Below are 144,179 nucleotides of genomic sequence, written 5' to 3'. Positions count from 1 at the left end.
AGAGAGGGATCGGTAGAATCGATGGACCATATCCTTACAAAACGGAACATAAGTTGGGCAGTTAACAGCTTCAACCCGTTTAAATCGCCAGGCCCGGACCAGGTAATCCCGGCCCAGCTTCAGAGGGCCGGGGAGACGGCCATCAACTGGCTACATAGTATCTTCAGGAAGATACTGGCGGTATGTACAATACCGCAAGCGTGGCTTAAGGCTAGGATAGTTTTCATCCCTAAAGCAGGCAAAGCCTCACACTCAACCCCGAAAGACTTTAGACCAATCAGTTTATCGTCTTTCCTACTCAAAACCTTTGAGAGACTTATCGGGTTACAATTACGGACTACCATAAGTCCCCAGCTGTACTCAAGTGCGCAGCATGCCTACCGGAAAGGAAAATCCACGGAAACGGCACTTCACGAAGTGATCTTGAGTGTAGAAAAATCCCTGCATCTCAAAGAATACTCACTAATAGCTTTTCTCGATATCGAGGAAGCCTTCAACAACGTCACACCGGGCGCCATTACAGAAGCCCTGACTGACCTGGGGGTGGACCGTCACTTGGTGATGCTCATTGATCAATTGCTCATACGCAGGACGGTGACATCATCGATGGGATCGTCCATCCAGTCAAGGTATGTCAACAGAGGAATCCCGCAAGGGGGAGTTCTGTCTCCTCTTCTATGGAACATTGCAGTCAATAAGATTCTTTGCGACCTGGAAGAGGGGGGCTGTAAAGTAGTGGCATACGCGGATGACGTTGCAATTATCTTTGCGGGGAAATACCCCCAAACACTATGCGACCTAATGACTGCCAAGCTTGCTCGATTGTCCGAATGGACAGAATCGCGCGGATTGGGACTAAATCCCTCGAAAACGGAACTCGTGTTATTCACAAAAAAATACAAGGTCCCGCCCCTCAACCCCCCAACACTAAACGGATACAGGCTCTCCTTCAGCGACAGTGCCAGTTACTTAGGGTTGGTAATTGACAAAAAGCTTAGCTGGAACCTGAATGTCAAGGATAGAGTGAGGAAGGCAACGACAGCACTCTATACTTGCAAAAAAGCTATCGGCCTAAAGTGGGGCATGAACCCAAGCATAGTCCGATGGATATATCTGGCAATAGTCAGACCTATAATACTCTACGGAGTTACTGTCTGTTGGCCTGCCCTAACAAAAAGGACAATCACCAATCAGCTAGGCAAGGTTCAGCGAACAGCCGCCCTCTGCATCAGTGGAGCTCTTCGAACTACACCATGTTGCGCTAAACGCCATGTTATGCCTTCAGAGCCTTGACTTTGCAGGAAAGGAGCGGGCAGAAATGGCAGCAATACGTCTTAGGGACTCTTAACAATGGGTACCCCAGAACATAGGTCACTCATCTATACTAAATAAAAACAACATGGTCCTAGCAAGAACGGACTATCAAGTTCCAATGGAGCACACGGAGACTCCATTCAGCATAATCATCCCTCATAGAGACGATTGGCTAGAGGGACTCCCCGGCCCAGACGGGGCCATAAGCATCTTCACGGATGGCTGAAAACTGGACGGCAGGGTTGGAGGAGGAATCTACTGTGAACAACTTAACATAAGGCAATCTTTCAGGCTTCCGGATCACTGTAGCGTCTTCCAAGCGGAAGTTACAGCAATCAGGGAGGCTCTGTACTGCCTTCACACGGTTACCACCACGGCAACCAATCTAAACATCTACAGCGACAGCCAAGCTGCGATCAGATCACTTAACGCGATCTCCTCGAACTCGGCTACTGTGGTGAAGTGCCGCAGATCTCTTCACGAGATGGCTCAGCAATTTGCTATCAGCCTTATATGGGTCCCGGGCCACCGGGATATCGAGGGCAACTGCATAGCGGACGAGCTGGCCAGATCTGGCACTACAACCCCCCTTCTCCAAGATAAGGAGGATATTTGTATGCCTATGGCCACCTGCAAGCTCATCATAAAAGAGCAGTACACGCGACTGATAGACAACAAGTGGCAAATAGGGCAAAACGTTGTCGCACAGCTCGGTAAACATGGCCGACCATAGATAAGAAGCGCACCTCAGAGCTCTGCAAACTAGGCAGGGAAAGGTGCAGCGCAGTCATACGTTCCCTCACAGGACACTGGCTAGTAGGCACCCTCGCAAACAGGCTGGGTGCCCCACACAATGATTTCTGCCGCAGCTGCAGAGACGAGGACGAGGAGGAAACAGTAAAACACCTGTTCTGTTCCTGTCCAGCTCTCAGCAGAAGGAGGCTGCATCACTTGGGCTCTGCCTTTCTGAACGACATCTCGGAGATGTCCACGCTATGTCCCAGAAAGATCGTCAACTTTATAAGGGCATCTGGATGGGACAACTGTTGACATGAAGTCTCATCTGCAGGGAGGTAATGATCCCAAGCGGTATCACAACGGGCCGAAACCGGCCTAAGTGTGCTGGGCTCCGAGCGAGCTTGGCGGCCGTCTATACCTAACCTAACAAATATTTCCTGTCCTGGGACGTAGTTCTTTATTACTTTACGATTTTTATTGTGGTTTTCTAGTTCTACTGTTTGTTTCTGTTTAATTCTGTCAATGTTATTTCGCCCACTTCTGTCGAATTGTTCTGAGTTAGCAGTTACGTTTCGTCCAAAGAATACGTCTAGTGGTCTTTTGTTTGTTACCGAATGTACAGAGTAATTGTATTCATAAATTGCCCTATCCAATAATTTCTCAAATGTCCGATGTTCCTGCATTGTTATTATGCATCTCATGATCTCCGAAAGGGTAGAGTGGAATCACTCTACTTGCCCGTTAACAGAGCTCTTATAAGGTGGTGCTTTAAATATTTTAATATTTAGCTGATCATGTAACCTAATGGTTATTGTTATTGTTATTGTTCTGAGGTTGAGGGATTTTTCGTTGTCCATTACTACGTACTCGGATACGCCGTAATAGAATAAAATGTCATCTAAAGGTTTTTTTATGTCTTCCATGGCTTTTGATCTAAGGATTTTAGTTTGGGCAAGTTTCCAAAATGTATCTATTGCAGTCAGTACCAGTACTTTCTCAGTAGAGTATATGTCTATATGTATTATTTGTTCAGGATATTTTGGAATAGGGGTTTCTTTTAAATGTGGATTTGGGCATGTCTGTCATATTTCTGCTCTTTACAAACGCGGCATTGCTCAATCAGATCTGTTATTTTCCTTTTCATTTTGGGGAAGTAATACTTTTCTGAAAGTTTAATTTTATTTTCCTGGGCATTGCGACGGGCTCTATTATGAAGCTGAAGAATTGCTTCGTCCTGTTCAGTTTCATTAACAAGGTCTTTGACCTGTAGAGATGTGAATCTGGCTTTAATGTTTCTAAAATGGTAAGGATATAAGTTCTGGATGTGCCCCATTATTTCTTCTGTGGTGAGAATTGCATTTATTACGGATGGATTGAGATATTTCTTTAGGATTTTCAGAAGATCTTCGTTTGTATAATTTGGTTGGTAAATTATATGCCTATGGAAGGTTGGGAATGGAATATTAAACGTGTAGTTTGTGGGTTGTCCCTTGTAAAAAAATATTTGATTTTTGAATGCGTTAATGGGGACCTCCATGCTTGGAATTAAAAATTCCGATGAGCTTTCAGAGCTGTGTTGGGTAGATGCTACAGAGTTAATTTGGCAAACCCTTGAAAGTGCGTTAGCAACTATATTGCTTGTACCTGGTTTGTACAACAGCTCGTAATTATACTCCTCTAAATATGATTTTCATCTTTTAATCCTAGCGTTTCCATTCCAACTGCTAAGGGAGTATGTCAATGGCTGATTATCCGTGCAGATCTTAACCCTTGCTTTATCGTAAAGGTAATTTTTGAGGGCTTTCAGAGCCCAAGGATAGGTTAGGTTAGGTTGAGGCGGCTGCCGGGCTCGCTCGGAACCCGTCACAATTAGGCCGGTTTCGGCCCGTTGTGATACCGCATAGGATCATTCCTTCCTGCGTTGTGAGACTTCCTGTCAGCAATTATCCCATCCAGATGCTCTCACAAAGTTCGCTATCCTCCTGGGACATAGTTTGGACATCTCTGAGATGTCGTGTAGAAAGGCTGAGTCCAGGTGCTGTAGCCTTCTTCTGCTGAGAGCTGGGCAGGAGCAGAACAGGTGTTCCACTGTCTCCTCCTCTTCGTCGTCTCTACAGCTGCGACAAAAATCGTTATGTGGGGACCCCAGGCTGTTAGCGTGGGTGCCTATTAGCCAGTGTCCCGTGAGGGAACGTATGACTACGCTGCACCTTTTCCTGCTTAACTTGAAGAGCTTGGAGGTGCGCTTCATTTCCATGGTCGGCAATGTTTGCCGAGTTGTGCGACATCGTGGCACTGTTTGCCACATATCGTTTGTTAGTCGCTTGTATTGCTCCCTTATAATGAGCTTACAGGTGGCCATTGGCATACAGATATCCTCCTTGTCTTGGAGAAGAGGATTGTAGTGCCAGATCTGGCCAGCTCGTCCGCTATGCAGTTGCCATCGATGTCCCGGTGGCCCGGGACCCAAATCAGGCTAATAGCAAATTGCTGAGCAAAATTTTTGCTAAGAGGCCCTTTTTGCTTTCCTTGTTTCCTTTTTATATAGTGACAGACTGATTTTGTAGTCTGCCCAGTGGCTCTCCTCGTTCGCGCTTTTGGCCCTGTTGAAGAGGGTCCTGCAGCTTTTACGTAGGATGTCGATTTGTTTTGACCACCAGGGAGGGTTTCTTATTCCCCCTAGGTTTGCTAGAGGGGCATGCTGCCGCGAAGGCTTTGTTGCATGCTTCTGTGAACCTGTTCACTAGGCGATCTAGGTCGTCTTTTGTGTCCGGGCATAATGGTGCTTTGGAGGGGAGTAAGTCCTCCAGGGCTGGGATTAATATCGTCCTTAGGTTTCGGACACTCGAGGGATAGTGTGGTCTCGATGTATCTGTGGTCAGAGAAAAAGTGATCATCAAGGACTTTCCAACTCTTGACCATGTCTAACAGGTTGGGAGACACTAAGGTGATGTCAATAACCTCCTGTCGATTTTTAATTATAAAAGTGGGGTCGTTGCCCCGATTACAAATAAATAGATTTGAGTTAAGGATGAAGCTGAAAAGTGACTCACCCCTTACATTTGTGTTCGAGCTCCCCCATTGAGTGTGGTGAGCGTTGGCATCGCAACCTATTAATAGGTCTATGTCCGACCTCTCGCTGTCGCTGGCTAGTTTGCGAACAAGGTCGTTGGGAGGATCGTTTCCCTCATGGGCCATGTAGGACGACATCAGCCTTAGATGTGTCCCTTTCAGCTCTAGGCTTGCCGCCGTGTTGTCGCTATCGCTATAATTATGGAGCAGAAAGATATTAAGGTGCTTTCTGGCGAGAATGCAGGTGCGGGTTTTACCTTCATAGTCTTCCACTATCCAAGGTTCCTGGATCAGGGCTACGTCTGCTCCGCTCTCTTCGAGGCGGAGTATAAGAGCAGCGGATGCTGCTTCACAGTGGTGGAGATTGATCTGAAGGAACCTCATGGAAATCCTTAGTGTTCTCCACCACTGTAATGTCGGCATCCGGATCGTCCTCGACTTCCTCGTGGCAACACATCGCCTCGAAGTCGCATCTCAGCGTGCTATCGGTGGAGTAGCCCTCTGGGTCTGTCTCTGTGTGATCGTCGGGTGCTTCGATCTCCGCTTGTCGACAGGACGTGCCCCGGCCGCCGCATCGGACTTGTAGAGCTTTACGGTCACAGAGCTGAACCCAAAATTGAGCTCGCCTTTGGCAGCCTCAATCGGGGCCAGCGACTCTTTGTTGAGGACGACCACCGCCTGGTTTGTGGGGCCCTGTGTCGTCTCAACTTTGACCACCTTCCAATCCGCTGTTGGGAGGTGTGGGTTGCATCTTTGCAACATTTTTTGGATGCGTTCAGGCTCCTTCATGGAGGCGGGCACCCAGACTCTCGCCCTTGGTCTACTGGGCACTTCGCTCCAGTCTACAGCGACGAGCTTCGCCCCTGGGTAGACTTCCCCGACTTGCTCGGAGCGCTCGTCTTCACAGGCTACGATTTTTATGCAGGCCTGGTACCAGGCAGCCACTCTGCCAAGGTATCGGTTTTGGGAGCCAATTCACCACTCACCCCGGCACCGGGATGGGACCCCTTTGGGCGCTCCCTAGCATCTTCCGCCGCGCAGGTTTTCCCTGCTGATTTCCGGGTCGGGCCAGGCCTTTGGGCCGCTGCCTTCCCCTGTTTGGGATTGCTCCCTGTTGGCATTTGGGGAGTGCCAGACTCATTTTGTTTGTTTTTAAATTCTTCCATTCTTTTCCCACGAGCTGCAGAGAAGGGGTACGGTCCGTCCGGGCAGAGATCCACGTTGCCCGGATAAGGCATACTTAGAACAGGGGGCTGCCAAGTCCCTGAGCTCTCCGTTAACGACTGGGCTAGTTTTACATACCGGGCCCCCAGCCAGGCTGACTCTCGGCATGGGTCGAATAACACTCTTGGTCCGGCCCGGTGTGAGCTGATTGTGGGGGTTGGGATGTGGGTAGGTAGTGTGTAGGGATAGGGGAGTGTGTGAGTTACTTACACAAGGCGGCACCACAAGCGCATCGTCAGTGTTGCTACTTCGCGAACACCCGCTGGCTGTCCGGGGCTGCTTATTTTCGGTACTCTCCCTAGGGATGTCCGCTTATTCGCAGCTGACCTACCTATATGACCTGTATATAGGTACGTCGTTAGCTATCCGCAACCTGCGACCGGTGGCCTCAGCTAGGCCCCCTTTGAGCCACCTCACGAGCTCATCAGACCAGATTCAGAGCCCAAACTATGGCCAAAATTTCCTTTTCATTAGTGGCATAGTTTTCCTCGGCTCTTGACAGCGTTCGGGAAAGGAAAGAGATAGATCCCCTCTTAAAAGGGAGCTAAGTGGTTTTGCAGTCTTAGCTAAATTTTTGATGAACCTCCTGTAATATCCAGCCAGTCCTAAAAATGCTCTTTATTCTTTTAATGTTCTAGGCTGTGGGTAGTTGGCTATTTCCAGAACTTTAGTTGGATTGGTTTCGATACCTTTATCTGAAATTACAAAACCGAGGAATTCTACTTTGGTTTTGTAGAACTCGCATTTGTCCAACTGACACTGTAGCGCCATTTGGCGTATTATAATTGTTATTAGGATCGTATTTTATGAAGTCTAGTGTAAGTTAGGCTAGGGCAAAGCGGGAGGTTAATAAAAGCTCGCTCTCTCGCTCTTGGCGAATTCGCCCCGCTTTGCCACCGTAGGTAAGATAGGCGCAGAAGAAATTGTTTGAATATATGAAGACGAGTCGAGAAAAATCTATGAAAACGAACGCACGCACTCCTTTTTTTCGTCGTCTTAAAATACAAAATTGCAGTCACCCAAGTTTTTCAGTATCTTTTATTTAGAAAAACTATTCTAAATTTTCATGGCGCCCCCGGGTGGACTTGCAAATTAAACTAATTAATTAAAAGTGAAAGGCAAAAGTGACAGGGACACAGTGGAGAATAGATCAATAGCCAAAATCTATTATACCTACATGTACATGCATATGTGCTGCAGCTAAATTGCCAAATTGACCGCGACGTGTGTGCAAATAATTCAACAAACAAAACTAAAAATCACCGCGTCGGTCGTGCAATACCCTGTCTGCAGCTATATACAAAAGGAGATATATATGTATGTACATATACCATCTACCAGCATCAGAAGAGGAGAGTACAGCACCAGGAATTTCCCATCTTATCAAGAGGTATTTGTGCAAAAAATTAAAGCTCGAGTAAAGACGAAAAGATTAAAAAACTCGCAATTATTGTCTTGTGCTGAAACAATTGCACCTCGCTTTCAATTCTTGGCACATACGTATGACATAGCAAATATATGTATAGTTGGGTCGTTGGCCAAGCACGCATACCAATACGCAGCTGCAGCGGTGAATTTTTTCGTCTCGCTTTCGCTCCTCACCGTTGCTTATCGTTGTTCTTTTGTTTGGCGCGCTTGATCCAAACCAAACACCAAGTGACGCGCTACCCTGTTTTCGTCGGGTATATTCGTTTGGTGTCAGTAGGATCCAACTATCAATTAAGACAAAGTCGTGCCTCGCAAATCAATTTAGCGTCGATAGTTGTCGGTGCACAACATCCATTCTTCAGAACTACAGCGGTGAAATTTTTCGTTTTCGCTTGTCACCATTGCTGTTCGTTGCTATTCTTCTGTGGTTTTCGTGTACGCGCCAGCCAAGTGACGCTCTACCCTAAATTTGTCGGGTATATTGGTTTTTCACCTCGCTTGGGTACAATTACCCATTATTTCATTGAGTGCCTCGGCATTAAATACGATTATTAGAAACGATCTTTCGCCTTCAGTTCCTTGTATTGAGAATCAATATGACCTCAAGAGCCAACAATATCGTCCTTGAAGAGCTGAAGAAAAAGCGCAGTTGCCGTGTCAAAGGCATTCGTTTATTAGCGGACCGTTTAGAAGCGGGGGATATTCCGCTGGTATTGACGGAGCTCGAGTGCAGACTCGAAACGCTGATGCGTAGCATTGACACGGCACGCGAACTTCAGGAGAAGATTGAAGATATAGACATTGACGATGAATTTGGAGTCGAGTTGGAAGAACTCTCAATTGTCACAAAGGCAAAATTAATGTCTCTCATTTGCGCATTAAAGACAGCTGATGAGACAATACCGGCAGTACCAGCTTATGGTGGCCCAACTCGTGCTCGCCTTCCGAAGATAGCTCGGCCGCAGTTCAGCGGCAACTTTTCAGACTTTAAAAACTACATAGGTTTATTTGAGACTCTAGTTCACAATGACCAAAGCATTCCAATTATCGAAAAGTTCCACCATTTGCTTTCGTGTCTCTCCGGTGAAGCGTTGGGAACAGTTAGGGCTTTCCAAGTAACCGAGACCAACTACGAGAAAGCAATGGCTAGCTTAAAACGGGTCTACGATAATGATCTGATCTTTAAAAATCACATTGATGTCCTATTTAGTCTTCCCAAAATGACCCAGCAATCAGCATCGTCCTTAAGGAACCTTATCGATACCGCCTCAGTCATATATGGTTCGTTGTTGTCGATAGGCGATGATAAAAAGATCTCGAATGCGATGATTATTCATCTCGTCTTGAGCAGAGTCGATCCGGTGACCAAAGAGAAATGGGAAGAACAGCTCGATTATGACAAACTGCCACTTTGGACGGACTGTGAAAAGTGGCTTAATCGCAGACATCAGCATCTTTCGGCCGAAAATTCGGACAAACCAAAGTAGGAGAAGAAAGCTGTGCCAAGCAAGCCGCATAATCGGAGCTCATTCGCGTGTTCTACCGCGAATACCAAAAACCAACAATGCAGCTACTGCAATGCGAAAGGCCATTTGTTGACAGATTGCAGTCCATTTGGTCGGCTGGCAGTAATGCAAAGGTTCGAATTCGCAAAAACTGCATCCCTGTGCATCAATTGTCTGCAACAAGGCCACTCTGTAGTACGATGCAAAGCTAAGAAGTGTCGAGTGTGTGGCTGCTCACACCATACCTTATTGCATAGGTACACAGTGGCGAATAAAAGTCTGGCGTTACCATCACCCCCAGAGAATTCTTCTCCTCCTTTCAATCAGAATCAACCTTCCACTTCGCATGCTCTCCATGCGACAGCTATGGATAGAGTTATTCTGGCTACGTCGATCGTAAGCGTCCGAACAAATAATGGGGAACATGTTTTGGCCCGAGCTCTGCTTGACTCGGGGTCTCAAACCAATTTTATAACTGAGGACTTAGCACAGCGCTTACAGATCCGTAGGGAGGAGTCGCGTATCAACTTGCTTGGTATTGGTGAATCCAATTCACAAGTCAAGAAAAATATACACACGGTGGTGAAGTCGCGAATTACTGGTAGTGAGTTTTCGGTTGATTTCTGGATTTTAAGGTCCATTTCGGGGTATCACCCTGATCAAACACTTAACGTGAGTGACTGGAAAATCCCGAAGAACTTACCACTTGCAGACCCATATTTCTTCAAGCCACAGAAGATAGATATGTTGATATGTGCAGAAACATTTTTCGAACTTTTATCTGTTGGTCAGATTCGACAAGGTCCGACTATCCAACTCTGCAGAAAACGCTTCTCGGCTGGATTGTGTCGGGCAGATACACTCCAAAGGGGACTGCCACCCAAGAAGCGAGGAATTGTTTGAGTTATCGAGAAGAGTCAGTGATACACATCGACAACACATTACAAAAGTTTTGGTCACTGGAAGAATTGCCGTCTTCTAAAAAGTCTTTATCTCCTGAACACAAGTTATGTGATAAGCATTATAGAAGGACTACTCAGGTCGTGCCTTCAGGTCGGTTTGAAGTAAAACTGCCGTTCAAATCAGATCCCAGTATCTTAGGCAACTCCTTTGAAGTGGCTAAACGGCAGTTTTTATCGCTTGAAAAAAGATTGTCTCGTGACCCCGAGTTACAGAAAATGTACTTGGAGTTCATGGAAGAGTACCTCTCCTTGGGTCACATGTCTACCACAGACAACACAATCCCCAAAACTCCACATTATTTCATTCCACATCAGTGTGTGTTGAGGCCCCAAATCACGTCGACCAAGCTCCGCGTCGTTTTCGATGCGTCTTGTAAAACGTGAGCTTTATTCGACATTGCGCCGATTCAGACTACACAGGTACGCCTTGACAGCCGATGTCAAGAAGATGTATCGCCAAGTCTGGGTCGCTGATGCGGATAGACAATTCCAGCTCATAGTGTGGAGAAGAGACCCGTCTGAGTCCCTGAGAATATACCAGCTCAACACCGTAACATATGGGACTGGACCAGCCCCATTTTTGGCTATTCGGTGTTTGAAGAGGTTGAGTGAGTCTGCAAAACTCTCATTCTGCTGAATTTATTGACTCCGACTTCTATGTCGATGACATGTTGACTGGTGCTGGTTGCGTAGAGGAGTTAAAGACAATTAAGTCTGATGTGGCTCAGGTTCTTCAAACCGCTGGGTTTGAATTGACTAAATGGTTTTCGAACTCACCTGAGGTCACCGCATCCGAGAGCACAGTTAAACCGATAACGATCTCGGACCCTGAGTCAACTAAGGCGTTAGGAAAATCGTGGCTGCCACACGAAGACGTCTTTAAGTTCCAAATTGACACGTCAGTTATGGGTCTCCGAGCGACAAAACGGAACATATTATCGGTGACATCAAAGCTGTTTGACCCCCTTGGCTTGTTAAGTCCTTTAGTAATTAAGGGAAAGATCCTACTGCAGGAGCTTTGGCTTAACAAGCTAGATTGGGATGAGTCAATTCCAATGAACTTGGAAACAGCATGGAACTTATTAAAAGAATCTTTGGGTCAGTTGGAGAAGATTACCATACCTCGATTTGTGCATACTGATCCCATGTCAGCGATTCAAGTACATGCCTTTGCCGACGCATCCATGAGAGCTTATGGAGCTGGCGTCTATATCCGTAGAAAGACTGATGAAGGTTTCAAGGTCTCCTTGTTGACTGCAAAGTCGAAAGTAGCGCCGCTCAAGACGAAAACGCTCCCAAGGCTTGAGTTATGTGCCGCTCACCTTCTAGCAGGCCTTTGTCACCGAATCAAATCACTGCTCAAGGTTCCAATTGAGAAAATGCTATTCTGGTCAGATTCAGAAGTTACTCTTCATTGGATCAGATCCCACCCTTCGTCGTTGTCCACATTCGTTGCGAACCGAGTAGCGGAGATTCAAGAGTGGTCAAGTGAAGCTACGTGGCGGCATGTGTCAACAAAACAGAACCCAGCAGACATAGTTTCGAGAGGTTGTGACGTAGAGGAAATCGTGCAGTCGATCTGGTTTGGTGGACCAGAGTTCTTAAAGTTTGAAGAAAAGAGCTGGCCCAGAAATCCACACTTCGAGCTTTCCGAAGAAGAGCTACAGATGGAAAGTCGGAAGAAATCGGTCGGACTGACCGTCGCGGACAAGCCAAATTATTTAGTGGATGTAATCGTGGGATACTCGTCACACCTCAAACTGCTAAGAGTGTTCGTTTTCGTGTTCCGCTTCATCCGAAAATGCAAAGACAAAAGTCTCAACTTTTCTAAAAATAGTCGAAATAACACAGAAAAATGAGTCTCAAGAAGATATTGAAAGGGTTCGTAAAGGCACCAAGTTAGGCCCCAGTCTTCAGCGCTTGAATCCCTTCATCCATGAAGAGGCTGGGACATGGTGCTCTTTTTCGTTTTCAAGTGCCAAGTTTCCCTTTTTATTGACAAAACGCTCGTAGTTTGTGCAGACATACGTTCGCTATCTGCATCAAACGAATTTTCATGCCGGCCCACGAGCACTCGTGAGTATCCTTAGACAGCGCATTTGGATAGTGAATGCTCAGGCGGTCTGCAGGGCAACTTACCCGTAGACCGGCTCCGTGCTCTCCGCCCATTTTCAGTATGTGGCGTTGATTTTTGTGGCCCAGTCTATACGACTCTGAAAATTCGTGGAAGGCCGCCTTATAAGTCCTACGTTATTCGCCTGTTTTGCGTCCAAGGCGGTTCATTTAGAAATTGTCTGCGATTTGACGACTAATTTCTTCTTGTTGGCATTCCAAAGGTTCGTCGGTCGTCGAGGATGTCCGCAACGCGTGAACTGCGACAACGCGACAAATTTCGTCGGAGCAAGTCGTCACTTCAGCGAACTGCGGAAGAAAATAGAAGCGGAAGCGGACGCAATACGCGAATTTGCGTCAAGAAGCGGGTGCGAGTTTGCCTTCATACCGCCTCGAGCACCGCACATGGGCGGACTTTGGGAGGCCGGTGTGAAGACTGCCAAGGGCCTACTCCTACGGGCAGTCGGAAGCGCTCTCCTCACCGCAGAAGAGCTGGAGACCGTGCTGGTCGGGATCGAGGCGGTACTCAACTCGCGCCCGCTAGGACCCCTAAGCCCAGACCCAAGCGACGGAGACGCGCTGACTCCCGGCACCTGCTGACAGGCGGGCCGCTAATTGCACCCCCAGCACCCAGGACCCCGGACCAGGAGGGTCTGAGCTGCTTAAAGCGATGGCGGCTTGTCTCGTCAGCCAGGCAAATGTTCTGGCAGCGATGGTCCCGGGAGTATGTGCTGGGATTGCAAATAAGATGCAAGTGGCACCAGGAGGAACCAAACATCAAGGAAGGCGACCTCGTAATCGTCGCCGAGGACAACCTGCGCCCTCAACAGTGGCTCCTCGGAAGGGTGGTCGGAACAACCGCCGGGCAGGACGGAAGGGTCAGAGTGCTCGACCTAAGGACGAGCAGCGGAGCCACGTTCAGGAGGCTAATCCACAAGTTGGCGCTTCTGCCACTGGTTTTTCCAGGCCTTCAACGGGGCCGGTGTAGCGCCATTTGGCGTATAATAATTGTTATTATGATCGTATTTTATGAAGTCTGGTGTAAGTTAGGCTAGGGCAAAGCGGGAGGTCAATAAAAGCTCGCTCTCTCGCTCTTGGCGAATTCGCCCCGCTTTGCCACCGTAGGTAAGATAGGCGCAGAAGAAATTGTTTGAATATATGAAGAGGAGTCGAGAAAAACCTATGAAAACGAACGGACGCACCCAAGTTTTTCGGTATCTTTTATTTAGAAAAACTATTCTAAATTTTCAGACATTTAATTTTTGCATCTTGCAGAGTTCGAAAAATGGTGTTTAGATTTTTAGTATGGGATTTGTTGTCTTTACTAAATAATATGATGTCATCAATATAAATATGACATATCTTTCCAATATGTTTATGTAGAGTATCATCGAGTGCGCGTTGAAATATTGCATTTTGAAGACCAAAGGGGAGTCCTGTAAACTCATATTTTCCGTTGTTAACGGAGAAAGCTGTTTTTTCTAAATCCACTTTCCACAAACTGCATTCAGTTTTTCAATTATTTATAGGGTCTATTCACTAGCTTACGGTAAGGTTAGGGATGTGGCCGTTACTTCAGATGGTCCGAGCATATTCCTTTTTGCGGACGAAGTCCGTGTTCTTTATTTGACGAATAATTGAGGACTGCTTGATTGAAGCCGCGACCGCGGAATGTTGCAGCGATCCAACGACAGCAGTTCAACCGCGGCGAGGTATTTCCCAGAATCCCTCGCCGTTGGGAGATATCGTCCAGACGCTGATCCAGAAATTTTGGCGATTTGGAGCGGCACGTGTCGGTTGCTGGTGTTTTGGCAACATTGTCGTTAACAAGTGAGAGGAATCGCAGGACTACAAAACTCTGCCAACCTGGCTAACATGCACACAGCCTTTGGAATGCCTCCATTCGTCTGGAAACTCGACTGGTACATCGTCACACCGAAATACTATTACCAATAAGTCAAATCGTCATTCTAATCACCAAATAAACTCGTCGTTTGCTATCACTAATCCGTCTTGTACACAGTGTTCTAGTTCTGGCCATAAAATCACTAGCTGCCCTCAGTTCAAGGTTATGAACAGCAACCAACGGTACGACAATGCAAAGCGCCTCGGTCTCTGCATCAATTGTCTTGGAAACAGTCATAGAGTGGCACAATGTTTTATCGACTCATCGTTGCTGATCCTGTAATCGGACTCATCATTCTGTTTGCATTAGCCTCCACAATCATCAGCAGGACAATCTTTAACGACAGAACCGGTACTCCAACCAGCGAAACCCTGGCAAACGTCTGCTACTCAGGCTCATCAAGCTGCTTCACACTCTCATATGGAGATCGCAGCAAAATGATCAAATTTTGTTGGCAACAGCTATGGTGTTGGTAAAGAATGCCTCAGGTGAATACAAACTCGGTAGAGCGTTGCTTGATACATGTTATCAGGTTAATTTTGTAACCGAAACCTTTGCACCAAAACTTCGCCTTCGTCGTGAAAGACACCACATTGGAATTCGTAGTTTAGGAGACTCCCTTACTAGTTTGAAGGCTCTTACGACTACCTCTGTTAAGTCTACATATGGCTATCAGCTCACTCTCAAGATTGCCTACCAGCCAGACAGTGAGATCGACAAATCGAATTCGAACCAACCTGCCAACACTCCATTGGCTGACGAATCATTCTATAGGACTAAACGTATTAATCTGCTACTGGGAACCGAAGCCTTCTATGGAGCTCTAGCTGTGGGCCAGATTCGCATTGATCCAAATCTTCCTAGTTTGCAGAAGACTCTTTTAAGTTGGGTTGTTGCTGGAAGGTACCAACGCCAACATAACGCCAACATCGATTGACAAAAATGTGCAGCAATTATGGAAAGTGAACTCATTTGTCGATCCAAGCGCTAGAATTCTCCCAAATCATTTTTGCTGGGAGGACCATTTCAGTGACACAACACATAAGGATGCCAGTGGGAGAATTGTAGTGGGCGCAGTATATCCCTAATATGAGGGCCTCGGCCATATGTCCCTCGTACCGAATCCTAACTTGGAGGAACTCTATTATTATATACCTCACCACTTCGCTTTGAAACCAAGCAGTACCTCGACGAAGCTCAGAGTTGTCTTTGACGCATCTTGCCGTACAACATCTCAAAGGTTACTTAACGATCTACTCTTAGTCAGCCCTACCATCCAGGATGAGTTGTACTTGCAATTGCTACGGTTCCGCATTCACAGGTTCGGCATTACGGCTGACGTTACAAAAATGTACATGCAGGTACTTGTGAGTGAGAAGGATAGAAAATCACAGTACATTTTGTGGCGAGCATCTCCAAATACGGATCTTCAAGCCTACCAACTCAATACCGTGGGCGGCTCATCCGGATAGCGTTCGTTGCACTCAATCTTTAGTGAATACATTCGATTCTCAAATGGGGTTCTAGGCGGACCAATGATCATGCCGATCCAGTAGGTGAGCGTCATATCATCGTCGTTCTCCAGACCCCACGAGATGGTGCCATCGCCTACACCCTTCTGGCCCTGATCCAGCTCCTCCAGTAAGCGGAAATTTCGTGGCACCACAACGCCGGTACTTGATGTATTCGCCATTGTGGATGTTAACAGTGTGACGGCAAGAAAATCAATACATATGGGACTGCGTCTGCCTCATTTCTCGCAACTCGTAGTTTACATTACTTGGCTGAGGATTCTAAGGTTGTATGGCTCTTAGGAGCAGCTGCTTGCCTTTTATGGGGATGACCTTTTGTGTGAGGCTGATATTATAGAGATACATTCGTCAAACTAAAAACTGAAATCACATCAACTCTCCCTTGTGGTTAGTTTCCATTATGCATGTGGCATTCAAATCATCCAGGCATGATGGAAGATGAATCTACTAAGCAGCACACTCGGCGTAACTTGGCATCAACGTAGTGATGCATTTAGTTTCACTTTCAATCTAAAGGAACCACTACCACAAAACGAACAATTTTGTCTACTGTGTCGTCGCTATTCGATCCAATCGGTCTACTATCACCGTTAGTCATATTCTCTTAGATCATTCTTCAGGAGTTGTGGCTTTTGAAACTCGACTGGGACAGCTCTGTCCCCCAGAATTAAAGTCATGCATTGAGTACTTATTTGGAATCGTTGAATTCACTGTCGTCACTAGCGGTACCTCGTTTTTGTTTTCAGCCCGACACTAGGAGCATTCAAATACATGGATTTTACGACGCATTTATTCGGGCATACGGCTGCTGTGCTAATGTGCGCACGGAGGATTCGCTTGGACAGGTCACAGAAAAATTGTTCACTTCTAAGTCAAGAGTAGCACCAGTGAAGAAACAGTCTCTGCCGAACCTTGAACTATGCGGTGCACATCTACTTTCTCAGTTGTATAACAAAATCAAGGCCATATTCAGTAAATACACTATCACATCTTATTTTTGGAGCGACTTACAGCTCGTATTGCATTGGCTGCAACAACACTCAGTCACCTTATCGATCTTTGTTGGAAATGGAGTGTCCGATATTCAGGACTTAGCTTCTGATGGAAAATGGCGCAATGTGCCAACACATCAAAACCCTGCTGATATTCTGTAACGAGGCTGATCAAGTGAGCGAGATGATCAATTCTCCATGGTTTTCGGGTCCTGCGTTTCTAGTCAAGAATTCGCGAAACTGGCCCGCCACTGGTGGAAAATTTGATGTTCACATGGACGTGATCAACTCGAAGAAATAGAAAAGTTTGTTTGCTACCGTACAGGAGACAAAGCTCGTACACTGACAGTCTGTGTCTCATTGCTTGGATGGTACGGTTCATAGGAGATATTGGAAACAACAATACCACAACCTCACCGACGCCAGATAAATTTCGTTTTGCTTCACATTGACTTATCTGGAACATACAACATCTCATTTTGCAGAGGACATCTGTCTACTTTAGAAGCAAAAACCATTAAAAAGCAGCTTAAAGTTTCTTGCTTTTTAGATGTCGTAAACGGACTTGAACTTATCAAGGTTGGTGGACGATTGTAATACTAAGACCTACCAGACGGTCAAAACCATCCGTTGCTGCTGTCTAGTCAGTCCAAATTTGTATGAAACTATGAGACTTGGCACGTCGAATTTTCCGCTGCTATGTACACTGCGTTCGCTACAGACCAAAGCGGCTATAACAACTCATGGGCTCGACCTTTTGAACGCAGTGAAGTTGCCATAATGCCACTAACTTTGTAGGGGAATCGAATCATCTGCAGGAACTAAAAAAGGTTTTTGTTCATAAACCAGACCCAAGATGAAATATATAATTTTTGCTCATCTGATTTTATTAATTTACATTTTATTCCCCCCAGGGCAGCTCATTTCGGAGGCCTTTGGGAAGCGACCGTAAAGAGTGCAAAGGGGCTGTTGAAACGTACGCTGGCCAACCCAGGTTCACCTTTGAAGAGTTGAGCACTGTAGTCGACGAAAAAGAATCAATCCTCAACTCGCGCCCGTTATCGCCGCTTTCGTCAGACCCAAATGACTACAGCACTCTCAAGGCTGGTCATCTCTTGGTTGGCGAATCATTGCGATCACTACCTGAGAGGTCCCTCGAGAATATCAAGCTGTCAAATATGGACGCGATTACGGCCGTCAAGCAACGATTTTTGGAAGAAATGGTCTGCTGACTACATCAACGAATTGCGAACGCGCACGAAGTGGACAGCACCCTCAACAAACCTCACCGAGGGCAGGTTGGTCATCATCCATGAGAACAACCTGCCACCGCTACGATGGAAACTAGGCCGATTGAAAGCACTTTTTTTAACGGGGCCGGGATGTTCCGTCAAACTCTTTTCACAAAAAACTACTGGAATGACCGTCGTAAAATAGATAGCCTACGCTCACTTTGTATAATTACTCTCACAATCATTGTAACAAATTCACCACAGTAGAGTCTCTCTTATGCCCAGTGCTCAAGCACTAAGATTTGTAATAAAGAGTTATTGCCTCACGCCCACACGTATCCATCGACTTTTCTTACACTGCTAACTCATACATTAAATTTAATTCGTTTACTAAAAACTAACACTCGCATCCGTGAATAGACATTAATGCGGAAAACGCTCCGTGTTCAAACAGAGCTGTTGGAATAGGCTACAGTGAAAAAAACCATTTCTAAATGCATGTTAAAAAAACGTTTGTAGCTTCCAACTCTTCCGCCGACCCGTCTGCATGCGTCTTTTGCCACACAGCGGGCCATGGAATATGCTCCTGCAAGATATTCGGAAATCTTTCACCGTTGCTGCGCCACTAAGAAGTGAAGAAGCTTTCCCTATGCTTCAATTGCCTAAAAACGGGGCACCGGACCCGCGCATGCAATAGTAGAAAATATCGAGTATGCGGCGATAGGCATCATAGTTTGATAGGCATCAGCCCACAACACAAAGCTGCCCAGGTAATACTTCTCCCGATCTGACCGTTCAACCAGAAACTCTTTCCGTTGCTCAAAATTCTGTTAGCAGCTTGCATCTACATTCGTGTACCTCTCTTGTTGCCCTACGTCTTCACTCTGATGTTGTGCTTCTGGCTACAGTCGTGGTTCTCGTTAAGAATCGGTCTGGCGTTTTAGTTCCTAGTCGTGCCATTTTAGAGATTCCATCGAGTCCGACGTTCAAGTCTACACATTGGACACCGTCCTATACGGGACGAGGGCTGCATCATTTTTAGCGGTCCGCGCAATGCACCAGCTGGCCATTGACGAGGGTGAGTCCTACCATCTTGGCTCAGCTGCTCTGCGGCAGGAATTTTACGTGGATGACCTTATTTCGGGTGGTAATTCGGTCGCACAGTTCATGGACAAGATGCACCAAACATCAGCTTTACTGTCCCGTGCTAATTTTAAACTTAGAAAATGGTGCTCCAGTCACCAGGAAGTTCTTGTGGGAACCCCTAAAGAACATAGAGAAGTTCCTAATGTTTAATGATGGAAGCGACATAGCCAAAACTCTCGACTTAGCGTGGGACCCTGCTTCGGATCAGCTGCTTTTTGCCTTGTCCGCACTGGACACAAACTCAAAACCATTAAAGCGGTCGGTTTTATCTACGATTGCGCGGTTCTACGTCCCTCTTGGATTAATATATCCAGTCATTGTCAGAACCAACATTTGGATTGGGATGAAAGCCTACCCTCAGCGTTGCATTCACCTTGGAAGGACTTGAGAAACAGTTTGGCAAGCATTTCTCGGATCTCATTTCCTCGGGTGGTTCTTCGTTCTAGTGTGGCTACAGAAGTTCACGGATTCTACAATGCCAGCTTAGAATAATATGGCGATTGCGTATATGACGTGTCCAGGGAAGGTCGGTTTTATTGCTGGTCGGATTCGTCAACAGCATTATCTTGGATTAGGGACAAGCCAGCCAAATTCAAGTTTTCGTGGCAAATCGAGTGGCCTCAATTCAGGAGTTGACGGCAGCCATGGAATGGCGCTATGTTCCCACATCTTTAAATCCTGCTGATATTCTTCCGAGAGGCTCGCTTCCCAGCCATTTTATCCAGTCAGAGCTATGGTTTAATGGCCCATCATTTTTGCTAGGCTCCAAGGATAAGTGGCCTGTATCTCCTGCTACCGACATGGCAACTTTGAAGCTTTGCAAGCGAGTATTGCTAGTCACATCTCCATATGCCGATCTTACGTCCGGATGAAAATTTGCAAATTCGACATTGCGCACATTCCGCTACATGCAGAAATTTATACATCGACTTAGGCATCCAGGACTCACCGTTTCTGAGCTTCAGGACTAGGCCGCGCATGGTTAAACACATAATGGGAGACCTACCTAAGGAACTTTTGAAAGGATATCGAGCTTTTGAAATCACTGGAGTAGATTACTATTGACCTTTTCTATCGATCCGAAATCCGCACGAGGCCTCCGATGAAGTGTTACATTAGCGTATTCATCTGCTTCACTTCTAAGGGCTCGCGCACACTGTAGCTGAAAGCGGAGCTGAAATCAAAGCTGAAAGCTCAGCTGATCTGAGAGCTTTTCTCAGGCAGAATCAGCTTGCAGGTGCGTACATTGTCGGCTGAACTGATTGCTGAAAGCTGAAAACCACTGCCTCCCTTTGTCTATCTCCTTAAGTGGCATCAATAGATATCATAATAATTATTATTATTATATTGTTAATGAATTATTACTTCACAGCACGTACAGTAGCCAGACGGAAGTTTTCTTCGTTTTTTTCGTTAGTGTATTTTAACCACATTTCCGTTGAGTTTGTATTCGTATTACTTTTATTTTACGAATTATTATTACATTTTTACATTACATTGGTAATGGTAAATAATAAAACTTTTTTGCCCAATTTATCGCCTTCCAGAAATTATAGAAATAAAACTATTATTCAAATATTTTTAATAGTCCCGCTTATTCCCCAGCGCTGGGTTAACCGTAATTTCGCTTAAAAATGTTTTGCAGCCCATCTTCGATCACTTATGAACCAATACACTTGAACAAAATCAGCAATCAGCTTGCTGAAAAAACAAACATGCTTGATCGATCAAACTAAGCTGAGCTGATTTCAGCGAGCTTTTTCAGCTTTCAGCTCAGCTCAGTCTGCAATGTGCGCACTTGCACCGGTGCAGTATGTTTGTTTTTTCAGAGCTTATAAATCAGCTATCAGCTCCGCTTTCAGCTACAGTGTGCGCGAGCCCTAAGGCTATACACATAGAGCTCGTTAAGGATTTGACCACCGCATCGTTTCTAGATGAACTAAAGCGTTTTACTTTCCCTCGAGGAAGGCCAAGTCAAATTTGGTCGGACAATGCGACAAATTTCGTTGGGGCCAAGAACGAGCTTCTGGAGCTAAAGAAGCTTTGTTTGAGCGAAGGTCCATGAAGGAGGTCCATGAATCTAGCTTGGTTGACTCCAACGACCAGCGTCTCTCCCCACCACGCTTCCACGTATTGGTGGGCTGTGGGAAGAGGCCGCAAAATATTACCTGTACCGCTCAGTTAGACCATCTGTGCTTAGCTTCGACGAGATGCGCACTCTGATCTGTCAGATCACTGCAATTGTTAACCCTCACCCTTTGCTCTCGCTTTCAGAAAATCCTGATGATTTAGACGTTTTTACTCCTACTCATATGCTTGTAGGCGGCCCCCAGGAGCAAATCCTCGAGCCTGACCTAACGAAGCTGAACTACAATCGTCTGGATGGCTGGCAGCGGGTCACAGCGAAGAGTATCTCACTCTTTTGCAAGATCGCGCAAGGTGGCGTACCTCCGCGTAAAATATCTGAAAGAACGATCTCGTCCTGGTGAAGGACGAAAATCTTCCTCAAATGCGTTAGCCATTGGCTAGAGTGGTCGATGTCGTTATGGGCAAGGACGGAGAGTGTCGCGTCGCTGACTTGAAAACATCCTCAGGAAACATCACGAGGGCCGTCACTCGGCTATATTTGCTGCCCCTTAAGGAATCTGTTGAGAGACTAGCTCAAAATGAGTATTGGGGTATATTAGATTTGTAGTGAAAATGGATGTGTGTAACGTCCAGAAGGAATCGTTTCCGACCCCATAAAGTATATATATTCTTGATCAGCATCAATAGCCGAGTCGATTGAGCCATGTCTGTCTGTCCGTCCGTCTGTCCGTCCCCTTCAGCGCGTAGTGTTCAAAGACTATAAGAGCTAGAGCAACGACATTTTATATCCGGAATTCTGTTATATGTCACTGTTACAAGTATATTTCAAAACATTGCCCCGCCCCCACAGAATCGTATCTTCTAGTGTGTAAAATCTGAATTAGATTGTATAATTATTAGAAACAGAATCCAGAAAACAATTTCATTTTTTCTCGCTCTGTCTCTCTCTAACATACAGGTTTCATGGTCGGTTTTGCCAATTGCAAAATGTGAGTTCAAGGATCTCAGAACCTATAAGAGCTAGAGCAACCAAATTTTTGACCACACTCCTGTGATATCGCACCTTGACCGTTTTGTGTCAAAATTTCGAAACACCCCCTTCCGCCCTCGCAAAAGGACGAAAATCTGGGGCATCCACAAATCTCAAAAACTATTAAGGCTAGAGCAACCAAATTTGGCACCCGCACTCCTGTTTGATCTCACTATAAAACGTATATCTCAAAATTTCGCCCCACCACATCCACAATAGTGCAGATTCGAGACAACTAAAAACGCGCGATCATAGAGAATGACCATATCCATCCGGTTGCGGAATCTGGATCAGATCAGATAATTTTTATAGCCAAAAGGAAAAAATCTTTTTGCAGTGGCTACGCAGCGCCCGACGTCACGCTCAGACTGATTTTCTGTCTCTCTCTCGCGCACTCTTTGTCGTGTCGTTTTATAATAGCGGCGTCTGCCGGAGGAGAGCCATACTGACTAAGTATCGGGTATAAATATAGAGTTGCGGTCTCCGCAGCAACTCACAACGTTCCCCCTCGTTTCTTCTATTTTCGTGTAGTTTTCGACGTCTAAGTTGCTAAAACATTTTTTGCAGAACGTCAAAAATCCTGACCGATTTATCGAAAATGTTCATAAAACTTTGAAGTTTAAGCTGGAAAATACAAATCTTTTAAATGAAAAATTCATAATTTTTTGCGATATTTTTTTCCGAAATTTTCATTTTAAAAACTCACTAAAAGTCAAAATATTTTATATTCTTGTTCTTTTATATATTATTCATATAGGCAGGTTTATTGAGCGTCGGCCCCACTGTGGCGGCAAAGATAGCAAAAGTCATTTTTTAAGAGAGTGCTGCTAGAAAATTTCTCAATTCTTTCAATAATAAAAGTGAAGTAATCGGATATTAAGAAATATGAGCATTCAAGTTTGAACATATTTTCATCGCGCAGCAATTTAATTAATTTTTCTGCACTACTGTATCTTTCAAATCGAGTAATGTAAACTATGTCATAAAGGATTCTTAATTTGCTCCTTTTTGAATATTTCTTAGTATATATTAGTGTTGGGTTGGTAAACATTGCTCATTTTGGTAAACATTTTTGTTTGAGATGTCAAGCTTTTTTGGCACCTATTTGTTTCCAAAATAAAAAAAACGAATCTTGGTTTAATCTTTATAACATGTATTTAATTTTTGTGGCTGAGCTGCTTGCTAGGACCAGATATGTAAGAGGTTGATATGCAACCGATGCGCAGAGGGGTTAGTTACTAAAAGACGACGGCGGCAGATTAAAAAGTGACTGCCGAAGTGGCGGCGGCAGAGAACCCTTTTAGCGGGGGAGTGCAGCAGCTCTGCAAACCATAGGCGGCTCACTCTGCTCATCCAATAACAATAACTATACAAATTTACGATTATTCTTCGGCGGCTTTTCCGACTAATCAAAAAACATTTGGCGATATCGAATAATGCATAAATGGATGATATTTCAGAGTCAGCTTTTTTAACGCTGGGTATAATATGAAATATAATCATATCTGGTACTCGAAGAGTTTAGTTTTGTGATGGATGTGGATGTGTGTAAGCCCAGTAGAGAACGTTTTGGTTAGCTCTATGTTTAGTACAAAAGAATATATTAATCCAATTTTTAGTTTTCATTATGATAGCAATAAAAATGTGGTCGCGAACGTATGCGAAGTAGAAATCGACTCTGGCTTCATCTAATAAATAGAGAAATCTGCGAAATGGAACAGAATATTCTTAAATCAAATCAATTATTTTAAAACAGGAATAATGTAGATTTCAATCGAGTATTTCAACAATAAATGATCTCTATTGGTGTTTTTATACCCGATACTCAAAATGAGTATTGGGGTATATTAGATTTGTGGTAAAAGTGGATGTGTGTAACGTCCAGAAGGAATCGTTTCCGACCCCATAAAGTATATATATTCTTGATCAGCATCAATAGCCGAGTCGATTGAGCCCTGTCTGTCTGTCCGTCTGTCCGTCCATCCGTCCATCCGTCCGTCCGTCTGTCCGTCCCCTTCAGCGCCTAGTGCTCAAAGACTATAAGAGCTAGAGCAACGATATTTTGGATCCAGACTTCTGTGATATGTCACTGCAAAAAAATATTTCATAACTTCGCCCCGCCCACTTCCGCCCCCACAAAAGACGAAAATCTGTGGCATCCACATTTTTAAAGATACGATAAAACCAAAAACGCAGAATCGTAGAAGATGCCTATATCTTCTAGAGTGCAAAATCTAAACCAGATCGTATAATTATTTTAGCCAGAATCAAGAAAACAATTTCATTCTTTCTCGCTCTGACTCTCTCTAACACACAGGTTTCATGGTCGGTTTTACCAATTGCAAAATATGAGTTCAAGGATCTCAGAACCCATAAGAGCTAGAGCAAACAAATTTGGTATTCACACTCCTGTGATATCGGACCTTGACCGTTTTATGTCTAAATTTCGCCACACCCCCTTCCGCCCCACAAAGGACGAAAATCTGGGGCATCCACAAATCTCAGAGACTATTAAGGCTAGAGTAACCAAATTTGGTATCCGTACTCCTGTTAGATCTCACTATAAAACGTATATCTCAGAATTTCGCCCCTCCTCCTTCCGCCCACTCAAAGGACGAAAATCTGATGCATCCACAATATTGCAGATTCGAGAAAACTAAAAACGCAGAATCATAGATAACGACCATATCTATCAGATCGCTAAATCTGGATCAGATCAGATATCTTTTATAGCCAAAAGGAACAAATCAATTTTCAGTGGCTACGCAGCGCCCGACGTCACGCTCAGACTGATCTCTCGCACGCACTCTTTGTCGTGTAGTTTAATATTAGCGGCGTCTGCCGGAGGAGAGCCATGCTGACTTAGTATCAGGTATAACCGTAGAGTTGCGGTGTCCGCAGCAACTCACAACGTTCCCCCTCGTTTTTACTTTATTTCCTTCGTATTTCCTTAACAAACAACTTAGTTGAACAACTTTTATCAAGAATCATCTTTTATATAGGAGATAATATTAAAGCAAACGTGACTATAAAAATACCAGAAAATTCATTAATGAATTTATATGGCAATTGGTTAAATAAGTTAAATTTCAATCAATTTAGAAAATAATATCAGAAATATAGTATATGGTCCTGGTGGACTTTTCTTGCTAGTTGATGCTTTAGACTTACGATTCAGATGAAAGTGGAAATCAAAGCAAAGCGAAAAAAGAAAACTGACGATTTACTCTCTGTTGAGAAAGTGGTACTTTTTATTTTTGACGACTTACCCTTTATAGCGACTGTCGTCTCTTTTCGTTTTTTTGCTTTTGCTTTGATGATATTTGATGGTCTTAGCAACGTAAGCAGATGCTGTTAATTTCATTTTGATAATTTTGATAGCGTCGAAGCAGATAAAAGCAAGATTTTTACAATTTTTGCTGCTTCGACAAACACTGCTTTTAAGTTGCCGGCTACGATATGATCATAAAAAGGCGGAGCCTAAATTAAAAGCACTCATTCCCTGCAATGATAGAGATGAACAAAATATTCCAATCATTATACCAGTGTTTGTGTTCTGCACGTTTCACTCAAACTCGGGAAAAACTTGTTTTGAGTATGGCTATGAGACGGTGGATATTTATGAATGGGGGTAAAGGTGTAAAATCGAACCAATTCACCTGCGTTGCGTGGTCAAAATGTGAAAAGAATTTGACGAAAGGTAATGAGAGATGCTATTTATGGTTGTTTATAATAATTCAAATTTTCTCTAACAAATATAACAAAATGCCTTAATCACTAAATAGTGATGAATAAATAGTGATATAATCAACAACATAGACCTTTCTACTATATTTCAGTATGAACGAATTATGAAATATGAATATATGTACATACGTAATCTAAACGTTAATTAAATGTGCGGAAGACGTTTTAGCAACAAGTTGAGATGCTACCTGAATTTACAATACATACAAACGTCAAGTCGAAACTGAGCAACTATTCTATCTTAGTTTGTGTTAAGTCACGAATGCATTTGTGTGCGTGTAGCCCGCCTGCGGAAGCATAGTAGCAATGGTACAGGTGCACACATTCGTGTGTGTACTCGTATTTCTTGAGTATGAATACAAGTATAAGAGCGTATGCGAGACGAGTTTGTCTGAGATCAATTGATAGCCATAGCATTGTGTAATGTTGATCTTGTTTTGGTACCGTAGTGGAGCATTGAGTTAAATGAGCCCAGCTCTTAGCTATGCTGGTTGGCTTGTTTGACGGCAACTTCGTGTGCCTATGTATGCGTGAACGTCTTTCTGTTGTTTGAATGGTATCAGCATTGCAGGTGTTTGCAGTCTGCCTTTTAGAAGGTCATGGTTAATACATGCCATCCTGACCATGCAGTAGTTGTTGAGCATTGAATGAAATGTGTTCATAAAGTTCCGCACAAAATTGAAGAAGTAATAGTTTATTAACTTATAAAGTGTTCCAATTATTTTTACATTTGTCAAGCATATGCGGACCAAACTGTTTAAATTGCACCATAAATAATAACCTAATATTTAAAGAAATGGAAACCTGCGTTCTTATACCAAAGGAGTTCGCATTAGTTACAACATCATTGACACCCTTTAATGGATCAGGAGTAGCCGTATATTCAATAACTGATATCAAGGAGGGATCATTATTCTACCCGTTCCAAGGAACAGTTCGAACCGATAAATTAAATACGTTAAAAGATATTGAAAACAACGATGTAAGTAATATTTTAGTTGTTTTGAAGATTATCATTTAATTATTTTCAAAATTAAGAAAAAACAGGATGAGGAGTTTTTTACTTTCATCTTTGTTAGAATATTGAGTAACTAACCACGGTACTAATGATATTAAAGCATATTTGTACAAACCCCAGAAAAAGGTATTTTGTATTGTTCTTACTAACTGTTTGGAAAGCATAGAGAACCATAGGAAAAATTTCCATTTCATAGCTTATCTTTATCTTTAAAGTATGAAAATCCGATGCAATAAACACACTGGGTATCTATTGTGTTTTTATGCTTTTTCTTTTTATATACCTATATCAAAGAGTTTTTTAAATAAAATGTAGTAAAAGTTTATGCAGATATAAATAATGTTCACATTTGATTACATCAAAATTTTGATCAAATTCTGTGTAGCCCATACCAGATCGTTTGAGAGGATAGTTTTGGCAACATAAAAGCTCGTTTAATAGACTTCGATTTATTGGTCATCGAACTTTAAGGGTATAGAAAATTCGAAGATAGCTTCCTTACTAGTTCTTCCTTCTCTGGTACATACTAATTATTCTCAGGTCTTGAGCGAGGTGCTTCTATATTTTGAATACCTTCTGTGAGAACTTCATTCAATTATCTGTATTGCCCCTTTAAAAATGCATAACATCATGGGAGTACCATGTAATGCACGCACGCTGTTGCGTGATTAGCAGCCAAGACATCAAACTTAACAATAACAATAACAATTGATGGAAGCGGTGGGCTGCGTTGGTGTAGAACACATGCAATTGTAAAAAAATCATTCTACAATGATAATAAAAGTTCGGCTTTTGAATATGAGTGTCTTTACAGATCTACAAAAATTTGCAACGAAGCACACCTTACCTAATAAAGTGAATATTAGTCAATAGAAAAGCTTAATTGATATTCCTATTGTATGTACATGTATACATGTTTTTTAATCAAAACGTTTCTTTCTATCGTTCGTTTGTATAACAGATATGTAGACAAATGTTGGGTAATTCAGCCAACTAAAAACTGCCTGATTAAAAAAAAGGTCGCTCGGTTCGGCTATTTATGCTGATGAATAGTATCCTAAAAATTAATAAGTGTGCTGCAAGTATCTGATCAAAATCATATTACCCGCTTCAAGCGTATATAAATTGTTTAACTTCGCTCTACTGACTCTACGATCACACCAGGTAGCAGGCATTGAGTGTGATCACTCTCCCATGACTTTAAGAATTTCTTAAGACGTACACCAGACAATTTAAAGAAGTTCTCACAGTCTTCAAGAATAAGTGTGTAAAGTTAAAGCTAGTATGTGTTTTTCTCATAGCCCAAGTACTTGAAATAATCTGTGCAAAAATAACAATATAACAAGAAATATAATGATGATATAATGATCAGATCCAGGGCACTTCGGATATGGTTCCTTCCGGGCTCATACGACTCTGCACTAAGATACAGATAACGTATAAATTTATTCTATTGACATGTATGTACATATGTTCATACTTACATATACACAAAGATACATATGTAGGTAGATCGGATTCCACTAGTAGTGTGCGTGCATTAAGGGTGATCACTCTCCCATGACATTAAGAATTCCTAAAGATGTACACCAGGTAATATAAAGAAGTTTTCACAGTATTTTTGATGACTTCAGTAATCATTTCGGCATGTGTGGGGAAAATGTATGGCATGCTAGGTAGAATATCTAAAATAATTTAAGGTTAACAAGTGAATAAAACCAGTAGAAAAGCCTGCCGAAGATTGTATACTCTTCAAGTTAGACGACACAAGGAGTGCCCCAACAAACTGCAAGAAACGAAACTGCAGTGAAGAAGTGATCTTGGGAATGTACATACATATGTACATACATATATGCATGTATGTATACTAACGCATATCAAAGCTTATGGGCATTTTTAACGGGTTGAGTCTTTTCAAATGACTCCCCAATGCTGGGATTTTTGTCATTGGTTTTATTCCACTATAATTTTTCTATACTTCTTGTATGGAAAAAGTGGTAGTCGGTTTAACAGAACCAATAAAATGTGACGTTAAAAAACACGAAATACTGAAAATCAATATTTTGCTATTGCTATTTTGAATCAATTGCTAAAACAATGCTCATGTTTTTATTGTATTGACTTGTTGGTTTATTTTGAATTCGTTTGAGCAGAGTGCTATACGAGTGCAGAGCACATACTCTGCGCATGTATGGAGAGTTGGCATATACAGTACATATATTCAACAATTTACACATTTGTGAACAAATGCAAATTTTCGGGCAAAGGCTTATCTTTCGTTGCGTGTACCATTCAAAGGAGGAGTGAGTTTGAAACCTAAACTATTGGGAAACTGAATAGTAAAACCATTATGCATCAATACAGCACCTGCAAATTTTTGCGGATTGTTTTGGGTCTATGCTCTCTGAAAACTGTGTTTAAACGGAATTACTTACACGGGAAAAATAAGATCTTCTAGACAGGCAATCGGTCAATTGCAAATGCGCGCAAAATATTCTTTATACTGGAAAATATCTAATTGTTTATTTTCCTGTACTTAAATCGAGTTAGCTGTTTGTTTTTAAATGTGTATGTTCATACAAGTAGGCTGTTATTTATATAACTGGCAAAACAATGAAAAAACAAACTTTAATGCTTGAAAATTATTATATATTTAAAAAAATATTCTCCAGGAAGATAAATATCCATTTTGAAACGCCCGTGCTGATGAACGCCTAGATCTCAGAGATTAAGAGCTAAAGCGACAAAATGTTGTATCTTGTCTTCTGGGATAGCATAGCATACTATTAGAAGTGTATTTCAAAATTTCGCCCCCACAAAGGATACAAATCTGTGGCATCCACAATTTTGAAGATACGAAAAATCCTTAAACGAATAATCGTAGAAAAATGCCCATATCTACCAATCTGCAAAATCTGAATTAGATCAGATCGTCATTATAGCCAAGAAATAGCCACACATGAAATTGCAGTGGTTGTAACCCCCTTGCCCAAAAGCTCCCACACACTCTTCGTCGTGCAATGTCTGATGTTGGTGTGAGAATAGAAAAAAAGGAGAGAGATGTAAATAAAAAATGGAAACAAATAAAATCTAATACATACAAATCTCCCAAATGGTTAGACCGATTTTTATTAATCTTTTTTCCAAAAATTAGTAATTGATTGCTATTCGCGATGCTAAACGACAAATAAATATACTCTAAAAATTACATAAATCATTAGTTCACATACATATTGACTGACGTTGGCTTACAACGTTCACCCTCGTTACAGTTGAAAAATTTCGGAAAATAATTATGTTTGAGAATTATGTTTAGCTTTGTTCGCTTCTCATTTGGATTCACATTACATTTATAAAGTTAAAGCCAAGTTGAAGTAAGAAGCGAAATGTAGTGCTGTGATTTAGTAAAAAGCATCTAAATTATCTATTATTATCAGGTAAGTGCACTGCTTAAATAAAAACATGTGTTGTGTATCTAAGACTATATGAGCTAGAGCAACCAAATTTTGTATCCACATTCCTGATATCGAACCTGCACAAGTATCTTTTAAAACTTCGTCCCACCCCCTTCCGCCCCCGAAAAGGACGAAAATCTGTGGCATCCACAGATCTAAAACTATTTGTAATTTTTCACTGTTACAAGTGTATTTTTTTGTTTTTGCGTACTGTAGGAAGCTCAATGCTACAAGTATTTCGCCCCACCCCCTTCCGACCAAACAAAAGACGAAAATCTGTGGCAACAACTACGCACTCTTTATCATTTAATGTAGCCATACTGACTATGTATCGGGTATAAATGTAGAGTTGCGGTCGCAACAGCAACTCACAACGTTACCCCTCGTTTTTATTGTGTGTTTCGAGTAAATGTCCAGCTCACGGCTGATATACGGTAAACATTGTTTTTTTTTTTGTTGAAACAACTGTTTTACAAATCGAACATATTTCAAGAATTTCGATATTTTTTTTATATAATTGCGGCCAATTAAAAGTACTTTATAGAAAATATGTACATACACTACTTCGAGTTTGTTTTATTATTAGATCAATAAATGTCGTCTATGTCATTGGGGGTCGTCATCGACGCGTCCGTAGATCTGTCATTGAAGGCCCGTACTGCAGGGTCGTCTTAGATAAGTGTATATGAAAGTAACAGCCAAAAAGGAAGCTCTTCCGCTCCCATTAAGTAAAACCGATGCAGAATCATAGACAATGACTATATATACTAGATTAGGGAAGTTGAATCAGATAGGATTCAACTAACACCATATTTCCACTATGAACCAAGCCACCTTTTTAGATAGATTTAGGGCTTTAGGTTAGGTTAAGTTAAGGCGGTAGCCGGGAAGGGGAGATAAAAATCCCACTGTGCTCTGCTGAGTCTATACAGCTCTGCTGAGCGCTTCTTCGATCGATATGTCCATTTCAATCTTGAAACTTTACAGGAAACGGTTTGCTGTCATCTCCCATTTGCATTTTGCATCAAACAATTCGTGCGTGAGGGCCTGCATGTAGCCAAGGGCATCGCTACTTGCTCCCTCTCTGATAAAAGAGGAATCGTAGTACCCTGCCTGGCTAGCTCGTGCAAAGACTAGATTTCGTGCAAAGACCTGCGGCAGTCATTTACAGTCGCTTAATTCGACGATAACGAGCGTAAAGCTTTAATAGCTGCTTGGCTGTCCGAGAAGACACACTGTAAGTGCGTGTATAGAAGTATTTTGGAGACGATAGAAATGTCCTCCTTGATGGCCACAACCTCCGCTTGGAACACATTACAGTGATCCGGGAGCCTGATTCAGCTCGCTACAGTAGACTCCGCCTCCCACGCGGCCGTCTCACTTTGAGCCATTAGTGTAGAAGTGGACCGCACTTGCAGGTCCTGGTTCGCCCAATTTCCATTCCTCCCTAGGTGGGATTGATACCTGGAAAGGCGTCAAGAGGTGATCACTAGGGATACAGTAATCTGTCCTCTCTGGTAATTGCGGGAGTCTCATCGGGATTCCCGAGTGCCCAATCACGGATGCTTTCCAAAGTTTGGCTTATCTCATTCTAAGGGCAAAAAGTGTTGCCACCTTCTTTCCCATGAGATCTACGGGGAGGAGTTGCAGCACGGTATCCAGGGCTTCCCCTGGTGTAGTGCGTAGCCCGCCAGCTATGCATAGCTCTGCCATGCGTTAAACTCTACTGAGTCTGTTGAGACAAGTACATTAGGGCTGTATAGTCACCGAACTATATACGGGGTCCGCATTCCGCATTTTAGTCCGATTGCTTTCCTGAATGTGTAAAGGGCCAGTGTGGCCTTCTTTCCTCCATCCTCTATGCTCAGTTTCCAATCGGATTAGGCCAAAATACTTGGCATTGTTGCTAAAGGCTAGCGCTTCCACACAGAGTTTTGGGGGATTCAGTACCGGAACCTTGGACTTCTTAGTAAAAATTTCCGTTATAGACGGGTTGACTTTCAGCCCCAGTTTCGGATTCGGCGTCGATGAAGATCTTAACAAGACGAGTCGTGGCGTTCCTGGAAAACTTCTACTCAGGTGGGGACTCAGGAAGAACACGACAGAGGTAGTCAGACTACCGAGTCCAGTTTGTCCGCCTGAGGTTCCGGAATCTAACTGGCTTCGGTAATGAGTAGGAGAATACAGTTGCCACGTACCTGTGGTCCGAGCAGGAGTGGGCTTTACAATTGCAAGCAAGTTTTTAATTTTGAATATATTTTTAAATCTGGTATTTTTTTTTTACATAATTTATGGGATCAAAAGCGTAAAAAAAATATTTTTTGCATTCCAGTAAACTTAAAATGTGTAGTAATATATAAAAATAAACTTAAGACACGTCTGCATTTAAAAAGCTTAAGCTCGACAACGTAACTATTGAATACGTCAATAAAGTAAATACCCTAGGTCTCGTCTTCAACAGTGCATTGAGTTGGCCAGTGCATGGCCCTATCCGTAAGGTGATAGGGAATATAAGTTTTTTGCTACACAAATGGCTTTAGTAAGCAAAGGCAAAATCACAGTTGGTGTTTTCTAACGATATATGTTATGTAGCTCGTTATGTATATAGACTGAAAAGGTCAGATAACTCTAAGCACCTAGATAAACGCATAAAAATAAAAATATATATAAAAACAAAATAAATTAAATGTGAAAACAAACAAATAAAAACAAAACCAAAATATTCCGACTAAATTTTAAAATTGAAAGATTATAATGATAAATAGAAAAAAAAGAAAACAAATTAAATTGAGCTAATGTTTCGCATTAACACGGGGAACGTTGTGAGTTGCTGCTGCGACCGCAACTCTACATTCATACCCGATACATACGTATGGCTACATTGAGCCACAATGTGTGCGTGCGGGAGAGAGAAAACGTGCCTGAACATGTCGTCGGGCACTGCGTAGCCACTGCAAATTGATTTGTTACTTTTGGCTATAAAAATGATCCGATCTGATTCAGATTCGGCAAACTGGTAGATATGGTCATTCTCTATGTTTAATGTTTAGTGTTCAACTATGGACTGTTAAACTGTGTAAAAATATAAATGTACTAATCATAAAATTATCTGCTACTGGAAAGTACGGTGACACAATACAAGGCAGAAGAAAGTTCACTTAAATTATTCGTTATGGAAGATTTTACTCTGGAAGCGCAAGTATCAAAGGAAAAAATGTATTGTAATTGCGGCAAAGGCTACGGAAAGATTCATGATCATAGTAGTTTGAAGGACAAAGAGGAAGACGAAGAGGAAAGTAGTGCCTATGGGATGCGGAATGGGACAGCAATACTAATAAGGCTAATGAGAGCCGAGGATTCAACCTCGCCTAGGAGAAGTTTGTGGAGAAAGAGAATTCGATGACAAGTCCTGCGGCTTTCAAGAGAGTGCAAGTTAATGAGACGCAGCGTAATCTCATAAGAAGGAAGATGATGAGAGGGGTCCCAATTAAGACCGCACAGCGCAATGAGAAGGAATTGTTTTTGAACGGACTCAAGCATATCTTGATATTTTTGGTAATGAGGAGACCAGATACAGGAATCATATTCCAAGATAGGCCGGACCAGAGAAACGTGGTAGTGGTATTGGGGTCAGAAAATTCCTTCGACCATATTTTGATAAACCCAAGGACTCCTTTGACTTTATTAATTGTGAAGTCAAAAAGGAAAGACTTGTTGCGATGGAAGGTCATGACGTTACATTTTTTAAGAGGAAGAGCGTTAATAATACATCAATTGTTGAGAGCGTCGAGATCCGATTGAAGAAATAACGGGGTCACCGGATCGCTGTAGCAAAAATATAGCTAGACATCATCAGCATACATTAGGACTCTTGAATTAGGTAAAGCTTGGGGAAGATCATTGATAAATTGGTTTAATATTAAGGGACCGAGATGGATAGAAAGAGAGATAGTTTAGAAAGAGAAGATTGGAAGCAGACGCGCTGAGAACGGTTGCTAAGGTACGCATTAGTCCAGAGAAGAAGTTTAGTCGGAAATCCTAATAGAGATAGTTTGTGGATGAGGAGATTGTGATTAACTGAGTCAAAAACTTTACTAAAATCAGTATAAACTGCGTCAGTTTGACATTGCTTTGCAAATCCGGCAGTTACATAGGAGGAAAATTCAAGGAGGTTAGACGAAATTTACCGACGTCTTACAAATCCGTACTGTGATTATAATAACAGGGAACTACAAAAGTATTGAAGCTGAGAAGTAATAATATTTTCGAAGAGTTTAAAAATGGCAGATAAATTGGAGATACAACGGTAGTTTGATTGTGCGTTTTTAGTTTTCTCGTATCTTTAATATTGTGGATGACACAGATTTCCGTACTTTGTAGGGGCGGAAGGGGATGGGGCGAAATTTGGAAATGCACATGTAGCAGTGAGATCAAACAGGAGTGTAGATACCAAATTTTGTTGCTCTATTCTTAATAGGCTCTGGGATCTGTGGATGCCACACATTTTCGTCTTTTGCGGGGGCGGAGAGGAGTGCAGGTTCGGTATGACGGGAGTGTGGATGTCAAATTGGGTTGCTCTAGCTCTTATAGTCTCTGAGATCTAGGCGCTCACTTTTTGCAAATTTAAAATTGTGGATGCCTCAGATTTTCGCTCTTTGAAATACATTTGTAAATCATATCACAGAAGTCCGGATCGTTGCTCTAGCTCTTATAATCTTTGAGCACTAGGCGCTCATAGGGACGGACAGACGGACAGACAAACATGGCTCAATCGAGTCAGATATTGATGCTGATGAAGAATATATATAATTTATGGGGTCGGAAACGCTTCCTTCTGGACGTAACACACATCCACTTTCACCACAAATCGAAGATACCCCTATACTCATTTTGAGTATCGGGTATAAAAATTAATGTTCGTGTATTATACGATTAAATTAAGGTACATTTTTAACAACAAAATTGGAAAAAATGTTTTGTAGTCAGATGAGACTAATTTGATCGCATTTTAGGGGAAAGCACATATTGGACACTTTAAGAATACTCCCCACGACCCGGGGTACTCTATGTAAATCGTTAAACATGATGGTGGAAACGTCCTGTGTGATATATTCAGGTATTGGTCCAATACATGGGAAAGAAAAAAATGTGTGCTTCCCACTATATAATCATTTTCGACAGCGTAGCACCTGTGCAGCAGTTGATTTCGCTTTCCACCCCAAGGGCAATGACAGCTGCTGGCGATGCAGATTCGGTAACCGAATTCATCGCCATAACTTTTATAGCGTCTGTGTCCGTGGGGTCCGCAAGCTCACTAACTGTCCCGTAAATTCCGATCCCACCAGTAAATGGACTTTCCGCTTTTATACAAAGCAATATAAAAGCCGTTGGATTAAAGGTGGAGAAGTTTAATTTCTCTTATGCCAGGGAGATAACTTCAATTAAAAAAAGGTTTCTCCCCAACTCACTTTGACACCATTTGTTTTGCCAAATTTTGGCCAGAGCGTTTGATGTGAAAGAGTTCAGTCTAAGAAGAAGAATAGGCCCCTCACAACTCTTACAAATCATCCCAATGGGCCATCAAAACTAACTTCTCTTTTAGTAACCTACCAGAGTGTTAGAGGCTTACTTAGTAAGCTCAGCATTCTTTTCCGGGATAGTGTTGCATTTGCTTCCCACGTTATTTTGTTTATATTGTTTCCGAGGTTTTGGCAGGACGGTACACAACTTAAGAAGGACCGTTCGTCTCGACGTGCTGGAGGGGTTCAGATTGCAGTGGACTTCAAGATCAACACGAAATGGAATTCCTGTGTGTACAACTGATTCGTCTGATCGTATATTCCACCTTCTTCTGATATTTCAATTTATGAGCACATGACTTTGTTGACGGCTTGCTTGACCAGTCCCTGTCTCAAGTCATTCATGTGAAAAATTCTTTGGGTCGATTGCTTCATCTGTGTTTGTATCGGATCTGTTAACCCGAGCCGTTCCGCTCACTATACCTGAAGAAGACTACCATCCTACTTTCGAAGTGTCGCTAGATATAGGACCAACTGTATTGGATCGGTCGAGTACGCTACCTGAACGTGTCCGCTGCTTTCGTAAAGCCGAGCTTGCGAAGCTTAATAACCCCATTAGGGATTTTGATTTATCCGCTTAGTACTTATGCACTGATGTCATAAAGGCACAAACATTTTTTACAATGCTCTTGGCACATTTTTTGTGACCGACTAGAGTGGCGGAAGGGTCAAAGCAGTGGCTTAAAATAATGTGTGCGTGTTTTCCTCAATCTACTTTGATGAATGTTGATATTATTTTTTTTTTAATTTATGCTAAATTAAATAGAGATTTGAGGAAAATTCAAATTAACCGTTTTATTTGGCTTGTGCCGGAAATATTGGTGCCTAAAGTGTACATTACGCGGAGTGTACATATGTACATAATCAATAAAGAATGTATTCTTTTAGGTTTTTTTTAATTAAACAAAGTTTTCTTTAAGTTTGAACTTGTGATATAAATACCAGAGTTATAGCATTTAATAAAAAGGGATGGATTTTGTATGATCATCTCTGAGACCTCGATTGAACTGCAGTTTTTGGATAAAAGTCTTTTCAGTAAGTATTAAATGTATCTACATAAAGTATGTACATATGTTAATGTTATACCTTAAATCATTTGTATTCTATTTAGCGTTTCAGGGGCGGTATTTCATCTAAAGACAACACTTTCAGTTGTGACCAGATGTTTTTCGAATTAACCCTTTAATATGTTTCCCAATCCTAATCGATTCGAATGCAAAAAATAAATATTCGGAGCCATGAATCTCTTTTTTCTCTACATATACACTCCCATAAAAAAAACATTTTACATAATGTTCTGGTTTAATACCAAAATTTTTTACATACATACTATATAGACTCGTATATCTTTTGGTACGTTTCGGTAAAAAATAAATTTCTTTCTATGTTGATCGTGTTGTCAATTACTGTTTATAAAAAAAAATTTTTTTTTTAATATTAGGTATTCACACGATCGTATTCCGAGGAAAATCAGAGCTACTTACACTGACGCAGAGATACTTTGGGTACAAATTACAGATCCGTTTCGATTGATTTTCTAAAATTTTGGCAGTTTTGGTACTGCAAACATTCAAAAAATTTATGTTTTGCGTTTGACAGCATCATATTTTCCAGAATATTCTGGACTATTGACAGTTTCATTCAATCGCCATTTAATATTCCAAAAGATCTTTAAAACTAGGTGTAATATTTAAAAAAGGTTACCATTAAAATAAATTAAATTTAAATAACTAGAAAAAGTGAATCAAAAAAAAATAATAAAGTCAATCAGCTATGGTTAACGGAAATCGCAAAAAGTAGCGGCTTGACAAATCGTGTCAAATTGCTTCCGATTTTCGAAAATCTAAATATTCTTAAGATTATAAAAACCATTTGAATAATAAATAATAAACAATAATATATATATTTTTAATACGTTGAATACCGTATTGGCTGACTTAATATTTATTAAATTTTAAATTTATTTCATATAAATGTATATATTAAATATATAAATTGCTAAATTGATTACTAATCACCCCTCAAAATGTCGAGTTTCCGATGACTGATAAAAAGCTGGCATGTGGGGGCAAAGTAAAAGGAGGAAAGTAGTATAAAATAAGAAAATAACATTATTAGCTCTAAATATTTAAACAAAATCCTATATGGAAGTGAAAATGAATTCTTATTAAAGTTTAATTTCCGTGAGTTGCTAATACAAGAGTTCTAAGTTAAGTTAATTAACCAAGTTGATTAATTCTGATCATCTTAATCCATAATATTCATCACATAACATAACTAATTCATTCATTTTTGTTTCAGTCTCGATATAAATTTGGGTTATATGATGAAGTTTCATACAAATACGGAAAACGAGTACATCACTGTAACTGGATAAGATTCCTTACAGTTTCCTCTTCATATGATTCCAACGTAAATCTTATCTGCACAAAGGTCAAGGGCGATCCTATGTATGAGGTAGTTAAAGCAATTATGATACATCAAGAATTGGTGGTATACTATTTGCCAGAACGGCCGGAACAGAGTATTGTTACACATTTACACTCAATATTGTATAGAAAAGCAATGGAATCCTTTGTAAAAGGTAGGCAAGATTAAAAAATAATACTAATCTTCATTTATCGTCTATAGCAACAATAATAACACTGTGCGACAGTGATTTTATACTTTTCACGAAACAAAAATTAGGATGTAGGCAAGGTTGAGTAAATCTCATTATCACATAATTAGAGTTTTCCACCATAATGCGGTTTTTTAATTTATAAAAAAGAGTTTTTGAGAATATTTCAAACTTTAAGTATCGGCATGAAATATTGGCCCACAATTTAATTTTGTAAAGTACATTCAAAATTGTAAATTTAGTCGCACAGTGAAATAAAGTGTGTCGAATTTGCATGTCCTATTCAAACTTTATAATATAATTTCTTTTTAGACACTCCACTGGATTTATCATTATCATTAATGTATAGATTACCAAATTTACCGCTTTCTCCTCCAGCAAGTGAAGACGAACATAAGACAATTTTGGGCAATTATTCAGGTATTAGGTTACAGTTTATTCAATCTACGAATGATCAATTAGGCTAATTTCTTTTGAAAATGATTCCTTTTTAGCTATAAATAATTACATATATACGACACCAAAAAGACGAGCTATGAGAAATGAGCGGTCTCTGTTACCCTGTGACGTTTGTAATAAGTCCTTCGATCGACCGAGTCTTTTAAAAAGACATATGAGGACACATACAGGTTTGTAATTGTAGTTTTTTTTCCTGGTACCAAACCGACATTTTTTGAGGTAAGTTTCATATAACTTAATTATGACACATCTAGCTTTAAGGAACTTAAGGTATCGATTTAAAAATCTATGGTTAAGCGGCTAAGTTCCAGCAGTTTGAACAATCCTGCAATATCCACATTTTATCTTTATCAACATCTTGCTACCTCTGCCTCAGTGTAGTTTTTACTTTATTAACTTTATACAGAGACCATCTTGGGAGAACGGGGTGAATTTTCGAAACATGTGAAAGAAAGATTAAGATTAAAATCGATTTGGTCTGAATTGTGAATTTTTTACAAGTTGGAATGAGTAAATAAACAATCGTATTGGCTAATACTTCAGTTGGATCTTTCAAGTCGACATCAATAGAATTATTTCATCTCAACACAAATCCGCAATATTATTATGTAAAATGTTTTTATCAAAATGTTTGTGACCCCATCTGCGCCTGGCCCTCTAGCCAGCCGTCTCTGTGAGGGATTACACTTCCTCTTTTTTTCGTGCAAGATCAAGGGTTTGTAGGCATATGATGGAATTTAGCGAATCATTTGGGATGGTGCGGAGAGCTCCACTGCTGCAGATTGCCCAATTATTTTTCGTGATCGCGGAGAGGAGTTTTGGTTTAACTATTGCTAAATATATCGAATGGGTTCTTGCCCCATTTTAAGCCAATGGGACTATTGCAGGTGGAGAGGGCTGTCGTTTCCTTCTTCGATTTTCTATATGGGGGCCTGAGAGCCGAAACCATGAATTTATTTGTGAATAACAACAGTTCCGTTTACGAGGGATTTCGATTCTGTCCCTTCTGATGGAAGCTCACGCAGCTTTGCGGTCATTAAGTCGCAGAGTGCTTGAGGGTATTTCCCCGAGAAGATAATTTCAACGTCGTCCGCGTGGGCCAAAACTTTGTGACCCTTCCAGGTCACATAGAGTTTTGCTGACTGATATGTTCCATAGAAGACGAGACTGGAAATTGAGCAATTGATCAATGAGCATAACCAAGTAACGGTTCCGTAATGGCACCCGGTACGATGTTTTTGAAGGCCCCCTCGATATCGAGAAAAGCTATTAAAGAGTATTTTTTGGGACGCAGAGATTTCTCTACCACTGAGATTACTTCATAAAGTACCGTTTCCGTAGATTTTCCTTTTCGGCAGGCTTGTTGTGTGCATGACAGCATCTGAAGATCTATAATTGTCCTCAGTTGTCGCCTAATAAGTCTCTCAAGAGTTTTGTGAGGGATAAAAGATAGACTTATTGGTCTTAAGTCTTTTGGAGTTGAGTGTCAGCCTTTTCCCGCTTTTGCGGATAATGACTTGCCTCTGGTATTGTCCACAATGCCAGTATCTTCCTGAAGATACATTTCAGCCGTATCTCCGGCTTTGGAATTTGGGCCGGAATGCTTGTTTCCCATATTTTTCCCACGAGATGTAGAGAAGGGGAAGGGTCAACCCGGGCAGAGATCTACGTTGCTCGGGTAAGCCATCATTACAAAAGGGGAATACCAAGTCCCTGAGATCTTCTTTCGTGACTGTGGGTAGGTAACGTGTAGGGATGGCAAGATTGTGAGCTACTTATACGAGGCGTCATCACAAGCAAATCGTCGGTATATATATATGATATATATGTCAGAGGCCGATGGACGGGGCTTCTTGTGTAAGCCTCTGTCAGCTCACGCACTACCCGACACAGTATTGCCCCATTCAATTGCTCTCCTTCCGCCATTTCTTTTTGATCTCGCTCTCTCAAATCCAACATCACCGCGCCACACTCGGCTGAGATGACTCTGTCACACTCTCCAGCCTCGCTCTAAGCAAAAATGCGAATTGAAAGCATAACAGACATTAAAAATTAAAAATGAATTTATTTAAATTACTCCTTCCAATTTAAATTAATTTCAAAGATCATAATTTTTACTTATGTCAAATTTTTCTCCGAGCTGTAACGAACCGTTCTTCTCCGTCTGATGCAGCTGGGCTGGCTCAGCGGTCGATAAGCTCGCTGCAACAATATTTGTATGTTGCCCCGACGACAAGTAAGAAGGCACGGGTTGGGTCTTGTACTGGTATGTTAAAATGCTTTATTGGTATCTTAAGTCTATCTTACGCTATTCCGACTCCGGCGCTGGTTCTCCTCTTGGTTCTCCTCTGTGGTCCGATGAGCGCGTCGCTCCCTGGGCCACCCACGGCGTCGCCAAGCGTGGCACCGCCGGCTCAACTGACTGGGGCTAGCGATTCTTGGCACGTGGCCCAAATTCACCTCTCAGTCAGGCGCCTGACGCGTTCGCTCTCACTCGACTCACTTGGCTTTTCGGCCCGAGGGTGCCTCACTCCTGGTGGGATGCGCTTCAAGCGTGGCGCCGTTGGTTCAAGGTATTGGAGTCTTTGGCTCTTGGCTGCACGCTCGAGTCCGCCTCTCAATCCTCACACAACGCGTTCGCTTTCTACGGTTCTTTTCCCTTCGCTTGGTCTCACTTTCGTGGCTCACTATTCACTTCACTCTTGTTGGCTCCGTCTGCTGACTGTCCACTTTCCTGGTCGCGGCCCTCCTCTTATAGGCTCGCTTCTGCGTCGGCGCCGCCGATGCCGCCTGGCGCTAACGGCACTTTCCGCCATGCGGTGCCCGTATTTTTCCATCGGCGTTCCCTTGTCGCTCTCCAACGGGACCTGGCTGGTGGCGGGATCTCATGACCATATTTGGTCATGCGCTGGGCCACTGCCGGCCCGATCCCGTCATCCCGCTGCTCGCTCTCCAGGGGTCCTCCCCTCTCATCTTGGGACCCCGGGAGAGCTCTCCTCGGGAATTCGCCGCCTCCGGATATCCCCGGATAACGGCCGTTAGCGCTTAACCCTATACTGCCCCCTACGTGTGGGAATACCTTTCCTCACAGTGCTTGAGATAAAAACATATATGTCTTCAGTTAATTAAATATCGATCTCGCAAGAGTGAAATCAATTCTATTGATACTCGTATCAATCCAAATATTGAGCAGCATTTTATAGAAAAATTCAGCCTAACCCACAAAATGGAAATACCCGTAAAATTATAAGACCCTTAAGATCGCATTTAATTGAATATAAATTCGTTAATATACTTGTTTTACTTTCATTTAACATAGTTGATAAATGTCACAAGATGGCCCGAAAGACTACTTAGCTTAAGCGTTACGATGCTTAAGCGTTACGCTGCGGTGAACGCCGCGCAGTGGGACATTCCGCCGTTTCAGCTTGCTAAATTAATAACTTCTGAACAATTAAATCTTAAAAAATGTAATCTGCTTAAGTAAATTATGCTACAATGTCTAAAAGCTTCACAATAATGGGATAAAGCTAAACTTTGTTGCCAGTGCATATTTTCCTATATAAAATGCTACATTTTTATTTTTTTAGATCGATAAAGTACTTATTATTATTTATTTATTATATTATTATATTATTTTTTATTTAATTTTCAGCATTAAAAAACTTTAATTGGCTGAATTTGTTTGTTTCTGTAAAATATTCCTCCACATCCTGTTTTGTGGTAGGAATATCTAATAAATTCTGAAGAATAATTGCTTGTCGATTTATTTTGTGATCTCACATATCTAATGAATGAAATATATGGATCTGATGAGGCTGCCGACATGTTGAAAAGATCTTGGTTTTGCTTAATTCGTGATGTCTTGCTCGTATTCATATTCCTGTAATTTGTGTAATCTTTGTCTCTCATTTCCTGGGCTTCTGAAAACCTTTCAGGGCTGCATTTAAATTTAAAATTATGAATGCAATTTTCCAAGGCAGCTTATTATTCGAACTATGAAACAGTAGTTCAAAAAGATTTTCTTGACCTTTTCGAATTTATGATAAAATATCGGCAGTTGGCCCCATGTTGGAACGGGTTTAAATGGGTTCAACTATCTTTTATGAAGTCTAAATATAAATAAGTGTACATTATATATATACTATTTTCAGGCGAAAAACCACACGAATGTTTGGTATGCGGCAAAGGATTTAGCACATCAAGTTCTCTTAATACGCATAGGTAATTATCTGGAACAAAAAATAGAAAAAAGCTAACTGATAACAAAATTTCACAATTTTAGAAGAATTCATTCAGGAGAAAAGCCTCACGAATGTCAAGTATGCGGAAAAAGGTTCACAGCGAGCAGTAATCTATATTATCACAGAATGACCCATATAAAGGTAACGTACATTATTTTATGTATTCTATATAATTATTACTATTGAAGAAAAAATATATAAACACTTATATCGAACCACTTCAGATAGAGTTGCATATCCTTGAAGCTTGAGTTAAAGTTCATTTTATAAATTAATCAGCTTAATTATTAAACAATCAGCTTACGAATCTAACCGACAGCTGTTACCTTATTAATTATATGTAGATGACTCACAAATGTATTCAAGCCAAATTAAAACTGAGTTGGAAGATTTTCTTGGCTCTCTCGGTTGGATTTAAAATTGAAATTATGGTTTGGTCAAACAGAACCCCAAAACACATTTTACTGATAGAAGGTTCAGCAGCTTTGACGAGAAAGTTTGAAGCTTGATATGCAATTGACGTGATATTGAGTGATAATTAAAAAAAAAAACAAAATCGGGTCGTTATTAGCGCCCGAATTGGACACAGATGAAATATTATAAAATTCTAATTAAATAAAAGGATAAACGGAGTGCAAGAGTTGCTCTCTTTCTCTCCATGTTTTGCTCGTCTCTCATGACAAGTGCGAACAAATTTGAGATCAGGATCCCTGCAATACCAAAAGACTTATAGAAAGAGCACTTTCGTATAGTTTATAGAAATCATGAGATCACATTAGCGTCCACCAGAATCGGAACCTACGAATAATTCTAAGAACATTTCATTATGAAACTATGTGTCTAAAATTAATTTCTAGCTCCCGCTGAGAAGCAGCAGCAAACAAATATTCAGTTTTCACTTTCACAAAAGTTTTCCGATTTACTTTTGAAATCACATAAACTGGTGCTCACGTTTTTACAATCGACCAGATTTCTTTTCACTTTTCAAACTTTTCAAAACGAAAACATTTTTTTCGACGAAATGAAAAGTAATAAGCTTTTTAAACAATAAATTGTAATATATGACTTATTGAAGCATAACATAAATTTGACACCATTACCATGGCAATTTAGTTTGTGCTTTCTTTATTAATTATTTTGTTTTAACCCAACCTCAAATTTGGCTCGGAAATATTGGGTCAAGCCAACAAGCCTTTTCGTTTTTGTGCGAACAGTTGACGCACATTTTTCGTGCAACAAATTAATGTTCAGGCGATTTAACTTTCAATATGCATGCTCTAACTCACAGTTCGTCATGTTCGAAACCAGGTCAGCTGTTTTTGCCTGCCAAAATCGAGGAAAAAATTAAACATATCGATTACAAACATTTGTGAGAACTGTGGAAACTTAAAACGAAACGTTTTAGCTATTTGAAAGTTATCCCGTTAAAAAAATCCTTTTGACTGACGTTTTATATCTCAATCGAATCGCTTAAGCTGTATCGGAATCCTGGATAAACTGTTCATTGTCGTTGGTTAACCAAACCCAACAACGTAATTAGCTTACTTTCAAACAATTTTAAAATATTGACTAATTTCATTATAGAAGTTCATGTACTGATCTATTTAAATATCAAATTTGTATAATTAATTGCTATAGGGCAGTAAACCTTTATTTAATTTTACTTAGTCAATGCAATTCATGCCACAAAATCGTCGAGGAATATTGGTGGTATTGGGCTCTATCTTTACTGTACATAGTCCCGGAGTCAAAAGTCAAAAGCCAGATGACCTAATTTGGTGCGAGGAAAAAAATGTTTACTTAAATTTTAATGTAGGTAACTGGACCTTCTACAGGTCCAGGTGAGCTTGGGAGGGTTTCATCACTCTCCCAGGCTACCGCCTGAACCTAACCTAACCTAACTGATAATTTGAAAAATATAAAAATATTATTCTGATTTTCCCATTTTGTTCAATTTGATACATTTTTAAGTGATTAAAAACTTGATTTAAACAAATTATTAAATAATTTTTTGTAAAAAGATGAATCAGAATCGAGCTTATGATTACAAAATGTGTTATTTTTTTAAATACCATTGTAAGGTTAACTTAACTTGAAGTCTTTATGATTCTCAGCGAGGGAATTTATTTTAGACAAAAATTTCATGGTGAAATTTTCTTAGAACTTTTCGTTTTTTGCCATAACGGCAACTGCATGAAAGCAGTTCAGAGCTTTCTTGATTGATATGACCTCCGCTTGGAAGACACGACAGTGATCAGGGAGCCCGAAATCGTGCCGTTTGCATGAGTGACCTATCTGTTGCGGTAACCATTCGATGGAATCTCTAAGACGTATTGCTGCCATTTCTACCCTTTTTTTTCGTGCAAGCTGACGAACGGAAGTAGGTCGTTCGCTATCCTCAACCTGCGACCCGTCCGGTGGCGCCAGCTATGCCCCGCTTGAGCCACCTCACCAGCTCATTAGAACAGACTTTTTGTATCTGTAACAAAGCCGACATTTTCTGAAAGACTTGGGCTTTCAAAAAATAATAATGAATAGTGGTATTTTTATTCCATTTAGTTTTTTATTGTGATAAATTACATATGTATATGTAGATTTCAATTTCTATTGCCGAGATTCTACATTTATTCCCAATACTCTGTCAGTGTGGCTTACCTCCAGGCGCACATAGTGCATGACAAAGAATGTGTGAGATAGAGACTGAAAATGAGTAAGCGCGTGGACGTCGATGCGTAGTCACTGAAAAAAGATTGTTTCCTTCTGGCTATAATAATAATCCGATCTGGTCCAAATCCATATCTGCTAGATATGATCATGCGTTTTTGGTTTTTTTCGTATTTTATTTTTTGACATTGCCAAAGATTTTCGTCCTTTGCGGGACGGAGAGGACATGTAAAAATTTTGAAGTTTCTTTCAATGTGATATCACAGGAGTATGGATATGAAATTTCATTGCTCTAGCTTTTATATTCTCTGAGAACTAGGCGTCAAATAAGACGGTCAGACATACATGGCTTTTACGACTCGGCTACTGATACTGATAAAGAATATATATTCTTTATGGGAAACGCTTCCTTTTGGATGTATTTGACATGCATCCATACTTTCACCACTAATCTAATATACTCATTTTAAGTATCGGGTAAACAAAAAAACGACATTTTCTTATCAATTTGGGGTTTTACAATTGTTTAATAAATTATTATTTTTTCTGTGGCAAGTTTTTTTTTTTATTTTAAAAAGTTGGCATATTTTTTTATAGGTAGTATTTTTTTTACTTATTTGTATTGTTTGTATTTTTTAGGAAAAACCACATAAATGTAATTTGTGCTCGAAATCATTTCCCACACCCGGAGACTTAAAAGCACATATGTATGTGCACAGTGGCTCTTGGCCTTACAAGTGCTCAATTTGCCACCGCGGATTTTCCAAGCAAACTAATCTAAAGAATCATTTATTTCTACATACAGGTAAGCTAAGCATAACACGTAAATAAGTATTTTTGTTAATACATCGCTCAAAAAAACTTTCTGTCTTATTTATTTAAATGCAATGTAAATACATTAGCTTAGCTTTGACATGAAATATTCATTAAACTAACGCTTCTTAAGTTTTTTTTCGGAATAGATCGACTAATAGACTTCAGACTATTTTATGGGGGCAAAATGGTGCTACATATACGTAAAGTTATAAGAAAAAATATAAAATGATTTTCAATCCAACTCTCAATAATTCGTGAACAATTTGTTACTTAAACTAAGAGTTTGAAAAAAAATATATACATATAGTGACCATCCATAATATCCATATCCTTATCTCCACTTCACATACACATTATGTTTATGTCCAATTCACCCACCCCATCTACAAAAGAAACAGGACACCACCCAAGAATCAATAACTGATTCTTCCCACACTCCAAGCTAGAGTCCACTAATCTAAACAATGGACCCCATTGATTCATCAAAGCCAGAATCACGCCACTCACGAGAAATCGATTCTTTAGAATCATGCCACTCATGAGGATGCCTTTCATCAAAGCCGACGCATCCCCAAATATCGGTCCAGGCACGTACGCCACCGACACGAAGACGCAGCACAGGAAAGCAACACCCGAAGCCAGAGTCGAGAGCTCTAAGAGAAGGGCTCATGGAAACTAGCCAACAATAGAGAAATAAGTTCCGTTTGAGAAAAGCAGACATACAGTAAAGTCGGGGAATTCATTAAAATCTTGTGACATAAACATCTTAAGTTTGTAAAATAAAAAACCTTTTTAAAAACTTAAAATCGAGTTGCGGATATTTAACTATATATATAAAATATATATATACAAAAATTCACCTGTGACAATATACGGTTTTTAGTGATGCTGGTTTCCAGGTGTTCTTTATGTAATAAAAAATAATTAACAAATATGTTAATCAACACAGCTGGTCGTAAATTAAGTCTTATAAAAAATGGCATTTAATGCTACATATGTACATACATACATATATGGCAAAACTTCATCTGGAGTAACCAACAAGGTGAAATTAATACTAGTCGAGCCGTTTAGGAGCGGCACGTATTGGGTTAACACTCAGGAAACGAAGTCTTATAGTTATGTATATGTATATATAAATGCTCTGTTTGTTTGTAGCTCTTATAAAAACTCGAAAAGTACTGCACCGATTGAGCTAAATTTTGACATATTGCAGTCTGGCATTTGAGTAAGGGATGCGTGTTTTTTTGCTTTCTCGATCCAAAAGGGATCTCACTAAGAACTAACAGTATATACAATATAGTGGTATTTACAGTGGTATTAGGCGATTTAGGGAAAGTAGTACTGCTACAATATCATAGAATTCAGTCCCAGTCACGATTTTAGTATTTTTGTACGAATATTTTGAAAAGTAGGACTTTCCTAGTGGTCAAATCTAACTAAAAGAATAAATAATATTTTAGAGTATCAGCTTCCATAGGTCAAATCTGTGCCACGACCATTTTTTTATTCAAATTTATTCAGTTATTATTTATTAAATTTATTTATTATTCAAATTTATATTTTAACAAAAAGTTCCTTTAACTGAGTTAATGTATCCCTGTGTAAATTTCAGGTGGCGATAAGTTATGACATCGAAATTCGCAGTTTTTTCGTTAATATCATTTTATAAATACATAAAATATTACAAATAAATTTTTGATCAAATTAAGAATCATTCATTACACTTCAATTTTAAAAACAAATCAATGTGCTTGGTTTGCGAGAAAACGGACTTTACTGACAACCTATTCAAGTGCCGAGGAGTTTATTCACATAGATATACATACATATATCAAACGTATAACAATATACCATCAATTAGCTAGGCTATAAAGTTACAGAAGCAATACTTAAATTTTATCAAATTGCCAAAACACCACTACAAAAGTATTTATATTTCTAGGTGACAAGCCGCATGGTTGCCCGATATGTAGCAAAAAATTTGCACTGGCGTGTAATTTAAGAGCACATGTGAAGACTCATGAAGGTAAGCTTAGTCGTATGAATTTATTATAACCGAAGAATATGTCAATGTCAAAAAGGGATGCATCAGCTTTTAACCTATGTATTTAAAAACCATTTATTCAAAATTTCAAGGGTCGACTTATAACATTTCATAACAATATTTAAATAATACATTTTGGCATGACAAATGATGGATCAGCCAAATAATCTTCGAAGGAACGCTTCAAGAATAAAAATTGAACGAATTCCGAGGTTTCTACAGTGGCGAGTACGTGTGGATACATGTTTATCACTTTTCACTTCAAGCGCCTGTAAAATCTTTAAAAATGAATCAATCCTTGTCATCCTTTTTAAAGATCCATTAATTTATTGAGAATGAAAAAAGACAACAATTTCAATTCAAATAGATCCTTTTCCCTAAGAGATTTTAATTTTTTCAAAAAAAGAGCATGTATCCACTTTTGCACGTTTCAAATTTGTTTACTTTAATATTTTTTTAAAAATATTTGTTCCAAAGGGCCTTAGCTGTTATCATATTCCGAATAAGTATTGGCATGCTCTCGACTAAATTTAGTAGGTGCTGGCAAGGTATCATCCGCCACTCCGACCTCACGCGCTCCCAAAGACTCACTCAATCCCTTTGGTGCAGACTCATACTTTTCCAGTGTTTTTTAAACAGAGCCCATCGATTTTCAATGGGATTTAGATCTGGGCTATTGAGCAGGCCACTGGATTAAGTGAAAACTCGAGTTATTGGGACGATTTTTCACGAATTTAGCCTTGTGCGTCGGTCTGTTACAATAGCCCTCATGGTTGTTGTGAACTCCGAAATGCGATATTTTAAAAGGAGATGGATTGGCTATTATTCTATTGAGAAGTTCAGCGTACAATGCTTGTAAATGCAGCCAACGATTTTATTTTTCGAAGTTTTAGTTGCTCTACAGATTGAAAGGTGCTGAAGCGAATTCACCGTCCAGATCCTTGATGAGCACAACAGCTCTAGCTACCACAAAACGCAGCCCTCCTCCCGCCCAACCGACCGAGGGGCGCTGCCGAATGACGCGCGTATCCGAACCGAACGCGAACATGCAGCAAATATAGCTGTTAAACTAATATGCGAGGAAAATTAGTTCAAAACTTACTAAGAGAAAGCTTTGTGAGTATTAGTAATCTAATAAGAGGAAGGGTCTCAGTGGTGCATATAATCTTGTAGGGGAATTCTAATCCGAGCATAACACCCTAAATGGTTCATGAAAGGAATAATTCGATCTGCAAAGTGGGAGGGACAACGATGTATATTTTCTATTAAATCTAATAAGAATCGTGAAGTTTATGCGGCTCAACAGATCAGGGCTACCCACAATCATCACCATCAAGTTGTGCATAAAAATCACACCAAGCATTTTTCTGCGGTTAATTATGAATGGGATGTTTACTATTAACAATCTACTAGAGTAAGATGGAAGTCTCACACCTTCATCCCAGTTAAGGCCCCTCAGAGCAAAGAGTAAAAAGTTGTTCTGTACTGATTCTATACGGTCCTGGTGTACAATGGCTATGGCTGTTTTTCTGACACAACAATTCAAAGCTTGCACAAGTATCAAAGGAAAACAGATGGAAAAATATATTGTAAGGGTCTATAAGGGTCCTAATTAAGTTTGTGGAGACCCAACGTTTTTCACAGGACGCAAAATAGTTTTACAGCTTCGTAAACAGAAAGCTCAGAACGTCCGCATACCCATCCTCGCTTTTTCCAAACGATACGTTTACCCAGGTCGAACGGCCTTTTCAGTCCCATGTAAGATGAATGTTCTTTACTTCATGATCTTCGACTAGTTAAGCCGGTGTTTTCACCGGGTCCAGACATGGTTCCAGGTTGTGTACTCATTTACTGCGCCGAGGCTCTGTGTGGACACTTGCTTAAACTATTCACCCTGTACATCGATTCTTCTTGCTTCCCCCCGATCTGGCAGGAATCGTTTATAATTCATCTCTATAAAAAGGGTAGCAAATCTGACGCAAAAAATTATAGAGGTATAGCAAAGTTATCCGCTATTCCCAAAATGTTTGAGAAGGTTTTAACGACGCACTTGCAACATCTCTGCAAGTCACTTATATCTCCAACTCAGCATGGATTTATAAGGCGGCGATCAACCACCACGAACTTGTTAGAGTTTACCTCTTTCATTATTAAAGGCTTTCAAGGTAACTTACAGACGGATGTTATTTACACCGACTTTAGTAAAGCATTCGACTCTGTAAACCATTCCCTTTTAGCATACAACCTAGGATTTCCGCCCAACCTCCTGAGATCGATTTCTAGCTAAATTTGTTTCAGGTCGCAAAGAGTATCAAGTCCTCGAGTACTTATGTATGCGGATGATGTTAAACTCTGTTTCCAGTATAAGGACATTTTATTTCATTCTTGCTTGCTATCCGATCTCAATAACTTTTTAGTCATGGTGTTTTGTTACGCCTTAATGCCTCGAAATGCAAAGTTATAAAATTTCATCATTCTTGTTGGCTCCAAACACCCTATGTGTTGGTTCTCTTGAAATAATTACCCTGGTGTATGATCTTGGTGTTATATTAGACGTCAAGCTAAAGTTTTCTGAAGAGGTGGTCAAAGGAATTTGACGACCTCGCTAGTTCGTCCGATCTTAGAATACGGCTCCTGCGTATGGTGCCCTCAGTACAAAGTACACCAGGACCGTATAGAATCAGTACAGAACAATTTTTTACTCTTTGCACTGCGGGGCCTTAACTGAGATGCGTGTGTGAGACTCCCATCTTACTCTAGTAGACTTTTATTAGTAAACCTTCCATCCTCAGTTAACCGTAAAAAAGTGCTTGGTGTGATTTTTGTGCACAACTTGATCAGGGGTGACATAGACAGCCCTGATATGTTGGCCCGCATAAACTTCACTATTCCTATTAGGCTCACTCGAAATTGTATACCATTGTTCCTTCCACTTAGTAGATCGAATTATTCCTTGCATAAATCGGTTAGGGTCTTATGCTCGGATTAGAATTCCCTCTACCATATTATATCCACCATTAATTCTCTTCCTCTATTGAGTTACTAATCCTCACACACCTTTGTAGTAATTAGTAATTGTAGTGGTATTTTTAGTTTCTTAGTAAGTGTGCTAATTTTCGTCGAATATTAGTCTAACAACTATCTTACTATCATGTTCGCGTACGGTTCGGCTACGCGCCGCGCGTCATGCGACAGCGCACCTCGGTAGGTTGGGCGGGAGGAGAGCTGCGTTTATCCTGGGATCCGCGATTACTTTATGAAAGATTTGATAGGACCAGAAAAAGGCAGGAAAATATAGAGGAGGTCCTTTAATGCTTCCAACAAGTCCAGTTGAGACCGCAGCGAGACTTGATCAGATCGACAACGCCACCACCAATATGACCGAAACCCGTACAGCTAGTGGGTGTATACATAAGGGAAACGGTCGTTGGAATAACTTTGCTATCAACTTTCGGCTCTCTGATCTAAGGGAAATGCAAGCCACTCAGACTGACAACGCAATGCACACGGACATCATAGCATATTCTTCGATTAGCGAGCGGGCATAAGATAAATAAGAGCGAGCTCTGATAGAAGCGCAACGACCGCCCTTCGATTTCGAATTATAGTACAAAACGAGGGGGAACGTTGTGAGTTGCTGCGGACAACGCAACTCTACAGTTATACCCGATACTAAGTCAGTATGGCTCTCCTCCGGCAGACGCCATTAATATTAAACGACACGACAAAGAGTGCGTGCGAGAGACAGAAAATCAGTCTGAGCGTGACGTCGGGTGCTGTGTAGCCACTGCAAATTGATTTGTTCCTTTTGGCTATAAAAATTATCTGATCTGATACAGATTCAGTAATCTGATAGATATGGTCATTCTCTATGATTCTGCGTTTTTAGTTTTCTCGAATCTGCAATATTGTGGATGCCACAGATTTTCGTCCTTTGTGGGGGCGGAAGGGGGTGGGGCGAAATTGAGATATACGTTTTATAGTTAGATCTAGCAGGAGTGCGGATACTAAATTTGCTTACTCTAGCCTTAATAGTCTCTGAGATTTGTGAATATCCCCAGATTTGCATCCTTTGCGGGGGCGTGGGGGGTGTGGCGCAATTTTTACACGAAACGGTCAAGGTCCGATATCACAGGAGTGTGGATACCAAATTTGGTTGCTCTGGCTCTTATGGGTTCTGAGATCCTTGAACTCATATTTTGCAATTGGCAATTCAATCTTCTACGATTCTGCGTTTTTAGAGGCGGGGCGAAGTTTTGAAATATTCTTGTAGCAGTGACATATCACAGAAGTCTGGATCCAAAACATCGTTGCTCTAGCTCTTATAGTCTGAGATCTAGGCGCTAATCGGGATGGACAGACGGACGGACGGAGGGGCAGAGCTATATTGACTCGCGTTTTAATGCTGATCAACAATATATACACTGTATAGTATCGTAAACGCTTCCTTCTGGATGTTATGTCCATCCATATCCACCACAAAACTAATATGTCGCTAAACGCTTCGAGTACCGAGTATATAATTTTAGCGACTAGTAGACGAAAAGTACCAATCGTTCAGTCTGTTTCTAAAACTAATATATCGCTAAACTCTTCGAGTACCGAGTGTATAATTTTAGCGACTAGTAGACGAAAAGTAGCAATCGTTTACATTTGGTTTCAGCTGCAATTGGAAGTACTATTGAGTTGATCTCACCTTAAATCTATCCCACATGTACTGTCCGCTTTTGCTATTACTTTTGGCTATTAGTCGTAGTGAAACATACATATGTATAAGAAAATAATCGTTTCTCTTGTCATAAAACAAATTATTATTGAAATTAATTCTTCCTTTTTTTAGGGTATCTTCAACCGGATTACAATAAAGAATGCCTTCGATGTGCAAGCAATAGTGTTAATATGGACAGAAAATACTGTAAGGGATGTACTTCTATAAATTGTTCCACAAATGATATTGACAATTCTTTGGTGGATAGAGAAGCTATTACAAAAGAAGACTTTGATACTTTTTTCTTGCAAATTTAGTGACTGATTTATCGAGTGACATTTTTTAAAGTTTTGTAATCCAACCCTGTTAAAATCTATCTTTTAAGTTGTGATAATAATTTAAAAGAAAATATGTTCAATAATTTTTTAAGTTTTTTTGTTACATAGAAATTTACAGTAAGTTAAGAAATATTTACGGCGATCAATTTCTTATTTCTCATTAACGGAGGTTCCAAGCGACAGGTTTGGGTTAACAACTAAAAGTGAGTTTAAGTTTTCTTTTTTTCTTTACAACTTTAATTTCGGCATCTTAATCGCTGTCGCACTCTCTAAATATTTCACCATGTTTACATAAAAACCGAAACCTAGTTCATATGTTCTAAATAATATAAATAAAGGTTTATATTTTGGTTAAGCTTTTAAAGTTTTAAATGTAAGTTACTAAGAACATGTATTTTTATATATTTATTTACTATATATAAAAAGGATCCTTGCAATCAGCAATGAGTTTCGCGTTGATATCATTTAAGGAAAGCCCTAGTCAAACCTACTTTTATACGAAATATTGTCAACCAGCTATGTTACGGTTATAAGTCGCTGCTAAATAGAATTTAAATTCCTGAAAAATAAAAACTATTAACAGCCATGCTCCAGTTATAACAAATCGTCAAAAGTTACGAATTGACTGTCATATCGCAAAACTACGTGCTTCAGTTTTCTCAGAAAACTCAGAATCCTACGATTCGACACGGTTTCACAGGAGCTTCCGATTTCAAAAATGAATTACACAGAGCATATAAATATTAATCTTTATGACGGGAACAAATATATAAACTTATTTGCTAAAGTTGTAACTTTATATTTATACATTTGGACTTTTAATAAATTTATTTATAAATACGCTAATAGGCCTATTGCTCTGTACACTGAGCACATTCATGGGGGACGGTGGGAATTTTTTTGCCCGATTCACAGTGTCACCATCCACCATCTATTATCCGTCAAAAATCAGCTGATGTGAATATAATGACAAAGTTTTGGTCTGAACTGTGTATTGGCTTTAATAAAACAGTCCATATATTTACAATTAACGTTACTGTGGAGATAATGTTTTTTATCCCCAATCGGCCGACTAATTATTTCGAATTAAATAAAACTCGGCGCAGAAATAAAATTACGATATGTTCTTTAATGCGTGACATCCAAATTGCAAGTGTGGCTTGCCTGCCCTTTACATTGCTGCTCCGATCGCTGAGCGCAGCTTCGCTCGGCTGACGTCGGTAGGCAGACGCAAAGCGGAGATAGCGAAGAGCGAGCTGGCAGAGAGCGTTTAGCTGAAGGCAAGCACGCGCCAAGCTTTAACAAACAAATGAGTGACATAGACATAAGTAACAAACAAAATAAGCGGCTGAGGGCCAAGAATTAGGTGCTATTTGGCAAGCAACTAATCGGCTGGGTTCTGCTCCGAACATTCACCCCCCGTTGGAAGGCAAAGGCTTTCAACAGATCCATCCTGAAGGGGCAGAATCGCTATTTTTCCAACGGCCCTCTTGAAGATGCTTGCTTGGGCGCAGCTGGCGGCTACGCTGGGATGATCGTCGAATGCAGCAATCGCCGCTTCTTTACGAAGGCGCCTTGTCTTGATTACATCTTGATCATCGGGAACATCTGTAATTGCATAGAATGGCAGGAAATTTGGCAATGTAGAAATTGTTGAAAGTTGAATTTCATTTAGCGTGGATATGTAGGCTTTTAATATATCGAAAAGTTCGCGCTGCAGTTCCTGATTCTCCGATCGCAGTTTTTCCACTTGCACCTGGCACTCGAGCAGCTGCTTCCTGCATTGCTGCTCTAAGTTTTGGTACTCCAGCGTTGTGGGCCGAAAATCGTCATTAGAGATGCAAGAGGAATTTTCAAAAGCGGCTAAAACTGCACGCTTATTCTCCGAGCTATCAATGCTTCCTGACACTATCCAACCAAGTTTTGTCTCCTGCAATGTTGGCAATTGGTCTGACAGTCGAATCTGTCCAACGCACATTAAATCGAAGAACAAACCACAACCTATCAACAGATCGATACGTTGGGGCTTGGAGAAGTTAAGATCAGCTAGTTTTAGATTATTCGGCATGGGCCAATCCTTTCGTCTAGGCCAAAGTTAGGCTGCATTTCCGGAATTGAGTTGGTGACAATTGCAGCGAAGAAAGCTCGATAGCTTGCGTCCTGGGATTGTACAACTATAAGGTAGAATGGAATCTCCGATACCGGAGATGTTAACATAAGACGAGCGGAACTGATTAGCAAGTCTAGATGTTACAAAGTTTGCCTGTGATGCAGAATCCAAAATGGCACGACATGTGATAAGTGCTCCATAACGATCTGTTACATGGAGGAGGGCAGTAGGTAGCAACACATTCTGGCTAGGCTGAGATTTCTGACTCGAGGGGGGAGGGCTAGTATATTTGCTTGCCGAGCCGTTGAATTGGCAACATTTACCGTGCGAGCAGCCATCAACTCTCGCGACAGCCTGGACCTAACCATGACATAAACATTCGAAAAGTCCAGTCGGGCATCATGGGCTAACTGCAGGAAATCCAGCCTTTCAAGGCTCATTTGAGCGGCATCGAAATCCGCATTCATTCGCTCGATTTGTTCTAAGCAAGCTTGAAGTTCTGCCTCATCTAACTCGGCAAGCTCTTCCTTGGTGAGAAAGCGATCCATGGCCTTTAGTTGGCGCGCGATGGACTCAGCCTTGTGCTTGTAGAAATCTACATCACTCGGCATTGCTGCGTTCGCGACATTGGTATGCTCAGGTGCTGCCATGTTGAGGTTTGAAAAGAGTCACTCAGCACGACCGAAAAAGCCACCCTGTATACGTATAACCGTGGGAACCGAAAGCAAAGGGATTACAGCTAAAGCCTTTAGTTGTGCGGCTGTGCGAGCTGTCCGATTCCGCTTTGTACTCCGCTTGTATGTATTAGTGAGTTCGCTGCACTGCCTACCGCACTGCACTGACCGAATTGTCGCGACAGAGAAATTAATAGCCAGCAATGCGTGTATGTAGGTGTATGTAAGTATGTTTTAGCACCGAATTGTGCTTAACCGCCGAAAATTTGCTAAGGCTAACGAATGTCGATCGCGAATGATTATTAATTGACACTGCAACTCAGAGATCACGTCGGGGTCACCAAATTTTATGTGGAGATAATGTTTTTTATCCCCAATCGGCCGACTAATTATTTCGAATTAAATAAAACTCGGCGCAGAAATAAAATTACGATATGTTCTTTAATGCGTGACATCCAAATTGCAAGTGTGCTTGCCTGCCCTTTACATTGCCGCTCCGATCGCTGAGCGCAGCTTCGCTCGGCTGACGTCGGTAGGCAGACGCAAAGCTGGCAGAGAGCGTTTAGCAGGGCAAGCACGCGCAAAGCTTTAACAAACAAATGAGTGACATAGACATAAGTAACAAACAAAATAAGCGGCTGAGGGCCAAGAATTAGGTGCTATTTGGCAAGCAACTAATCGGCTGGGTTCTGCTCCGAACAGTTACTCTTTGGACTCCCTTAAAAATTGCAGCACCATTGTTTGGAAGTGAGTTTGGTCTTGACTGCTCGCAATTTGCTAGAGTATCTCTCGCTTTGTTTCCTGGTGCTGTAATTCTGTAATTTCCTGTAATTTATGCTGCTCCATCTGGACTTCAAGAATTTTCCGAACAATCTCCTCCAGACTTTTCAGTTTAATCCGCTTTGGTGCGGTGCCTTGGTTGCAAAAATAATACTAGAGCAGCAGTTGGATCTGTCCCGTTCTGGGAAATTTTCGGAACGGCAAGGCCCTACGGACCATCCCCGAAATAGATGGTGAATGGTGGATGGTCGTCAGTGGGAATAGCCTGTAACCGACTTTTTATAATAGATTTGAAGCCTTACAATTTTATAATATTTTTTTTAAATTGTAAGAAAACTTGTATTTTTTAATGCTATTTAGATTTAGTGGTTCAATTTTTCACATAACTGAAGTATCTTACATTTGTTTGTGTTGAACTTTGCAATTCTGAAAAGATTATAAGTGTATAAATTGTTTCTTAAGCTTACCATCTATTAAATACTAATCTATCAAATTCAAAATTTATATTATTTTTCAGTATTTTTGTTTAAAATTTTGACTTTTAAAACTTATGAAAAGTTGACAGAAAAATATTAATAAAGTTTCATTCTAGATATCATTTGTTAAAATATATTGTTTATTGTTTAGAGTTTAAAGTTCAACTATGGACAGCAAAACTGTGTAAAAATAAGAATGTAAAAATCAATCTCCTCGGTGAGATTGGGACTTACCGCCGCGAGAGCAAGAGACAACTGAGCTTACAGTTATTTGGTTTCGACTCGGAAGCTGCTGTATACGTAAATGAGCAGCTTTTAAGCTTAATCAAATATTCAAAGAGGCCATGCGAATGAAGAAGGACAAAATTCTTGCTGCTGTCTTTACTCGGCGCGGCGTCGTGCATGTACGATCCTTTGATAGAGAGGGCATTGAGCGTATGGATGAGCTTTTGTCGCTCGCACCAAGTAAAGAGCTCGCACAGCCTCTCCCCTCTTCGACTGGCTCCCCCACTTGCGCCTCGGTTGGATCGGAAAGAGCAGCAACAAATAGCTTTCGCTCTTAATAACTTACATACTGCTATCTTATTCTTATCAGTTGAGTTATTGTTTCTATTATCTTTTTATCACTGTTCTTACACACAGTTAGTTTATTGTTTTTCAAATATTGAGTTTGCGCCCCTAATAAGTTCTCACTTTGGTGAGATAGGTAGTTCCATAGCCGGTAGTAGTATGATTAAAATAATTAGAACCACAACCCAGTGAATGTCCTATTGAATATCTCTTCTTGGAAATCGCAAGCAAAATGAACAAGATAATTTTATTAGGCTGTATTTATGGACCCAATCGTACAATCGATTAGAGCAACTTTTAAATATTATCTCGGACATCTCAGTGTCATACACTGACATAATACTTGCAGGTGATCTCAATAGCAATCTCTTGAAAGAGAGTCATCTATTGATAACTTTGCCTCCCATGGTTTGTAGCAGTTAATACAACCTTACCTACACATTTCAGCGATACCTGTGATACACTTCTTGACATTTTCTTCATTAATGACCCTAGCAAGACTCTACTATATGATCAGTATCAGTACCAGAATTCTCTAAAAATGACCTCATCTTCCTGACATATGACTTGACTTTGGACCATAAAGCTAATTCCTTTACTTATAGAGATTTTAAAAATATTGACTATAATGAACTTTATCTAAATTTTAATGCGTGTGACTGGGCTTCCATTTACGTTTCTACCCTTGTTGATTGTCACTTGAGTGTTTTGAGTGTTTATTCACTACTTGTTTAACAAACTTATACCACTAAAAACCAAAGTCAACAAACCAAGACAAAATCAATGGTTCAACAACGAGATAAAAACAAAAACGTATCAGCGAGATTTTTTCCTACAGTAAATGGAAGCGATATAAAACAGACTACTTCCGTTTAAGGTACAAAGAGCTAAGAGCAAATGTTAACAAACGTATAAGATCTGCTAAGCGTAGTTATTATAAATTAAGTTCCAAAATTGCTCTACCATTAAGCAAATATGGAATGAAATAACTAGTATAGGAATAGGCAAATGTAAACAGAAGACTGAGCTGGATATAAATGTCGAAGAACTTAACAAAAAGTGTACCTGAAGCGACAAGTAATACTTACCTGAATAGCATTCGACCTTGGTGATAATAGTGTTAGGTTTGTGTGTGTCAATCAATGTGATGTCCTTGCGAGTATACTTAAGGTGAAGTCTAATGCTGAAGGACTCGATAACATTAGCCCGAAATTTGTGAAAATTTTACTTCCTAAGATTTTGTCTCACATCACTTATAACACGGCTATAACTACGTCCTCGTTTCCAACTGAATGCAAACAATTTTACCGATTCGAAAACCTAACAATGTCTTTAGTCCCATTTCAATACTTCGTTACAGATTAAATACTACCTGACTAACTACTTGCTATTAAACCACAAGCAGTCAGGCTTTCGAAAAAAAATAAGTTGTATAAGCGCTGTAACGGATATTGGTGAAAATATTCGACAGCAACTCGATAAGAACTGGATTACGTTTTTAACACTTCTCGACCACAGTAAGGCGTTCGACTCAGTCAAAAATAATATTCTTTGCACAAAACTGACCAACCTATTCAACTTCTCAGGGACTGCGGGCAATTTTTTAAAATCTTACCTAACAAATAGATTGCAGGCAGTAGTATCCGATACATATGCTTTCACTTTAAGGGTTCTTACACGGGGAGTCCCTCAGGTATCAGTACTAGTCCCTTATTGTTTTCCATATATGTTAACGATCTACCCAGTGTCTTGTCTGACTTTGAAGTACATTTATATGCTGATGACGTCCAAATTTATGTTAGTATTCCCGTTAATAAAATAAATCTTTGTGTCAACAAGTCCAACAAAATTCTTTTCCTAATTGAGAAATGGGCAAAAGAGAATGGCCCGGGAATAAATTCTAAAAAATCAAAATGTATTGTAATTACCAAAAAACGGATTGACACAAAAAAATCTCGTGAATGTAGGCAATACACATATTTCGTACGAAGATTGTGCAGTTAATCTGAGGATAATTTTCAGTAGTACTACTCTATCATGGAGTAAACATATATCAAAGGCAACTAGACGTACATATGGTCTGTTGCGTCAGCTCTCAGCATCTCAGCTTTTTTGCCAGAAGATATTTGACTATTAATTGCTAAAGTCATTGTCATCCCCACTCTCTTTTATGGCGTAGAGATTTTTGGGCATTGTGACACTCGTGACTTGCACAAATTTGTAGTAGGCCTTAATTCAATTTTCCGTTATGCTTTTAATCTAACTCGTTTTGACCATGTTTCACACCTGTCTCGTAAAATACTTGACCTCAAATTGACCTGGATAGATTTTAGAAGCTTAATATACTTTCATAAAATTGTGACCACCCCCGAACCGATTTACCTTTACCGCAAACTTAACCCCGCTACATCACAAAGAACAAACAATTACATATGCCCTCATACTCAAACGCTTTGCTCGAAGAGACAGTTCTTCATCCACGCTATTCGCTTATGGAACAATCTTCTCCATAACATCAAAACCATTAGGAGCGCAACTTAATTTTACTTTAAAGTTAAAAAACACTTAGGAAATCAATAAAATTAAATTAACAAATTCATTAAAAAGAAATAAAATAAATAAAAATAATAGAACAAAGAAATAAAAATAAAAAATAGTAGGATAAATAATTAAAATTTAAAAATTAATAAAACATTTTGTAAAAACAATTTTAAATATACGATACTCTACAAATTGCAATGCTATTTATTAGATTTAAGTAAATAACTCTCTACACAGATTCTTTATGTGACTAGCGCAATAAACATAAGTGTAAACTTGCAGCGCTAAGATAAATCATGAAAATAAATAAATAAATAAATTAATAAAATTATCTGCAACTGGAAAGTTCGCTGACACCATACAAGGCAGAAGAAACTTAACTTAAATTATTCATTAAAGAAGATTTTACTTTGGCAAAGGCTACGAAAAGATTCATGGTCAGAGTAGTTTGAAGGACAGAGAGGAAGACGGAGAGGAAAGTAATGCCTAGTCGGCCGGGATGGGACAGTAATACTGATAAGGCCAAAGAGGGCCGAGGATTCAACCTCGCCTTGGAGAAGTTTATGCAGAAAGAGAATTCCTACGTACGGCTTCCTACGGCTTTCAAGAGAGTGAAAGTTAATGAGACGAGAGGGGTCCGAATTAAGGAATTTTTTTTGAACGGACTCAAGCATATCTTGATATTTTTGGTAATGGGGAGACCAGATACAGGAACCATATTCCAAGATAGGCCGTACAAGAGACACGTAGAGTAGTTTAGACAGAAAATTCCCTCGACCAGCTTTTGATAAAGCCAAGGACTCCTTTGGCTTTATTCGAAATAGCGGATATATGAGAATTAAAACTTAAGTTTGGTACGAAAATAATGCCTAAGTCACTAACTTTGTACAGGCGTTGCAAGGAAATGTTATTAATTGTGAAGTCAAAAAGGTAAGGCTTGTTGCGATGGAAGGTCATGACGTTACATTTGGAAATGTTAAGAGGAAGCGTTAATAATATACCAACTGTTAAGAGCATCGAGATCCGATTGAAGAAATAACGGGGACACCGGATCGCTGTAGGAAAAACATAGCTTGACATCATCAGCATACATTAGTGAACTGTGACTGGTGAATTAGTTAAATCTTGGGGAAAATCATTGATATAGAGGTTATATTAAGGGCCCGAAATGGCTACCTTGCGGCACAACCGAAGAGACAAAACCTGGTTTAGAAAGAGAAGATTGGAAGCCGACATGCTGAGAACGATTGCAAAGGTACTCATTAGTCCAGAGAAGAAGTTTGGTCGGAAATCCTAGTAGAGATATTTTATGGATGAGGATATTGAAATCCGGCAGTTACATAGGAGTCAACGTTTTAGAAATCCGTGCTGTGATTCTGAGAAGTAATCATTTTTTGGAAGAGTTTAGGAATTTTTTTATTAAATTAACAAATCATCTGTGGCGGAATATGAAAATTTAAAAGTTACCTAAATTTAAGTGATTATAAATATTGCATGCAATTAGTTTAAGAGACAGTTCAGGGGATAGGGTTTGGCAGAGGGAGTTATAATTATGTCATGATCAGCATAATTAGACCTACATATGGGTAAACGGATAGGTCTAAAAGTACGGGTAGGTTTAGATGGAACGGCCAAGACAATCTGACCCAAGAGAATTTGGGAGTCAACAGTCCCGAGAAGGAGCTTGTGCACGAACATAACGCCATTGCAATAAGATTTAGCCTAGACCGGTAGGGTGGCAAGATTCTACCCGAGTCCCAGTTAAAGTTGCGAAGGGAAAAAATTAAAAATTGCTTTTGCACGGATTCAATAACAACCTGCTGCTCTATATACTGCGGGCTCCACACACAAGAACAATACTCCAATATAGGACGTACTAACGAGATGTATAGTTGTTTCGTAACGTACGGGTCGTCAAACTCCTTAGACCAACGCTTGATGAACGCTAAAACAATCTTAGCTTTATTTACAGTTGCAGGACTCCGAGGTCATTTGAACTCGAAATTCGCTCGAGGACATGATTTCCTAGAACATATGAGACAAAATGTGGAGCGCGACGGTAAAATGTCATAAGTTTGCATTTGGAAAGGTTCTGAAAAAGAAGATTAGTTGAACACCACAATAGTAGTTCGCTTAGGTCCAGTCGAAGGCGTGTGTGCAAATACCAATACCAAGATAGACAGATTTTCATATCATCAGCATACATTAGTGTAGTAGAGTATGTTATAACTTGAGGAAGGTCATTCACAAATAAAATAACAGAAGCATGGTTCACAGAATCGAATGCCTTGAAGTCCGTAAAAACTACATCCGTCTGCAAAACACTTTGAAAACCACGGTAAATTACGTTAGAAAACTGAAGAAGGTTAGTCCATGTTGAACGATGTCTAAAAAAACCGTGTTGCGACGGAGATGTCAAGCTGCAACAAAGATGTTGCCGTTGCCGGGTGACCAGGAACTCAAGAGGCTTCGGGATGGCGGAAAGCTTTGCGTTACCACGATAGTTTTCAATATTTGATCTTGAACCTTTTTTGTGAAGCGGAATGATGTAGGACTCATTCCAAATTACTGGGAGACAAGACTGTTCCAAGGAGAGGTTGAAGAGAAAGATCAAGGGTTTGCAAAGGAACTGGGCACAGTGTTTTAAAATGCAACTTGGTACCTTATCTGGACCCGCAGAAAACGATATGTCCATAGATGACAAACCTTCCAGAACAACGCTTTCCTCGAAAATGGGCAGAAAAATGCTGTTAGCTTGAGGTAGCTGGTACGGATACGGAGTGGATGCGTTGTAAATATGAGACGAGTACGTTGTTTGGAAAAAGGTAGCGAATAAATTTGCAATACCAACAGCAGAAGCTTCTGTTTTGTTCTGGTAATGAAGGGACGGAGGAAAAGCGTTTGACTTGCGCTTAGAGTTAACGAACGAATAGAATTTTTTAGGATCACTACGAAAGTTACTACTACATTGTGAAAGGTAATGATTATAACACTGACTATTGACGGCAAGGAACAGAGAGCGAGCGGAGGAGTATAGAGCTAAGGCCGACGTGGAGCCCGACTTCGGGTACTTTTTATAGAGCCGGGATTTATTATTTTTATACCCGATACTCAAAATGAGTATTGGGGTATATTAGATTTGTGGTAAAAGTGGATGTGTGTAACGTCCAGAAGGAATCGTTTCCGACCCTATAAAGTATATATATTCTTGATCAGCATCAATAGCCGAGTCGATTGAGCCCTGTCTGTCTGTCCGTCCGTCCGTCTCTCCGTCCCCTTCAGCGCCTAGTGCTCAAAGACTATAAGAGCTAGAGCAACGATGTTTTGGATCCAGACTTCTGTAATATGTCACTGCTACAAAAATATTTCAAAACTTTGCCCCGCCCACTTCCGCCCCCAAAAAGGACGAAAATCTGTGGCATCCACATTTTTAAAGATACGAGAAAACCAAAAACGCAGAATCGTAGAGAATGACCATATCTTTTAGACTACAGAATCTAAATTGGATCGTATTATTATTATAGCCAGCATCAAGAAAACAATTTCATAGGCGGCTTTGCTTAGAGTAAAACATTAGCGCCTAGATCTCAGAGACTATAAAAGCTAGAGCAACCAAATTTGGTATCCACACTCCTAATATATCAGACCGAGACGAGTTTGTTTCAAAATTTCCCCACATCCCCTTCCGTCCCCGCAAAGGATGCAAATCTGGGGATATTCACAAATCTCAGAGAGTATAAAGGCTAGAGTAACCAAATTTAGTGTCCGTACTCCTGTTAGATTTCACTATAAAACGTATATCTCAAAATTTCGCCCCACCCCTTCCGCCCACACAAAGGACGAAAATCTGTTGCATCCACAATATTGCACATTCGAGAAAACTAAAAACGCAGAATCATAGATAATGACCATATCTATCAGATTGCTGAATCTGGATCAGATCAGATCAGATCATTTTTATAGCCAAAAGGAACAAATCAATTTGCAGTGGCTACGCAGCACCCGACGTCACGCTCAGACTGATTTTCTGTCTCTCTCGCACGCACTCTTTGTCGTGTCGTTTAATATTAGCGGCGTCTGCCGGAGGAGAGCCATACTGACTTAGTATCGGGAATAACCGTAGAGTTGCGGTGTCCGCAGCAACTCACAACGTTCCCCCTCGTTTTTTAAGTATGACAAATACTTGGAGAACCAGGGAGGCTTAGACAATACAGGTACAGTGATATCTGGAACAAAAGTATTAAGGGCGGAGTAAATAGAACTATAAAACGAGTTAACAGTTGCATCTATGTTCGGTAATGAATAAAGAAACGACCAATCAACACGCGAGAGATGTAGATCTAAATCGATAAAGTTTGTTTTGCGAAAACACTTTATGTGACAAGGAGCCATGGAACTGTCGGTACCACCAGATTGTGTACACTCCAGGGATATTGGAGTATTGTTCTTGTGTGTGGAGCCCGCAGTATATAGAGCAGCAGGTTGTTATTGAATCCGTGCAAAAGCAATTTTTAATTTTTTCCCTTCGCAACTTTAACTGGGACTCGGGTAGAATCTTGCCACCCTACCGGTCTAGGGTAAATCTTATTGACCTGCCGTCGTTGCACCATCGCAGAATATGCAATGGCGTTATGTTCGTGCACAAGCTCCTTCTCGGGACTGTTGACTCCCAAATTCTCTTGGGTCAGATTGTCTTGGCCGTTCCATCTAAACCTACCCGTACTTTTAGACCTATCCGTTTACCCATATGTAGGTCTAATTATGCTGATCATGAACATTTTAGGGTTTTATGCCATAATTATAACTCCCTCTGCCAAACCCTATCCCCTGAACTGTCTCTTAAACTAATTGCATGCAATATTTATAATCACTTAAATTTAGGTAACTTTTAAATTTTCATATTCCGCCACAGATGATTTGTTAATTTAATAAAAAAATTCCTAAACTCTTCCAAAAAATGATTACTTCTCAGAATCACAGCACGGATTTCTAAAACGTTGACTCCTATGTAACTGCCGGATTTCAATATCCTCATCCATAAAATATCTCTACTAGGATTTCCGACCAAACTTCTTCTCTGGACTAATGAGTACCTTTGCAATCGTTCTCAGCATGTCGGCTTCCAATCTTCTCTTTCTAAACCAGGTTTTGTCTCTTCGGTTGTGCCGCAAGGTAGCCATTTCGGGCCCTTAATATAACCTCTATATCAATGATTTTCCCCAAGATTTAACTAATTCACCAGTCACAGTTCACTAATGTATGCTGATGATGTCAAGCTATGTTTTTCCTACAGCGATCCGGTGTCCCCGTTATTTCTTCAATCGGATCTCGATGCTCTTAACAGTTGGTATATTATTAACGCTTCCTCTTAACATTTCCAAATGTAACGTCATGACCTTCCATCGCAACAAGCCTTACCTTTTTGACTTCACAATTAATAACATTTCCTTGCAACGCCTGTACAAAGTTAGTGACTTAGGCATTATTTTCGTACCAAACTTAAGTTTTAATTCTCATATATCCGCTATTTCGAATAAAGCCAAAGGAGTCCTTGGCTTTATCAAAAGCTGGTCGAGGGAATTTTCTGTCTAAACTACTCTACGTGTCTCTTGTACGGCCTATCTTGGAATATGGTTCCTGTATCTGGTCTCCCCATTACCAAAAATATCAAGATATGCTTGAGTCCGTTCAAAAATAATTCCTTAGTTGGGACCCCTCTCGTCTCATTAACTTGCACTCTCTTGAAAGCCGTAGGAAGCCGTACGTAGGAATTCTCTTTCTTCATAAACTTCTCCAGGGCGAGGTTGAACCCTCGGCCATCTTTAGCCTTATCAGTATTACTGTCCCATCCCGGCCGACTAGGCATTACTTTCCTCTCCGTCTTCCTCTCTGTCCTTCAAACTACTCTGACCATGAATCTTTTCGTAGCCTTTGCCGCGACTACAATAAATTTTTCCATTTTTTTTCCTTTGATACTTGCGCTTCCAAAGTAAAATCTTCTTTAGTAAATAATGTAAGTTAACTTTCTTCTGCCTTGTATTGTGTACCTAACTTTCCAGTAGCTGATAATTTTATGATTTGTACATTCCTATTTTGACACAGTTTAACTGTCCTTAGTTAGTTAAATGGCCATAATAATCAATAAATGGGGGGATGGATACAACTTGAACTATTTAAAGAGATCGGATAAGAGTGAGTGGCGGGATTGTCGTTTGGTGAGGCGAGAGTAGAGGGCAGGTTATTAGAAGAAGAAGAATAGCAAAGTTGCAAAAATGAAGCCAATTGCTTAGAAATATCGGAATTGCAATCTGCATAAGTACCATAAGTAAAGAAGAGGAGTATTGTGATGAATTACGCGTCGAGTTAACAAACTTAAAGAATTTTTTATGATCTCGTTTAAAGTTGAGCTTGCATTTAGCCAAATAACTGTTATAGCATAAGGTATTACAAATGGAAAATTTCGATTTTGCAATTGAATACTTAGCAAAATTGTACTGCGAGCCAGACAGTTTAAACATCTTATTTAAACAAGATTTTATTTTCCTTAGGTTTATTTGCCGCGGAGTGAACCAAATAGTTCAAGAAAGATTTCTGAGAGGGGAAACTAATGGAACAAAGGTATGAAAGTAGGGAAAAACAGTGGTGTAGATCTCTTAAAAAACGATGAGGAATGACCATTCGATCAGAGAAAGTACGCCTTTCAAAGAGATAAAATCAGCCATCTTGAAAGATTCTGGTTAGAGTCAGTTGATGGAGACCAGGAAATATTTGGAAGATTAAAATATCCAAGGACGATGAGACAATCCGACTCATTAAATTGGTACGAAACAGATTAAAAATGAGCTGCGTGAAGCATGCAAGTTGAAAATAATAGAGCACGATATATATAGACTTATCGAGTCGAAGTTTAACTACTGGTATTTCGATACTGTTATGCGCTTGGATAGAAAAGAGTTGGGATATTATGTCAGAACGGAATCAGAGATTGAAGAGTGACGAAAGGTTTCGGAAATATCTTCCTCAAAATGTGCACTATTAGTATGTATCCGGGACGAACATTTTAAAAGAGAAGATGTTTCGCTTAACCTTGTTGTTAAATTTAGTAACTACAAAACCCGCGGAACTATCTACATATGTTAAGTTTAGACAGTATAAGATCTCGGACCATGACCTTCGTAGCCGATGCCATCAGTCGAGAAATAAAAACAAATTTTAGAGAAACAGCCGCAGTAAGAACAGATGGAGGGGTCACAGAATTATTCGTTGAGACGGGGAGTTTGTACATAGAGGTGCTAGTAGAAAAACAGTAATTATGGCAGTTGAGGTTGAAGGCCGCAGTCGTAGTCGGTGCAATAGAAACATTAAATCCAAGATCCAAGCATCAAAATTAATTTGTGACGGTGATCGAACTTGGTATGCGGGTGATTCCGGGACCGTATTAGAGTTTGGCAGAGTCAACAATTTTAATATTTTTTAAATAAGACTACATCGCGAGAAAATTATCCTGGAGTATTTTGAATCCTGAGTTGAGGGCCTCGAATTCATTATAAGTCTGTCTCATAAAAACCCGCATGTCGTTCTCAATAGCTCTGCAGTCCAAACAAGAACCGTTGAGACCGCAGTTTTTTTATGAGGTCGACTATGCGTCCTCCAAGTCGGCACAACCAGCAGAGGGGTGGAAGGTTGAAAATAAAAATAGGAAAAGGCGTGAAATTAATTAAGGATAATGCTTGAGCGATGACTTTAAGTCAGAACTAATACAAATCAAGCTCTCTCAAGGGCAAGGATGAGATACCTGGGCGCCCCAGTGCTGGCATCACTGGAAGATGCCTCCAAAAGGACGCAACAGGAGCTGCTGGCCTATGCTAAAAACACCTCGATTCTCGGGGACTTTAAAACCACATAAACACTCCCGCGACGGTTCATACACCCCCCCTATCCGAAAAACTAAGGGCCAGATTGGCCTATGCGTGGCCCCGCTGAGGGCCGTCCGGGGTAACCTAACCTAACCTAATACAAATCAAATAGCACAAGCAATAATACAGATCAAAATATCAAAGTTTGTACAAAGAGACGAGAAAAACACAAAGCGTCGGACATGTTGGTATGTATGCAGAAGTGGTTAAAGCGTAGATAAAAATAGAGATCGGCTCAGAGAGAGTGTACCGGGGTGACGGGGTAGCTAAGATTGAACAAATTGGATTAAAATTAGGAATAAATACAGGAAAACACGAGTACTGATTATGCCCATATAGCAAACGGAATGGACGATCAGTTACAAACACAATAAACGTTTATAGAATGCATTTACTATCCTAAAATCACCGAAAATAATAATTGATAGGCGGAGCGAAGCAAAGATGCGGCCATCAGTCCCAACTGCAATTTTATAGTTAAATACCGTTACATAACCACAAATTTGTGAGTTTACAAGAAAAAAAGAACGCTCGTATACCCAGGAAAGTAAAAAGGTCACTGAGGCAGAAGCCGATCGTTACACAACCATAACATATCGATATCACTAAACTCACGATTATTTTTTTAATTTTGCGAGATTATTATATGTCAATTTAAATGCCTTTAATTAGGCTTGGGACAACGGGGACTCGAGGCGTGGACCAGAGTTGTAGGCCGCGAAGAACGGGACGAAAACACGACCGTTTTTTAGTAACTTCGATTTGACGACTTGTTTCAATTTTATTTTCAGCCAGGCTATAATGCGGCGGATGTTGCTAACCATCTTTGCTTCAGTCGGGTGATAGCAAATGTATGTTAAGCGGTAGCTCTTAGGCGGTAACGACTTCATTGTCTCTACTTGCTTCAATTTTGGGAACTATTTATTTCTCTATATATATTTTAATTTAACTGATGTATCGAAATTCCGGCCGCCGTTAAATACCGCACGTCGGTATTCAATCCGCTGGTAGGGGCTTAATGACGCCCCCTCCTATCCGCACCTCTGCCACCCTGACCTTTCCATCCGCTCCTCAGTACGTCTGGCTCGTACAGTTGCGGCAGCGCGCTAAGGGCCTGGCCGATCAACAAATGGCCTGGCATGAGTACCTCTATGTCGTTGGGATTTGTGTTGGCCAGAGTAAGTGGTCTGGAGTTCAAAATGGTCTCTGCCTCGGCCAACACCTTTCGAACTTCGCTCTCCGTGAGCGCGGCGTCGGCGATCTGCCAGACGACGATTTGCTTCGCCGACTTGAGGGCCGCCTCCCACAAGCCGCCAAAGTGCGCTGCCAGTGGGAGAATGCACTTTCACCCCTTGCTCTACTGCGAACGTTCTCAGGTTGGGCTGCTGCTCCTCGAACGCTTTCTGCAGTTGTTACTTTTTTCGAGATACATCCCCTGAGAAACGTCACGTCTTGCGATAAAGCTTTTGAATGACAGAAGAAAAAAAAAACGAGGGGGAACGTTGTGAGTTGCTGCGGACACCGCAACTCTACAGTTATACCCGATACTAAGTCAGTATGGCTCTCCTCCGGCAGACGCCGCTAATATTAAGCGACACGACAAAGAGTGCGTGCGAGAGAGACAGAAAATCAGTCTGAGCGTGACGTCGGGCGCTGCGTAGCCACTGCAAATTGATTTGTTCCTTTTGGCTATAAAAATGATCTGATCTGATCCAGATTCAGCAATCTGATAGATATGGTCGTTGTCTATTATTCTGCGTTTTTAGTTTTCTCGAATCTGCAATATTGTGGATGCAACAGATGCCCCTTTGTGGGGGCGGAAGGCGGTGGGGCGAAATTTTGAGATATACGTTTTATAGTGAGATCTAACAGGAGTGCGGATACCAAATTTGGTTACTCTAGCCTTAATAGTCTCTGAGATTTGTGGATGCCCCAGATTTTCGTCCTTTGCGGGGGCGGAAGGGGGTGTGGCGAAATTTTGACATAAAACGGTCAAGGTCCGATATCACAGGAGTGTGGATACCAAATTTGATTGCTCTAGCTTTTATGGGTTCTGAGATCCTTGAACTCATATTTTGCAATTGGCAAAACCGACCATGAAACCTGTGTGTTAGAGAGAGAGACAGAGCGAAAAAGAGTGAAATTGTTTTCTTAATTCTGGCTATAATAAAAATACGATCCAATTCATATTCTGCAGTCTAAAAGATATGGTCATCTTCTACGATTCTGTGTTTTTAGTTTTCTCGTATAGCCGAAATTGTGGATGCAACAGATTTTCGCCCTTTGTGGGTTCGGGAAGAGGCGGGGCGAAGTTTTAAAATATTCTTGTAGCAGTGACACATCACAGAAGTCTGGATCCAAAACATCGTTGCTTTAGCTCTTATAGTCTCTGAGATCTAGGCGCTAATCGGGATGGACAGACGGACGGACGGACGGACGGACAGACGGACAGACAGACATGGCTCAATCGACATACTGCATCCCAAGAATCGAAATAAGCTGTAAACTTTGGCGTTGGCATCCTATAATACTCTTCCCTTCACACGAATACTCAAACGTTTGGGTAAATGTTCATTTACTTTTCAAACCCAAGTGCCGGCGGCACACCAATAGAACATAAGAAGAAACAAACATAAAGACCCCGGAATAGGCATAAGTAGGAATAAGACTATCACAGCCCCCATTAGTACATAAGAGACAAAATACTTGAAGACCTGCCATGCTATTACAATAAAAATAAACAAACAAACAAAATAAAACAAAAAAGAAACATAAAACCACACCTACAGATGATAATGGCCAGTGTGCCAATATCATCTCCACCAACGGTCACACCAGCATTACCAGCTAATCCGCACAAGACGCGTTAGGAACACGCAAGTACGGCTCAGTTCGGCTCCGGCCAGTGGGTAGGTAAGCATTGGTGGCGACAACCAACAGCTCAAGCGATCCTTACATCCCGCTCGAGGTGTACTTCATCCTCCGCCTCCCCTCCCTCTCGGAGTGTCCTTCACCCTCCGCATCCTCACTTCTTCTCGGAGCGCACTTAAGCCTCCACAGCGCATCTTCTCCTCGGAACGCACTTAAACCTCCGCAACCTATATCAACACCGACCGGACGATCAGAAGGAAGATACGAGCCCCTACTAAACTCTGCGCCGGATTTTTCTAAACATCGTTGCTTCAGTTGGGTGATTGCAAATGTATGTTAGGCGGTAGCTCTTAAGCGGTAACGCGGTACCAACTTCATTGTCTCTTCCTATTTTAATTTTATGATCTATTTATTTCCCTATTTACAATACTTGTATTTATAACGGCTGAATTGAAATTTTGGCCGGCTAATCGATCTGATCTCGAAACGTATTTGTCTGTCTTGGTCATGTTTGGCTTGTCGGGAGATGGAGAAAAAAATTAGCACTTTCATGAGACAGGGGTTTCGAACTGGGTTTCTGGATGTCCGGATACAATTCGTGGCTCTCAACGATACATTTCTACCCTTGAATCGAAGTTTGTTCTCGGCATAATGATACCAATCTCTTGCAACCTAATCCGATTGGTACGCCGTTAGCAGTAAATCCGCCAACGGCAGCTCCGGGTTTTTTACACCGAGCAATGTGCTTCCTTCGAGCATCCTAGTTCCCATCAGCATCAGCTCCTAGTGCGGATGTATTGGTTGCTGGTGATGTCTTGCCAAATTCTGCTCCACCCGTTGCTGCCAATGTTTCTGCCCCAGGACCGAGATCTCTTTTGGGAGTGGCTCCACCATCTCGATCTCGCTCGGGACTTCGACTTTGAGCAGTGGACCCTCGGAAAGCCAGTTTCCCGTCATATTCCTGAGGCTACAACGGAGGATGTTAAACAACATCTTTCTCTAAACTTAACTCTTCGCCTGATAATATAGTTGTGACTAAATTTACATTTAAACATGAGCGCAAAATATCATCCTTTAAAATTCTTCTCTCTGATTCTTTACTATCTAAATGTCTTGAACCGTCAATGGCCTGAGCATACAATTATGCACAAGTTCCTTCACAAAGATTCGAACTCGAGTCCCAGAATTACCGAACCTGCTGCTCCAAAAAACTGATGTTCCATATTTATATTCACTATCAGAACGTTCGCAGTTTGTTGGTCTTTTGATTTCGATGCCATCGCTTTTACCGAATTCTGGCTTAACTCTTCTGTCAATGATCATGAAATTTTCATTGATAGTTACACTATTTATATAATAGACCGCTCATCTTTCGCTGATGGGGTTTTGATTGAAGTTAAATCTGATTTCTTATCTGAGTTATTCCCATTCAATAACATCCATGGAATTTAATTTATTGCAGTCAAAGATCGTGTTGATTCGGCATTTTGTTATTAAACCTGCTCTTACATTCCTCCCAGGCCTGATGCTGAGGTTTACTTAAACCATTTCTCAGCAATTAATACTGTCGTATCTGCATTAGGTTGCAATGAACATATTATTGTCATGGGGGACTTTAACCTCCCTTTTCTTTCTTGGCTGCCTTGGGATGACGCTAACCTGTTGTTTCCCAATTGCCACAATGACTTTATCAATGGGCTAACGGATATTTCCCTTGGGATAGACTTCTTGACCTCACGTTTGTTAACGATGCTTCTCTAGCTACGAGATCCAGAGCAAGCCCAATATCATTTATACTTAAAAAATAATAAATCCAGGATCTATAAAAAGTACCAGACGTAGGGCTCCACGTTGGCCTTAGCACTATAATCCTCCGCTCCCTCTCTGTTCTTTGCCGTCAATAGTCAGTGCTATAATCAATACCTTGCACAATGTAGTACACAACTTTCGTAGTAATCCTAAAAAATTCTTTTAGTTCATTAACACGAAGGAAGCTAACTTCTCTTCACTACCAGAACAAAACAGAAGCTTCTGCTGTTGGTATTGCAAATTTATTTGCTACCTTTTTCCAAACAACGGTCTTATATTTACAACGCGTCCACTCCGTATCCGTACCATCTACCTCAGGATAACAGTAGTCCCCTAGCAAACCCTTGACCTTCCTCTTCAACCTCTCTTTGGAACAGTCTTGTCTCCCAGTAATTTGGAATGAGTCCTACATCATTCCGCTTCACAAAAAAGGTTCAAGATCAAATATTGAAAACTATCGTGGTAACGCAAATCTTTCCGCCATCCCGAAGCCTCTTAAGTTCCTGGTCACCTGGCAACTGCAACATCTTGTTGCAGCTTGATATCTCCGTTGCAACACGGTTTTTTCAGACATCGTTCAACATCGACTAACCTTCTTCAGTTTTCTAACCTAATTTACCGTGGTTTTCAAAGTGTTTTGCAGACGGATGTAGTTTTTACGGACTTCAAGGCATTAGATTCTGTGAACCATGATCTGCTTATTCACAAGCTCGAGGGTTCCCAACGAATCTTCGAGATTGGATTTTGGGGCCCTGAACACAAATCGAATGTCAGAATTGCTCCCACTTCCAAAAACCAATATGATCGAAACATGGTTCAAGCTCGTTTGAAAAATTCATCAGATTTGCTTTAAACTTTTTTGGGGTCGCTGATTACGAATTAGATGTCACCTAATGCGATAAAGTATTCAGAACTTTGATTTGTGTTCCGGACCTCAAAATACATAGGGATATATTTTTTGAGGGGCTGTGTAATTTAAGATTCAACATCGGATCACTATATTAAAAATATTCGTAATATAAACACTCAGTGAAGAAACAAGTACTTTTGAGTACTAATATTAATCTACGTTCAATGTTGCATGACACTTAGAAGTTGATCAGATGTTCGTTATGCATAGAAGCAAGTATTTCCAAGCATATGAGCTATATATCTATATATATAGAAGATTATAATTTTGAGAGAGTAAAAGAGTAGAAGAGAGCACTAAGACTTAGACAAAAATTTTGTTTGCATGTTTTCATTTACCAATATGAGAACTATATGTTGAGGAACAGCAAGTTTACTTCAAGTAAGTTTATTTTATTTTAGTAGTCGTCAAACTCCAAGGACATATTATTCTGTTCATCGATGTTAGATTTATTGTTTATGATTAGTTAAACTGATCTCTGATACAACAATTGAAGATTGTTGAAAATAAAAATAAAAAAATAAAACCTTGATAGCACAAGTCTCAAAGGAAATGAAATGAAACAATTTATTGGAATCACGGCAAAGGCTGCGGAAAGATTCATGGTCAGAGTAGTTAGAAAGACAGAGTTGAAATTGAAAAGGAAAGTAATGCCTAGTAAGGTTGGACGGCAAAGCAAAACTAAAAAGGCTTGTGAGAGCAGTGAAATCGACCTCACCAGAGAAAAGTTTGTGGAGAAAGAGAATTCCATGCAAATCCTACGGATTTTAATGAGACGCAGCCGATTGTAATTACTGTTGTTTAAATAAATACAAATTTTAGTGTAACATTCGTAAGTTGATAAGAAATAGCGTTTCATTACGGGCTTTTATATTAATTGAAAATATGCAGACTTTTACGTGAAAGGTAAAAGATGGATAGATACGGTAGCAACCAAGAATAATATGTGTATGTTTTGTGAAAAATGTGTTTTATAATAGGTTATGCATGCACTATAAATATCTTTTTTGGGTACCTCTATATATTTACATTATGTCTATATATCTACATAATATATATAAATATATATATATTATATATATATATATATATATATATATAAATATAAGTATACGTATATATGTATCATGTATATATTTATTTATATCTATATGTATGCACGTATAATGTTTAGATACATGCAAATTAAATGGATGTTGCGAATGTGTCTGACTTTGGTTTGAGCAAATTTAGTTAGTCTAAAGTAAGCAATTCTTAAGGTAAGGAGCTATTATATTTACTATGTCTGGGTTTTAATATCTAGCCTTCATAAGACTGTATGACTTCGACTCTTCCTCAACTCATCGTTTGTTTTTCTAATTTCAGCACTTTTATGCGGATTAAGAAAATAGAAATACCATCATAATGGCTTATTCATGGGATAACCGTGTAGATTTTGTTGTGCGGTACATGTATGGTAAGTTTGAAAGACTGTAATAATTACGATGCAATAAGATACTAAAACTTAATTAATTAATTTTTTTTTAAATAATAAGTAAGTGTTATAATCGGGTTTCCCAGCCATGGTATAGCTTTCGAGATTTTCAAAATCTGAAAATGATCGATTCGGAATTTTATGATTAAGTATATACCCGATTTTATTAAATGAAAAAGGCAATGCCCGGAATCAGAAAAATTGACAATCCGTTATCGATTCAGGAGACTTTGGGGGCGAGCAACACCTTAAAGAGTCAATGTCTGAAGTCGATACATATCCATATCCTGACTTTAAATTGTTGTATGAAAAGTAGAGCACAATCTTAATATTACCTTTAAATACGGCTGAGTGAAGCAATTTAAATTGTACATTGTGACAGGTGTCAAAGAAAAAGGGATTTGGGATCTTATTGGTGGAAAAAATATCTAGTACAGGAAGTTCAAACACCATTTCAATACAGAGATAAAAAAATAGGTAACCTCTAACTAACACAAAAAGCACAACATTAAGAAAAGGCAACAGGCTAAGACAGCACTTATAAATAGAATATTGGAACACTCAGACGAAACGATTGGTTAGAGATAGAGAGAGATGAAATAAAACAAAAACAATTACACGCATTTAGCATTCTGACTGTTTTGCCACAAAAAATTCTTAATTTGTGTTCAAAATAAATCTCCATCCACACACGAAAAACCAGCCTTATCAAAGGAAACCAATAATAATTAAAAATATTAGTCAGTCGAACAACAATTGAGTACATGATTTAAAGAAAGATTGTCTATACAAGATGAGAACAAAAAAACGCGTTCATTCGGTAAGAAATCTAAAATACAGCTCAATAGCTATTTGTATTATGTAAAACACTTAGACTAAGACTACGTTTACGCTCTTGCTGTTCAAGAATAAAACTACTGTAAACATGAGAGAGAGGGCCACTGAAAAAATTCTTGAAGAAAATTTTAAAACCCTCTGCAAGTATATAAAGTGGCACCCTTTTTTACGATTGTTTTTTATGTATGTTGCTTTGTATGTATATGTTTTGATTACAAACTATCCGACCAATTGGCCATCAAGTATTAATTGCAAACTTGTTCATAATTTTAAACTAGTGAAGTTCATACAGCTATAGATAACGATCACGACAATAAAAGAATTTACGACAAAATAAATATTGAAAGTTTAAATTTTTTATTTCCGAACCAAACTTTCTATTCGAAAAAGGAAGATACGATAATTTCATTCAGTGGTGGGAAAGTTAGTTGGTCTTCCTCCCTTTCGTCTTCCTAGATTTTATTTAACCGAAGTACCTAATCCTACATTTATACTGACACCAAAACTTTAATAGCATAACTTAAGTTTTCAGATATAAAAATAACTATTTACATTTCCCTTTTCGTTTTTAGATATAGATAATAACGGATTTTTGGATCAAAATGACTTTCTTTGCATGGCAGTAAGAGCATGCGTGGTTGAAGGAAAGGGAGATTGTAGCAGTTCTCGGCTGGATGACTATAAAAAACTTATGACCAATTTATGGGATGAAATTTCAGCCATTGCTGACGATGATAAGGTATGGTAAAATAAATAATAATTTTAAAAAGTTTTCCAACTTGCTCGTAAATTACACAGTGCTAAATAATTATTGCTTTGCCTTGCGTTTTGCATTACAGCAAGGCATCGGTGCTTAATAACATTGTGAGCTCCTCGAAGAAGTGATTAAAATGAATTGCTAAATGTATTTTTATAGCTTAAAAATGTATTTGGTTAAAAAGTGTCAAATTATATGAAAATACAGTAGAATCCGGTTATAACGACACTGAAGGGACCGACGATTTTACGTCGTTATACCCAAAAGAAGTTCTAATCAAAAGGAGCAAAAACAATTTTTTTATTTTTGTTTTATGATTGTTATAATAGGTTTTACAATAAAACGAGGGCCAACGTTGTGAGTTGTTGCTGCGACCTCAACTTTACATTTATTTCCGAAACACAGCTATGAAGCTTAGCTCAAATTAGCATTCGTAAATCCAAGCATACGTATGTGTAATTTTGACTTTTACCTCCCCATCTGTAGTTCGTAGTCTTATCCCATTCGGAGGGCACACATTTCCGTGAAATATGCCGTTTCTTATTATTGATTGAGAAGAACTTGCGGCCAAGTCAACACAGATTCGTTTTGATTCATTATGCCTCTAATAGTAAGATTTTCATGTCCCGAGTCCAACTCATTTTAAACTAACGTCTAGCGCAGCAAAAAACGATCCATCGACTGAATGACTCCCTAACATGAAAAAGATAACGAGCTTATCCGAGGATTAGGATGTCATGCCGGATCTACTAAATATAGTCAGTCTTCGCAAAGAGTTATTCGGAAGTTATTATTAAACTTGGTACTGTATGTTGTGTTTTTAAATAATTAATGGTCCAACGATTCCGAAACTTGAATAATCGTTTCCATTCATTATACATGTGTACACTAATTAAGCATAAATCTTTAATTTTAATATATTACATTTGCTTAACTCCTCCGAAATGGCTCGACCGATTTTCGTGAAATTTTGTGTGTTTATCGGTGAGGTCTGCGCATCGGCATCATCACGATCAGACCACTCCTTCGGGTACCTCCCAAACACATATCCTTTTTTTTTATACCCGAAGGAGTGGTCTTATCGGGTTAAGATTTGGTATACATTATTTTTTTACACGCCCTTATGTTTTGACAAAGTTTTATTCAGATTGATTAAAGATTGATTAGATTAAAGGAAGTGATATGGCTGTGTTTAGAATTAAAAATACTAATGTAAATCTGGAGCTGCATCTGTAAAACCCAGAAAATTGTTACTACGATTGCCAAGGTAATAGCCAATAGCATTAAATGTAAATGTGGCGTCATGAAATTTAAAGAAAATGGTATGAAAAATATTAAATTGAATAAAACTTTTTCAAACACATATGAAATCTCAGTAGGCCGAAACCAAAATTCGGTCCTGGGGTTTGAATATTGAGTATGAAATCAGAGACAAAACGTATCGGAAGCGAAAACATCTAAAAAAAAATTATAATCGAAAGCCCATAAAATTTCAAGAAAATCGGTTTAGCCATTTCGAAGAAGTTCAATTCAGGGACCGTAAATAATCATTATTTTTTTTTTTTTTATAAAAAAATCGTTTATATTTAATGGACCTAGAAAAACACTATTTACACCAAAATCTTTATTTTTGTACAATCTCTGCATTGCCGCCATGATTTGTAAACTTTTGATTTTTAAGATTTTCTTCACAGATAATCAATATTTTTGAGTAATTTGATAAAACTTAGACTTAATCATTATTCTTGATCAAAAAAAAAATAAAACTCAAAAATAATTATTATGATTTTTATTTTTTTCGCTTAAAATAAAACTCAACAGGAATTTACGGCTTCTGTGTTAGAATGTTCGCCAATATTATTGCATATCCTTGTCAAAAGACCATAAAGCTACACCCTGTGCTAAAATTTTCTTTTTGAAAATACATTAAAATTTTTTGTTATTTTTGGTTTTGTTGTCGGAAATATGTTTAATTAGTTGTCGCGCTTAAGCTGCTTGAGCAAGGCTGTGCTATTGCACTAGTCTGAAATATTAATTTTTAATATGTTATGGTATATGTATATAAATGATATTAATACTAACGGGAGCTGCAGCTGAGTAGAGTGACTTGAAAAGGCTTGTTAATACCCTGGAACCGGCATACCTTGCAACAGTAAAATTACAAAGCACTCAATTATTCATGGGTGACTTCTACAAGCTATGGCTGGAGCTCAAGCTCACTGTGGCAGCAGCAATTACCAGTGAAAGCCAAGCTTAGAGCCAGTGCATCTGTGACAGAGAGGAGAGCCTTTTGGGGTGCGATGCAATTGTTTGCAGTATCTACTTGGATCCACGGATAAGACGAGTATTGCTGCAGAACCCAATAAGCCTGATGCTCGCCAGAGCTCAGTTAAAGCAGGTTTCCTTTCTTTTAATTTGAAAGAACCCGTTAGTATTTATATCATTTATATACATATAACATAACATATTAAAAATTAATATTTCAGATTGGTGCAATAGCACAGCCTTGCTCAAGCAGCTCAAGCGCGACAACTAATTAAACGTATTTCCGACAGCAAAACCAATAATAACAAAAAATTTTAATATATTTTCAAAAAGAAAATTTTAGCGCAGGGTGTAGCTTTGTGGTCCTTTGACAAGGATATACAATAATATTGGCGAACATTCTATCACAGAAGCCGTAAATTCCTGTTGAGTTTTATTTTAAGCGAAAAAAATAAAAATCATAGATAATCATTATTTTTGAGTTTTATTTTTTTTGATCAAGAATAATGATTTTATCAAATTACTCAAAAATAATGCTTATCTGTGAAGAAAATCGTAAAAAATTGAAATACGTTCATTACCAAGTAATTTTTATTATATAACTTATAATGATTACGGTCCCTGGTTCAATTAAAACATTGTAACCCCAGAATTTAATACATTTGAGCAATGCCAATAAGACGCAGAGGGGCCAATTTGAGTCGTCAAACGATCAATTCTAGAACCATTCGAGATATAAGAGTACGAATTTCAGGTAAACAAATCCAAGAAAACAATGCAGATGAGCGTGTGCGCATGACGCAGATTCGTGAATCCCAATCGCAAGAGGACCGAGATGAACGAAATCCACAAAGGCAACTAGAACGGGGAGTATCGCTCAGATAAATAGTCGACAGACGTAGAGGAATTGACCAACAACGCAACGCATCGCTTCGACTAGCAAAACAAGTTCGCAAATTCTTTTTTTTTATAATATTGCTTAATGTACGAGAATGGTTCTTACGGAGAAAAAAATTTAAAAAAAAATTGCCTGAAAAAATTAAAAAAAAACAGAACTTTTCTATACAGTCTACACTACAAATATCGCTTTATATTTTGACAAGCTGTAGACCTCTATGATTTTTCAATCAAGATGATAAATCCCTTACAACCCCTTTTCTATATTTGCATACAAAAATTGCTATAACGTCTCTTTGCTGTAAACGTCTCTTTACTACTAAATTTAAATACCACAAATTTCTATCAAATTAAAAAGTGTTACTGAATGCATTTTTAAAGTCCTGCAATTTGTTGATACGTCAAGGTATTACATTTAAGCAAGAATATGCGTGTCATGTTGCGAAATTTTCAATCTGGAGACATATTCTCTAAACAACTCATTGATATTGCTAATGGCAAATTTCCTATAGATGTGCCTACAGGCTGCATCACCTTTTCTGAGAGTTTTTGTAAGTTAGCGCAATCAAAAGCTGAACTTATTCAAAAAGTGTTTCCATTTGTTGTTCAAAATTATTTATTAAATGATTGGTTGAGCGAACAAGAACAAGCAATCATATTGAAAGGAAAGTATAAAGGAGAAGACCTTTCGATACCCGCATCCCAATGATTCCGACTGACGTACCATTCGAGTCTAAACGACTGCAGATTCCAGTACGGCTTGCTTTCGCTATAACTATAAACAAATCCCAGGGGCAGTGCGTGTGTATGTTGCCTGTTCCCGTATTGGAACACCATCTTCTCTGTTCATTTACGCGCCAGGTAATCAAACAAAAAATATCTGGTACCATACAGTACACAATAAAGTATAAAAGTTTACAGCAAAGTATACAATAAAAATGAAACTGAATCTATAATATAAAAATTAATAGTTAACTTTTATTTTTTGCCATAATCAATGTAATATTTGAATTACAAAAAAAATGAAAGAGTTGACTGTTAGGCTGTACGAAGTTCGCGGGTCAGCTCGTTATACCCGATACTCAAAATAAGTATTGGGGCATATTAGATTTGTGGTGAGAATGGATGTGTGTAACGTCTAGAAGGAATCGTTTCCGACCCCATAAAGTATATATATTCTTGATCAGCATCAATAGCCGAGTCGATTGAGCCATGTCTGTCTGTCCGTCCGTCCGTCCCCTTCAGCGCCTAGTGCTCAAAGACTATAAGAGCTAGAGCAACGATGTTTTGGATCCAGACGTCTGTGATATGTCACTGCTACAAAAATATTTCAAAACTTTGCCCCGCCCACTTCCGCCCCCACAAAGGGCGAAAATCTGTGGCATCCACAATTTCGACGATACGAGAAAAATAAAAACGCAGAATCGTAGAAGATGACTATATCTTACAGAGTGCAAAATCTGAACCAGATTGTATAATTATTATAGCCAGAATCACGAAAACAATTTCATTTTTTCTCGCTCTGTCTCACTCTAACACACAGGTTTCATGGTCGGTTTTGCCAATTGCAAAATATGAGTTCAAGGATCTCAGAACCCATAAGAGCTAGAGCAACCAAATTTGGTATCCACACTCCTGTGATATCGGACTTTGACCGTTTTGTGTCAAAATTTCGCCGCACCCCCTTCCGCCCCCGCAAAGGACGAAAATCTGGGGCAACCACAAATCTCAGAGACTATTAAGGCTAGAGTAACCAAATTTGGTATCCGCACTCCTGTTAGATCTCATTATAAAACGTATATCTCAGAATTTCGCCCCACCCCCTTCCGCCCCCACAAAGGACGAGAATCTGTTGCATCCACAATATTGCAGATTCGAGAAAACTAAAAACGCAGAATCATAGAGAATGACCATATCTATCAGATTGCTGAGTCTGGATCAGATCAGATAATTTTTATAGCCAACAGGAACAAATCAATTTGCAGTGGCTACGCAGCGCCCGACGTCACGCACAGACTGATTTTCTGTCTCTCTCGCACGCACTCTTTGTCGTGTCGTTTAATATTAATGGCGTCTGCCGGAGGAGAGCCATACTGACATAGTATCGGGTATAACTGTAGAGTTGCGGTGTCCGCAGCAACTCACAACGTTCCCCCTCGTTTTTGTATATATTTTAAAATATATATATTTTTTTTTATATATTTTTTAGGATGGAAAAATATCTAATCAAGAGTTTAAAGATGCGGTCAAGAAAACTTGTGTGGGCAAAAAGTATGAAGAATTCCCCCAGGTAAGAGCTGAATTCGACGTTAAGTTACACGCTATTTCAATTCTTTTATTTCTCTCCTCACTTATGAAAATATTGAAATTTCATCGGCATAACGTTTCCTTATGCCTGATAGCTTTTGACGAAGCTAGAGGTATTAGGTAATTGTCAGTTAACTAAATTAAGTCCGTCAACTAAAAAAATGTTATCAAGAATTTAGTCATGTTAAATATTACACAAAATGGTTTTGTAATTGGTTGTGGGTACCCTTAAAAAATCAGCTAAAAACGAAAAAACATGAAAGGAAAGCACAGCAAAGAAAGAGAAAATTAAATTTTTGTATTTAAAGAGCTTTTACTTACACCAAGAATAAAAAGAGATAGCACGTTTTCCCATTGACTATGTTAAATGATTTTTTCAGTGTTAACTTAGCTAAAATCACGTGAACTGCATAGAAAAATTTCTTAAATACGTACTGAACGATACTACGCAGTTTTCAACCAGTTTAGCATTAATTAAAATTTTAAAAATCGCACTTCAAAAAAGTTTCTTTTAAATTTTTTGTATTACACTATTTTCTTTATTATGCTCATAGCTACTGCAAAAATGTATATATTTGTTTCGTTATCAGTAAGAAAACCTTGTCAACAATCACGAATCACAACACTCAGATCAGTAGCGTCTGCTTGCGTCCATAACTAGGGAATGCCCACAGCCAGCACACCTCCCCTAAATATACACAAGTAAATTTAATTTTTTGTATACCCGATACTTAAAATGAGTATTGGGGTATATTAGATTTGTGGTAAAAGTGGATGTGTGTAACGTCCAGAAGGAATCGTTTCCGATCCTATAAAGTATATATATTCTTGATCAGCATCAATAGCCGAGTCGATTGAGCCCTGTCTGTCTATCCGTCCGTCCATCTGTCCGTCTGTGCGTCCCCTTCAGCGCTTAGTGCTCAAAGACTATAAGAGCTAGAGCAACGATGTTTCGGATCCAGACTTCTGTGTATGTCATTGCTACAAAAATATTTCAAAACTTCGCCCCGCCCACTTCCGCCCCCACAAAGGACGAAAATCTGTGGCATCCACAATTTTGAAGATACGAGAAAACTAAAAACGCAGAATCATAGACAACGACCATATCTATCAGATTGCCGAATCTGGATCAGATCAGAGCATTTTTATTGCCAAAAGGAACAAATCAATTTGCAGTGGCTACGCAGCGCCCGACGTCACGCACAGACTGATTTTCTGTCTCTCTCGCACGCACTCTTTGTCGTGTTGTTTAATATTAGCGGCGTCTGCCGGAGGAGAGCCATACTGACTTAGTCTCGGGTATAACTGTAGAGTTGCGGTGTCCGCTTCAACTCACAACGTTCCCGTAGATATGGTCGTTGTCTATGATTCTGCGTTTTTAGTTTTCTCGAATCTGCAATATTGTGGATGCAACAGGTTTTCGTCGGTTGTGGGGTCGGAAGGGGGTGGGGCGAAATTTTGACACAAAACGGTCAAGGTCCGATATCACAGGAGTGTGGATACCAAATTTGGTTGCTCTGGCTCTTATGGGTTCTGAGATCCTTGAACTCATATTTTGCAATTGGCAAAACCGACCATGAAACCTGTGTGTTAGAGAGAGACAGAGCGAGAAAGAATGAAATTGTTTTCTTGATTCTGGCTATAATAATTATATGATCTGGTTCAGATTTTGCACTCTAGAAGATATAGTCATCCTCTACGATTCTGCGTTTTTGGTTTTCTCGTATCCTTAAAAATGTGGATGCCGCAGATTTTCGTCCTTTGTGGGGGCGGAAGTGGGCGGGGCGAAGTTTTGAAATATTTTTGTAGCAATGACATACACAGAAGTCTTTTTATACCCGATACTCAAAATGAGTATTGGGGTATATTAGATTTGTGGTAAAAGTGGATGTGTGTAACGTTCAGAAGGAATCGTTTCCGACCCCATAAAGTATATATATTCAATAGCCGAGTCGATTGAGCCATGTCTGTCTGTCCGTCTGTCCGTCCGTCCGTCTGTCCGTCTGTCTGTCCGTCCGTCTGTCCGTCCCCTTCAGCGCCTAATGCTCAAAGACTATAAGAGCTAGAGCAACGATGTTTTGGATCCAAACTTCTGTGATATGTCACTGCTACAAAAATATTTCAAAACTTTGCCCCGCCCACTTCCGCCCCCACAAAGGGCGAAAATCTGTGGCATCCACAATTTTAAAGATACAAGAAAACCAAAAACGCAGAATCGTAGAAGATGACTATATCTTCTAGAGTGCAAAATCTGAACCAGATTGTATAATTATTATAGCCAGAATCACGAAAACAATTTCACTCTTTCTCGCTCTGTCTAACTCTAACACACAGGTTTCATGGTCGGTTTTGCCAATTGCAAAATATGAGTTCAAGGATCTCAGAACCCATAAAAGCTAGAGCAACCAAATTTGGTATCCACACTCCTGTGATATCGGACCTTGACCGTTTTGTGTCAAAATTTCGCCGCACCCCCTTCCGCCCCCGCATAGTACGAAAATCTGGGGCAACCACAAATCTCAGAGACTATTAAGGCTAAAGTAACCAAATTTGGTACACACACTCCTTTAAGATGTCACTATAAAACGTATATCTCAGAATTTCGCCCCACCCCCATCCGCCCCCACAAAGGACGAAAATCTGTTGCATCCACAATATAGCAGATTCGAGAAAACTAAAAACGCAGAATCATAGAGAATGACCATATCTATCAGATTGCTGAGTCTGGATCAGATCAGATAATTTTTATAGCCAACAGGAACAAATCAATTTGCAGTGGCTACGCAGCGCCCGACGTCACGCACAGACCGATTTTCTGTCTCTCTCGCACGCACTCTTTGTCGTGTCGTTTAATATTAGCGGCGTCTGCCGGAGGAAAGCCATACTGACTAAGTATCGGGTATAACTGTAGAGTTGCGGTGTCCGCAGCAACTCACAACGTTCCCCCTCGTTTTTTTTTTCGGACGTTGACATGCAGTGACTGCATCTTTCAAGAGGCCGTGTGCCCGTGTGACACCAGCAGAAGGCTGTTAAGCGAGCATGCAGGAAAGATGGGAGTCTCACACCTTCATCACAGTTAAGGCCCCGCAGAGTAAAGAGTAAAAAGTTTTTCTGTACTGATTCTATACGGTCCTGGTGTACTTTGTACTGAGGGCACCATACACAGTAGTCGTGTTCTAAGATCGGACGAAGAAGCGAGGTATAGAGAGTCTTTGTTATATAGGGGTCGTCAAATTCCTTTGACCACCTCTTTATAAACCAAAGCAAGCCCATGGCCTTATTTACCATGGTAGAAATGTGTTCGGAAAACTTTAAGTTGGGGTCTAACATAACACCCAGATCATCCACCATTCTCTCAAGAGAACCACCAAATAGGGTATAGAGAGCCAACAAAGGGCTAGAACGATGAAATGTCATAACTTTGCATTTCGAGGCATTAAGGTGTAACAAGTTTGCACAACACCATGACTGAAAGTTATTGAAATCGGATTGCAAGCGAGAATGGAATGAAATGTCCTTATACTGGACACAGAGTTTAACATCATCCGCATGCATAAGTACTCGAGAGTATGTTAATACTGAAGGCAAGTCATTAATAAAGAGTGTGAAGAGTAAGGGGCCCAGATGGCTGCCCTGTGGTACTTCCGAAGAAACCTTTACTGCTAAAAAGAGAGATTTTTTGAAGAGGACTCTTTGAGACCTGAAACAAAGATAGCTAGAAATCCATCTCAGGAGGTTGGGCGGAAACCCTAAAATGTCAAGTGTATGCGCTAAAAGGGAATGGTTTACAGAGTCGAATGGTTTTCTAAACTCAGTGTAAATAACATCCGTCTGTAAGTTACCTTGAAAGCCTTTAATAATGAAAGAGGTAAACTCTAACAAGTTAGTGATAGTTGATCGTCGCCTTATAAACCCATGCTGAGTTAGAGATATAAGTGACTTGCGGAGATGTTGCAAGTGCGGCGTTAAAACCTTCTCAAGCAATTTGGGAATAGCGGATAACTTTGCTATACCTCTATAATTTTTTGCGTCAGATTTGCTACCTTTTTTATGGACAGGAATTATAAACGATTTCGTCCAGATCGGGGGGAAGCAAGAAGAATTGATGGGCAGGGTGAATAGTTTAAGCAAGGGTCCACACAGAGCCTTGGCACAGTACCTGAGTACACAACCTGGAACCACGTCTGGACCCTGTGAAAACACCGGCTTAACTTGTCGAAGATCACGAAGTAAAAAACATTCATTTAACAAGGGATTGAAAATGCCGTTCGACCTCGGTAATCCGTATGGGTACGGTTGACCAGAGTAGCTTTCCTTAGAATAGGTGGTTTGAAAAAATTGATCAAAAAGATCGGCAATTGCCTGATCATTGTTTGCCGACGTATTACGAAATGATAGCGAGGATGGGTGTGCGGACGTTCTACGCTTACTGTTTATGAAGCAGTAAAACTGTCTAGGGTCCTGAGAAAAACGTATCCTGCATTGAGATAGGTAGTTCTTATAGCATTGTGCATTAAGAACTGAAAAGTTTGACCGAGCTATTACATATCGAGAGTGAGAAGTAGAATAACCAACTTCCTGAAATTTTTTATAAAATCTTGATTATAAGTTTTTTAGGCTGGATAACTCTTTGGTAAACCAAGGGGGTTTTCCAGATCTATTCAGACAAGAAAGCGGGACACAAGAATCAAAAAATGTGCCAAGAGCATTGTAAAAAATGTTTGTGCCTTTTATGACATCAGTGCACAAGTACAAAGCGGACCAACCAAATCCCTAATGAGGTTATTAAGCTTCGCAACTCGGCTTTACGAAAGCAGCGGTCACGTTCAGGTCGTCTACTCGACCGATCCAATAAAGTTGGTCCTATATCTAGCGACACTTCGAAAGTAGGATTGTAGGCGTCTTCAGGTATAGTGAGCGGAAGGGCTCAGGCTAACATCACTATGCTCGGATCCGATACAAAGCACAGATCAAGCAATCGACCCAAGGAGTTTTTCACATGATTGTCTTGAGACAAGGACAGGTCAAGCAAGCCGTCAACAAAGTCATGTTGTGACATGGGCACTAGGTTACTAGACCCGATTACCGAAGACCAAACAGTTCCTGGCAAGTTGAAGTCACCAAGAACTATCATATGATCTTTATCTGATAGCGAGGAAGAAACAGCGGCTAAAGCGGACAAGTGCTGCTCATAAATAGAGATATCCGAAGAAGGTTGAATATACGAGCAAGTAATGAATATAGCGGAAGCGGGAAGAATCAGTTTTACACACAGAAATTTCAGTTCCTGTTGAACCTGGACTGTGAAGTGTTCCGACGTGAAGTTAGAGTCCACTGCAATCAGAACCCCTCCTGCACGTCGAGACGAACGGTCCTTTCTAAAAAATGTGTACCGACCTGCCAACACCTTGGAACTGAGAATATCCGGCTTTAACCAGGTTTCAGTAAACACAATAACGTGGGAATCAATTGCAACACTATCCCAGAAAAGAATGCCGAGCTTACTACGTAACCCTTTAACATTCTGTTTTTTTCTTGCTCCCGCATTCTCCGCCCTTTGCCTAAATATCATACAACATTGTTGTGATTTTGTTTTGATATATCATCGCATCTCTTTAATTTGATTCTACTTTGTGTTAACCACCAGTGTTTTATTTGTAAACAAGTGTTTAATATAAATTCAATATTTGCAACGTAACGCATCGGACTCGTGCAGGCAATTTGTTATTGTTTTTTGCCCAGTCTGCTTTTCGTTATCGCTTCTTCGGTGTGCACTGTTCTCGCGCATCAGCGTTTGCATCGCCCACACTCTCTCGTGAGCATAAGCGGGCTGCTCGCATTGTTGCTTTCACTCTCTCTGGATTGCCTATACTCTCCCTCTCTGTGGACTTTTCTTTTGTGTCTCTGCTTTGGTGAGTTTACTGCTCGTTTTGTGCACTTCGTTGGATCATCTGCTTTGAATTATTGCCGCTGCAGCTGATTGTCTGGCTCACTCTGCTGTCTGCTCTCCCATTTTACCTGCGCTCCCACTCCGTTCTTTTATTATTCGTGCACAGTGATTCTACTGCTGTCAATGATGGCAATCGTTTGTAGTGCAAAGAAATGTGAATTCGGTGGTGTAATCATTGGTCATTCATTTCTTAGGTGCTGGCTGTGCGACAATTTTGCTCACATAAAATGTGCTGGTGGTGGAAATTTTGGCCGGCTAAATGATCTGATCTCGAAACGCATGAGCCTGGCTTGTCGGGACATTGAGGCCGAAATGCGCACATTTATGAGACAGACTCGAATTGGGTTTCTGGATGTCCGGAAACAATTTTTCATCTGAGTTATTCCCATTCAATAACATCCATGGAATTAAATTTGTTGCAGTCAAAGCTCGTGTTGGCTCCGCATTTTTCTATTTAACCTGCTCTTACATTCCTCCCAGGTCTGATGCTGAGCTTTACTTACACCACCTCTCAGCAATTAATACTGTTGTTTCTGCAATGATCGAATTATTGTCATGGGGGACTTTAACCTCCCATTTCTTTCTTGGCTGCCTTGTGATGACGCTAACCTGTTGTTTCCCAATTGCCATAATGACTTTATCAATGGGCTAACGGATATTTCCCTTGTCCAAATTAATACCGTTAAAAACATTTGGGACAGACTTCTTGACCTCGTTTTTGTTAACGATGCTTCTCTTGCTACGGTATCTAGAGCAAGCCCAATATCACTCCCTGAAGATCCTTACCATCCAACTTTGTTGATATCCCTGGAGTGTACACAATCTGGAGTTGCTGACAGTTCCATGGCTCCTTGTCACATAAAGTGTTTTCGCAAAACAAACTTTATCGATTTAGATCTACATCTCTCGCGTGTTGATTGCTCGTTTCTTTCATTACCGAACATAGATGCAACTGTTAACTCGTTTTATAGTTCTATTTACTCCGCCCTTAATACTCTTGTTCCAGATATCACTGTACCTGTATCGTCCAAGCGTCCCTGGTTCTCCAAGTATTTGTCATACTTAAAAAATAATAAATCCCGGCTCTATAAAAAGTACCAGAAGTCGGGCTCCACGTCGGCCTTAGCTCTATACTCCTCCGCTCGCTCTCTGTTCCTTGTCATCAATAGTCAGTGTTATAATCATTACCTTTCACAAAGTAGTAGTAACTTCCGTAGAGATCCTAAAAAATTCTATTCGTTCGTTAACTCTAAGCGTAAGTCAAATGCTTTTCCTCCGTCCCGTCATTATTAGAACAAAACAGAAGCTTCTGCTGTTGGTATTGCAAATTTATTCGCTACCTTTTTCTAAACAACGTACTCGTCTCAAATTTACAACGCATCCAATCCGTATCCGTACCAGCTACCTCAAGCTAACAGAATTTTTCTGCCCTTTTTCGAGGAAAGCGTTGTTCTGGAAGGTTTGTCATCTATGGACATATCGTTTTCTGCGGGTCCAGATAAGGTACCAAGTTGCATCTTAAAACACTGTGCCCAGTCCCTTTGCAAACCCTTGACCTTTCTCTTCAACCTCTCCTTGGAACAGTCTTGTCTTCCAGTAATTTGGAATGAGTCCTACATCATTCCGCTTCACAAAAAAGGTTCAAGATCAAACATTGAAAACTATCGTGGTATCGCAAAGCTTTCCGCCATCCCGAAGCTTCTTGAGTTCCTGGTCACCCGGCAACTGCAACATCTTTGTTGCAGCTTGATATCTCCGTCGCAACACGGTTTTTTCAGACATCGTTCAACATCGACTAACCTTCTTGAGTTTTCTAACCTAATCCACCGTGGTTTTCAAATTGGTTTGCAGAAGGATGTAGTTTTTATGGACTTCAGCAAGGCATTCGATTCTGTGAACCATTCTCTGCTTATTCACAAGCTCTCTTTATTAGGGTTCCCAATGAATCTTCAAGATTGGATTTTGTCCTATCGCTCTAACCGTACTCAACGTGTTTTGTTTTCTAACGTGTTGTCAAATACTGTTAATGTTACTTCAGGTGTGCCACAGGGAATTCATCTGGGCCCGCTTCTGATTATTTTATTTGTGAATGACCTTCCTCAAGTTATAACATACTCTACTACACTAATGTATGCTGATGATGTTTAAATCTGTCTTTCTTACTCTGATTGGTATTTGCACACACGCCTTCAACTTGATCTAAGTGAACTACTATTGTGGTGTTCAACTAATCTTCTTTTTCTGAACCTTTCCAAATGCAAACTTATGACATTTTACCGTCGTGCTCCTCATTTTGTGCCATATGTTCTTTACCAGTAAAGGTTTCTTCGGGAGTACCACAGGGCAGCCATCTAGGCCCCTTACTCTTCACACTCTTTATTAATGACTTGCCTTCAGTAATAACATACTCTCGAGTACTAATGTATGCGGATGATGTTAAACTCTGTGTCCAGTACAAGGACATTTCATTTCATTCTCGCTTGCAATCCGATCTCAATAGCTTTCAGTCATGGTGTTGTGCAAACTTGTTACACCTTAATGCCTCGAAATGCAAAGTTATGACATTTCATCGTTCTAACCCTTTGTTGGCTCCCTACACCCTATTTGGGGGTTCTCTTGAGAGAATTACCCTGGTGGATGATCTGGGTGTTATGTTAGATCCCAAGTTAAAGTTTTCCGAACACATTTCTACCATGGTAAATAAGGCCATGGGCGTGCTTGGGTTTATAAAGAGGTGGTCAAAGGAATTTGACGACCCCTATATAACAAAGACTCTCTATACCTCGCTTGTTCGTCCGATCTTAGAATACGGCTCCTGTGTATGGTGCCCTCAGTACAAAGTACACCAGGACCGTATAGAATCAGTACAGAAAAACTTTTTACTCTTTGCTCTGCGGGGCCTTAACTGGGATGCGGGTGTAAGACTCCCATCTTACTCTAGTAGACTATTATTAGTAAACCTCCCATCCTTAGTTAACCGTAGAAAAATGCTTGGTGTGATATTTATGCACAACTTGATCAGGGGTGACATAGACAGCCCTGATCTGTTGAGCCGCATAAACTTCACGATTCCTATTAGACTGACTAGAAACTTTATACCGTTGCTCCTTCCACTTTGTAGATCGAATTATTCCTTGCATGAACCGTTTAGGGTCTTATGCTCGGATTATAATTCCCTCTACCATATTATATCCTCCACTAATTCTCTTCCTCTTATTAAATTACTAATCCTTACACACCTTTCTAGTAATTAGTAATTGTAGTGGTATTTGTATTTTGTATTTTATTGCATGCTTAATTTCTTAATAAGTTTAGTGCTAATTTTCCTCGAATGTTAGTCTAATATCTATCTTTCTTGCATGCTCGCGTTTGGTTCGGCTACGCACCGCGCGTCATGCGGCAGCGCCCCTCGGTCGGTTGGGCGGGAGGAGGGCTGCGTTTTGCCTGGGATCCGCGCGTAACAGCCTTCTGCTGGTGTCACACGGGCCACTTGACGGTGCAGTAATTGCATCGCCTCTTGATAGATGCAGTCATTGCTAGTCAACGTCCAACGTAAAAAAAAAAAAAAAAAAAAAAAATCATGTCCTTGAGCGAATTTTGAGTTCAAATGACCTCGGAGTCCTTTTTGATCATAAGATGTGTTTTAACACCCATATAGCTGTAACTGTAAATAAAGCTAAGGGTGTTTTAGCGTTCATCAAGCGCTGGTCCAAGGAGTTTGACGACCCGTACGTTACGAAACAACTGTACATCTCGTTAGTACGTCCTATATTGGAGTATTGTTATTGTGTATGGAGCCCGCAGTATAAAGAGAAGCAGGCTGTTATTGAATCCGTGCAAAAGCATTTTTAATTTTTTCCCTTCGCAACTTTAACTGGGACTCGGGTAGAATCTTGCCACCCTACCGGTCTAGGCTAAATCTTATTGACCTGCCGTCGTTGCACCATCGCATAATATGTAATGGCGTAATGTTCGTTCACAAGCCCCTTCTCGGGACTGTTGACTCCCAAACTCTCTTGGGTGAGATTGACTTGGCCGTTCCATCTAGACCTACCCGTACTTTTAGGCCTATCCGTCTACCCATACGTAGGTCTAATTATGCTGATGCTATAATTATAGCTCCCTGTGCCAAACCCTATCTCCTGAACTGTCTCTTAAACTAATTGCATGCAATATTTATAATCACTTAAATTTAGCTAACTTTTAACTTATATTTTTCCGCCTTTAGTAACTAAGTACCATTATTAACAGATAATTTGTTAATTTAATAAAGAAATAAATAAAATATGTCACTGCTACTTCCGCATCCACAAAAGGCGAAAATCTGTCGCATCCACAATTTCAAAGATATTCGAAAACAGAAATATTACGTGCTCTAACAGTAACAGCAAACAACATAATTTTTATCAGTGATATTATTTTATAATCAAAAATACAAAACACATTCCTGATTATAAAAAAAATAAAAATAATAGCACTTATTTTATCTAAATAACTCAATGTGAAGAAAATATGCTACGGAAGCATGGAATACACCAAAATCTTATTTTAGTCGTATTAAGCGATATCAGAAATAAACTTAAATTTACGATTTATATAACATAAATAATTTTTAATGTTTATTGTTATATTTCAATTTTTTTTAACGTTCCCTGATAAAAATTAATTTAATTAATTAATGCACACACTAATTGCTCACTCACAAAACTACTTTTCATCTTTGTGGAGATAATGTTTTTTATCCCCAATCGGCCGACTAATTATTTCGAATTAAATAAAACTCGGCGCAGAAATAAAATTACGAAATGTTCTTTAATGCGTGACATCCAAATTGCAAGTGTGGCTTGCCTGCCCTTTACATGGCCGCTCCGATCGCTGAGCGCAGCTTCGCTCGGCTGACGTCGGTAGGCAGACGCAAAGCGGAGATAGCGAAGAGCGAGCTGGCAGAGAGCGCTTAGCAGGGCAAGCACGCGCAAAGCTTTAACAAACAAATGAGTGACATAGACATAAGTAACAAACAAAATAAGCGGCTGACGGCCAAGAATTAGGTGCTATTTGGCAAGCAACTAATCGGCTGGGTTCTGCTCCGAACAATCTTTTTTCCGCTGAGGCCCCACTGTGCATCGTTTAAATAGCTTTCTCTCCCTCTCCCTTTCCAACAACGAACTATCATCCGACTGTTATCTAAATATTTGGGAGAAGGATATTACCACGCATAGGGGTATAACAAACTATATTTTTGTATCTTTTTTTGCAGGCGATGAGAGCATTCATTGAATCCAACTTTAAACTGCTGGATATAGATAGTGATGGAATAGTGGGAGTAAAAGAATATCGTTATAACTGTATAACAAGAGTAGCCATCGATGATATTTCCCCCATAGACAAAGCGTTCGAAACGTTACTGAATGTGAGCAATCATATAATGAAAAATGAATTATAATTTACATTTTAATTGAACATTTTTCTCCCTAGGATGAAGATCGAAAGCGCGGAGGCCTCTCATTAGAACGCTATAAGGAACTTTATGGTCAATTTTTGGGAAACACAGCTGATAACCATCCAGCAGTAAACCTTTTTGGTCCTTTATAATCACTTAAAATTTAATTGTCTTCGCTGTTGTTCAACTACTATTTTATTAAGTTTTATTTGTAATTACTATGACTATAAATTTACTACCACTAAGATATAAAGCATTCACATCATTTTGTGTAGAATCGTCAGATAAAGAGTTCGTTAACTTTAAATTTGTATAACTAGATAGGTCAATTTGCTCTCAGAAGTTTAAAATAGTATACAAATATATGTTGATTTGCTCTCATAAAAAGGCTCTTAAGTAATTTGCCCCACTCTCGAAACCTGCAAGATGTAATTATATTGTTGCGTTATAAAGAAATTGTAATAAGCTTAGCCAACAAAATAAATCAATACTTAAATACCAGCTAAACTAAAAAAAATTAAACCATTTGATTGAAATTTTATTTGGTAAGTTTATTTTGACGAATGTATGACGATATATGGCCGGATAGGGAGTCATTAAGTGAAAGAAGTTCATATTACATACATATGTTTAGAATATATTACTGAAATTTAAAATGTAGAATTTAATCTGAATCCACGAAAATCAGTGAATGCGTCAATGCACTCCCAAATGGAAAGCATTGGATCCACCTTTCATAACCAAAAGTATGGACTAGAGGTACTTCTACACTTGTCCGTAGCATTAAAAAAAATGACTACGAAAGCAATACGTAAATTTGAAAACCGAACTAAAGCTACGTTTAATAGCTGCAAAGGAGGTCAAAGGCCCCTCAACAACACTGATCTTAGAGTCGATCGCTGGTGTGGCAACACCGGCGCATATTATTAGCGGTCTGGCATCTTGATCTCTGACTTCGACGCTAAACAAAGATTGTGTTAAAACTAAGTAATAATTAATAAAGAAGCGTACGTCAAGCGTACGGTGGCCAACCGGCCAAAGTGGTGACCCCTACGTTAAAAAACAACCGCAAATGCAAGAGCAGCACTATTTTTTGCGTTCCTCGACCAAAACAAATTTTACGACGCAACAATCATGGCAAACACGGAGGCCACGCTAAATGACTTAAGACAGCAACTACAGCGGCTTCCGAAATTCAATAAATCCAATCCGCAACTTTGGTTCGCGCAACTGGAGCGCCTCGTTAATTTGCACAATGCGGTATGCGACGATCACAAATTTGACTTGGTATCAATACAACTGGAGGGAGACGCCGTTCATGCCTTCGATTGCTGTTAAGACCTTAAAAGAAAAGTCTAGACATTTGCGAGTTGAGTTGTAAATTCAAACTAAATTTTATTCTTAAAATCAGAGCCTTATATGTGATTTGACAATGAGGTAGGAGGTACAATTTGGTAGTCTATAATTATCGTTATACCTACGCAGAGGATACACTTTACTGAGGGTGTCTATTTGAGTACATGCTTACATTGGTTTTATTTTAGGACCGCATTTGTTAAGTGTTTTCTCCACTTGTGTTTTGTTGTCGTATTAATGGGTTACAGATCTCTGTTTACACCAGTGCAGTCATGACTTGTCTACTTCATGTGATTTCTTTAGAGATCGGTGTTGTTACATGAGTGAATGTGTACAATAATCTATTTATGTTTAAACATTCTGCAAGGGGGCCGAAAGTGGCATTGTATTGACGATAATATGTTCATGTTTGAACATTCTGCAAAGGGCCGAAAGTGGCATTGTTTTGTATTTTGATTCTTGTGAACCTTTTTGTGTACACTTTCTTTATAGCTATAATTACAAGTACATATAATCATTTACAGTCAATTACAGTGGGTAGGGAAGTGCTATCGTTTGCAGTCTTCATGCTACTTTAATTCTTCTTACGGCATAGATTATTGATATTATCATTATTATGATTCCGATAATCAAGGCCGCATGTCATGATGGAACTTAAGTCCTTTTAAGTCATGATGACCTTCTTTTAACAATTTTATTTCGTTTCTTAACTTATCCATTTCTTCTGTATGGTTAATTAATGGTACTGTTAATGGATTCCAAACAATTTTTGTTATTTTGCTTATACTACTTATATAAAAGGATGAAATTGGCTCGTAGCTTTCTGTTTGAATACTGTGATGAGGTACTAGTATTTTATCATCGGTTCGCACAGTACAACCATGTATTATTGTTAAAATTCCTTGATGCGGAAGATCAATTAGTTCTTGATTTGAGTTACTACATTGAATTCTAGCATTAGTGTTTACTGGAACTTTGAAGAGCCAACTACCCTGTCTTTCTAATTCGACCCAAAATGACCTTGTCTCTGCTATCTTCCTATAAACGCAATTTGAATTACCTTTTACTACAACGAGTACTTCTGGTCTCTTTTGGAGTCATTCCTGAGTCTTGCTCTTCTGACTCAATTCCAGCTAATGGACAAATTTTAGTTATAGGTCGTTTTATCAACCCGTCTTGATGTTTTATAGTTACTACTCTGACTCTATCGTCCCTACCTTTATGTATTTCTTCTATTTTTCCCAATGACCATCTAGCTGGGTTACATGTTTCATCTTTTATTAATACAATCTGTCCTGTTTTAATATTCTGCATTCCTATTTTCCATTTATTTCTTTGTTGCAGTGTGTGCAAATAATCTTCTTTCCATTTAATCCAAAATTCTCTTTTCATTTTCTGAATTAATCTCCATCTATCCAGATTCCTGATTTTTTCCTCTGATATTGTCTCAATCGGCCAAATATTGGCCTTCCAATTATAAAATGACCTGGTGTTAATACATCCAGATCGTCAATATCATTTGTAGCTGTATACAAAGGGCGTGAATTTAGTACCGCTTCAATTGTCCCCAATTACCCTTTTTAAGTGATATTTCATTGATTTTACCACAGCTTCCCAAATACCTCCGAAGTGAGGTCCTGCCGGGGGAATAAAATGCCACTCGATCTGTTCTCTTTCTAATATTGGAACCACTTTTATGTTGTCTTTGAGGGATTTTCGGTATTCCTCGTCTAATTTGCGCGAAGCTCCCACAAAGTTGGTTCCATTATCGGAAAAAATTTTTGCACATTTTCCTCTTCTTGAAAAAAATCTTCTAAGTGCAGCTAGAAATGCATCTGAAGTAAGATCGCTGACTACTTCCAAATGAATAGCTTTTGTCGCCATGCATACGAATACGGCAATATATCCCTTATAGGATTTCTTCCCCCGGTTTTTAGAGCATCGGATATGGTAAGGCCCGGCGAAGTCTACACCTGTATTTGTAAACGGGTTCGACATTGTAGCTCTGTGTTTCGGCAGATTTCCCATAATTTGTTCTGCAGTTTTCTGTCGATACCTAGCACAGGTGACACACTCCTTAAGTTTTTTCTTTAAGCAATTTCTTAGCCCAAATATCCAAAACTTTCGCTGGATATAGTTTCGCATCAGATTAATTCCACCGTGCAATATTTCTTTATGTGCATTCTTGATAATTAAAGACGTCAAGTGACACTTATCTAAAATCAAGGGATGTTTAACCTCAAATTCCGCGTTGGAGTTTTGCAATCTACCTCCAACTCGTAACAATCCGTCTTTATCTTAGAACGGATTTAAGCTTAATAGTTTATTTTTTGTTTCTATTTCCTTTTTATTAATTAGGCTAGCTATTTCGGAACCGAATTGGATAGCTTGTTGTTGTTTTACTATTAATACCATGGCGCTCTTAATCTCCTTCACTGTCAAAAATGAAGGAAATTCTTTTTTTTTGGTTTTGATTTGAGTAAACCTCAATACATATGCAATGACTCTTTCTAGTTTATGCATACACGAATATTTTTGTAATAATTCACAAAAAATGTTATTTTTGCACAACAATGGTTGTGCCAACAACTAATTTTTCTTCAATTTCCTCTTTTGGCCAATGTTCCTTAGATTTCGCCAACCATTGAGGCCCTTTCCACCAAATCTTAAAATCTTTTAGCTTATCTGCGTTAATGCCCCTTGATGCTACATCTGCTGGATTGTCTTCAGTTCTAACGTGTCCCCATTTGATTTCCTTAATCTTTCTTACTTCGTCAGTTCGACGCCTGATAAACTTGTCTTTATTGTCTCCATTCTTTATCCAGGCTAGAGTAATAGTAGAATCACTCCAGGCATAACACTCTACATTACTTCCAACCGCTACTTTCACCCGTTGAATTAATTTTGCCAGAAGATGTGCTGCACAAAGTTCTAATTTTGGAATAGTTTTCCGATTCTTCTTTGGATTAACTTTGCTTTTGCTGGCTATTATAATTGTAGAACTATCTACCTTGGCATACACTATGGCAGCATAAGCCTTTTCGGATGCAGCGGAAATCCCATAAATTTGCATCGACTTATTGTGCTGAGAATTTAGCCATCTCGGTATCCGAATGCTCTCTAACTCTGTTAAACTATTTTTAAACGAATTCCATTCCCGAGTATCCTGTTCTGATAATTCTTCATCCCAATTTTTGTCTTCTAGCCAAAGTTTTTGAATAAACAATTTTCCGACAAGTGTCACTGGAGACAACCAGCCTAAGGGGTCATATATCTTGGCTAAGGTAGATAATACTATTCTTTTGTTATTTTTCTTAATTGGTTCATAGTGGAAATTTAACCTAAACTCGTCTTTAACCGGTTCCCATTATAGTCCTAATGTTTTGACGGATTCATTCTCCTCAATGGTTAATACTTTATTTTCTTGGTCATCTCTAATGCCTTCTATAATTTCTGGGATATTTGTTATCCACTTTCTTAAGTTAAACCCAACCTTATTAAACTCCCGGGTAACTTCCTTTACATGCTTTTTAGCATCCAGTATCGTGTCGGCACCTGTCATCAGGTCGTCCATATAAAAATCATTCTTTATGATTTCCCTAATTGCTTGATTTTTGCAATTATCTGCTATTGCAAAAAGCACCCTGGTTGCTAAGTAGGGGGCTGAAGCTGTACAGTTCGTAACGGTTGTAAGTTTATAATCTTTTAACTTTTCGTTTGGATTATCTCTCCAAATTATATGCAAATATTGTTGATCGTCTTTATCAACATTAATTTGCCGGTACATCTTTTCAATGTCCGCAGATATTAAAAATGGCCATTTACACCATTTCACCATAATATCGAAGATATCTTTTTGGACCCTTGGTCCAACCCACATGATATCATTTAAACTTTTATTGCTTGTGGTTTTTGCTGAAGCATTGAAAACCACCCTCAGCTTTGTCGTTAGACTGGAATCTCTTATGACTCCTTGATGGGGTAAATAATATTTCCCATCTTCTTTGAACTCTACCATATGTCCTTAGTTTTTATATTCATGCATGAACTTTACATAATTTTCTTTTAATGTTTTATTATTGCTGAGCTTTCTTTCTAAACTATAAAAGCGCGCTATAGCTTGGTGTTTTGAATCTCCTAGATCCTTTTCTTTTTTAAATGGCATTTTAACCACATACCTACCATTCTCATCTCTTCTTGTTGTTTCCAAGAAATGCTCCTCGCACACCTCTTCTTCTGCGTCATTCTTTTCACTTTCCAATTCCCAGAACCGCTCTAAGTCCCCAACATCAATTGTTGTCGCCACAATAAATTGATCACCTTTTGATTTGGTGCAACCGGATATAATCCATCCGAATTCTGTATTTTGTCCAAGTAGTCCGTCTATTTTTACTACTCCGTCTTTTAAAATATGGGTATACATATCTATCCCAATTATTACATCTACCCTACTTGGTTTGTTAAAGTTAGGGTCTGCCAACACATAATCTTGCCACTTAGTTTTATCAATATTGAAAGACTTTAAAGGTAAAGCTTTCATCAGTTTCGGAAGAATAATTGCTTCAATATTTAGAGGACCTTTATTATAATCACGAGTTTTTACCGATAAATTAACTTTGTACTTTGAAGTGCAAAGTCTGTAGATGACACTCCACTTACCTCGGTGTTCGCTCTTTTTCGTACTAAGTTTAATATTTGCGCAGCTTCTTCTGAAATTATGGTACATTGCGACCCACAATCAATGAGAGCTCTAAGGTTTTGATAGCCACCATTCCTTGCCCTTACTTTTATAAGTGCTGTGGCTAAGAACGCTTGTTCTTTTGTCAAGCAAGTGTTAACATTTTCCCTCTTTTCGTAGGGAATATGGAGCATCGTATGATGAGGTTTTTTACAAATCCCACATAAAATTTCAGAAAAGCATTTCTTATACATATCATGCCTACAGCATTTTGTGCAAAGGCGCTGTTTTTTAATAAACTGGCCTCTATCTATCGGACTCATTCCCTTAAACTAATAACAGTGAATTATGGTATGTCCTGCCATTTTACATAACGGACAATTTTCTTTTATTTTACCATATTGCACTACTTTTTTCAACGGTTTCCACTCTTTATCCTGCGACGAGTAAAGAGAAGTGTACCGTTGTTCTAAAAATTCCATCACATCTGGTAATGCTTGGATCTCTTTTGTCCTTTTTATATGACTTTCATATAATTGTAAGGTATCTTTGTTGAATTTTTTCAACACAATGTGCGCGAAAATCACATCAACTTCTTCTGTTAAATGTGACTTTAATTTAATTAAATGTATTGACTCATTTATAGAATCAGAAAACCATTTAATATGTTTCGCTGAATCGTGATCTAGCATTGGTAAGTCTAGTAAACGATTCAGCTGATCCGCAAACATTTTTCGCTTATTTTCATACCGCTTGGTCAGCAATTCCCAAGCGGCATTATAATTCTCTAGCAGCCCAGTTAAAAGGTGAGCTACCATACTCCGTGCCTCACCCTTTATCGCGATTTTCAAATAATTGAAATTTAGAGATGTACTCAGACTATCTCTGTTATGAATTAATTCACAAAATATTTGTGAAAAGCCGTCCCACTCTTTTTCTTCGCCGGAGAATGTGGGTACTTCCACTTTCGGAAGATCAGGCAAATCGATATCCTTTTTTTTACCGTTGCCCCTTTAGTATCCATGCTGTTTTCTTCAGCTATGGTTTGCATCCTAACTTCTAGGTTGCTCAACATGCTTTGAATATCAAATTCCAAATCTCCGATCTGGTTGTCGAAGCTGTCGTTTGTTTCATAGCTATGATAATACTCCTTAAATTTTTAGCTCAGTCTTTTACTGAGGAACTCAATTTTTTCTTTTCTCATTCTACACTCTCCCATCTTAGCCTGCTCAAACCTCTGCATGGTTTGCTCTAAATACAACTTCAGATTTTCCACTATTCTGTCGATTTCCTCAGATACTTTTTCTATGCTATTGTCAATTTTGGGCTCTATGTCTTCCTTCAAAGTTCCAGTCTCAACTGATTGTAACTTTGTTTTTTCTACCTTCCCTTTCGTTAATGTTTCATTATTTTTTGACTCTACATACTTTTTATGTATGTCCTCTATATTTTTAATCATTTTTTTCGTACTGCTGTCTCTTATAGTAGTAGTCATGATCGACTACTCCATATGTTAACAGTGCAGAGTTATTGCCTGTAACTTTGTTTTTAAGGTCTCCTAACCTTTGGATTACATCGCTGGTCAAATGACCAGCTTCAATCTTTTTAATCTCCCTTGCTATCGCTGCTTGAGCCTCTAATAGCTTAATTATTTGTTCCGACAACATCTTAGTTTAATTATACCCGATACTCAAAATGAGTGGCATCCACAATTTTAAAGATACGAGAAAACCAAAAACGCAGAATCGTAGAGAATGACCATATCTTTTAGACTGCAGAATCTGAATTATTATTATAGCCAGCATCAAGAAAACAATTTCATTTTTTCTCGCTCTGTCTCTCTCTAACACACACGTAGCATAGGCGGCTTTGCTTTAGAGTAAAACATTAGCGCCTAGATCTCAGAGACTATAAAAGCTAGCTAAAAGCTAAACTAAAAACGCACAATCATAGATAGTGACCATATCTATCAGATTGCTGAATCTGGATCAGATCTGATCATTTTTGTAACCAAAAGCAAGAAAAATTTGTATTTTTCAATTACAATAGATATACATATTTCGTTATCTATTAAAATACAGCCTGTCCAGCTCGTATTTTTCAAAATTATTAATTGAAACTTCCGTTTCATTAATTTTTATTTATTTTTTTTTTGTATTCTCCGATCACAATAGATATACCCAGTTATCTATTAAAAATACAGCCTGTTTAGCTCGTATTTTCAAAATTATTAATTGAAACTCTCGCTTCATTAATTTATTTTATACTCTGTTCCTTCCTATAGGAGGGAAATCAAAGTTTTTTATTTTGCTACCTTTAGCTGTCAATGAACTAGACAGTTGTTCAGTCTCAAGGAAGCTGGTTTAACTCCGTGCTCTGCAGTCTCCATGACTTGTCTACTTCATGTGATTTCTTTAGAGATCGTTGTTGTTACATGAGTGAATGTGTACAATAATCTATTTATGTTTAAACATTCTGCAAGGGGGCCGAAAGTGGCATTGTATTGACAATAATATGTTCATGTTTGAACAATTGCATTACTCTTATTACTCGCCCACCGTCTGACAACAAGTACGACGCAATGAAGCGCCGGCTGCTCGAAACTTTCGGCGAGTCAGGGAATTCAAAAATTAGACGGCTGCTCCGGCTGCCTTCGTCGATTCGTCCGCTCATTTCGGCTTGGGAGGGGAACGATCTGGACAAGCTGGCAAAGATTGCCGACAAGATGATCGAAAATAGTGCCATCGACTCTATGAGTGTTATGTCGACTCAACCCAATTCCGCTGAGCAAATTCAGCCGAGTGTCGATGCGGGAAGTAGAAAAAGCCCGAATTTGAAAGACGTTGCTGCTGCTTTGCACATTCATTCGCAAAAGGTTGATAAGCTACAACATAACATTCCCGAAAAGCCCATGGTTCCCCATGGCACGAACATAGATGATAATGGCAGCAAGGCATCCCTGTGTTACTACCACAGTACTTTTGTTGATCGCGCACGCAACTGCCGTCCAAGCTAACTCAGCTGGTAGGCGGTAGCATCTCAACGACCAGCGACAAGTTACCTGTGAATCACGACTAACGACTGCACATCCAAGATAAAAACGAGGGGGAACGTTGTGAGTTGCTGCGGACACCGCAACTCTAGAGTTATACCCGATACTAAGTCAGTATGGCTCTCCTCCGGCAGAGGCCGCTAATATTAAACGACACGACAAAGAGTGCGTGCGAGAGAGACAGAAAATCAGTCTGAGCGTGACGTCACGCACTGCGTAGCCACTGCAAATTGATTTGTTTCCTTTGGCTATAAAAATGATCTGATCTGATTCAGATTCAGCAATCTGATAGATATGGTCGTTATCTATGATTCTGCGTTTTTAGTTTTCTCAAATCTGCAATATTGTGGATGCAACAGATTTTCGTCCTTTGTGTGGGCGGAAGGGGGTGGGGCGAAATTTTGAGATAAACGTTTTATAGTGAGATCTAACAGAAGTGCGGATACCAAATTTGGTTACTCTAGCTTTAATAGTCTCTGAGATTTGTGAATATCCTCAGATTTGCATCCTTTGCGGGGGCGGAAGGGGGTGTGGCGAAATTTTGAAACAAACTCGTCTCGGTCCGATATATTAGGAGTGTGGATACCAAATTTGGTTGCTCTAGCTTTTATAGTCTCTGAGATCTAGGCGCTAATGTTTTACTCTAAGCAAAGCCGCCTATGCTACCTGTGTGTTAGAGAGAGACAGGGCGAGAAAAAATGAAATTGTTTTCTTGATGCTGGCTATAAAAGTAATACGATCCAATTCAGATTCTGCAGTCTAAAAGATATGGTCATTCTCTACGATTCTGCGTTTTTTGTTTTCTCGTATCTTTCAAATTGTGGATGCCACAGATTTTCGCCCTTTGTGGGGGCGGAAGTGGGCGGGGCAAAGTTTTGAAATATTTTTGTAGCAGTGACATATCACAGAAGTCTGGATCCAAAACATCGTTGCTCTAGCTCTTATAGTCTTTGAGCATTAGGCGCTGAAGGGGACGGACAGACGGACAGACGGACGGACGGACAGACGGACAGACAGACATGGCTCAATCGACTCGGCTATTGATGCTGATCAAGAACATATATACTTTATGGGGTCGGAAACGATTCCTTCTGGACGTTACACACATCCACTTTTACCACAAATCTAATATACCCCAATACTCATTTTGAGTATCGGGTATAAAAACTAGTCGGATTTTTCTCATCGATTCCGGATCGATGGTGTCAGTTATACCTTGCACTATGGCTCAACGCAAACTGGATCGTTCGTTTAAATGGTCATTTGTCATCGCTGATGTATAAACCGCAATTATTGGCGCGGACTTCCTAGCACAGTTCCATTTGCTTATTAACATCAAGAAACAACGTCTCACCAACGGCACAAACATATCTCTAATCTCGTAGGACTTCCTTCGTCAAATATCGACAAAACGCATAAAGGCAAGGACCGACACACAGATATATAACTTCACCCTCGACAACAACATTAAGAACGCGTTCAACACGGCGAGGTGGAGCTGCATCCTAAGGGCGCTGGAGAGCTTCGACACACCCAGGTACCTGCAGCGGATGGTAAAAAGTTACTTTGAGAGAAGGCTGCTTTTGTACGACACGCAGGCTGGCACGGAGGAATACGAGGTATCGGCAGGCGTCCCGCAGGGTTCAGTGCTTGGCCCCACTCTGTGGAACGCAATGTATGACGGCATCTTGCGACTCAGCCTCCCCCACGGAGTACACATGGTGGGTTTTGCAGACGATGTGGCTGTCCTAGTGGTGGCAAAAGACCTGTCCGTCGTGGAAACGACCTGTAACCAAACGATAGCGCGCATTCAACAGTGGCTGGACCTGGTCGGGCTCGAACTCGCACCCCACAAAACAGAGGCAGTGCTGGTATCCAGCCGGAAGAAAGTTGAGACGGCCAACATCTCAGTGGCAGGTACCCTGGTCTCGTCTAAGTGCGCTATTAAATACCTTGGTGTCCTGGTGGACACACGTCTCTGCTTTCGGGAGCACTTGGCCTACATGGGCACGAAGGCGGCGACCACCAACGGTGCGCTCTCGAGGCTAATGCTGAACACCCGAGGACCAAAGCAATGGCGGCGACAACTGCTAACGAGTGTCACGAGATCGGTGATGTTATATGCGGCGCCAATCTGGGCAAAGGCCCTTCGAACAGCGAGCTACGCACGGGGTCTGGCAGCCACGCACCGCCTCTCTTCGATTCGGATCACCAGTGCCTTCCGAACGGTCTCGGACGAGGCAGCACACGTGATCGCGGGCATAGCACCCCTGGAATTCCTGGCGGAGGAACGGTCCACATACTACCAGGAAACACATGGCAGAGGAATGGACGCGGCGGCGAAAAGGCAGATACGCACGGCGTGCAGACAGGAGAGTCTCAGAAGGTGGCAACAGCGCTGGGACGCGACCACTAAGGGGCGCTGGACCCACCAGCTTATCCCGTCCATCGACGCGTGGGTAAGCAGGAAGCACGGGCAGGTCAACTTTTACCTGACTCAGCTACTCAGTGGGCACGGCTGCTTCCGAAGCTACCTTCATCGCTTCGGACACGCGGACTCCGCAGAATGCTCTTGGTGCGGGCACTACGTGGAGGAGGATGCCGAGCATGCGATATTTTCGTGTGGCAGGTTGGCAGCGCAGCGTCAGCGGCTAGAAGAAGCGCTGGGTGGAGCCGTAGTCAAGCAGAGCTTGGTGCCGTGCATGCTCCTGTCCCCGGAAAACTGGGAGGCGACGAGCTGCTTCGCGGCGTCCATTATGAGGGAACTGCGCGCTGTTGAGCAACAGACAAGAGTCCAGTTAGTCTAAACGAAGCCTGCACATGTGTGAAGCATTGCTTCACGGCCGTACCAAACATGTTGGGCTTGCATAGCCTAACCTTTAATATAGTTCGCTTTAAGTATAAAATAAGATGTAAATACGAGCAATTAAATGGAATTAAAAAAACCCTCGACAACAAAAAAGCATAAGTTTAACCTTCAGTTCGCCACTACATAAGAACAACTGGTGCTCCTGTAGCAGATCGAACCAGGCGCCTGATTGGGGAGAAACTGTCTGTAGCTAAAGAACAGATGCATCAACTAATCTACAACAAGATCTGTAGATGATTATCGCAAGTTCAATGCGATTACCGTCCTAGATCGTTACCTGATTCCCCACATTCACGATTTTGCCGTTTGGGCTAATTGAATTTGTAAAAATTCCATTTGGACTTACAAATGCGACACAAACATTCCAGCGTTTCATGGATCAGATTTTCCAAGCGGTGGAATACGTGTTTTGCTACATTGATGACATTCTCATAATATCCAACTCAATTGAGGATACACGTGGATAATGTGTTGCAAATCTTAAAAGCGCATAAACTTTGCATCAACGAAAAGAAGCTCTGTTTCGCACAACCTCAAGTGGCATTCCTGAGTTACACAGTCAACGGCAACGGAATTAAGCCTCCAGAGGATCCAGTGAAGTACACTCAGTACTCAGGTATAGTTAACTATTACCGCCGCTGCATACCTTATGCATCAGAAATACAGCCGCTACTCAACGACTTGACACGTAACATAAAGAAAAACAACAAACGGCCAGTGCAGTGGACGCCAAGCATGATTAAAGCATTCGAAAAGTGAAAAAATAGTATAGCTAACGCCGCAACCCTTGCCCACCCCAGTCTTAATGCAGAACTAAGTCTCACGTGTGACGCATCCGATACTGCCATTGGAGCTGTACTTGAACAGAACACGAAAGAGAATTGGGATCCTTTCGGCTTCTTCTCTAAAAAACTCAGTGTTACTAAAAAAAAGTACAGCACATACGATAGAGAGCTGTTGTTGATTTACGCGGCAACGGACATCGAATTTCCGACATCTTAAATGGAGACACGTAATAAAACCTACAAGCAATTCCAGTTGACGACATCATCTATTGCGATATGGCAAAGGGAACGGCTCGACCATATATTCCTCAATCTTTGCGATTCCATTTGTTTTCAAACGTACACAGACTGTCTCACGCAAATGGCAGGTCAACTCTCAACTAGACATTGTTGTGATGCCCTTGGTTGACGGATACAGATATTGTCTGACAATGATTGACCGTTTTTCCCGCTGGCCGGAGGCAGAGCCGTTGAAGGATATGACTACAGAGGCCATATGTGAAGCAATATGGTCGCGCTGGATATCGCGTTTCGGGTGCCCATTGACTATTACAATTGATCAAGGAACTCAATTCGAATCTGCACTCTTTAAGTCCCTAGCGAATATGCTGGGAAGCGAGCACATTCACACGACGCCATACCACCCCCAGTCAAATGGCATGATCTAACGTTGGCACCGGTCCATGAAAGCCTCCTTGATGTGCCAACCGGATGTACCATGGATCAAGCTGCTTCCAACCGTCATGCTGGGCATCCGCACATGCTTCAAGGAGGACATTAAGGCATCAGCAGCAGAGATGCTATATGGGTGTGTCTTCCCAACGAATACTTTTCCGAAGTGAATGTGCCATCGGAACCACTCGACTTGCCAGCCAGTTCAGGAGAAGAATGCAGGTGGTAAAACGAACTCCAGTTTCGCATCACATCAAGCCCAAACTCTCCCTGTTTAAGGATATTCACAATTGTTCTCATGTTTTTGTTCGGACTGATGTCATCAGACCAGGTCTTCAACATCCGCATTAATGGAAAAGGGACGGCTATTTCAGTCGACAGGCTTAAGCCAGCATTTATGGCGAATCCCGTGACCAGCTCTTCTGATGATCAGCTATCAAATGTCCCATTACGGACATATGAGAAGAAAAGACAAAACTAAAGATTTGTATCTTTTTTAGGGGGAGTACTGTAGCAGCCTGGATCGCAGCCCCTCAACAACACTGATCTTAGAGTCCTTCGATGGTGTGGCAACACCGGCGCCTATTATTAGCGGTCTGGCATCTTGATCTCTTACTTCGACGCTAAACAAAGCTTGTCTAAAACTAAATAATAATTAATAAAGAACATTAGTAAGAACTCAAGCGCACATTGGCCAACCTGCCAAACACCGTTCTATCGACGGCGCCATATTAGTGGCAATTCCGGGCATTGTCCGCTTTTACATACAACGAATACAACGGTCTGTGCAACCAGTTGTGCCACAGTGAAATTAAAATAATTCACCCGCAGCGAGCCCAATTTTATCCGTCGACTCATACGCCAGCCCCCGTATACACGTACACATCGGCATATTTACATGGATGTACTGACCGCTCTCACTCCAAAATTAAACCATACTTCGTTTTGCCAACGGTTGTGGCCTCATACTTTTCCAAAGGTTTAATTTGATCCGAACTAGCTCTTGCAGACCGGCTCCGATCCAGCGCTTACATTCATACACATATGTAAATATGTATATCTGTCTGTAACTAATCTGCCTACCTCTCTCAGCTATCAGCTGAGCTTTCGCGGCTGACATATGCACATGCATACAAACGTACATATGGACATACATATTCTGCACAGATTCTTGCAGTAACCTTTTATTCCGTGCATGTTCAATAGCCCATAGTTTTTTTGGTTTTATAATTACATACATATATAAACTAACACGGGTCACTGCGTCGCCCCTTTCTTAACTAATTATATTGTCCATAAAATAACACACGTCTACATATGTATGTACGGCACATATTTCTCTACATATACGTACGCATTTTTTTAAAGTAGCATATTCTTGCATATCTATATCCATATATATATATATATATATATATATGGTCTGTCAATGATTGACCGTTTTTCCCGCTGGCCGGAGGCAGTGCCGTTGAAGGATATGACTACAGAGACCATATGTGAAGCAATATGGTATATATATACCATATATGTATATATACATATATATATATATATATATATATATATATATAGTTAAATATGCGACACTTCAGTTTAAGTTTTAAAAAAGGTTTTATTCTTTAAGTTTATTAGCGTACATTGGTTAGTTATTTCACCGACGATGACTGAGGTCCGATGTCTTGAATGGAATTAACTTGGTTGAATTCTCCGACGGTGTCGCGATTGACGTTTGTCTTGAACAGAACTGACTTGCCTTCTTAGATGTAGACTATTTATATTATGATGCTCCGTTTGGGATTCGGATTTGGATTCGGAGGCGTTGGCTTCGACTTCGGCTTCGGAGATGGAGTACGTGACTCGATCGATATGTGGGAAAGGCGGCTTTTGATGAAAGGCTTCCGCTGCGTATGATCGGTGTTGCATTTATTGGGGGTGGCCTCTGATTGGTCAGATAGGATGGCGCGGTTCTTGAGAATCAATTAGTAATTGATCTCTGAAGAGTGTAGTGCGGCATCTATTGTTTTATGTTCAACTTCTAGCTTAGGATGTTTGTTTACATTGCCTGCAATGTAAGATTGTTTGTCGGTGCAGGGTAATAGACATAGACAAGGGTATGCGGAGCCCCCCATTGTTAGATTTAAGCCTGTCCTCAGGCGATTATCCTTGGATAATATTAGATATAGTTCAGGTGTCTAAAACTGTGCCTGCTGGGGATTCCCCGTCTTCGTCTAAGGATGTTTCTATGTGCGGGTCGGTTTTAGGCTTATTGCTTTTACTTAGATTAAACAATTTGTAGCTTAATCCTATTATGATTATGACAAATAGTAGTATTAAGCTTAAATGTAATACATTATCGCGTATTTTCTATTACGATTTCTTTGCTTTGCAAATAAGACAGTGGTTTAATTTTTGTTACGTTATTGTTGATGTATATGCTCTGTGCAAATTCTGGTATTGAGTTGGATATTAAGAATTCGTTTAATTGTACACTGCAATTATGTATTTTTATTAATGCGTTACCTTCTACTTTTATTTCTTGGTTTAGGCAATCTTGGTTTAATAAGGTTTTTGGTAATTTCCAAGCTAACAATATATTGGGTTCTATGAAACTTATTTGAAAGTTTTGGTGGGCTTTGGTGTATGGACATTTTGTTTCTACTTGTTTGACTATTCCTGAAATACATTCGTCAATTATTTTTCGTTTTGATTCTTTTTCATATACCTCGTTTTCTAGAATGTAATAATTGTTTTGCGTTAGGTCAGTGAGGATGTTATTATCTTCATCTGGATATGGGACAATTATAAGTATAGGAATATTTCTGATCTCTCGTGGGATGTTGGAAATTATTAGTATTTCGTTAGTGTCTGATTTCAACCAGGTAGATGTTTTGATATTTAATAATTTCTCTGAATCGATGTGTTTCAGGTAATCCTGACTTAATAATTTTGGATTAAAGATACCTAATCTTGTTAGCTGCATGCCTAATTCAATATCCTCTATATACTCAGTAAAATGTTGAAGGTTAAATATTAATATTTCTAGTTGCTTATTTCTGTCATTATCCTTGTTTAATTTATTGACAACTTCTATGCCAGAATTTACTGCTTGAATTACTAAGTTTAATTCATTAGCTTGAACACTGTGGCTAGCAAGATTGTCTATTTTCACTTCTAATTCGACTTTATCATCTTGATCTAACGTTCCAAATAGATATTTGTATATTGTGCCTACTGCATTTATAAGGCCTCTTTTGTTTCTCTTGGGTATTTTTATGCCGTTGAATTCACGTTGCAATTTCTCGACTAAATATTGAACTTGGATTTCGTTATTAACTTGGGTTGCCTGTTCTAGTAAACTCTGATATGTTTCATCTGTTTTTGTTATATTAATTGTTAGATAGTGCTATTCATAATTAATGGGTATGTTAGAGTTGATGGGATCTATCTCTATATTCTGTCCGGTAGCTTGTAGGACGGTGAACATTAGTAAGATTATAATCTTAATCATGTTGTAGCTCTGGATTCCCAGTACTCTCTTCGGGTACTCTGCAATTATCGTATTTACTTTTATTAGATTTTTTCTTTCTTTTGAATTTTGTTTTATAGTGGGTGATTTTTCTCCCTCTATTTTTCTCTTCAAAGTGCTTTTCGTCTACCTGATTTCACCCGTCCTTTTGAAAGGATCTGTTACCTTAGACTTAACTAGAGGTGATAGTTTATAGCGGGTATCTACTTCATACTCTATGCGGTTTTTATTTAATTGAGTGATTTTATTCACTTTATTTAGTTGGGTGTCATAATCAGGTGAGCCTGCATAAATGAATATATCAGCTGGTGTCCTATTTGTGGTATTATGTTTGGTTTTATGATTATAAGTATAAAGAATTAATTCGTGAATCTATCTTCTGGGTTATCCTCGCTAGATATTATTCTTAATTTTTCATTTACTGTTTTATGAAATCTTTCTACGTCAGATATTCCATTTTTGCTGTAAGTGATCTCTATTTTGACATTTTCCGCATTCAACCATGCTTGCAATGCTGCGCACATAAAGGCTGAATCTTTGTCGGCTTTAATTCCCTGTGGCTTGCCCATTTCGTTAAAGACTTTTATGATGGCTCTCTTTGTTTCTAACCAGTCACGACTCTTAACTTCTACAAGGGTAGCGAATTTAGAATATACATCAATCCATGATAGGAATTGTTGATTGCCTACCAAATAGAAATCCATGATATACTTTTCTCTGATATTTTGTATTTCAGGGGTGATCTCGAAGGTTAGATTGGTGTTACGATGCTCTGTTTTAGCAACGTTGCACGTAGGACATTCATTGATAATATTTTGGATTAACTTTTGATAATCGGGGTAGTAGAATTTTCCTTTAAACCAATTAGTGGTCTTTTCGATACCTGGGTGAAGTAGCTCTTTATGATTGTTCGATATTTGTTCTTTGAATTCGGAGTAGTTCGGAATATCTATGAGTTTGGTACTGGATTTAATCAGTTTAGTGAAGTGATTATACTGATTATCTCCATGAATTCCCTTTGGAACAGTGGGAAGTCTACTTCATTATGGAAATATAGTGCACTCTTTTTGGTACACACCTATTCCTTTATTATATCTTTTGCTAATGATTCTGTCATTTCAGTATATGTGATTCTTATCAGTATCTTGTGGAAATAGTGGGATGTTTCTACCTTATCCTCTTTACCTTTAATCAGTTCTATTTGCCTATTATAGTAGTTGATTGGTCGCTCTGTAAGTGGAATATAATATGTATTATCTTCTTGCGAGCTACGGACCGTTGCACAATCACTATTAATGCGCATCGGCTACATGGTTCTCCTTTCCTGGTAAATATTTTATTTTGAAGTCAAATTCATTTAATTTGATCTTCCATCGTTGTAGCTTCATATTTGGTTCCTTGAGATTATTCAACCAAATCAAGGGTTTGTGATCACTTAATATCTCAAACGTTCTACCAAACAGGTATGATCTGATATACTTAGTATACTGATATACTTGTTGAAATCTGGGAATGCGAGGATGGGGTCTGAGGTGATAAGTACTTTCCACTTTTCGAAGGCCTCGACGTATTTTTCCTCGGTTGGGTCTATGACTGCTCGTTTCTTTAATTTGAGTGTCATTGGTTTTGCTATATTAGAAAAATTGGGAATGAATTTCCTATAAAATCCGCATAAACCTATGAATGATTTTATTTTTGTGGTTGTATTGGGTATTGGGAAGTTTATTATGGTGGATATTTTCTTTATATTAGGAACTATGCCGTTAGTTGTTACTACATGGCCTAGGAATTCCGTTTCTTTCTTAAGGAATTCACACTTATCCATTTGAAGTTTGAGGTTTGCATCTCTCAACTTTCCAAAAACCCTTTTAAGAGACAACAAATGTTCTTCCAATGATGTGGAATAGATAATGATGTCGCCTAGATACATAAGGCAATCTTTGAAAATTAAATCTTCTAACAAATTGTTCATGCATCTTTGGAATGTGACGGGGGCAGTGGTTAGCCCAAAAGGCATACGAGTGAACTCGTAATGACCATGCTTCGTGGAGAAAGCTGTTTTTGGGATCGAGCTAGGTTCCATGGGAATTTGATGGAATCCCTTAGCTAAATCGATTGTTGTAAAATATTGGCACCTACCTAGTTTATCTAGGATTTCGTCCATTCTGGGTGTAGGAAATTTGTCCTTGATTGTCACCTCGTTTAGACTTCTATAATCTACTACCATACGATATTTCTGCTTTCCTGAAGCATCTATCTTCTTTGGTATCATATCAATGGGTGCACAATAGGGAGAATTCGACTTACGAATGATTCCCTGTCTAATCATATCTTTTATTTGTTGGGTCACTTCCTGATCGTGTATTTGAGCATACTTATATGGTCGACGATATACAGGATATTCGTGATGGGTTTTAATTTCGTGCTTTATAGTACTAGTGAAGGTCAAAATGTCACCTTCTTTATACTGCACGTCCTTAAATTCATAGAGAACTTTCTTTAGTTTCTCCTTTTCTTCGTCATTTAGATGTTCCAACCTTAGCTGGTTACATTCCCTAATGCGGAAGCGAAGTATTGCTCTCATTCAGGAGATGGGTCAAGGCACTTGGGTGTAGTTATATCTTCCTTTGAAGATGACTTATCACCTTTGTGTGCGGTCTTGCCGTCGGCAATTGCTTCTCCACTTTGGATGATTGGGTATGACCTTTCTCCTAACGTTACCGTTTCATTTCGGTAATCGATAACGGCTTTGCTGGCCATCAAATATTCTCTGCCTAAGAGTATGTCATAGTTTTCAGAAAAATTATGAATATAAAATTTTTGTTTTGTCGGACAGTTTTTGGTTGCATTACGTGTAATGCTCTGAGTCAGACGGACGGGTCCTTTGATGGTATGGACGGTGAGGTTGTCGCTATCGACTTTGGAATCTGTATAGTTTTCTTTTATTATATTTATTGACGATCCCGAGTCCGCGATACCTCTTAATTTTTTATTATTTACGATTATTTATATATATGGTCTTCCTCGATTTCTTCCGAGGCACTCTGCTGAAAATTTACATCCATTTTCATTTGTCCACTTTGACTTTCCCTTGATCGTTTGACTGGCTGATTCGGTGCACTGCTACCTGCCTGAGTCTGATTGATTTGATAGTTAGTGGGATTCTGTACTCTGCCCTGGTTTAAGGAATATCTAAATTCATTAAATAATCCTTTATTATTTACGGCATTATTTACTGAATTATTTCGATTCGATCCATGATTATTTCTGGAAGTACTTGGGTTTTGATTGTTATAATCGTTACTACTATAGCGAGGGTAATAAGTTCCAACGTTCCTACGATTGTTATTTCCGTTTCTTGAGTGTTCGTGATTCTTGTTATCATTTACGAAATTTTCGTAGATTCCTAACTCTTGAGCTGATTTTTCTAGTTTAGCCATAGTAGAAATGTCTTTCTTTGCTAAGATGATGAAAAGTCTATTGGGAAGAGCATCTTCTATGGTATGTCTGGTGGCATTTTCCAGAGCGTTTTTAAAGATTATCTTATTTTCTGCGCTAGTTTCCAGATTTAGTTTGCTTATTATAACATTGGACTTAATTTCTAGATCCTCTATGAACTTACGAATACTCCCATTGAATTTGGTATCGTGTAATTGTTGTAGTAGCGTCTTGTATGTAGTGTGGCTGTTGAATTTGCTGATTAGGGCTGCCTTTTGATCACTCCAGGTGTTGGGTTGAAGGCTTTGTGATAAAAGTTGTGCTCGTCCGCACAGTTGACCCTCAGTGGCTCCGTACATGATGCTTTGTTGCCTGAGGTCTTCTGTTGGGTACAATCCGGAGATGTATTCAATCCTGCTTATGAACGAACTTAGACGTTCTTGGCATCCGTCGTATGGTGGAATTTGCCTGACTGACTTCAAGGCTTGGTTCAGGTGTGTTTCTGTTAGCGGCATGTTGATTTCTTTTTATTTATTTATTTTTTCTAATATTAATTGAGTTTGAATCGTGTGTAGATTCTTTGGCGGATCTCTTTAGTATTAGCGATACTTTTTCTCTGATCACTGTAGGTTATTACGCACTGTAACTGTCACTACGCCAATTGATCGTCTTAAAAAAAGGGTTCACTTTTAACTGAGATCCTACCGGCTGCGCCAGTGAAATATGCGACACCTCAGTTTAAGTTTTAAAAAAGGTTTTATTCTTTCACTTAAACTTAGCGTACAATGGTTAGTTATTTCCCCGACGATGACTGAGGTCCGATGTCTTGAATGGAATTAACTTGGTTGAATTCTCCAACGGTGTCGCGATTGACGTTTGTCTTGAACAGAACTGACTTGCCTTCTTAGATGTAGACTATTTATATTATGATGCTCGGTTTGGGATTCGGATTGGGATTCGGAGGCGTTGGCTTCGACTTCGGCTTCGGAGATGAAGTACGTGACTCGATCGATATGTGGGAAAGGCGGCTTTTGATGAAAGGCTTCCGCTGCGTATGATCGGTGTTGCATTACTTGGGCGTGGCTGAGAATAGGGCCTCTGATTGGTCAGCTAGGATGGCGCGGTTCTTGAAAATCGATTAGTAATTGATCTCTGAAGAGTGGCGTGATTCTAGTGCGGCTGGATTTTAGTGCGGCTGGATTCTAGTGCGGCATCTATTGTTTTATGTTTCACTTCTAGCTTAGGGTGTTTGTTTACATTGCCTGCAATCGGCTACGCGTGGTCCATTTCGAGCGTGAGATTGTTTATGGGGTTTCGAAGCTGAAAGTGTCGGATTGTTTATAGTAGTGTCGGATTGTTTATAGTATTGTGGGTAGTAGACATAGACAAGGGTATGCGGAGCATGGACTATAGATATGTCACTATATATATGTATATCCTTTTTTTTATTAATCGGTTATGCTTCGCTTTGTACCCGGTGTTTCAATTTCGTCAAAAGGGGGGTACGTTAACCCACGGCACTGTACATAGCACTTACATCCATACGCACACACATACAAGCATCAGCAGCGGTGCATTCTTTTCGTTTTTCCTTCGCTTTCGCTTTTCCACCGTGTTCGCTTGCATTGATGTTGGTGGGAGAATATTTTTCGGTGCCGCGCTTGACCGTAACGGAACGTTAAATTACGCGCTACCCTACATTTCGAGGGTATTTAGTTTTGAACGGCCGTTTGCAACCGATTCTATATATTGATAATTCATTCCTCAATATTATTGGTCATCCTCAATTTACATCCCACTCTCCATTCGCCCTACACTTCCTTTCTTGGTTTCTTTTTTTCGTTTGAGTTCCGTTTATGCCAGCAGGGCGCGAAGAGAGCAAACAACTTTTGTCCGTGACCTCTCCAAGTGTCTGAAAACCACGCAGCTCTTCCGCCCCAGAAACACCCACCTCAGTGACTCGCAAAGTGAAGTCATCCAGTACTCCCGGGCCCACCACCAGCTCCGCGGGTGCGAAGACCAGATCGGTCCTGTGCCCGTCGCCGGTCACGCGTAAGGTGCCAGCGCGTACGCAAAGCAGTCCAAGCCGCTCTCGACCCTCCCACTCAATGGCTAACTCCGCCGCCACTACCGCAATGGCTGGACTCGAAGCAGCCTCACGTAAGCTTATACATTTCGGAGAGCGAATAAACCCTCCGAATCCCCGCACTCCATCTGCCTCTCTTGCCACGGTACGCCGTGACCAAATCCGTAGCTTGTGGCGGAGGTTAAAGCAGAGCACAAATATTGTTTCGCGGTTGTGGAGAAGGTGTGCAGGCTGAAGCGGACCTTGGCCGCTGGCCTACGTTCCGAGACCTTTTTACTGCGATCTATGTACAAAATCCCAGCCTGTGTCCCGTGGAGAAACAGTACCATCTCACCACTAAGACCAGTGGTGATCCGAAGGCCATAGTGGAAAAGTCTCCACTCACCAATGACGGTTTCGAGGCGGCGTGGAATGTCCTTCGTGACCGGTAAGAGAACAACAGGCTCCTGGTGACCAACCAGATAAACATCGTCCTTTCGTTGGCTTCCATCGGTTCAGAGTCAAGTCGTGCGCTAAAGGAGCTTCTCAGCACGATCCAAGGGGTCTTAACCGCACTGGCCCACTCCAAGGTCTCAACCGAAAATTGGGACAGCTTTCTGGTGACCATTTTCGCCTCCAAATTACCGAGGTCGACACAGGCTTTGTGGGAAGATTCCGTCACCACAAAGAAAGAAATGCCTTCGTGTAAGGAGATGGAATCCTTCCTCAGCCAGAGCTACCTGACGCTCGAAGCCAACGGGGACAACCGAATCCGGGACCTTCCCGAAGCAACCCGTTCCGCTCCCAAGGGAGTCCTGCTCCTCGGAGGGTTTACTCCTTCAAGACAACCGTAAATCGACCCGGGATCCGAGGCAACGTTTATCACGGAAGGAGTTGGATGCCTACTGCGAAAGCAATCTCCTCCGAACCACTTGGAGAACGTCGAACGGAAAAGACGTTGTCGCATTGCCGTTTCGTGACCCAGATCGGCTAGAATCCGATCTGGGGTATTCAAGGTCGATTGCCCTGACGTTTGCGGAACGAAAATCGTTTAAAAAGAGACTCTACCTTGCACGAGCAATACGACTCCGTGATACGAGAGTACTTAGAGCTCGACCAGATGACAGAGGTGCCTCCAACGCATGAAGCCTCCACGGCTCCCTACCAAGGGAGCAGTGCTTTCCCAGATAGCAAGGTTGTTCGACCCTGCGGCCTGGTAGGTTCCTTTCATTGTCCGTTCAAAGATCTTCATGCAAGAGATCTGGTTGCAAGAGGTGGTGTGGGGCGAAGATCTTCCGACCGAAATGGGTCAGCGCTGGCAGACTTTTCTGCAGAGCTATACCGTTGTCGACCAGATCCGCATTCCAAGGTGGATTGGCTCCGAACTATCTGTAAGGGTCGATCATCACGGATTTTGCGATGCGTCCGAAAAGGCGTACGGTGCCGCGGTCTACGTATTCGTCGAGACTGACCACCGGGTCAATGTACAGTTGCTCACTGCGAAAACACGAGTCGCCAATGGCCAGCCCAAGACGAACTCGTGATAACTCTCGAGCAACGTGCTGTGAAGGTTCATTTTGGCCCAAGCCCATCGTAAGACTTCCTCCATCGGTTCTCCAATCTGGAGAGAGCTCTGCGAGTGCGTGCTTATTTCCATCGCTTCACAAAACGCTGACGGAAGCTGGTAACCGGGCAAGAGGACCACCTTGCAAGCGGAGAAATAACCGAAGCTGAGACTCTCTTATCCTAGAGACTCAGCGCAGGGAATATACCCAAGAGTATAACTCCATAAGTGAGAAGCGGCCAGTGCCAAGGTAAAGTTCTATCTTGAATTCAAACACGTTAATAGACCAACATGGACTCATATCTACCTTTCTGAAGTACGACGAATGGCATACCATTATTCTGCCGTACAGCTGCCGGCGGTCTCGACTTCTCGCGCAATTCACCCATCGCATAACTCTTCATGGCGGGAACCAACTAATGGTGCAACTTATCCGATCCAAGTTCTGAATTCCCAAAGTTCAGAAACTTTTGAATGTGGTCGTCAACTCCATCAAAATATGCGTCATCCACAAACAGAAGTTGCAAGCCCAAATGATGTGTGATCTTCACACGGAACGAACTTTCTTTTCCAGACCGTTCACGCACATCGGAATTGACTGCGCGGGTCCCATCGAATTACGGAATTACACAGGGAGAGCGTGCCTGATAACCAAGGGGTGTGTATGTGTTCGCAGCGCATTCATTCCGACAATGGCAAAATTTTCGTTGGTGCCGCCAAGGTTCTTTCCCGTGACTTCCCAGAAGCATTCAAGGGCTCGGTAACTGATGCGTATTGCCATCACCGGTTTTCGTGGCATTTTATTTTATCGTGGCTCCCCACATGGGAGGTCTGTGGGAAGCCGAGGTAAAGACTTTAAAAACTCTCTTCTACAAAACCACGTCCACTCGGAAGTACACTTTTGAAGAGCTTTCCACGCTTCTCGCGAAGATCGAAGCATGCCTTAATTCGAGGCCGCTCTCGCCGATGTCTTACGATCCGACTGCTGGCACTTACCCCCGGGCACTTCCTTATCGGGGGACCCTTGATGTCTACGGCCAAACCCGAAATATAGGGGGACCTCAAATCAATCATCAACCGATGGCAGCATTTAAAGGCCCTCACCCAACAGTTTTGTGAGCGGAGGAAAGAGGAATACCAAGTTTCTTTACTAATACTTCTTCGACTACCTTCCTTCCTCCTAGCTCATCACATCCAGACATGGCCCCGAGGTAGAACCACCTACCGTTGCCGAGTCTGCTCAGGAATACATCCGCTACGGACCTGCCACGTGTTTCTGCGCCTGAGCCCTGAGCAGAGGCTCCGATCCGTCTTGATAAACAAATATTGCGCAAACTGCCTGACGCACCAGTACGCCGAGAAGGACTGCCTCAGTGGCGGGCTGTGCAGGGTGTGTGTCAAGAACCACCACACGCTACTCCATATACCCGCGTCTCACGGTCCAGCCTGCTCAGCCTCGGGAGGACAGTCGCCAGCTGCATCGGCCCACGCCGGACGTCACCCTCGTCGTCCAGCCCGCTCAGCCTCAGCCTCGCTCACGCCGAGCGCCGTCCTCGTCGGCCCGTCACCCGACCGGTCGGAGGAACAACCTCAACGTCTTCGAGTCCAGCGTCTCAAGCTGTACGCCGTCCCCGTCACACCGTGAGCCACCCCGTTGTAGGAACACCGGCGCCCTCCGTAGACTCCCTTCTACAACGTAGGAGCCTCAATATCCTCCCGACGACGCTGGTGGTCGTGGATACGGGCTCTAAGAATTTCGAAACGTGCGCGCTCGTGGACCCATGCACGCCGGTGAGCTGCATCGACGACTCATTGGCCACCGCCTTCAAGCTACCTACTACGCGTGTCGGCAACGGGAAGGTGTGTACCGCGGTCATTCGGAACAAGACGGACGACTTCCGTCTGGAAACCATCCTTAAGGTCGAGCCCCGCTTGCGCATCCGCACGCCGATTTGACCTGTGAGCGATACGATTCGGGCCCTATTTGACGATCTCAAGCTCGCAGATGAACAATTTCATCGACCAGCCACCATCTCTCTGGTTTTAGGCGCCGACGTCTACTTGAAGGTGATTCAACCCGGGTTTCTGACGCGCGAGGACGGCCTTTCTGTGGCCCAGAGCAAGGCGTTCGGCTGGATCGTGTCCGGCGCGTGCACACATCCATAGATCCCGATTAGGCTTTGCATCCTACAAGGGGGAGAATGTTCAGACCAGGGCTGGCCCTCCACTGTTATGCGGGTAACAAAGCTCTGAGGTGCTCTTGCGTTCCACACTACGCTCACCGTCTCGTAGCTCGTGAGCAAGAGAACAGTTTCGATTCCAGCCAAACTACAAGCTGCCGCGTCGCGCATTTATTCGTTATTTACAATTATACAAACAACAACCGAAAATACACTGAATCTTTTTCGTTTATTAGAGCAAACAGCTTGAAATTATTTTATTTGGATATTTTCGCACTCAGCGCTGGACCGAGCGAGAGAAAATAAGTCTGAACGTGTCGTCGGGCGCTGCGTTGGTATAACCTTTTGGCTATAATAATGGGCCAGATTCGGAAATCTGGTGGGTATGATCATTTCCTATGATAGTGCGCTCTTAATTTTGGATGTGGATGCCATAGATTTTCGTTCTTTGTGAGGGCTGAAATTTTTAAATATAGTTGTGCATGTTCTCTCTTATAATCTTTGAGCACTAGGCGCTCATAGGGTCGGGCAGACGGACGGACGTACGGACAAACGGATAGACAGACATGCCTCAGTCGACTCGGCTATTGATGCTGATCAAGAATATATACCCCTATACTCATTTTGAATATCGTTTGAATTTGAAAATAATCAGAAACTTAACTAAGAAATATTAAAAACGAGCGGGAACGTTGTGAGTTGCTGCGGAGACCGCAACTCTACATTTATACCCGATACTAAGTCGGTATGTCTCTCCTCCGGCAGACGCCGCTAATATTAAGCGACACGACAAAGAGTGCGTGCGAGAGAGACAGAAAATCGGTCAGTACGTGTAGTCGGGCGCTATATATCATTCTATTCTATATGATTGTGATCATTCTCTATGATTTTCGTTCTTTGTGTGGGCGAAAGGGGGTGGGGCGAAATTTTGAGATATACAATTTATAGTGAGATCTAACAGGAGTAAGATTACCAAATTTTGTAACTCTAGCCTGAATGGTTTCTGAGATTTGTGGATGCTCCAGTTTTTCGTCCTTTGCGGGGGTTGGAAGGGGGTGTGGCGAAATTTTGACACGAAACGGTCAAGTTCCGATATCACATGAGTGTGGATACCAAATTTGGTTGCTCTAGCTCTTATAGGTTCTGAGATCCTTGAACTCATTTTTTTGCAATTGGCAAAACCGACTATGAAACCTGTGTATAAGAGAGCGACAGAGCGAGAAAGAATGAAATTGTTTTCTTGATTCTGGCTAAAATAATTATACGATTTGGTTTAGATTTTGCTCTCTAGACGCTATAGTTACCTCCACGATTCATCGTTTTCAGTTTTCTTGTATATTTGAAATTGTGGATGCTACAGATTTTCGCCCTTTGTGGGGGCGGAAGTGGGCGAGGCAAAGTTTTGAAATATACCTGTAACAGTGACATATCACAGAAGTCCGGATGTCAAATGTCGTTTCTCTAGCTCTTGTGATGGACCTATTTCAGACTGAGGTAAGCTCAGTCACGTCCAGGCGTCAATCCACAAGAAATTTGTAGAAATGGATGGAACCTTAAGGGCGGCGTCGGGGGGCGGCGTATCGTAGAGAGGTGGATCGGGGCTGGAGTGAACGTCGCTCGTCGTGGCCATGGGTTCTGTGTTCCTTGTTCTTTGTGCTCTTGTCTCGTGTCGTGGCGGGGAATTCGTTGGCGGCGGAGTTCTCGAATTCGTGGGTCCGGGGGCGTGTACTTGGCTGGTGGTGATAATCGGCGTGTTTGGGATGGGGCGTTGGTGGCCTTGGAGATGAAGGCGTGTGGCGCCACATTGTACTGTGGTTTCAATGGCGCACAGGAAATCTATCCCTATGATGGGATATTGGGTAGTACCAGGAGTGGCATCTGTACCTCTTGTTCGTCTAGTTTGACGCGCGCTGGCAAGATCTGAGTTATCTCGCGAGCTGAGCCGTCGGCGTTGATGAAGCTTCGGGACGCCCCGGTGTCGACCGTGGCTTCCGCGCGCCGTCCTCCGATGGTCACTCTTGTAGCGGGTTTCTTAGTTGGTTGTCTGAGGGAGCGTCGTGCCCTGCTGTTCCCGTGTCAGCTGGGGACGCGAGTCGTTTCCCGACGGGTCCCGGCGGCAACATCCCACGGTGCGCGTTCCGCGCCTGCCGCATTCCCAACAGAAGAGGATCGATGGGTTGGTGCAGTCGCGAGAAACATGTCCAGCTTCTCCGCAGCGTCGACAAGCTGCGTGTGGGTTGGCGATGGGGGTGGTGATCATTCTATGTGCCGTTTCCTGTGGTGGAGCGCCGGCCTGGTGCGGCTTCCTTGCGGGTTCCGAGGTGTTCCAGTGAGGTTTTCGGAATTGGGCCCGATTCGTCCCGCTTTCGTTTTGTTGTGCCGTTGGCCGCGTGTATCTGGGTGGTTGTCGAGGGGGGATGAGGGTCGCCTGTACGTTTCGTTCCTGGATACTATCGAACTCCGTGGCCAACATTGTTAAGTCACGTCCAGGAGTCAATCTACAAGAAATTTGTAGAAATGGATGGAACCTTAAGGGCGGCGTCGGGGGGCGGCCTATCGTAGAGGGGTGGATCGGGGCTGGAGTGAGCGTCGCTCGTCGTGCATACGAAACGGCGTGCGTGGACTCGGGGTGGGGTAGTGTCGGTGTCTCGGCTGGTTGGAGTGAACTTACGCAATCGGGTGTTTACTTGGATAATTTGACACTTAGTTTAATTGATCGCCGGCGTTTCTTGTAAGTTCCTGGTACAACGTCTGTACTCCGAACCAGGTTTTCTGCGTAAGTTGCCTAGTACACCGTCTGTACTCTGAGACGCGTTTCTGCGTAAGTTGCTCTTTGGCTCTCGTCGCCGTCTTTTATAGGCCCGTATCGCTGGGTCTGCGGGTTTGAAAATGCACTTCCGTGTCGGGGTGCACTTTGCCGTTCATGGTGATCGTCGCAGATTTTTGCGGCGTCGACTTTCCTCAGTCGACGAACCCGGAAGTCCGCACTTGGACCAGGGCTTGGTGAGTGGGGGAAAGTCCGCGCGACCTAATGTCTTTGGTCATCGTTATGGAGTTGGCGCGTGTTGATCGGTGGTTGCTTGCGGAGAGGGGGCGTTGGTTGCGGGGTATGGTGCGATGCTCTCATTATAAGTCGGGGGACGGATTGTATCGAGACCTTTTAGGTTCGTTACTTTCTTATAGTCTTTGAGCACTAGGCGCTGATAGGGACGGACAGACGGACAGACAGACAGGGCTCAATCCACTCGGCTATTGATGCTGATCAAGAATATATATACTTTATGGGGTCAGAAACGATTCCTTCTGGACGTTACACACATCCACTTTTTCCACAACTCTAATATACCCCAAAACTCATTTTGAGTATCGGGTATAAAAAAACTTTAATCAAAACTTAAGAAATAAACCAAAAAATAAAAACTTACAACAAAACTAAAGATGGAAGACCCAAGAAGGACGATTTATCAACAAAGAAACTAACCCCGGATACCGGGGTGGACCGGTTCCTACAAAAACTAGGGGAGAATGGCGGACCACCGCCAAAGCAATGTGAAAGCCATCGCCTGCCAAAACGCTCGCTCTGCGACCCTCTACATGAAGGCGGTGGCTGCCCTCAAAGAGGTCTACCCAGGAGCGAAACTGGAGGCCGTGAAGTGAGAAGATGTCCCCAGCCGACTGAGATCCAGAGCATGGGTCTCGGCTAAGCCTCAGGAATGTCATTGATGTTCCTGCAGATAAACCTCCACCATTGTAAGGCAGCGTGGAGCCAAACGTGGAGTGTCTTTGGTCTGAGAACTCCAGACCAGATCTTACCTGCATTCTTGCAAGAAGAGAGTTGCACTTATTTTTGTTCCCAAATATCAGCAATAAAGACCACACCGCAGTGATCCTCGATGGCCACTGTGTGCCAACTCCGTGCGCTCCGGTCCCAACTCGGTCTTGCGCGCTCGGAGGGGCGCTCGGAAGATCTCCACGGTCCACACAGCGCTCACCGCAGCATAAAGCGTAGGTCATAAGGCTTAGTTTTTAGTTACGATACCAACCCCGCTACAAGCTGCCGCGTCGTTTACATACTCGCACCCTATACAATACGAAAATACATTGAAACACCTCTATTGGAACTAGACGTCTTCGCCTTGGATCGTCACTGGACCCAGCAGCTCCGTTGATCCGATTGCACTTCAGCCAGCATCGGCGGATCACTCTAATTGCAAGACAAGTACAACTCTACGATTGTGACCAACACCAGTACACTGATTTTGTGCGAGTTTTTATCCCAGTCCGAGTTCCCGCGGCATATGTACATAAGTATGCCTTTTCGCTCTTATGTGAAAGCAACGCAATCCAAGCGACTTGCAAAAACCTTATGACATATTCTTGTAATTACTATGTTGTTTATTCCGTGCATGCTCAACGTTCTATAGTTATACTCCGTCCAGAAGGAATTTTTTCCGACCCCATAATGTGTACATTCTTAATCAGCATCAATAGCTGAGTCGATTGAGCCCAGTCTGTCCGTCCGTCCGTCTGTCTGTCTGTCCGTCCATATCAGCGTCTAGTGCTCAAAGACTATAAGAGCTAGAGCAACGACATTTTATATCCAGACCTCTGTAATATGTCACTGTTACAAGAATATTTCAAAACTTTGCCTCGCCCACTTCCGCCCACACAAAGGGCGAAAATCTGTGGGATCCACAATTTTAAAGATACGAGAAAATAAATTTACGCAGAATCGTAGAGGATGACTATATCTTCTGGAGTGCAAAATCTGAACCAGATCGTATAATTGTTATAGCCAGAACAAGAAAACAATTTCATTCTTTTTCGCTCTGTCTCTCTCTAACACACAGGTTTCATCCACAAATCTCAGAAACTATTAAGGCTAGAGCAACCAAATATGGTATCCCCACTCCTGTTAGATCTCACTATAAAACGTATATCTCAAAATTTCGCCCCACATCCTTCCGCCCCCATAAAGAACGAAAATCTGTTGCAACCATAATATTGCAGATTCGAAAAAACTAAAAACGCACAATCATAGAAAATTACCATATCTATCAGATTGCTGAATCTGGATCAGGTCGTATTATTTTTACAACCAAAAAGAACAAATCTAAATGCAGGGGCTACGCAGCGCCCGACGACACGCTCAGACTGATTTTCTGTCTCTCTCGCACGCACTCTTTGTCGTGTCGTTTAATATTCGTGGCGTCTGTCAAAGGAGAGCCATACTGATTAAGTATCGTGTATAAATGTAGAGTTTCGGTCTCCGCAGCAACTCACAACGTTCCCCCTCATTTTATTTTCTGTCTTATAAAGATATAAATAACAAATCATCTCGTCTCTTTATTTAACTAATTATATTGCCAATAAAAATACCACACGACGTACCATACGTATACATATTATCTTACATATACGTACGCATTTTAAATTATCATGTTCTTGAAAATCCATATATATAGTTAAATATGCGACACTGCAATTTACGTTTTAAAAAAGATTTTATTCTTTCACTTAAACTTAGTGCACATTGATTAGTTATTTCCCCGACGATGACTGATGTCCGATGTCTTGAATGGAATTAACTTTTGTTGAATTCTCCGACAGTGTCGCGATTGACGTTTGTCTTGAACAGAACCGATTTGCCTTCTTAAATGTAGACTATTTATATCATGATGCTCAGCTTGGGATTCGGATTTGGATTCGGAGGCGTTGGCTTCGACTTCGGCTTCGGAGATGGAGTACGTGACTCGATCGATATGTGGGAAAGGCGGCTTTTGATGAAAGGCTTCCGCTGCGTATGATCGGTGTTGCATTACTTGGGGGTGGCTGAGCTACCATGGCGCCACTGAAGAGTGGCGTGATTCTAGTGCGGCTGGATTTTAGTGCGGCTGGATTCTAGTGCGGCATCTATTGTTTTATGTTCCACTTCTAGCTTGGGGTGTTTGTTTACATTGCCTGCAATCGGCTACGCGTGGTCCATTTTGAGCGTGAGATTGTTTATGGGGTTTCGAAGCTGAGAGTGTCGGATTGTTTATAGTAGTGTCGGATTGTTTATAGTATTGTGGGTGCAGGGTAGTAGACATAGACAAGGGTATGCGGAGCATGGACTATAGATATGTCACTATATGTATATGCATATGTATGTACATACTCGGACTCGGACTCGGACTGGGATGGAAAACTCGATTCAATTCTCTCTCAATTCCGAAAACGTAAAAAATCGTTGATCCAGTGAACCTCCTAGAAGCCGTCGCGAGAAATGTAAAGTAGCTGTGTTTCGTGATATGTAGGTGTGTATTTTTTTCTGGGGCTCGATAGGTCGGCCGTTCAAATCGTGGGTGGAAACGTAACTAACTTCTAAGGCTTATGATCTATGCTCTATGCTGGCTTGAGCGCCGTGTGGATCATGACCTGTGGATCGTAGACCTCCCGAGCGCCCCTCCGAGCGCGCGAGCGCATGATGCATGATGCAATTATACAAGGTGGTCTCGTCGGGAGCCGAAGTTCGTTCGTGTTGTCCCTTATCACGGAAGAATTTTTTTATATTTTTTTTTTTTGTATACAAAATTACATATTGCATATTATATAAAAAGCATATAAAAAAAATTCCACAGAATTAGAAGTAATCTTTATATATTATGTAAAAGAACATTTTAATATAACTAACGAGAGGGAACGTTGCGAGTTGCTGCGGAGACCGCAACTCTACATTTATACCCGATACTTAGTCAGTATGGCTCTCCTCGGGCAGACGCCGCTAATATTGAACGACACGACAAGGAGTGCGTGCGAGAGAGACAGAAAATCAGTCTGAGCGTGACGTCGGGCGCTGCGTAGCCACTGCAAATTGATTTGTTCCTATTGGCTATAAAAATGATCCCATCTGATCCAGACTCAGCAATCTGATAGATATGGTCGTTATCTATGATTCTGCGTTTTTAGTTTTCTCGAATCTGCAATATTGTGGATGCAACAGATTTTCGTCCTTTGCGGGGGCGGAAGGGGGTGTGGCGCAATTTTGACAAAAACGGTCAAGGTCCGATATCACAGGAGTGTGGATACCGAATTTGGTTGCTCTGGCTCTTATGGGTTCTGAGATCCTTGAACTCATATTTTGCAATTGGCAAAACCGACCATAAAACCTGTGTGTTAGAGAGAGACAGAGCGAGAAAGAATGAAATTGTTTTCTTGATTCTGGCTATAATAATTATACGATCTAGTTCAGATTTTGCACTCTAGAAGACATAGTCATCTTCTACGATTCTGCGTTTTTAGTTTTCTCGTATCGTCGAAATTGTGGATGCCACAGATTTTCGCCCTTTGTGGGGGCGGAAGTGGGCGGGGCAAAGTTTTGAAATATTTTTGGAGCAGTGACATATCACAGAAGTCTGGATACAAAACATCGTTACTCTAGCTTTTATAGTCTTTGAGCATTAGGCGCTGAAGAGGACGGACAGACGGACGGACGGACAGACGGACAGACAGACATGGCTCAATCGACACGGCTATTGATGCTGATCAAGAATATATATACTTTAGGGGGTCGGAAACGATTCCTTCTGGACGTTACACACATCCACTTTTACCACAAATCTAATATACCCCGATACTCAAAACGAGTATCGGGTATAAAAATGTTGACGAAAAATTATTACTGGCTGCATAAAATTTAAATATTACTTTTGACTTTTGCCGACGAGACCACCTTGTATAATTGCATCATGCGCGAGCGCAAGTTGGGACCGGAGCGCCCGGCGTTGGCACAGTGCGCGGCAACCATCTCCTGCTGGCCTGAACAAAATTACTTTATCGATGTAAAAAAAAAATAAAAATTGAACATTTTACATAGGGAAATATGCACCGGCAAAAAAAAAACAACTTTAACTTATTATAGTGACATTTTAGACATTGTAGCATAATTTAGTTAAGCAGATTAAGCGGTTTCATGAAGATATCTTTATTTTTTCAGAAGTTATTAATTTCGCAAGCTGAATATCCAACTGTGCGCCGCTTCATTCTCATATTTTTTGACATATGTACTCAAAGAACACCTCACAATAAATGTGTCAAAAAAACTCCCACTCCCTTGCACTTAATTCTTCGCGACGTTTCGCGAGGCGACAGCCAATCCCACGCTGACACTTTATTCCCCACACTTATTCGATCGACGGCAGCGTGGTTTACCGAGCGCAAGAGCGCCGAACGAAAAACACTTACGCGGAGACCCAGGCCGAGAACAGATGTTTGTGCCCCTCGACAACTAAAATAATTGACTAATATCCGTCGGGGTACGACGAAAACAAAAAAAAGAAGATCAAACTAATAAAGCTTATCATAATAAAGTACAAAAAAATCAATTCCGGTTTAGTCATTCTAGGGACCCGATCCGCCAGTTCGACTATCCGATAGCCTGGTGGACGCAAATATGTAGCGGGCATCATTCGCAAATGTGTTAGATGCTTCCGTTTGAAGCCAGTTCTGAGGGATGGGAAGTTTGCCTGCTGATCGCGTAACGATTAATCCAGCATTCCAAACAACGGGTGGTGACTTTTGCGGGCCTTTTTTATTACAAGGCTTTAAGGAGCTGACCTTTGGCGTTAAAAAGCAGTACGATCGGCTCCTAGCTATAGAGTCTCAATTTGGAAGTCTGCAACTGCTGAATGAGTTTCTGAGGCGTAAAAGGGTCACTCCGCGGGATCCGCAAGTGCCAGCCGTCACTCAGCAGTTCGCTGCCGAAAAAGTGACTCCGACCACTCCCGGTGTTCAGCAGCTGATCTCGTTTGCCACTCCAAGGACAACAACAGCTGCTGGCGATGCAGATTCGGTAGCCGAATTCATCGCTTTGGAGAACGTGCAGTCCAGTACATCTGCAGCGTCTATGTCCGTGGTGTCCGCAAGTTCGCTTGTTGTCCCGTCTTTCCGAATCCCACCAGTGATAAGAAGTTCCGGACCTCCGGATATTGCCACCACAGGAACTAGGCCTGTGGCGCCTAAGCCGCTGGTGGGAGTCCCACCAAAACGACAAGGTTTTGTTTCACGGCTGGCCCCTGACCTCATATCTAATGATGTAATTGCTTTTATTCAAAGCAAAATAAAAGCCGTGGGTATAAAGGTGTTATCGTTTATGATAAGAATCTCCCCAACTCAATTTGACACCATTTGCTCCGCCAAATTATGGCCGGAGCATTTGATGGTGAAGGAGTTTAAGGCTAAGAAGAAGAATTGGCCCCCCATAACTCTTACAAATCATTCCAGTGTGCCACCCTCAACCTCAACTTCCTCTTCCTCATCTTCCCGTCCTGCTTCCACCTTATAGTAACTTATCAGAATGTTAGAGGCTTACGTAGTAAGCTCAGCATTCCTATCCGGGATAATGTTGCATTTGCTTCCCACGTTATTGTGTTTACTGAAACCTGGTTAAAGCCGGAAATTCTTAGTTCCGAGGTTGTGGCAGGCCTGTACACATCTTTTAGAAAGGACCGTTCGACTCGACGTGCAGGAGGGGTTCTGATTGCAGTGGATTCTAACTTCATGTGGGAACACTTCACAGTCCAGGTTCAACCGGAACTGGAATTCCTGTGTGTAAAACGGATTCTTCCCGCTTTCGCTGTATTCATTACTTGCTTGTATATTCCACCTTCTTCGGATATCTCTATTTATAAGCAGCACTTGTCTGCTTTAGCCGCTGTTTCTTCCTCGCTATCAGATAAAGATCGTATGATATTGGTGACTTCAACTTGCCAGGAACTGTTTGGTCTTCGGTGAACAAATCTAGTAAACTAGTGCCCATGTCAGACATTACTTTTTTGGCGGCTTGACCTGTCCCTGTCCCAATTCAAAAAATAAAAAATTCCTTGGGTCGATTGCTTGATCTGTGCTTTGTATCGGATCCGACCATGGTGTTGTTAACCCGAGCCCTTCCGCTTACTATACCTGAAGACGCCTACCATCCCTTTCGAAGTGTCGCTAGATATTGGATCGTTCAAGTAGGCTATCTGAACGTGTCCTCTGCTTTCGTAAATCCGAGCTTGCGAAACTGGATAACCTCATTAGGGATTTTGATTGTTCCGCATTTTATTTGTGCACTGAAATCATAAAAGGCACAAACATTTGTTACAATGCTCTTGGCACATTTTTGATTCTTGTGTCCCGCTTTCTTGTCCGATTAGATCTGGAAAACCCCCTTGGTTTACCAAAGAGCTATCCAGTCTAAAAAACTTAAAATCCAGACTTTAGAAAAAATATCAGGAAGTTGTTTCTCCTACTTCCCACTATCGCTATGTCATAGCTCGGACAAACTTTTCAGTTCTTAATGCTCAGGTTGTTTCTCCTACTTCCCATTATCGCTATGTCATAGCTCGGACAAACTTTTCAGTTCTTAATGCTCAATCCTATAAGAGCTACCTATATCGATGCAGGATACGTTTTTCTCAGGACTCTGAACAGTTTTACAGCTTCGTAAACAGTACGCGTAGAACGTCCGCACACCCATCCTCGCTATCATTTTGTAATACGTCGGCAAATAATGATCAGGCAATTGCCGAACTTTTTGGCCAATTTTTCAAAACCACATATTCTGAGGAAAGCTACTCTTGTCACCCGTACCCATACGGTTTACTGTTACTGTCCCTTGTTAAATGAATGTTCTTTACTTCATGATCTTCGACCAGCTAAGCCGGTGTTTTCACCGGGTCCAGACTGGGTTCCAGGTTGTGTACTCAGGTACTGCGCCGAGGCTTTGTGTGGACCCTTGGACTATTCACCCTGTCCATCGATTCTTCTTGCTTCCCCCGATCTGGAACCATTACCATTAAAAAGGTAGCAAGTCTCAAGCAAAAAAGTATAGAGGTAGAGCAAAGTTATCCGCTATTCCCAAAATGTTTGAGAAGGTTTTAACTCCGCACTTGCAACATCTCTGCAAGTCAATTATATCTGCAACTCAGCATGGATTTATAAGGCGGTGATCAACCACCACTAACTTGTTAGAGACGGATGTAATTTACTCCGACTTAAGTAAAGCATTCAACTCTGTAAGCCATTCCCTTTTAGCGCATAAACTTGACATTTTAGGGTTTCTGCCCAACCTCCTGAGATGGATTTCAAGCTATCTTTGTTTCAGGTCTCAAAGAGTCCTCTTCAAAAACTCCCTCTCTTTAGCAGTAAAGGTTTCTTCGGGAGTACCACAGGGTAGCCATCTAGGCTCCTTACTCTTCACACTCTTTATTAATGACTTGCCTTCGGTATTAACATACTCTCGAGTACTAATGTATGCGGATGATGTTAAATTCTGTTTCCAGTATAACGACATTTCATTTCATTCTCGCTTGCGATCCGATCTCAATAACTTTCAGTCATGGTGTTGTGCTAACTTGTTACATCTTAATGACTCGAAATGCAAAGGTATGACATTTGTTGGCTCCCTATACCCTATTTGGTGGTTCTCTTCAGATAATTACGCTGGTGGATGATCTTGGTATTATATTAGACGACAAACTTAAGTTTTCTGAACACGTTTCTACCATGGTAAATAGAGATGTGGTCAAAAGAATTTGACGTCCCCTATATAACAAAGACTCTCTATACCTCGCTTCTTCAAGATCCGAAATGACCGTCAAGCAAGCAAGTCGTGTACAACATACAGAGGAACAAAATCGTAAAAAACTCAAGTGATACACTATTATTTATTAAACAGAGTGTTTTGTTCACATTATAAACTGTGTACAAATAAGAATATTTGTTATTGTTCTGAACCACTCTCTGTAAACCAGCATTTGATCTTTCGGAGTCACTGAGAGAATAACGTAGCCATACCCAATAAAAGGTTGCAAGCAGTGCAGACAGCAGTATTTCAAGCAGTATAAAGCAGTATTTCAAGCATCACCGTAACGGAAAAACGTTTTGAACATGGCTCCAGTTTCAAAACGTCTGCGAGAAAAATCTGGAACTGATCCCAAGGGCTCGAAGAGTTCTGAGGAAATACCAGAAAATATTCAGAAAGCCCTGGACAGAATGTTTGCTAAGCAGGCTGAACTAATCACGGCAAATACGTTAAAGTCTGAGGGTGTATTGCAGGCCATAGAGGAAAAGTTCACAGCTATGATCAATCAAATTCTTGGTATGGCAGTAGATGTGAAGAAACTCACTGAACGTGTCCTGCAATTGGAAAAGGCGGGTGAGGTAATCCACGAAATGGAGCAGCAAATTATCAAACTCAAAAATGAGGTACATGGTATGCAAGAAATACGTGCGCAAGTTAGAGATCTAAGCACACAATGTGTTGAGCGCGCCAAAGCGGACATTGCGTGTGATCTCCGTATTCATGGAATACCCTTTGAAGAAGGTGAAATGTTGAAGGTCCGATTCAACAAGATGTGCTTTGCCCTTAACCTAACACCCCTCCCAAGGGTGAAAGACATCTTTAGGATCCGACAGAGAACACACGGAACAGCTGTTGATCCAGTGATAATCCTGCGACTAGAGAGTGTGAGAGAGAAGGCGGCGTTGTTGCAAGCTGTTGGCAACTATCGCAGGGAATCGAAAAAACTGCTATCACTGGACCTAATGGAATTCGACTCGCAGGCTGCGTTTTATATTAATGAGCAGCTGTCTAAAGAGAATCTGGCTGTTTTCAAAGAGGCTATGAAAATGAAAAAAGGAAAAGCACTATCGGCTGTTTTCACTCGTCGGGCGATCGTGCATGTTAAGAAGCATCCAGCTGGAGAGATTTTTAGAGTGGATAACATGCATGACCTGCAAACATTGCGGGATACTTCCGAGGATGAGCTTGCAGCAGTTGATCCAGGTGCAGTTAACAGGCCAGTTGAGACAGACCAGAATAACCTTTTTCGTTAGTAAAACTTCCCTTAGCCATAGTAATATAATGTTGAAGTTTAAGGTTTTATGTTTTTATATAGTTATAATTGATTTGTGTATATTGCGTGTGCTGCTAATATGCTATTTAGTAACTTTTAAATGGTCCATAATATGAATAGACTTCCAACGAATAGTAGGATATTGATTCGTACGCTGGCTAAACAAAAAGATGGCATAAATATTTGTCATATAAATGCTCAGAGTCTGTATGGTAAGATTGATGAGTTCCGATATATGTTTGAACAATCGAATGTTGATGTAGTTTGTGTTTCGGAAACGTGGTTCATGCCGCATCTATGTGATAATGTTATTTTGTGTACCGGATTTGATCTATACCGATCTGATCGGGAAGAAAATGGTGGGGGTGTTGCTGTATACATAAACAAGAAACTCAAATCCAAATTAATATCCAAGCACCCTCCAGAAAGTGCAATAGAATACCTTTTTATAGAATTATCGGCCTCTAACAGTTCTCTTAAATTACTATTGGGCTGTCTGTACAGACCACATCGCAATACAATCTACCAACAAGTAATTGATGCAATTTCAGACCTATCTGTAAGCTATACTGACGTAATTATAATCGGGGATCTAAACAGCAATATACTGAAGGAACGACATATGGAGTCAGCGATGGCATCGTTAGGCTTGCATCTAGTCAATAATAGTAGACCAACACATTTCTCAAACACTGCATTATTGGACCTTTGTTTTGTCAATGATAAAGAAAAAATCGTTCTTTATAATCAGTTATCTGTCCCAACATTTTCCAGACACGACCTACTTTTCCTGACTTATGATTTTAATTGTAAAAAGATTGACGACGACATATGGTACCGAAATTTTAAGAGCATTGACATTACCAAACTTAATGACGAATTCAATACATATGACTGGAATATAATATTTAACATGGATGATGTTAATTCTCAAGTAGAACAACTACGAGCTCACATAACATGTCTTTATGAAAAATTCGTACCACTGCGTAAATTAAAGATTGCACAAAAGAAAAATCCATGGTTCAATCAATGTATTGCACACAATATATCATTAAGGGACAAAGCATATAACAAATGGAAACGCTACAGAACGTCTGTTCAGTATCAAGAATTTAAAACTTTAAGGAAAAAAACCAACCTATTAATACTGACAGCTAAAAAATCTTTTTATTCTGTAAGTTTTCAAAGTGCAATATTAACAAGAAGGACATGGAGGGAGCTCAAAGACTTGGGGATAGGGAAGAGACAAATAACACCAAAATTGATGTAGACATAAATGAATTAAATAGAAAATTTGTGATAAACGGGGTACCTGAAGTAGCATATAATCATTATCTTGACAATATACCGAATAGTTCCTGTGATAATAACTTTAGCTTCATGTGTGCCAGTCAGTGTGATGTCCTTGAATCTGTGCTTAAAATTAAGTCAAATGCAATCGGACTGGATGAAATACATCCAAAATTTCTAAAAATCTTACTTCCGAAAATATTACCACATGTGACCTATATTTGCAATACTGTCTTAACAAAATCAATATTTCCAAGTACATGGAAGCTTGCGAAAATAACACCGGTCCCTAAAGGAAAAAATGAATATAGACCTATATCAATTCTATCGTTTTTGTCAAAAGTCCTTGAACAATTAATGTCACAACAAATTCTAACTTTTCTAGATAACAATGCACTACTAAGTGACAAACAGTCAGGTTACAGAAGACAAAGAAGCTGTACTACGGCAATAGTAAATATAACGGAAGACATTAGATTAACACAAGATGAAGGAAATGTGACGCTATTAGTACTACTTGACTTCAGTAAAGCATTTGACACGGTTAACCACGAAATCTTATTAAGTAAATTAGTTAACTTTTTCAATTTTAGTAAGGTAGCTATAAAGCTATTAAAATTGTATTTAACGGATAGAAGACAGGTAGTGGTAAGTGGAAGTAGAATTTCTTCAATGATGAGCACTGCACGTGGTGTGCCTCAAGGTTCAGTTCTTGGGCCGCTTTTGTTCTCATTATATGTGAATGACCTGCCAGACGTCCTGTTAAATTGTAAAAGTCATATGTATGCGGATGACGTCCAAATGTATGTTAGTCGTCCATTGAGTAAAGTTGATGAGTGTATAAGTGTGTGTAACAGTGATTTGCTCAATGTGAGCCAAGTACTCTACTCTTGGAGTAGCCAAGTAGTGAAAGCTACTGGTAGAACATATAGTCTACTAAGAAAACTCGCACCAACACAAAAATACCGGCCAGATATACTCAAACTAATGATAGCTAAGACATATTTGACACCCACCTTATTCTATGGTATTGAAATATTTGGAAATTGTGACGCTGAATCTCAAAAAAAAACTAAAAGTAACATTTAACAACATTGCCCGCTACATATATAATAAGAGACGAACCGATCATATCTCAATCTTAGCAAGACAAATATTCAAAATGGATTTAAAGACATGGATAGGGTACAGAACAATTATTTTTCTACATCGAATAATCTATACCAGACAGCCGAGCTACTTATATGATAAATTAACCTTTGCTTCATCAAATAGAACGTTGAATCTGGTAACCATAAGGTACAAACTTGCCAATTCAGGAAAACAATTTTTAACAAATGCTATTCGGTTATGGAATGAGTTACCTTTCAATATTAAAAATATTAGTAGAGCAACGCAATTTACGGATAAATTAGAAAAACACTTGATAAACCCATAAAAAAAAAAAAATAAAATAAATAAGTAAATAAAAATAAATAATAAAAATAATAATAATAATAATAAAAAATAATAAAAAAAAATAAATAAATAAATAAAAAAAAATAAAATAGAAAAAAAAACAAAAAAAAAATTAGAATTAGTATTAGTACTAATAATAAAAATATTAGTCATAATAATAAAAATATTAGTCATACCAAAAATGTTAGAATAAGAAAATCATTCTGCTTAAAGCATACAACTACATACATATGTGAACTCCATGTGACTAGCGCTTTAACATAAAGTAGGAATACTGTCGCGTTAGGAATATATATACAAATAAATACAAAATACAAATACCTCGCTTCTTCGTCCGATCTAAAAATACGGCTCCTGTCTATGGTGCCCTCAGTACAAAGTACACCAGGACCGTATAGAATCAGTACAGAAAATCTTTTTACTCTTTGCTCTGCGGGGCCTTAACTGGGATGAAGGTGTGAGACTCCCATCTTACTCTAGTAGACTGTTATTATTAAACCTCCCATCCTTAGTTAACCGTAGAAAAATGCTTGGTGTGATTTTTATGCACAACTTGATCAGGGGTAACATAGACAGCCCTGATTTGTTGAGCCGCATAAACTTCACGATTCCTATTGGATTTACTAGAAATTTTATACCGTTGTTCCTTCCACTTTGTAGATCGAATTATTTCTTGCATGAATCGTTTAGGGTCTTATGCTCCACCACTAATTCTCTTCCTCTTATTAAATCACTAATCCCTACACACCTTTCTAGTAATTAGTAATTGTAGTGGTATTTATACCCGATACTCAAAATGAGTATTGGGGTATATTAGATTTGTGGTAAAAGTGTATGTGTGTAACGTCCAGAAGGAATCGTTTCCGACCCCATAAAGTATATATATTCTTGATCAGCATCAATAGCCGAGTCGATTGAGCCATGTCTGTCTGTCCGTCCGTCCGTCTGTCCGTCTGTCCGTCCCCTTCAGCGCCTAATGCCCAAAGACTATAAGAGCTAGAGCAACGATGTTTTGGATCCAGACTTCTGTGATATGTCACTGCTACAAAAATATTTCAAAACTTTGCCCCGCCCACTTCCGCCCCCACAAAGGGCGAAAATCTGTGGCATCCACAATTTTAAAGATACAAGAAAACCAAAAACGCAGAATCGTAGAGAATGACCATATCTTTTAGACTACAGAATCTAAATTGGATCGTATTATTATTATAGCCAGCATCAAGAAAACAATTTCATAGGCGGCTTTGCTTAAAGTAAAACATTAGCGCCTAGATCTCAGAGACTATAAGAGCTAGAGCAATTAAATTTGGTATCCACACTCCTAAGATTTCGGACCGAGTCGAGTTTGTTTCAAAATTTCGCCACACCCCCTTCCGCCCCCGCAAAGGATGAAAATCTGGGTATATTTACAAATCTTAGAGACTATTAACGCTATTAACGCTAACCAAATTTGGTATCCGCACTCCTGTTAGATCTTACTATAAAACGTGTATCTCAAAACGACCATATCTATCAGATTGCTGAGTCTGGATCAGATGGGATCATTTTTATAGCCAATAGGAACAAATCAATTTGCACTGGCTACGCAGCGCCCGACGTCACGCTCAGACTGATTTTCTGTCTCTCTCGCACGCACTCTTTGTCGTGTCGTTTAATATTAGCGGCGTCTGCCGGAGGAGAGCCATACTGACTTAGTATCGGGTATAACTGTAGATTTGCGGTGTCCGCAGCAACTCACAACGTTCCCCCTCGTTTTTATTTTATTTTGAATGCATGCCTATTTCTCTTAGTAATTTTAGTGCTAATTTTCCGAGAATATTAGTCTAACAGCTATCTTTCCTGTATGCTCGCGTAACAGCCTTCTGCTGGTTTCAGACGGGCCACTTGACGGTTCAGTAATTGCATCGCCTCTTGCAAGAGGTGACGCAAAAGTCATTGCATGTCAACGTCCAAGAATAAAAACGAGGGGGAACGTTGTGAGTTGCTGCGGACACCGCAAATCTACAGTTATACCCGATACTAAGTCAGTATGGCTCTCCTCCGGCAGACGCCGCTAATATTAAACGACACGACAAAGAGTGCGTGCGAGAGAGACAGAAAATCAGTCTGAGCGTGACGTCGGGCGCTGCGTAGCCAGTGCAAATTGATTTGTTCCTATTGGCTATAAAAATGATCCCATCTGATCCAGACTCAGCAATCTGATAGATATGGTCGTTTTGAGATACACGTTTTATAGTAAGATCTAACAGGAGTGCGGATACCAAATTTGGTTAGCGTTAATAGCGTTAATAGTCTCTAAGATTTGTAAATATACCCAGATTTTCATCCTTTGCGGGGGCGGAAGGGGGTGTGGCGAAATTTTGAAACAAACTCGACTCGGTCCGAAATCTTAGGAGTGTGGATACCAAATTTAATTGCTCTAGCTCTTATAGTCTCTGAGATCTAGGCGCTAATGTTTTACTTTAAGCAAAGCCGCCTATGAAATTGTTTTCTTGATGCTGGCTATAATAATAATACGATCCAATTTAGATTCTGTAGTCTAAAAGATATGGTCATTCTCTACGATTCTGCGTTTTTGGTTTTATCGTATCTTTAAAAATGTGGATGCCACAGATTTTCATTCTTTTGAAATATTTTTGTAGCAGTGACATATCACAGAAGTCTGGACGTTACACACATCCACTTTTACCACAAATCTAATATACCCCGATACTCATTTTGAGTATCGGGTATAAAAATTATTACTGGCTGCATAAAATTTAAATATTACTTTTGACTTTTGCCGACGAGACCACCTTGTATAATTGCATCATGCGCGAGCGCAAGCTGGCCTTAACAAATTACTTTATCGATGTAAAAAAAAAAATAAAAATTGAACATTTTACATAGGGAAATATGCACCGGCAATAAAAAAAAAAACAATTTTAACTTATTATAGTGACATTTTAGACATTGTAGCATAATTTACTTAAGCAGATTAAGCGGTTTCATGAAGATATCTTTATTTTTTTCAGAAGTACGACGAAAACAAAAAAAGAAGATTAAACTAATAAAGCTTATCATAATAAAGTAAAAAAAAATCAATTCCGGTTTAGTCATTCTAGCGACCCGATCCGCCAGTTCGACTATCCGATAGCCAACTGGTGGACGCAAATATGTAGCGGGCATCATTCGCAAATGTGTTAGATGCTTCCGTTTGAAGCCAGTTCTGAGGGATGGGAAGTTTGCCTGCTGATCGCGTAACGATTAATCCAGCATTCCAAACAACGGGTGGTGACTTTTGCGGGCCTTTTTTATTACAAGGCTTTAAGGAGCTGACCTTTGGCGTTAAAAAGCAGTACGATCGGCTCCTAGCTATGGAGTCTCAATTTGGAAGTCTGCAACTGCTGAATGAGTCTCTGAGGCGTAAAAGGGTCACTCCGCGGGATCCGCAAGTGCCAGCCGTCACTCAGCCGTTCGCTGCCGAAAAAGTGACTCCGACCACTCCCGGTGTTCAGCAGTTGATCTCGTTTGCCACTCCAAGGACAACAACAGCTGCTGGCGATGCAGATTCGGTAGCCGAATTCATCGCTTTGGAGAACGTGCAGTCAAGTACATCTGCAGCGTCTATGTCCGTGGTGTCCGCAAGTTCGCTTGTTGTCCCGTCTTTCCGAATCCCACCAGTGATAAGAAGTTCCGGACCTCCGGATATTGCCACCACAGGAACTAGGCCTGTGGCGCCTAAGCCGCTGGTGGGAGTCCCACCAAAACGACAAGGTTTTGTTTCACGGCTGGCCCCTGACCTCATATCTAATGATGTAATTGCTTTTATTCAAAGCAAAATAAAAGCCGTGGGTATAAAGGTGTTATCGTTTATGATAAGAATCTCCCCAACTCAATTTGACACCATTTGCTCCGCCAAATTATGGCCGGAGCATTTGATGGTGAAGGAGTTTAAGGCTAAGAAGAAGAATTGGCCCCCCATAACTCTTACAAATCATTCCAGTGTGCCACCCTCAACCTCAACTTCCTCTTCCTCATCTTCCCGTCCTGCTTCCACCCAACGGAAAAAGAATGCCTAGCCATCTACTGGGGGATACACAAGATGAGGATGTACCTAGAAGGCTACCAATTTATCGTAATTACGGATCACCTAGCCCTCAAATGGTTAAATTCCATCGAAAGCCCATCCGGACGAGTAGCAAGATGGGCATTGGGACTGCAACCATTCTCATTCGAAATACGATATCGGAAAGGCAAGCTGAACGCAGTGGCGGACGGACTCTCCCGCTTACCACGCGAAGAAACCCGAATAGCAGAAATCGTAGAATGCGCTTCGTATCAAAACAAATGGAACCAAGTAGAGATGACACCAAAAGAAGCTACTGATTATACCATAAAACACGGAAGATTATACCGACACATACCAAGCCAAGACGATGAAGACGACCAACCCTGGAAACTGTGCGTTCCAAAACAAGAGCGACAGAGGGTACTAACCGAAAATCACACAAACCCAACAGCCGGAAATCTCGGGATCAGACGCACGAAAATCAGAATAAGGCAGCGATATTTTTGGCCAGGGCTAAGCAGAGACGTAACACGATTCGTCCGAACATGCGAAAGCTGCCAAAAATTTAAGGTATCGCAACAAGCAGCGGCTGGCAAAATGCTGACCAAAATCGCAAACGCACCATGGGAAACAATATGCGTCGATTTCGTGGGACCACTACCAAGATCGCCGCACGGCAACACCGCACTAATCGTATTTATCGATAAATTTTCGAAATGGGTGGAGGTCACACCGGCAAGAAGCGCAACGGCTGACGCATTCCTAAAGGCGTTCAGAGAAAAAATACTGGCGAGGGGAGGTGCACCAAAGCGAGTGATCTCAGACAACGGCGTACAATTTACAAGCAGAAAGACGAAACAGGTAATGAAAACGGCAATTCACGGCACCATACACACCACAAGAAAACCCAACCGAACGAGCGAACCGAACACTAAAGACAATGATCGCACAATTCGCGGGAGGGAAACACAACAAATGGGACGAACAACTACCCGAACTAACCCTAGCGATAAATTGCAGCAAGTCAGAATCAATAGGGTTTAGACCAGCATACCTGATATTCGGGAGAGAACTTAGATTGCCGGGCAACCTGTTTGACGAGGTAACACTAGGGTCAGGGTTCAACAATCAAACAAACCAAGAAAGCACCGACAAACGGAAACAAACAGAAACAATGGCCAGGCAAAACATGGAAGAAGCAGCAGCAAAACAAGCAAGACATTACAATTTGCGAAAGCGAGCATGGAAACCAAAAAAAGGGGACTTAGTATGGGTACGAACGCACCCACTATCGACAAAGATCGACAAGACAACAGCGAAACTAGAACCGAAATACACCGGCCCGTGTAAGGTACTCGAACTAACCTCTCCAGTGATCATAACCGTACAAGATACGACAACGAACAAAAGACTAAGGGCACACGTCTCACAACAAAAACCTGCAAAAATAGAGGAAGCAAAGACAATAACGATGCCCTCTCTCTACCTTTTCAGACAGATGGAAAATAAAGAAGAGAAATTCAACAAGTCGGCCCGAAAATTCAAAGAGAGGATGGCACAGGCCAGCCACAAGAACCGAGCGGCAAAACTACTACCGGACGCCCACCCGCCAAGCTCACGGATGAAAGTATCGGGGACAAAGGTGTCAGCGCCCAGGAATGCAGAAACAAACAAAACAATGGAAACCACGGCAGGACAACGCGAGACTCAAGGAGAACAAGTAGCGACGCACAAGGAAGTAATCCCAACAAAAAAGAGGATCAGCTGGGCAAACCAAGCTGGCACGAAAAACCAGCGAACAACAAGGCCCGGAACTTTCCTGGTCAAAACAAGTGGAAGACGAAGAGTCCGACCGGGACGTGCTGGACCTAAATCCCGAGCGGCCAACACCAGAACCGGAAACCCATCCATAGAGGCACCATCCCGGACGAATGGAATGTCCCGGAAAAATTCGAACTAGCGACAACGGCGATCGAACTAGTCAAAGCAAAACTCCTCGACCGCCCAAAACACACTCAACGACGATTCAAAATGTGGAACGAGAAACAAGAGGCGTGTTGGGTGAAGATCGGCCGAGCTGGAGATGTCCGCATAAGCGCATGGTTCCAAACAAAGTCAGGCGGCAACGCTCCACTGTGAAAGGAGGGGGGAGTGTGACGCCCAGCGCCAGGAAGACCAAGCGCCGGCGCCACAAACACCAAACCAACCTCAATAGAAACACCAAGACAAGCCATGAAGATTAGAAAATAAGTATTAGTAGGATAAGTAGAACATAAGCGACAAATACATGAAGACCTGCCACAGAATAAAAGAAATATAAATAAACAAACAATACAAACAAACAAACCACAGCTGATCCCCACCAATGGGCCCGTAGCACAGCCAGCCACGGGCACACCCACAGCTGACCGGCCCAAGTGTGACCATAACCCACGCGCCAACGGGCACACTATCAGCCGGTCCGTACAAACGCGTTAGGGCCCCCGCAGCACAACGCGCTAGGGACAGACCGTAAGATCAGCCGCGTTTTGGAAATAAAAGGAGCTCCGCCAGAGCGATCAGCATCAGTTCGGCTCCGGCCTGTGGAGAGGTAAGCATCAGTAGCAGCCACCAGCAGCCCCAGCGATCCTCCCATCCTCCTCGGAGCACATTAAACCTCCGCCACCTTTCTTCTCCTCGGAGCGCATTAACCCTCCGCAACATTAATTCTCCTCGGAGCGCATTAACCCTCCGCAACATTAATTCTCCTCGGAGCGCATTAACCCTCCGCAACATTAATTCTCCTCGGAGCGCATTAACCCTCCGCAACATTAATTCTCCTCGGAGCGCATTAACCCTCCGCAACATTAATTCTCCTCGGAGCGCATTAACCCACCGCAACATTAATTCTCCTCGGAGCGCATTAACCCTCCGCAACATTTAATTCTCCTCGGAGCGCATTCACCCTCCGCAATCTTATTCCTCCTCGGAGCGCATTAACCCTCCTCCACAGTATCACTCCTCGGAGCGCATTTAACCCTCCGCAACACTCTTCCCCGCGGAGCCCAGGCGACCTCCGCCGATCCGCCCAGACGACTACCCGGTCCCGCACGCAACCATCCGCCACGTGCGGCCCAACCGAAGGACGACCCCGAAGGACGACCCCGAAGGACGACCCCGAAGGACGAGCCAGCAGAAAAAACACCCGCGCAACTACCAAACTTTGTACCATTAAGCACAATAAAACTAACTCTATCACTTTTTTGGCGGCTTGACCTGCCCCAGTCCCAATTCAAAAAAGTAAAAAATTCCTTGGGTCGATTGCTTGATCTGTGCTTTGTATCGGCACATAAAAGGCACAAACATTTGTTACAATGCTCTTGGCACATTTTTGATTCTTGTGTCCCGCTTTCTTGTCCGATTAGATCTGGAAAACCCCCTTGGTTTACCAAAGAGCTATCCAGTCTAAAAAACTTAAAATCCAGACTTTAGAAAAAATGTCAGGAAGTTGTTTCTCCTACTTCCCACTATCGCTATGTCATAGCTCGGACAAACTTTTCAGTTCTTAATGCTCAGGTTGTTTCTCCTACTTCCCATTATCGCCATGTCATAGCTCGGACAAACTTTTCAGTTCTTAATGCTCAATCCTATAAAAGCTACCTATATCGATGCAGGATACGTTTTTCTCAGGACTCTGAACAGTTTTACAGCTTCGTAAACAGTACGCGTAGAACGTCCGCACACCCACCCTCGCTATCATTTTGTAATACGTCGG

The 144,179-nt window shown here is 40.9% G+C and overlaps 3 protein-coding genes across 3 annotated transcripts; 2 read left to right on the top strand and 1 right to left on the bottom strand.

Moving 5' to 3' along the window:
* Positions 1-15,696: 15,696 nt before the first annotated feature.
* Positions 15,697-15,977, bottom strand: LOC6603119 (ubiquitin-conjugating enzyme E2 variant 1). The gene has a single exon (XM_002028101.2). It carries the CDS (start codon positions 15,952-15,954, stop codon positions 15,697-15,699), a length of 258 nt encoding a protein of 85 aa, XP_002028137.1. The 5' UTR covers positions 15,955-15,977.
* A 23,100-nt stretch (positions 15,978-39,077) lies between these two features.
* Positions 39,078-53,996, top strand: LOC113565508 (zinc finger protein 239-like). The gene is made up of 7 exons (XM_026987742.1): positions 39,078-39,120; positions 39,195-39,329; positions 43,314-43,383; positions 43,445-43,544; positions 46,707-46,872; positions 48,829-48,912; positions 53,771-53,996. The coding sequence occupies exons 2-7, from the start codon at positions 39,236-39,238 to the stop codon at positions 53,953-53,955; spliced, it is 699 nt and encodes a 232-aa protein (XP_026843543.1). The 5' UTR covers positions 39,078-39,120; positions 39,195-39,235; the 3' UTR covers positions 53,956-53,996.
* A 22,026-nt stretch (positions 53,997-76,022) lies between these two features.
* On the top strand, positions 76,023-95,082 carry LOC6603120 (sarcoplasmic calcium-binding protein, beta chain). Its single transcript, XM_026987877.1, has 5 exons — positions 76,023-76,089; positions 77,517-77,683; positions 83,073-83,153; positions 94,378-94,530; positions 94,596-95,082. The coding sequence occupies exons 1-5, from the start codon at positions 76,038-76,040 to the stop codon at positions 94,710-94,712; spliced, it is 570 nt and encodes a 189-aa protein (XP_026843678.1). The 5' UTR covers positions 76,023-76,037; the 3' UTR covers positions 94,713-95,082.
* The last annotated feature ends 49,097 nt before the right edge of the window (positions 95,083-144,179 follow it).

Source organism: Drosophila persimilis, unplaced genomic scaffold (genome assembly GCF_003286085.1).
Source record: "Drosophila persimilis strain 14011-0111.01,24,50 unplaced genomic scaffold, DperRS2 tig00000124-arrow-pilon, whole genome shotgun sequence".
Lineage (NCBI taxonomy): Eukaryota > Metazoa > Arthropoda > Insecta > Diptera > Drosophilidae > Drosophila > Drosophila persimilis.
The sequence above is the reverse complement of the archived record's forward strand: the minus strand, read 5'-3'. Positions and strand labels throughout refer to the sequence as shown.

Excerpts from the sequence above, each read along its gene's own strand:
- LOC113565508 (XM_026987742.1), top strand. The coding sequence starts at position 39,236 with ATGAGAAATGAGCGGTCTCTGTTACCCTGTGACGTTTGTAATAAGTCC. Across the intron at positions 43,545-46,706 it reads ACAGAATGACCCATATAAAG|GAAAAACCACATAAATGTAA; the intron begins GTAACGTACATT and ends TGTATTTTTTAG. Across the intron at positions 46,873-48,828 it reads TCATTTATTTCTACATACAG|GTGACAAGCCGCATGGTTGC; the intron begins GTAAGCTAAGCA and ends TTATATTTCTAG.
- LOC6603120 (XM_026987877.1), top strand. The coding sequence starts at position 76,038 with ATGGCTTATTCATGGGATAACCGTGTAGATTTTGTTGTGCGGTACATG. Across the intron at positions 76,090-77,516 it reads TGTTGTGCGGTACATGTATG|ATATAGATAATAACGGATTT; the intron begins GTAAGTTTGAAA and ends TTTCGTTTTTAG. Across the intron at positions 94,531-94,595 it reads CGTTCGAAACGTTACTGAAT|GATGAAGATCGAAAGCGCGG; the intron begins GTGAGCAATCAT and ends TTTTCTCCCTAG.
- LOC6603119 (XM_002028101.2), bottom strand. The coding sequence starts at position 15,954 with ATGGCGAATACATCAAGTACCGGCGTTGTGGTGCCACGAAATTTCCGC.